This window comes from Passer domesticus, chromosome 3 (genome assembly GCF_036417665.1).
Source record: "Passer domesticus isolate bPasDom1 chromosome 3, bPasDom1.hap1, whole genome shotgun sequence".
In the NCBI taxonomy this organism is placed as follows: Eukaryota; Metazoa; Chordata; class Aves; order Passeriformes; family Passeridae; genus Passer; species Passer domesticus.
Window position 1 is genome coordinate 26551375 of NC_087476.1, and position 144179 is coordinate 26695553.

Genomic DNA, 144179 nt, shown 5'->3' on the forward strand with positions numbered 1-144179 from the left:
AAAAGTCAAAATTTTCTATCAAAATAATCTAGAACATAAATAGTGTTTCTGAATCTGAGTTGCTCTCATTTAGAATGTCAGTCTTCTCCATGCAGGGCTGTGACCATTTAGCAGGTTTTCCCAGACCAGAAAATATTGAAAGTACACATAAAGCACTTATTGCCTGATCATTCACACCCAGAAACTCATGGAACCCTAGAATACTTTAGGTTGGAAAGAGCTTCTGACACTGAACCCAACGCTCAAAACAAACTTCAGAGGTACATCAGGTTGCCAAGGGCTCTTAGTCAACTGCTGAATACATTCCAGAGTAAAAGTTTCACAGACTCTCTGAGCAAACTCATTCAGTGTGAAAAGTGCTCTTTTGAAATTAAATCAGAATTTCTCTTGTCACAGCAATCTATTTTCTGCCCCTTTCCAGAAAGAGTCTGCCACCTCTACAATTGTTATATACTTGCAGACAGCAATTAGATTTCCCCTCAGCCTGTTCTTAGAGTTGCACAAACTTTTAGTCTCTTCTCTCATTCTGCACAACAGTCCTACAGTCACTGTGGTTGTCTCTCTTCAGGTTTTCTAAGATTTTCTTACAACAGGAAGACATATTTGCATGCAGCAAACATTGTAAGACAAAATGCTTCACCTATAAAATTATGAAAAATGAAACATTCCACCCATTGCACTCACTCAAATAATTGCCTGTGGAAGCAAGTACCCTTAAAACAACATTCAACCAGGTCATTTCCAGAGCTCATCATTGAATCATCATATAGCGCAATTTGGAAAGGACCTCAAAGATCATGTGGCCACCCTTTCATGGGAAAGGAAGTCTAGATTATATTACCCAGCATCTTGTCCACTCACCTCTTGAGTTCAGAGTCTCACCTCTGCTAACCCTTGAAAATTAAACTAGGAGAAAACTGGCCTTTCAAACTCAGGAGCAGGTGCCAGTTTTAGTGAGACTTCAGTAACAAGGATGCGAACTGTCACAGGCTGTGACCTGGAGTCACTGATGAATTTAGCAGCTATGCAGCACAGATGTGCTAAAACTTCTTACATTCAGAGTGTTCTTGCATTTCCAGCATTGAAACTCCATAGGCAGTAAAGTAAGAGATCATAATCTTTTAAATAAGTCCTTGAGGATGCACAGAAAAAAGTGGAACGCTTCATCTGTCTTCTTTACCAGACAAAGAGTAATGTGATCTCTTAGCAGCCTCCCAGTATTTTCTCACTTGAGCCTTCTGTTGGGGGTGTTCTGAAGTATATGTGAAATACAAAAAAGTGAAGTGAAAATTAATTTAGGTACATGGTTAGCAGGTAGCTGTAAGTTATCATAATTTTAAAGGAACAATATTAATTGAAAAATCATCAGCTTTCTGCTTTTAACTTCCATAAGAAGTTCCACAATCATCCCGTTTCCATTCCACATCCACTGATGACAAGTAAAATGTTTTAATTTTAACCTGGAAGACAACGTGCAGAAATGTGATTTGATTGAACTCTTCTGTGACTGAAGATTTCTTTTGAACATCCAGCACCTTACTGAGAATATTGAACTCAAGTGAATAAATAAAACACGAATATCAATAAGAATGAGGAAACTCAAAGTTAAATAAGATGTTATAAAACGACCACAGGGTATTTAAATATGTAGCACAGACTTTGCAGTGAAAGAAAAAAGGGAATATAATTAATTTGTAACTGCAGAAGCTGTAGATTATTGCAGGAGGCAAATAGAAAAATTAGTTGCCTGTTTTAAAAAAGTTTTGTGGCCATGACAACAGATAGGATAAAATGGTGCTGTGCTACAACTGTCATCCTGATTTGCATGACAGGAGGATCTGCTGCAATCTTTTGTAATGCTCACAATGTATATCCTAAAGAATTATATTTGACTGTACATCAAGAGGCAAAATGAAAGACAATGTTATTTGTTAGATCACTCAATGTAGTTGGAAAAAAATGGCCTTGCTATCAGGTCCATGAAATCATCTTCAGACTTTTTAAGGAAGTCATGTCCCACCATGTGTCTATATAGAATTACAAGGGATTCAGCCAAGGGATGCTTCTGGGTTAGAATAAGGATATATTTTGGGTACAACTGCTGCCCCTTCTCGTATGAAACACAGGACCTGCTTTCCTTCTTATCTCATATGTTTTGTCAAAGGCAACATGAGTTTCTGTTGCTCTTTACAGGATAAATCTGTGCAAATGACAAATTTTTGCAGCTGGATCTATGCTTCTGTTGCCTTACAAGCACTTCAGAAATCACGTTTCATTTTCCAGTGTACAAACTTTTATTTGCAGTATATTGATAACAACCATAAAATATGAACCTGAAAATATATCTTAATATGAGAAATATTAAGATACTTCCACTTATCAATAAATTATGGCCCAAATCCCTCTGGATCAATGCCATAAGCTGTTTTCTGTGCCTCACAGGGAATACATGGAGAAAGAACTAGATTATTAACCACAGCTGACTAACATTTTTTTCTTTTGGTAATTCTATTTATTCTGAAATATGGAGCAATGGCCATCACTGATATTTTGTCATTGTCATCATGGCTGAGGATTTTTTTTTTGAATGTACATCTAGTCAGTCCAATAAATGCAAAAATATTTACGGCTGTCTTCCCCATTCTTATAATGAACAATCCCTGATTACACTGACATTTTGAGGTAAGATATTTGGTATCTTCCTTTGCAGTTAATTATGATGACACCTCCAGTGAAAGTCCCCTAAACAGCTGGTAGATAGAAAGGCTGCAATCAAGACAATGAAACAATGACTTGCAAAGGATACCTAACACCCTACTTACATTATAAGCATCTTTAGGAGCAGAGAGTAGATTTACGACCATAACACAGATGCTAGACAGGAGTTTTGATCCTAGAACAATCAGATGTTCTAAGAAAAAAAAAAAAAATTGAAGTTAAATGCACCTTTAATGATGCACATAAAATATTTTAACACTTTTTCATAACACAGCCACACACAGAGTCTGAAATGTCAGGTTTCGTCTGCCTACGAGACATACTCATCCATGAGCTACAGAGACCTTTTGCCTGCATTTCACACAGCACTTGTTTCAATGTACATGAAGTTTCTGAAAATGGCCTTGAGATAGTCGACCGAAGTTAGGGAATTGTTTTGACACAAAAGTGTTGCTAAAACACAATGACAAGCCACGGATATGGCAGAAACTGGAAGCATGTCTGAATTGCATAGCACAGCACTTGGCTAAGGATCAGCTTGGGGGCAAACCTTTGTAGTCTGTCTGCGGTGCTGTCAATCCTCAAAGTGTCCTGAACTTAAACCAAGGACCAGGCAAGCCTGAAGTACAACGAGAAGATGAAGGAGGACTTTTATGTTGATAACACTAAAACCAAGGTAAATTTTCCAAGATGGCATTTACCCCTTCTCTAATACTTAAATGTGAACAGTATTAGTCTCCAGAGGGAATTTAGAAATCCTAAGCAACATAGTCACTTGACCCTCCATGGATTTAACAATACACTAAGTATCCAAATTACATGTCAATTCAGATGGGGGGAATGCTCACAAAAGTTCCTTTCCTTTTCATTTCTGCTCAGACTAAGAAAGAACAAGTAATGATCTTATATTGCTTGTTGGGGTTGGGGAGGATGTTTATAAAGCAAACTGAATTTCTTTCCAGCTTTCTCGCCACTTATATTCCCCCTCCCCCATCTTAATTCCCAAGATTTTTAACCATACTCATGTCTTATGGAAAATAAAATGCTCTGATTCTCCTTTTTGCCTTTGTAAGTAAAACTGGGTCTGTATTTTTACACTAGGGTAAAACCCCATGGCAAACAAAAGTGAACCTGGTAAGGTTAGCCTCAGGTACTACTAACAGAGACTTTACATTGCAGAAGTTTTTTGCTTTCACAGTTTTTAGCAAAAAAGCCCTAACAACTCTCTTAAGAGAAAAACCGGGCTAATACTGATCTTTTTAGTCAGTTCATCCTGTAACAACAAGTGAACCGTATCTATGCATTGTTCTAGTTATTCTCAGTTGTTGCTATTACCACCTGTTTTCCAGTATCATGCTGAACACAGATTCAGTTTCTAAAGCACCTGAAGGTACTGTCAGTATTGAAGAAGCATGCTGAACTTGCTATCAAGCAGACTACAGAAGATGATACAGACATCAAATCTGTGAATCAGAAATTAAGTACCTTGAAAAATGCTTGATAGGTTGTAACACAGGTGTAGGGTCTTACCCAGAGTAAAACCTACTGTAGCAATCACAGTGAACATAGAGAACAAGAAAGTACCTCCTGATTGTGTTCAGAGACTTGATTTTTTTATACAAAATGTTGATTCATTCCTGGAAAATGCTTACTTTTTCATTTCATGAAGACTGCCACAGGAAACAGTCAAGTGGTTAGTCTGGGGCCCACTTGAAGGATCATTATGCTTTAAAATGGTTAATTTAAATACACACATCCCCTACCCCGGAATTTCAGTATTTCCCTCCATAATGTTTGTTATTTCTTCATGAGTTAACAAAATCCTAAACAAACATCACTGAAGAATTTCAATTTAATTTAATCCCAGTGTGGACATCCAATAGAAGTTCTTTACCTTCTTTGGCTTGCATGGATTTAGTATTAAAAAAACCCAAAACCATTAAGCTGCATACATATGCTTTTATTATTTTGTAAAGGTTTATATGATGAGGACTTGACAAGAAAGAATTAAAGAGATTTGTTACCTGCACGTTCATCATTGTTTCTATTAAGGAATCTGAGAGGCAGCAGGCAGACAAAGGGGTCTTCATGAATATTTGAATGGTATTTTATATATATAATAATGAACCTGTATGTTATTTAGTTAAAAAGATTATCTGACATTAGAAAAAAGGTTGTTTTATGGTGTTGATTGCTGAGTACATTTGTAATCCTACAAAAAAATAATTGTATCAGCCAAGGCCATTGTAATTCTTTTTTTCTTAATGCAACTCCAATAACCTTATAATTGCTCTCTGACTCATGGGAGACACTTACCTATTAGTTAAGCTACTCTGTTTCTAATAGTAAACAAACATTAATAAAGAAAAAAATAGAAAGGAAAAAAAAAACCCTACTTTATAAAGAAGTAATAAAAATTGCTGTTTCATAGATAGCATTTGCAGGTTTGTAACTGTAGTCCTTTTTGCAGACACCACTATTTTCAGATTAAGTTTTCCTTACTCTGGGCACAGTCTTTTAAATAACTCCAAAATCAATTAACCTTTTTTATTTTTTCCTTGTTTTTTTTTTTTTCTTATGTTGTTCTGGATCTGTGCTATGATGTGAAGAAAGAAAATGTAAGGCATGCTGAAGTAAGGCAGCAGTGAGGTGGAACAATTATAACCAAGCTATACTTGGGAATATTCTTTCCATATGCCCAGATGAAGCATTGCTGTAGAATGTCAACAGCTCACAGGTTCAGTCTGAGCTACTGCATTAAACAGAGTTTAAAAGAAATATGAGACTTCTTTTTTTATTTAATATGCCCAATGGACTGACTCTTTCTTGTTTTGGAGTCCCTCCTAGTTCTCTTAGAAACAGGGGAATCTTGGTGCTGGGAATACCTGATAGACCAAAACCCAGGCTGCCTCTCAACTTGTGTCTGTTTACAGCAAATTGAAATATTCTGGAAAGTTAAAATCAGAGCAGATGGACTTGGAAATTGCCTTTTTGCAGAATAAAATTAACCTGAGAAGGAAAATAGGTCTAACTCTTGATACTCTTTATGCTTTTATAGAAGCAATAATTTTTCTACTTAGTTGTTATTTTATTTTTTTGAAGAGGCTTGTAATAGATCTTATTTCAATGAAAAAAATCCATTTACTGCAACATCTTGTTCAAATCTGTATATATAGAAAACAACCACATTTCTTTGATAAATCATTGTTTATATGTTTCATACAGATTCACTTCACCTCTGTTGGAAAATTTCCAGCTTTCCATCTTTGTTCCATCTTTCCATTGGTGTTGGAAAATACATTGATTTTACAAACTGTGAAAGCATAGCAACAATAATTCAGGATTCTTTTTAGTGTCAACAGGATACCTTGACACTTCAACGAATCTATTCTGCCTTCTGCTGATCCCTGAATTTTGCTCTGACTTGCTAAATGAAAGTCTTTTCCTCAGTGACCAAAATGACCACTTTGTGTAGTACATGAGTGATACTTTTAATTTCTCTCTGTTACTTTGGACATGCATTAGAAAACAAATGGTTATCATTTTACACTTATGGAAGCATAAATAAGTGTGCCACTTACATCAGGAACATCCACAGTGCATAGCATTTACTAAATTCAGCAAAGGTTTTTGGTCTTGGAAGCAAGAACTGTGCTTCATAACATAACACATGGGAAACAATTTCAAAAGAAAACATATTTCCGGCTCGTCAAGAGCAAAAAGTCAGTCTATTTAAAAGCTGCTTTTGTTTTGTTTTTATTTATCTTGTTCTTCTGCACAAGTAACAAATACACACACGCATCAAAAATGTGTGCAATGAAGAAAGGTGTAAGACTTATGGCTTTACTTTCCTACCTTGACTCCAACAAAGACCGACATGCCGTCTTTGTTAAAGACTATTATCAAACCTATCCAATTGCAAACATAAAATCTTGTTATTATTTTTATTAGGGTTATAAAATTTTATAGGTTAAATGGAAAATAAAAGTGTTTCAGTGACTCCAACACATTTTCTTGGGAAGAGTACCAGTTATGCACCAGAAAGTAAGAGCCAACATACTTCTTCAGTTGTACATGCAGCTCCAGGACTGAATATACTGCTTGTGTTTCATACGACTTTCTGTCTTGGCATTCATGGAAAGAACGTGGTATGAAAAATGAAGCTGTATTTTAATATATTTTACTAAATTCTATGTCAAATACTATCATCAGTGAGTTATATATCACTGTTAGGTTTGATGAAGACATATTCTGGATTATTATACTGAGAATTGCTGCTTTTGGTAGTTCACTTGCAGCCCTGACAGGTAAGTAAAAAACATTAAGGCCCAAAATTTCAAATTTATTTGGCATCTTTAGCCTAGTATTACTATACTGTACAACTACAGTATGCTAAAAATGATGAGTAGATAATTCCATTTTTCTAGTATATAATTTTCAGTTCACTTCCCCCCCACACCTTTTTTAAGGAAAAATTTCAATTTACCGCCATGTTCCAGTGCATGCAGGTACACATGTAATTTAGTGAAGTTATCAACATGAATTACCAGGAAATTGCACCAAGTTTTTGTTCATTTTCAAGTCATGTACCAAAGGTGGAAAGACAGATGTTGGCACAATAGAAACAGAAGAAACCAGCAGAACTGTTTTATAAATTTTATCAATTTTATCACCAGAAGGAAGGGCAGCTGTTTCTGTGTAATAGCTCTGCCTTTAAATGCCTTACCACACTTTTCTTTATGTGGTAGGATATTTACTGTACCCAGACTGGATATCACCATGAAATGAATGTTTTGAGCACATCAAATGCCACTGCAATATATAAATGTGCAAAAAAATACCAAGAAGGTTTTCTCAGATGCCGTGAAGATAAACACTTACATTGTAATAATTCTATTTTCTTATTTTGCAATTTTATCTTCTGCTTTCTAATTCTGTATTTCTTTGTTTCTGTAACTAATGTATAAAAGAGATCAGACTCAATGTACAAAATAATGTATAATAATCCTTTTTCTTTGCACTTATGTGTTCTACTTTTTCCTTTTTCTCTTTGTATAACCTCAACATATATTTAATACATGTCCTATTCATATACCTAGATATATCTAATTTGAAAGACTTCTGGAAAAATTCTGGCTTTTAAGTTGGTTAACAGGATTGAATTCTGTTTCCCTAAACCAGTTGTAAGGTAGACTGTGAAAGTGTAACTGTATCACATTAAAAAAAAATCCAACTACAATTGTATAACATATTCAGTGATTTATACTGGACTTAATATATACCTATCCATTAACTGGGAGCTGCAATATATGAAGTTCACCAATATCTTCAGTGAAAAAGCAGATTGACTTTTAATTCCTCATTCCAATTTTGTTGTAAGCCATGCTCTGTTCCACTCCAGTTGTTAAAATTTCAAATTGTTATTGCAAAAAGAAGAAAAAAGCTATGGAAAAGTGCCACAGGATTTTGAACTGAAAATATTCAATTATTTGACATACTTTCAAGCAGTGCTAAAGAAAAATTAGGAAGGTTAATTGTACATTTTAATTGTGACTACCATTTTATGGAAATGAATCTAGTCTAATCCAATTTGATTTAATCTTGTTATTCAGTGTGATTGGGAAAAAAACCCCAACACTATAAATGTTTACAGTCTGATTTGTGTTAAGCAATGTGACTTGCTAATAGATCACATTTAATTTTTTATAAATGAATACAACATATCATTAGAGCATGGTTTCAGTATTTTATGGAAACCAGAGAGACTAACCATATCACAAAAATTATTATTTCATGTAAAATTATCAAAGAATTTCCCAGTAGGAAAAAATTAAAGTCTTCCAAAAGAATCGTCCTTGCTTCAGCATTTTTCAGCATTTTCCATTTGAGACAACAGTATCTCTTCCTCAAAGGCTGACTGCCTTTCAGATCTGAGCCAGCTGACATAAGGGAGAGCCTCGAGACAATTGTTTTTTTCCAGGAGCATGCAACCCTACAGAAGAGTAACTAATACCAGTCCTCAGCTCCTCCTGCTACTCCTTGCACCCACAGTATGAAATGCAAGCTGCACAAATGTCTCATATTTTCTTTCTCTTTTCCCTCCACCATCAATTCTTCCCTAAATTGTGACTTTGTTTGGCTCTCCATACTAAGAAAAAGTGATATAATGCAAAAGTAATTTTTGGACAAAACTGTTTGAGAAGTCGAATGTCATTATTAATTAATATTTTAAAGAATATTCCTCTGAGTTAATTCTGAAGTCTCTGACCACAGAAAGAAAGAGGTTCCTCAGTCTCTCAGCCAATTTTTCTGTAAAAATAATCTTACTCAAGAGAGATATTTTAGCTTGGTAAATAGTGTTTTATTGTCTTAGTTTTTTTCACTGTGGTCAATAATCTTTCCAGGAGTTCTTTGGTGTATGTTAGACTTCTAAAACTTAGGATGACACTGAAGAGAGATTTAGCTACTTAACAGTCCTCTGAGGCTGTGGGACTACAGCCTGGTAGTGCAATACAATCACTTTTCTGCATTTTAATGCATTGTACAGTGACTACTCTCTCTTCTTAGTATTGCTGCCAACAAAGTGCATCTCCCAATTTCCAAGGAAGAATGGCAAAGGTGTAAAATGGACTTCAGCACTTTTGTACCCTGTCCAGGATGCATTGCCAGCTTGTCCATAAAGTGAGGATTTATTTGAGCACAATCCAGCACACATGAGTACCATCTTTCTCTTAACAAATAGATGTAGAAGAGAAGATTTGAAGATTTTTACTAAAGTACTTTCAAACTAAAAAGTGGGTATGATATATGCATTATTGACTGAAATACATTTTTCCTATAGAGAAAAAATATGATGTCATATCCACTCACCAAATTACAAATTTTGATATTTGTAAATATCAAAATTTACATCAACAAAAGACAAAAAAATTATTTTAAATAATACACATGAAAAAATTAAGTAGTTTTATACTGTATCATTTGTCATAGAAATCTAAAAATAGTGTGTTTATGAATACCCGGTGATTTGAAAATGAATTAATACCTTTGTGTTCAAGAGTATTGATTTGTTATAAGAATATGATCCAGAATCAAGGTTCATTTCTTACATTTAGTTCCTGCATACAATACTGAAGAGACATCCACTCCTTCAAATGAACCCTTAGATATTATTTATTACTGATGAAGGAAAGCACAAAACCATACATCCAATAGCTACAATAAAGAGAAAAAAAGACAGCCACAGAACCATAATCTGCACACTACCGATGAGATTTGAGTTTAAACCATACATATCTGCAATTAAGGTTCACAAAATGTATCTATGATCAAATCTGCATAGATTGACTCTTTGCACATAGGCACAGCTTCATTCACATCAGTTAATTGAGGCATGAATACAAGTATCCAATAAAATAGAATACTCTCCTTAGTTCTTGAGTGAAGTCCTGCCTGGACAGAGAAGAAGGTTGAAACAGACTACAGTCAGAATAGCAGTGCACACCCTTCACAGCCGTGTAGGCACAAACCAATGCCTTTCAATGATAAAAGGAAGAGGTTCTGGAAAGCAAAATGGGGAAAACAGCTGACAGCCAGAAGTGTCAGTCACTCCACATGGCACAGTGATGATGGTAAACTCTTCTGATGTTATAAAGGATGTGATACTACAACATTAAAGAGATTTTTAAAAAATAAAAATTTTTATTCTTTCTTAGTAAAAAGTTTAAAAATTAGATTAATCCCTGCAGATGCCTTCTTGATCTATTTCCTCTGCTCTAGCATTTTTTCTCTATATCTTCTGTAAATAATATTTATTTTCAATTCAAGCCATTCTATGATTTATGATTTTAGGATTCTAACACGTTTGTAAGAGATACTTTCTGAAATACAGTTGATTTGTATTTTAATTAGCTAAAATGATAATAACATCTGTTAAAAGCAAATATAAAAACGCTGTGTAGTTCATAATCAACCACAACACTGTCATTTCCTCATATAGACTAAAACTTTGCTGTACTTCTGATCTGTGCTTTTCTTACTGCTGTTACTGCTGCCAGTAAAATATTGCTAATCATTCACCAATAGATTTTGTAACAGATGACAAGAACAAAATACATGTAAAATTTACTTTGTCTTCATTAGCAATACTCTCACACAATTATATCTCACAACAATAAGAAAAAAATCAAAGAAACAGTATTTTGGTGGTCATTTGAGAAATTACTTAGCACCTTAATAGAATTTCACTGATTTTATGACTTCATCTAGTCAATGGAAACATACACAAAATTATTGGATTCTCCGACACGCTGCAATCATCTAGTCTGCTCTCCAATAAAACACAGGCTAGAGAAACCCTTGAATTAATTCCTGTTTTTGCTTAAGCCTATTGTTTAATAAAAGATCCAGTATAGATTTATGAATATTCTCCAGAGATGGAGAATCCATTAGTTGGATGCTTACTACAGACAATTACTTTCCCTCTTTGCTAGTTCTCTGCTAATAGATTTCTATTCACAAGAAATTATTTATCGATTATGCTTGGGTCACCCTACAGACTTGTCTTTTATTAGACAAACTGTTTGAGCAATATATCACAGTGGTAGCCATGTGTTTCCATCCCTTCATCATTCTCAAGGTTCTTCCCTGAACCTGCTCCAATTTGAACATCCTTCCTGCAGTGTAGATACCACACTATTACAGCAGAAATCACTCTAATCTCAATATGAATTACACTCCCTTGACATTTCCTCAAAATGTTTCTTCCTTTGTATCCAAAAGGTGGTTTGCCTCAAGCTTGTTAAGTATCTCAAATCTACTCTTCCAGTCCACTGACACAAAAAACCAAAAAAACCCAAAAAACCAAAAAACAACAACCAAAAAAAACCCCCCAACCCCCCCAAAAAAAACAAAACAAAAAAACCCCCTCACAAACAAAAAAACAAACAAACAAACAAAAGTAAACTATCCAACAACCCATTCTTCTGGGCCTATTCTCTATATGAAGTACATGTCAAGGTAGATATTTCTACCTGCCTTGCAGAAGCGTAAGATACATTCAGCAACCCTATTACTTGTTTTCAGCCAACTTGTAAATAATTGGAAGGACTTTTCAGTATAATACTTATATATCCTTATTCTCCTGTTAATCGGTGTTTATTTCATTATTATCCTACTTCAAATGTTAATTAATCAAAACCCAGCTCAGCTCAGATTCAATGTCACGTCAACACAGTTTACAACTAGCATGTTAATATTTTCCTTTCTTTTTGAATACTGTGAAAATTTTGCTTTTCTTTTATTTTTGTGGAACTTTCCCAAAACTTTTGAAAGTCATTTACAAAGTTCCAAGAAGTTCCTTTTGGGGGGTATAAAGCTTCCAGTGGTGGTATTTTTTATTTCTCCCATTAATTCAAATTTGGAGATTATTCTCCAAATCACATCAACTCAATTTTGAGAAGGTTAAACCAACAGCACCTGCTGGGTGGATGGATATAGACCATTCAAACAGATCAATCAGGTGTGTTAGGTTTCAGATAGAAGATATGGAAGATTTACAGTGTGGGTAGTGGCTTAAACCAGACTGAGTTCCTTCAAGTCTTCCTGCTCTTACTCAGGCTGCTGAAAAAGATACAAGAAATGAGTAGAAAATGAGAGAGCTTACAGCCTTTTTATGTATGTTCTATTTTTTGCTAGTAGCAATGGATTCCCATAATTTGAAGCATCAGTTAAACAAGTCATCTGTGATACTGAGACTTAATTTCCAGTATTTCCTATGCCAGTCATTTAAAAACCTTTTTTATTATTGAGATACCTTACACATGCTTCATTTTAACCATTTTAGAACTATATCCACTCTCAAGTCTCATGAGTCCATTGCAAGAGGTTGGCACTCGACTTGGGTACAAATTCTGCTATCAGAGACTGAGAGAGCTCACCTTAATTCCCAGCAACCATATGTACAGCAAAGCTCTGAAACATCAAGGTTCACATCCAAATTCCTCTGTCAGTGACAGCCTCTGTCACTGTCATAGGCTTGTCCATCCCTCTTAGTATTTCACATCAAAGCCTGAAGAATGTTTTGGCCAAGAGAGAAAGAGACCAAGAGAGGTAAATCAGGAAGTCTGTTTGCTTTCTTGAAAAGCCAATCTTCTGTCTGTCTCAAATATTTGCCTAATAGCATTATATGTAATCACACAGGCTATAACATTAGACAGAAATATTGACTGAGTCAGGCATGGAGCTCGTCCTGCCTTCCATGTGCATTCCTTGGCCAGTGGTGAATCGCTGCATCAGGAATACCTGCAGCTCTTTTGCCCCTAGGGTGTGTTTCCAGTATGTGCCTTGAGTCAAGAGGCTGGAGCTTTATTTCTCCTCAGAAATAAAAGCAGTTCTTTGCCTACCAGTGATTGCTTTATCCATTCAACTACTGCATAGAAGAGAGGGAATGGGACCGCTTGACCTGCTATAAAAATGAATCTCTGGGACTTATACCACTTGCACATAACAAAACCTTGCTAGAACTCTTTTTAGATCACTGTAAATTTGAGGCTTTCGTGCCACTGTTCGTTGAAGTACCCTGCAAAAGCTGGTACTTGCTAAAAAGCTCCTGATTTATTTGTTATCGTTTCTTTTGTGAAAACAGTTTTGTAACTTCCCTTGGAAGAAACTTTAAGAAAAAGAATTTCATATTAGCAGTAAAAGAGAATTTTTAATTAAACATTCTACCTGCTCAGATAGCAGTATAATCTTTCTGTGTTTAGACATTTCTGGACAGAGCAAAAACATAACCTTTTCTGAATCTAATTACATCTACAAAGCTGGTAACTGAACCTAAGTTTTGGGTGCATTTTTCATCATTATGGATATTAAAAATCATCCTATACTTTCAAACATTTTTTAAGACCACTAAAAGCAGTCCAGACCTTTTTATATGTGCTCTTAACAGTCTTAAGGATTTTTATAGCTATTCTATTTCCTGTATAATCTCTCCAGACTCACTTAACTCTATTTGGCAGTTGTGGAAGAATTTGTTTTCTGCTGGGGACAATTTCTAGGTGTACATGTATCCATCAAATTATCTTTTTTATATATATTTATATGTATATGTTTAAATATATAAAAAATTTGAACTGAATAGCTGGCATGGATACCATCCACTCTTTCAGAAGACCCAGATTCAGGATAGCTGCCAGTGCCTTGTATTAAACACCTGAGGTTTTTAATGTCTCACTTTACTTCCAAAATTAGGAGGTATAGGATGCATAATGAAGTGACAGGCAAAAAAAAAAAAACCTAGCAAGGTAAGTCTCAAAAGCCTGACTGGACTGGAAAATATGTTGTTCAGATATGTTGCTATTCTGCTATTCTCTCTCTGCTACCAAAAAGTTTTGGGAATCCAGTGGAGAAAATCAGTTTCCTCGCTCCCCAGTGAGATCTCCATGTAACACAGAGATCCAGCACAGTCTGCACTCATGCAGTGGTCTCATCTGGCAGAATTCTTGCCATTGGACCAAACCTGTAACTTGCAGTGGAAATGTGCAGAGGTTTGTGTTGTTCACATGGAGATATATCCAACCTGTCACCATGATATTTCAAGAAAAATCCTTTGCTAGGATTTTTCTCCTAGCTGAGAAGCCTCAGAAAAGAAATGTAAACAATTAACTATCTGATGGCTTCGGAATGTGGTCTGGACATTGTTTACCAAGAGGTGCATCTTCCATTGGCCCATGTGGATTGCTTTTACTTGATGACCAACCACAGCCCCCAGTGTCGAGGCTGTGAGAGTCACAAGATTTTGTTATTGATTCCATTCCTGTTCTTTCTAGCCTTCTGATGAATCCTTTTCTCTCAATTCTTTTAGTATAGTTTTAATGTAGCATTGTAATACAACATATAAAATAATATAATAAAACAGCCTTCTGAAACATGGAGTCAAGATTCACGTCTCCACACGTGGGGTATCCACCCACTCCAATGGGCTCTGCCACAGAGCACAGCTGAGCTCCCTGGGTACAGTAAGGTCATCTCAAAGCCGTGGAAAAGCATTAATAACAGATGGAAAAACACTTCCTGGCAGAGAGGAGTGAGGTTAAAAAGTGTGAGAGTAGAAGTAGGGGAGGAGGTGCTTCAGGTGTGGGTGCAGAGATTCCCCTGCTGCCTGTGAGGAGAACTCAGGCCACAGCATTCCATGGCCTGCAGCCAGTGTGAAGGACCTAGGGCAGAGCAGGGCAAAGTGTGGGGAGGAAGGAGCAGCACAGAGGAGCTGTTTGTGGTCTGACCACAACCCATGTTCTCCATTCCCTGTGCTGCTTTCCATGGGGACATAGAGGAATCAGAAGTGAGGGACTAAACTTCCTCCTGGGCAAGGGGGTGGGCTGGATTTATTTTAATTTTTGTCTTTCTCTGTCTCTGTCTACATATATTTTACTTGCAAGTAGATTAATCTAGTTTTCCCCAAGTCAAGCTTGTTTTGCCCATAATGCTCACTGGTGAGTGATCTCCCTGTCCTTCTCAGCCTGAGTTTTTCCTCCTATTATCTGCCCCCTGTCCTTCTGAGGAGGGAATTGGCTGAGTAATCATCTGGCCCTATTACTAAATGAAGCTGAAGGATGTGCATCAGTTGGAAAGATGAAGAAAATTATTAATTGTTGCCCACCAACACAGTGAGCTGAGATTCAGTGGTGAGAAATTACTATGCAAACAAATAGATTAAGATTGTGATTTTGGGCAAATACAGTAGGACAGTATTAAAATTGTGCAAACAATCATCATTCTTGCTTGTAACATTTTTTAAATAAGGGTGGTTTTAGCATATTTTTTAGGATGTCTTATAATCATCTTACTATATGTATCATCTTACTATATGTATACTATGTACATATGTATATATATATCTGTTTACTAAGATATCTGTTCATAATTCTGTTATTCTTATTTATGTGTTATTTACATCCTTCATTTATTGCTATGCCAGCACAAATATATTAGAGGATTTTTACAGTAAATTCTCCACTTCTGTAATGGAACAAATGTTTCTTTGACAGCATAATTATTAAAAGAGCTTTATCTGTTTACAACATTTCAGATATCTGGAATGTAAATGCATGTCCTGCAGACAGCTAATGAGACTGTCAAATGTAATTTAACATCTCTTTGATTCTCAGAGATAGCTTCACCCTGTTACTGCTATGTCTGTATATTGGAGCAGAATTTTTCTGTTTGAAAGTGATCAGCTAAGTATGACTCTGAGCCATCAAGACATCCTTGCAGTAAGAATGCTTTAGAGATTCAGGCCTAGTACTTCAGAGGTTACTCTTCTAATCTTATTCTTTGGCAAAAGGAGTCTTTCTGCAGTAATTAATTTTAACACTTTGACCAATCAGTTCTGAAGTGACTGTCACTCCAGGCACTTCTGCTCACAGGTATGCAGCTAATCATCATTACCTCTTTCACCAGACTGTCATTTAGCTACAAGTTCCTTTTTTTTTTTTCTCACACCCTGGATGTGGGAGTTTTGGGATTTTTTTTTTTTTAGCTAGACTGGAATAAATGTTCTTCTTAAGAGCACAGGGGCTGATTTACCTCATTTTCACAGGTACATCTGCAGGATAGGCAATGCTTTCCTTTAGCTGTAAAAGAACAGAAGAATCAAAGTCACTGTCAGTAGAAGTCACAATTTCTCAAAATCAAGATGTAATTAACATTATATTTTCATAGCAGATTCAGAGTCAGCTATTTGCAGCAGCATACTGTATAGTGTCAGATCTTAAATGAATGCACTGCATGAGTATGCAAGCAGACACATGGTTATCAGGTGTAAAACCATTTTGAATTTACAAAAATGCCTTTTCCAGGCATGTCAACAGAGGCCTTTAGGCAGCCTTGGGGTTCACACACAAATCTCTCATTTCTTTACTAATCTCTGCAAAAGCATTTAAGTACTAAATTCAGTGATTCTATTTTAAAACCTATGTCTGTCTGATATTGCACATTTTAATTCCCTGCATCTCAGTCTGTGAAAAGTTAGCCACCTCTGCCATAAGAAACATTTTCTCACAAGTATGACAGAATCAAAACAGTAGAACCTAATTAGAAAAGTGATCATTTATAAGATTTTTTTTTTCTGCTAAATGAAACTTTGAGAATTATCATTTAGTCTCCATTTACCTGAATAATAGTAATATCTTGCATAATTGTTTTATGGTGTATCCTAAATCTGTAGAATGGTGCAAGAGATTTTATGAGGAAATATATCTATAAATTAAAGGGGTGATAAGAAATGACTACTATAATTGTGAAGTGAGAAGGCACTTGAAGCTAAAATGCAGTTCATGAACAGCAACTTCTTCCAACCTATCATTCTGTATTTGTCAGATATGATTCATTCCCCTAATAGAAAGCTTAATTTTCCCAATGAGACCTGACAGTTTTCTTGAACTAGTTTCACAGATGATATATCTGCCATGAGTATAGATTGATGTCTCTCAGGTGGCATTACAGACACCATTTTCTGTTGATCTGAGAAGGGAAGATAGAAACAAGATCACAACTTTATGAAATGTTCATAGATTTTTTTTTTGGCAGAAAATGAAAGAAATTTCAAACCGACCTTTGACGTGAAAGGAGTCAACACTTCAGAGCATCGAGCCCAGTAAACAAACTGACACTTTTGCAATAATACATACACTGTGTAGATTGAGAGACTGCTTGATGTTTAAATTGATCATCTGACAATAATATGTCAAGATGTTGTTCATAAGAATGCAGTTCAGTCTGTCCAAGAATGTTATGAAGAATATTTCATAATTTTAAGAATAAAATTCATAATGGGTATATGCCTGAATATCAGTACACCATTGGGCTGTTGCACATGCAAATAACTGATCTCCATTTAGAGATCAGATGTGAATTGCTAAGGTAAATAAAAATTCTCAAAAAAGAAAAAGCATAATCATGTTATTATTAAACTGAATATTAAAAAATATTATTTCATTTCTCTCATGTTGGATATGTTTGCTACATATGTTATAGGGCTTTTTCCCCACACAAAATACAAAACAAGCACATATTAAAAAGTAAGAAATATCAGATATAGATGAAGAAAGAAAATATCAAGATGTAATCACTAACGTTTTGACAGCTCTAGTTCTTTGCTAAGTTTTGTTTGCACTCAGAATCTACCATTTGCAATGCTGGGCATCTAACTAAGCCTTGTGCAAAAACACTTATTGGAAGATTCCTTTGAATGAGATCTCTCAAAATTTATTTCCTTGCAAACAGGGAAAAATGTTGCAAATCTATAAGATGACAGATAATATGGATATTATGCAGACATAAATCATCAGACTTTCATATGCAAATTTTAAGTTAGAAATTCCAGTTCTAATACAATTATATTCCTTCAGCTGAATAAGTTCCATTGTAGTGCTGAGTTTGAAGGTATGAAAAAATATTTTAATTACAGATGATGCATGGTTTACAAATATAAAAAAATATGCTCATTTAAAAAAAAAAAAGGAAGAAATGTTTGACTTCCCCTGTAAAACAAGCTGTTCTGGACATTAGCACTCTTCATAAACGATCTCTTTAGTCAATGTGGAAAGATAAAAATAAAAATAAAATAAGAATGGACTTAATTTATAGAAGGGGCAACTGGAGTAAATAAAAATTTTGATCAAGTACGGCAACTGGAAATAATTTCCAGAAAAGGTGCAGTTTCCCCATTCCCACAGATTTAAGGTCTAGGTAAGTTGTTATTCTTTTCAGGTTTGAAAAGAATAACTCTCTACCAGGGAGTTAAAGAGTGGTTCTGGAGCCCAAACTAATTTGTGATTGCTGAATTTTAAACTACATTATTGCTGAAACAATTCCTGTATGTTATTATCATCTCTGTTTTATGACATCTGATAACTTTGTGACTGAATGTGTGAAGGTACTCATTAATTTTACTGATATACGTACAAGTTGCAACCTTTTCTTTTCTGGAACAGATGCACCTTATTTGACTTTTATAGCTTAAAAAATAGTTATATGTATCTCTAATATGCCAGGTTTTATAGCTGCCAGCAGGACATTAAAATGTATAAACTTGGCTAGCTTTTCAAACAGATTTGACCTCTTTACCTTAGTATTCATGCATTTCTAAAGTGTGCTTGGAATACATTAATTATCTCATTCATCTGAGATTTATGTACTTTAGATAAAGCCTTTAATTTCCTGTGAGAAAACAGAAACAAAATCAATAACTATTTCTAGTTCCTGTGCTTACCTGGAAAGAACCATTACTTAATAAGCAAAAAAGATAGCCCAGCATTTTGTATTGTGATAAGATGATGAGTCTGTGTTGCCTATCTTTCTGGGACTTTCAAATTTTTGAAGGAAACTAATGTAAATTCACTGCTAGGACAGCAAAGGTAAAGTTTGAGACCAAACAGACTGAGCATTGTGAGCATTATACATGCATACAAGATTTTGCTCTTCTCTTTTCATCTAGCTATACAACATTTCAAGGTAATTGCCAAAAATTTCTATTAATTTAAGTTTGTAACATTAGGTATGATCTCATTGTGTTCTGGATGTCACTAGAAGTATTCTGATTTTCTATACTTCATCTAAGCACAAGATTAATAGCAAATGAGATTTTAAAAAATATTAAATATTACACCATTTTAACCTTTCTGAGTTTATTTCACAAAAGCCTATAGGTTGTATTTATTTTATGTTGGATATTTCTTCTGCTTGTGACTTTTTATTAATGTCAAACTTAAGATGATTAATTTTAAATATGATTGTCTACAATTATCCTTTTAAATATTTTCTAACAGACAGTAAAGACCATTAAGCATTCTGAATATAATCCCCGTTTTCCTATCCAAAAAAGTTACTAGAATTTGGTGGAGACTCAAGATCACTAAAATTCTTTTTTTTTTGTTCTTTTGTTATTGCCAAATATCACACTAGAACATAATGTTGAATTCTTTAAAGCTGTTGAGCTGTTGGAATCAGAGATGCACAAGTCTTCATGGTGCAGACAATAGAAAAGTCCTTTTGAGTTTATAATGGGAAATACAACCATAAGGTTCTCAAAGGTTTAGCCACTATGTCAGGATTTTCCCTGAAAACTAATTTTGATGTTGGAATTCTCTTTAATTTTGTGTGCAGCAATTTGAATTATAAATGTTACACCAACACTGATACTTACCAGTATTGTATATTCTGGATTATCCAGTCCATGTTCCAGATACACATTTGTTACATTTCTTTCTGTCACTTTATGGTAGATTGAACTCCAGGGCTATGGCTTAATCAGTATGAAAAAGCCACTAATGATTTTGTGTGTCAGTGACATGCATATTACAATTTTTGTAGCTTAGTAAAATGTGTGACAAGGATGTGTGAGGGTATGCCTGCCACAAAAGGGAAAGAAAAATAGAAACAGAGATTAAAGGAAATCCTTAGAAGCCTTTGGAAAGATTATTTGTACTAGTGACACTTGAAAGAGATGAGTTAATGTATGAAACTAAAAGAATGATCAATGGCTGGAACACATTTCTTGCAAGAATACATACTACCTGACATGGCACTAGCTTGGTTTCGATTAAACAGAAATACTCTTTGAAGTCAACACCTGCCTTAACAAGAACTCCAGAAACCAAATATTAAAATACAAAATTAATGGCTCGAAAACATTTGTGTCATAAATTAAAAAAAAAAAAAAACAAAAAACAGTAAATGAAAGCAATGTGCTAGCCTGTCTAGAATCTCTGATATGGTAAAAGCTTGACATTTTTTAAATATTCTCCTCAGGTATTACACTTCTAAGAACTCTGTTTTGAAAAATGTATATTAAAAGGATTTTTTAATGCTTATTGAATTCACTGTACACAGCTCTGTAAAGATTCAGCTAATGCAACACTTGTTTATACTTTTAGCTGTCATTATAATAAAGACAGTTTTTATTGGAAGGTAACAGCGTACCCCACACAGTCATTTGTACTCCCAAAGTTTGTCAAGCTTGGTTTTATTTTTTATTAATAGCACTTTTGACAGGCTCAGCTCAGAAGTGCTATTAATTCAGGATGTGTTTAACTCACTCATTTGAGTTTAATCAGACTTTGCAGCTAAGGCTGACTGGACACATGATTCTCAGAGTTCTCTTGGAAAATATTTATCTAGTATTTTACAGTAAGAAAATAGAGTAGTACAGGATTTGTGAGACAAGCTGTACATTAATGAAATAACAAAGATTTTTCTGTTCACTCTAAGCAGCTGTTTAGTGGAAGCTTAAAGATAAACCCATCCAGTGGTGTCCCTGTGCAAGATACAAACATAACTATGGAGACTAATTTACTTGAGCATGCAGGTAGATGAATGCTTGCTACTTCACCTGAGCAAGATGATCAACAAACTACAGAAGCTCAGCAAAATATGCACATGGTGTCATGGGACATACCGTATTGAATAACCAAATAATGCATGTCCTTCATTCAAAATGAAAATTCACCTAGAAATGTAAACTCAATCCCTTCTTCACTGGCTATTTATTTGTGAATTCAGTTGATAAACTCTCCATTTAAGAGTAATCTTTTCCCATTTAATTTAGTCCTACCAACCTGTATGTTTTTGCATTTTTGCTAACAAGATCACATATATTGGTCCAGGGATGGGTATTGAAATGTTGAAAAGCATGTGAGATCACTGTACTATATTTGTAGAATGCTTTGTTAATGTTCATTGTAAAATATGTGGAAAACTGTAATCACAGAACATGAATTTTGTTCTAATATTATTTAGCTAATATTTTGCTGATAAATTAATATTAGCTAAAATTTATTTTGGTCTAATATTTACTTATTAGGACAAGTATACTGGTCCATCATCCCTACAAACAGAAGGAAAAAAAAAACCCAAAGAGAAAAGTGGTAAAGTGACATGGAACTCAAATGTAATCTTTCAACCACCTAGTTTCTGAAATAGAAGGAATTGCTGGACAGCTTGGTAAGAAACAAAAAGTTAATATTTTTAGTTGAAAATGTTTAACACTTTTTCTAAAAAGAAAAAAAAAAAAAACCAACAGAAAAACACCATAGGTAAGACTATAGAAACATACAGACAAATCCTTCCTCAGACTAGAGCTTCCACTGATGCCTGTTGTCTATTTTAAATATGTTCCTTATAAACTCCTCTACCTGTTGGACAGTATGTAAAATTTTTTTGTATTTATTTGCTGATACTTTTGTGTATCACTTCTCTGAACATGAGATAATATTGCATTTTTTGTGGCACTACACAGAATTCACTTGAAGTAAAAATAGGTCCAGGCTTAATGACAAGATTGAAAAATTGTTTAATTGCTCAAGAAAATAAAGGTTTTTAATGGTAGAAGAGAGACATGTTCAAGTCCTCTGTGTATAAACAAACTAACAAAGAAATAGAGATGGGAAATTACTTTGTGCGCTCAGGCTTTTGTTAAAAATGAGCATCATTTGTGTTAGGAAGCAGCATGGGGCTGATGTGTCTAGGCTCAGCCTCTGTGCCATTCATGAGACACACACTAGTGAGGGTAACAGAACTCAGCTGGCACCACAGCTGTGTGGGGCGTGCAAAGAGATGAGCCATTCCTTTGGCTGTTGTATGAAAATTCAGCCTTCATCCTTAGGGATCTGTAGCTTGTTACCCATGATCTCTTTTCTTGTCTTTAGTGGCAAATGGACTTATTCCCTTTGCTTTATGAAAGAAGTTGATTCACATTCACAGAGTGCAAACAATTTGCATGGTATGTCACTAAGTTAGATTGAGGGATAAAAATATCAAGAACTCTATGGATTTTTCTTCAAACCTGCAATTCCCACTGTTTCACACAACAGAAACTTTCCCTGAAAACTCAAATGTTTTTTGGGTTCCAAGGACAAAATTTTACCATCAGATTAACACTGAATGTAATTAACATCTGTTAAATCTGCTGCAGCTGTACAGAGATTGCCTCCTAATGTGCTGAGCAGCTCAGTAATGTCACATAGCTTTACACCTGATCGAAAGGTATATTTTGGATATTGACTACACCAAAGTAGTCAATATCCAGCAAGAGATGGATATTGGGGTGTGGAGGAAGGGCAAGCACTTTTAAAAAATGCATAGGCCAAACCATGAAAAGTGCAAGCTGGTAAAACTTCTCCCTTTCAGATGCAATGCATTCCAAGGAATTTGAAAACAAGATGGATATTTGAGGTGTTTACAGCTCAGCAGTATGTATGCTGCCAGAACAACCACCTGGCAGCATCTCATTTCAGAGGGAATTTGTTACTTGCCTCCTTATTCCTAATCTGTCTTGATTAGTGCCTTGAGTATCCTGCTGGTATTTATAAAAAGGGAAATAGTCACACACATCCTGCTGAAATTAAAGGAACAGTGAAGGGAAATCCATGTACCTCCAAAGGCCATAGCACTGGCTGGAGCCTGTGGCTCTGTGGTCACCTTGCCCTTCAGAGCAGGAGGTTACTGTCTGCAAGTTGGAAATAGCAATGCCTCCTTCTCCTTGGAGTCTGTGAGATCCTGTCAAGGACAGGCTACATGGTCAGGAAGGACTGTTGCTGAAAAGGGAGATGTTTAAAGGTCCCATTCAACCCAAAACATTCTGTTCTGTGATTCTCTGTTTATATTTGATTGTTTCACAAGGCCTATGAGAACACAGCTCTTTGCCTGATGTTGGTGGAGTGCTGAGAAAATTCCTCATGCTTTCTCATCTGTAAAGTTGCCCTGGAATTGTAGGACACATAAAATAACTGCCTACAGATCCTTTTAAGAAATAATTCAGTTTAATAGAATATATTAAGCAAAGGGTAGAAGATTGAGGGGATGCTTTTGTAAGCTTAGGAGAAAGAAACAGCATGAACCTTTCACTCATAGACTTCATTGTGAGAAACCATCAATGTTTGAAACACAAGATCTTCTACCCTAGATACCCTCTGGACATTTAAGATCCATCACTGGAAAGTTTCTTGCCAGAATGACAGATTTATAATGCAGGGAGTGGTAGCCTTCCCTTAAGGCAAAGGTGGCAAAACCTAACGAGACTAGATGTCAATGCCCTCATCCAAGTGTACATGAATCACCCAGTTTCTGTAAAGAAAAAAAAAAGATCTGCTTGTCTGCTTTTCACTGTGAAAAAAGGAGCACTGAGTGTTTAATCCTGTTGAAAAGCCTTACAGTGAAAGCTTAGTTGATTTCTGTCTGGGAAACACAAATTATTGCTAGGAAATGTGTACCATGTTAATGAGTAAAATTAATGTCTCATTAAGGTTATCCAACTGAAAAGGAAAATAGTAATTATACCAATTTTGTGAACTTCCTTTGATAGCTATAATAATAATGGTAGGTGGAGGAAAAGAAAAAAGAAAATTCCAAGAGGCAATACTACATGACAAAATAACATGTATAAAGGAAGGAAAAATAATATAACTACAGTGAAGTAGCTAGTGTGATAGACAAGTGATCAGCCTAATTTTTTTCATTTTAAATTTTACTTTAGATAGTGATAGTTGTTACAAATCCTTAAAGACTGAAGACTTGTCAGTAGGTCATGTATAGCACCATCAGTGATGTAAAAGAAGTCTCTCTATATGTATCAGAGCATGCACGCATTCCAAAAATGCAACTTGTTAAATTTATCAAATTAGAAATCTTTAAAATCAATGAGGAGAAAAGAACTCTGAGTTTAAGAGGGAGATTAAGGGGAAAAAAACCCCACAACATCCTGTGCACTTAAAAGAAAAATGAAAGATTCTGAGAAGACTTGTCTCTTGTCATGACTGCAGGTTTTTCATGTTAATCAACACACAGCCTGGAACAATTTATTTTTGAGACCAAATTTCTTCCTTTGTCAGATCACCAAAGGACCAGTGACTAAACCTAGCTGATCTTTGTTTGCATCATTACAGTCTAGTCTCAACAACTTAAACAAATGCAGCAAAAACATCACTGCAAATTTATGTGCTAGAGTGGCACATTTAAAAAATTTAAAATATTTCTTTTAAGAGAGTAAAACTGAAGACACGGACTTGTTAGCTGATCCATGCTTAGGTCTGTTAGGCCAGCATCCCACCTAACTGCTACAAAATCTAAGGCATATTCTTGATAAACCCAGAGCCAGAGTCCAAAGAATAAATGCATGAGTTGCAGATGCAAAGTAAGGGCAACAACAAAAACCAGAAGATTCTGTAGTCATTGTGCTACACATTTTATTTTCTGCTGTGTGTTAGCATGGGTTCTTCACTTATCTGGAAAACACAGTTTGGTTTATCTCATTGTTTGGAGTTCTAACTTTGAAGAAATAACTATTTCCTTCTGTCTGAATACAGACAAAGTTATGTTCTTCCATGTATGTATTAGAATCTATTTACCTTAATATACTGTATACTCTTTCTTTCTTTCTTTCTTTCTTTCTTTCTTTCTTTCTTTCTTTCTTTCTTTCTTTCTTTCTTTCTTTCTCACATGTGACAGAAAAAGCTGCAAAATTGAGTCACATCGTTGTTTTTTGTGGGTAGAATACTGTAAATAAAAGTATGTGAGAATATAAAATTTAGAGAAATATTTTAATTATCAGGGTCATTGCAGAGGCATTGTTCCTCAGGAAAGTGGTTGAAATACAGAGAAATCTGTTTTATTTTGATATCTTAATTGCAAAGATGCTTAAATATAATTGATATGATGTTAATAATGTTATCCTTTAGAAACAAACAAGAAAAAAAAACCCCAAAAAACAATGTTAAGCACTAAAAGCATGGGGAATAAACTGTCAGGGAGTATCAATCATGTTATAAGAATCTTTCCTATCTTATAACCAGAAACTTGGTCAACAGAGCTGTGAAGAAGTTACTCATACAAAACAAATTACATTTGTGTTTATTTAATAAAACGTTAAATCAAAACATTGCATGCAATTGGAATGCTCTGGCATCTCACTCTCAGTGTAACTAGTGATGCTAATGCTATTGAGCTAGATATACAAACAATAAAAAGAAAGTCCTTGCCTCAAAGAAGTTAAATCTACATTTTAAAAACTAGGAAGCAAGCTGGTGGAACATGAAAATACAGATTTAATGAGGCAAAGAAGAGACTGCATCGTGACTTAATATGTGTGAAATAAACAACTCACCAGGCATGAGGAGCAACTTCTCAGTTCTGATTGCATGTATAACTATTGTCCAACATACTCAGAAGAGCACACAACAAACTGTCCACAACTGCCCATTATTTTCCATAACTGGGCAATAAGGCTCTCCACTGTCTTACCAACAAAGCATCTAAGCAGAACTACAAAGGTAAAACCAAAAGAAAGACATTATGTGGATTAGAGTAAAAGAAGGAATGTTTCTCATGAGCACTCTTTCACTGCTTGCAGTAAATACAAATGTTCTTAATGATGTCATTTGGCAGTTCAGGAAGGGAGGCTAAGAGTAAGCACAAATGAGCACTGGAGTTTGTCTGAACTGCAGTACTAAGCCTGTCATTTTGTGAGAGGTTTGCTGGGGCCAGGTTGTTTCCCACTGTCCCACATGGGCAAATGCTTGCAAACATCAGTTCACTGAGCACAAAGCTATAGGACAACCTGATCCATGGTGTTGCCTCTAAATCTGAGATCCAGATATTCTTCTTTAAAAGAATACAGAAATTGAACTATTTCAATAGAGTGTTTCAGGATTTTCTGTTGAGGAAATGAGCTTTGAAAGCATGGAAATCATGAGGGTCCCAGTTAGATGCCAGCCAAACACTTTCCAGGCCTCTTACCACAAACGTGGCAATCAAAGGGACTACATCCTACTAGGTCAGTTGATAATGCTTAGGGAAGCAAAGAAGGGAAATTTTTAATCCCACTCATAAAGTTTTGAGACGATCTTTTTTAGTCTTGACTTTGTGTAGTCATTTCTTCATTACACACTTCTGTACACGTTATTATGCCGTGACTTAGTTCACAATTACTAAATCATCAAGTAAATTTTCTTTTAAGAAAGTTTTCTTTCAGTGAGCTGCCCTAGAAACAGGCATCCTCTGATGTCCAATCATGTATGCACAGTGTTCATTTCTATCATAAAATACATGAGATCTCTAATTTCAGCTTTGATGCATGACTGTAAAAGTGCTAAGATTTAACAGCCTTGAGGTGATGTTGAGTTCATTATAGGAAGCTGCCAGCATTTCTTCCTCCAGATAAAAGAAATTTAATTACTGTCATCTACAGGAGACAGTTGTGTTGACTTTGAATGCTCTGCTTTCTTTTATAATCTAGCTATTTATAATTTCTATGCTGTGCATTCTCCCTAAATGACTCTGGTACTTCAGACAAGGTTTTCAGCAAGAAATAATCATAACAAGAATATCTTTCCTTTCTTTTCTTATCAGAAGAACCAACATTAATCTGATGATTGAAAGGTTTCTGAAGCCTAATGGCAGAATTTCAAAGGTCTTCTTATTTATTTGAGATTTTTCAGCCAAATTCCTGATGTCCTCACTCTTTTCTGACTTTTGGCTGATGTAGAAGAAAATTGCCAGCTATACAAAATGTTGTTTATTCTATATATAAAACATGTAGCATTTTTCATCACAGTGAGGTTGTATCATAAATGGGTTGTAAAATTTTGGGGTGACATATTCAATAAATTTTTTAACAGACTTTCCCTGGTTATGTCTAAGAAGGATACTGTAGTTTATCTACTTCTCTCAAGGAAAAATGAAAAAATATACACAAGGTCTGACTGGCTTTGTTGAACATATTTTTAACTACTGAGTCTCAGGAATAATCCTGGCTACTGAAAGCTGCTCAGCTGAAGAACATTTTCAAGTGCTGGTATTGAGAAAAAAAGAATTGTACATAATTTTCTCTCAAGCCAGAGGGTAGGGAAAAGAACCACTCATTTGGGGATATATATATATATATATTTGCTTTATGTAGCATTTTTGGGGGTCTTAAAGCATTGTTTGGCCTCAGTTCAGCACAGGCTGCACTATTTTGGATAGAAATGGATATAAGTAGTTCCTTGGTTTTAAATATGCTACTTTTCCGAAATGGGTGTTTGAAGGAGTGTAGGGGGATGCCCCCAATGAGAGAGGGGCAAACTAGCCTTTGTCCCCCAAAAAAGGAAGGAAGCCCAGAAGTTTCTCCCAACGATCAGGTGAAAAGCCACCTTATAGGACCCCAGAGACTTCACTAAAACCTTGGGGTAACCTAATTGGATGGAAGCCAAAAGGTCCCGCCTGGGCCATAAGGTAGAAAAAGAGAGAACAAAGGAACCACAAGGCTTTTGTGAACGTGTTTCTACCAGGATCAGACCTCTGTACCCGGATCGGATTTTCTGTTTATTGTTTTTCCTTTTATTAAACCTTTCTGTTTCTAACACTGCAGCAGAAGCCATCCTGCTCATTATTTGCCTCCAAAGGTAATAGCTAAGCTATCCTTGGTGTATTAGGTTCCCTTTTAAGGGCTCATAAAACCCTGGCCCGACAAAACAGAACCTAATAGGTGTTTCTGAGCATAATGTGAATATTGTTCAGACTAAAGTTATCTCTAATTCCTAGAGTAAATTTCTGTTTCTAACAATATAGGTGGAATTTGAACAAAATAATTGCTCTGCAATGGGAATGGCATGCATACCACCAGTCTTCCAAGCCTGTTGGTAGCTTTGTGCCTGATCTGGGTTGAGAGCTGGAAGGAAGTGAACTTGGAGGATGGTACACAGGAACTTATGAAAGTCTGCTGTTTTGGGATATTCCTTGAACTTTTGAAAAGTCTTTAATGTGATGTCTTTGCCTGAAATGTATTAATATTTGATCCATGCCAGAGCATTTGGAGATAAAATGAAACTAGACAGTAATATGAAATGGAGAAGCAGATGTTGGAAGAGTAAGATGATGGAAGAGTAAGAAAAGCAGATGTCACAAAAGAACAAATATCCTGGGGTAAGTGATGAAAGAAGTGAATGCAGAATGTGAACAAAGAAAGTTGTCAGATGTGATAAACTTATGGAGGGAGAAGCAAATCCACTTTTCCTTGAAGTTCAGTAAAAGAGTAAAAGATAGTATAAGGGCTTGGTTAAGGTCAGGAAGAATAGAATAGAATAGAATAGAATAGAATAGAATAGAATAGAATAGAATAGAATAGAATAGAATAGAATAGAATATTAAAGTTAGAAGGGACCTGCAATCATTGAGTCCAACTGCCTAACCACTCCGTGGATGACCAGAAATGAAAATACATTATTACAAGTATTGTCCACTTGTTGGCTTGAGGCATTAATTATCCCTTGTAACACAATCCTGTTGATATAGAAATAATTCCTAAGATCTAGTCTAAATCCCCCCAGTGCAGCTTTGAACCATTCCCATGAATCCTGACACTGGATACCAGGGAGAAGAGATGAGCACTTCCCTCTCCATATCCCCTCTCTAGGAAGCCATAGAGAACAATGAGGTCAGACCTCAGACCACTTTTCTCCAAATCAGACAAGCACCTAGACAAAATGTTCTAGGGCCATTCAGCTTGGAAACAGACAAACAAGAGGCATTATTCTAAAGGAATATAACTTCATTAAGTTCATGGATAAATTACTAGGGAAATATTTTCATTAACCATAACTCAAGATTTGAAGGAGAGTAGATTTACAATATATATATATATTTTAATACAAGGTGCCTTTATTATGAAATTCAATGCTACAAAATGTTACTGATGAAAGGATAAAATTAGTTTGCCAATTGCTATTAAGTAAAAAATGTGTAGATGTAACCTCTGAATCCAGAATGCCTAGACTCAGGGATCAGCAGACAGAAATCAGAGGCTTGCCCTGTGCTTTAATTTTTCCCCATCAAAATGTCAAGTGTCTGTTGTAGAAGACAAGATATTGGGATAACTCAGTTGTAATCAGATGCAAATTTCCAAGATCCTGAAAAAAATCTTTGAATCCTGAAAAAATGTATGAAAACTGAGGAAGTGTTTGAAATGTGTGTGAATTGGAAGAGTCTTGAAGTAAAACTATAATCATTATTAGGAAAGCCAGACAGTAAATACAGGTAGAACATTCAAAACCTTATCTCAAAAAAGGAAAATTAATTATGTGCACCATTCAAAGGAAAAGCATACAAAGCAGAGGATTTCCATCATTCTGTATGTCCCATTACATTTCTATTCAGTTCCAAGTACATTACATTCTGTCCTTTTGTCATCTTTATCTGTAATTGTTTTTCTGTTTCAGGGGATTTCTAAGAGTTTTTTCTATGTCTGACGGTTCCTTTACTTCACACTCTGTCTCTTCCCCATTGTTTTATTCTTTAGTCTCTGTTTCTTTTCTCTCCTCATTTAAATAATCCATCAAACAATTGTATTACATGTGACTGCATTTTTAAGTTGGATCTGAAATATTTGTATCTGATTTTAGCTCATGTAGATGCAGTCACCTTTGCACTGTTATTTGACTAATTTTCTTTCCTGACAAATATTACAAGAGATCTATTCTTTTTATCTTGCTGTGTTTGGGCTTTTTTCTCAAGTCCACCATTTGCTTTTTGGAATAATTAGGGGAAAAAAACGTTCTAAGTATATGGATTACTATGCATAAAAATATACTTAGAACAGATTTTTCAGAAACATAATTTTGTACCCACAGATTCCTATTATGGTGGTTTAATTTTATAGAATACCTACCCTATAATAGTATTCAAGAGAATTAAGTCTTGACTGCTATTTTTTCTGTAGCAACAGGTTTTGACAGTTCATTTTGGAGATGAGTAGAAAAGAAAACGATTTATTGCAAGGTGTGAGTAGTTTTGATCCAACTGTTCCCCAACGTAAAACAAAACCAACTTAACTTGCATGAAAAAGCTGAGAGTAAGCCTCTGAAACTCAAAATGATTGATAAATTTCAGATGCATTTGTCTTAGGAAAGGAAGGAGAATCCATTTGTGAATTACTGCAATGAAGTTCATTTTCTCGGTGTTTGTTCCAAAGACTCTTGAATATTCATTGTGCACTGCTGAAATCCCACACCTAGTAAATGAGTACGATTAGACCAATGACTTCTTTTATTCCTCAAATAGATGGACACACAAGTTTCATCCCTCAATTTCATAATAGTAATAACAAAGAAAGAGCCTTAGAGCTTCTAAGCTATGAGATAATAATCAAAGAAGCTGTAAGTGCACAAAACTAAAAATCAGAGTGTAATTTAGCATGAGGATTAGCCCAAAATCAGTAGAGTGATTCCAGATTTTCAAAGAAATGTACAAATATTCCATGGAATAGGTGTAGCCCGGTCTAGTGATTGCACATTCCTTAGCTAGGGAACAGAATGGTCACTGCTTGTGATTAAAACTTAGTATCTACTTTGATTCAAAAAGTCTGCTGGATCTCTGTAACACAATGCTTGCATTTGCAGTTGTAACAGCTGGATGCCCTAAGGAGGTCATATTGTGCTTCATTTTTTTATATGCTGCAGCTGAAACAGGGAATTAACCTTTTAAGTATTTTTTTTATTTGAAAGAAAAATGATCGTGTAGTAAAGTGACAAATTCCTTCCAAGAAGTACTTTTTATGTGCTACCCAATATTTAAGCAACAAAACCCATTATCAGCCACTCTCATAAAAGTGATCCTGGATCTTGGTATCTCAGCAGAGAGCAGAATATGTAATGATAAAATGAAAAAGGCAGGCTTAGGTTGTGCAAACCTTTAGAAAGAGGAATATTCAGGAAATCTGGATCTGAAACTTCTGTTAAGCTACTCAGGATTGCTACAGAACTAAGAGTTCCGAAATTCAGGGGAATTCAAAGTGAATTATTTGCATATTGAGTTGTTGAGAAGCATGTGGGAAATCTAAAGCATCACTTCCAAATACTTTCCATATGTTGACTTTAAAACAATATTATCTTCCCCAGTCGCATAAGACTGTCTCAGAATACAGTAAGCAAATACTACTAGTTAATTTGAAATTTACCTATCCTCATGTTTTTGGCTTTTTTTCTGTCCTGAATAAGCAAACCTCAGTCCTCACCAGACAGAAATCAATCTAGGTTTATCACAATATTTTGGAAGACCTTAAGTTCAGAGAGTGCTACAGCACAGAAGTCAATAGGAAATGACAAATAATAAACAAAGAGGACTGACACTGATATTTCAATATCTTAGTGACAGATGAGGAAGAACTCCTAACAAGGGAATACTCCAAGATACAGCTGATAAAGATTATTCTACCAAGGAGGCTCTGAGGCTCAATAGTAAAGTTGGTAAGGATAGAGAGAAGGTTCATCATGAATCTGTGGAAATCCTTGGAAAGAAGCAGAATTGTCAAAGAACTCCATCTTTTCCAGAGACAGAATTAGATTATTTAATCTGTCAAAATTTATCAATTAAGAATTAAGAGAAAATATGCACATATATATATGTATGTTCATATCCTATAAATTTTGAGCTGAAGAAAAGTGTTTTCTTCTGAAGATGACAGTTTTTACCACTTTAATCCGACATTGACAATACCTAGAAGAGAAAAGATGTGGGTGCCAAATTATGTTAATCACGTTAACTTGTCTGAAAATATCATTACACCTATCAGAAAGGAGCAACTTGGCCTTGGGCTGTTGAGTTTGAACTGAATCTGAGTGATGCAAATTCAGGAGACCCTTACAGCTCATGCTTACTCCCTAATTATGCTATTGCTTCCTGCTCCTTCCCAGACCAGAACAGTCCTTTTGATTTTTTTGTTAGATGTGATGTGATTACTGGATTCGTTTTGGGAGTCTTGAGCTATTTGTCTTTGTTCTGCATGTAGAAGAGAGCATCTCTAGTTCTGCTTGTTTTGGGGGGTTTGCAGTAGAAGCTTAGAGAGTAAATGTGGTCTGAAATAGAGATACTGGACAAAATCCTGGAATATATGAACAACCTTTATTCAGAATGGTCAGAAAAGTTCAAAAAGTGATGCCTTAGAGTAACAACTATGAAATCTTTTCTATCACTATAAAACTGGTCCAGCTCTGAAAATCCCTTGAGTTTAAAGATAATTTTTTGTACTGAATCAGTTTGCCTATTACTAGTTATGAAACTAGAAACCATATCATCAACCGTGAAACTATATAATTAGTTTCTTTATGGACCTGCAGTTTTTGCTAGATAAAATAAAAACTGTCACCAAATGCAGATGCCATTACGAATATGACAGGTCATTTATGGAAAGAAGGTTTCGTAGAATAACATTTGATAATTTGTTGGAAACATTAGCATATAGATGGCTATGGAATGTGTGAAATATTGTCAGAAGAATTCTAATCTAAATTGCTGCAATGTTCAAATAGGATTTAGTGTTTTGTTACTCTAATGCTCACAGCAATTCTGACTTAAACAATTTATAGACACAGCATTCAGCTGTGAATAGAACCATGCATTCTTTCTCTGTTTTAAAATATTGAAAGCTGTTGAGTTGAGAGCATAGATTATTGTTATTATACAAAGATATGTGATCAAATGTTCAGAAGTGACTAATAACCCTGAGGAAAAATTATTATTTTTTGGTCCAATACATTTGTATAGCTGAGGAAACTTTTTTTTCTAACCATATTTTCTAATCATGTTTGACTAAACTAGTAGAAGTGCTTTTACAGTTCCTGCATGCAGAAGATTAAGTCAATATTTCCTGAAAAGGAAGAATTTTTCTGTAACTATGCACCATAAGGGATTATATTAGGAAAAAAACCCCAAGCCCTACTTATTCACAGAGCCACTCTCTGTGAGTGGGACTGCAAAAACAACAGATGATACAATTACATGTGTAAATAGAATGATTTTAGGCAGCCTACCCTGACCTATGGATAAAAGTGATTCATTGAAATGGAGACCAGAAATTTCCCACCCCTGAAATCCAACATTACTCACAATCCAATAAAGTAAAAGAGCAGTAAAAAGTTGGAATTCTCTTCCTGACTGCTTACACTACTGACCATCCTTCCTGTCCTCCACTGCTTGCATGGGCTGTGCAGTTCTTCTCAGCTGTGAAATGAGTGCTAGGAATCTTCTGTCAGATCAGAGATAATATCTAATTTTCCACAAAGACACTTGACATTCTTTCTAAGAACTTCCAAAAGAGCATCTGTAACAAATTCTCTTAACAACTGTACATGTATATAGTAATTTATTCGAACACTCAACATTGGAATGCAAATTCCCATGGGTATATAAATTCCTTTACCTAAATGCAAATGTTTTTCACCAAATAGTAAACTTGAAAAATCCCATAGTACATGGGAGATATAAAATTTATCAACCTCACTTCTGCCTGTTGAATAGGTTGCTCTATCTCCTCTAAGTTTATGATTTCTAACTGGAATTTTTCTCAATTAGTTTGTTTGGGTTCTGTATATTACTGTTCAGTCTTAATGTACTTGTACTCCTTGAGTTTCAAGGACTTTTTTTATTCTTTCCAATGTCTGCAGAGATATAGGGAATATAATTTCTGCAGTTAAGCACATCTTAAAAGAGCTGCAGACTAAATATGAAGGTAGCAGATTCTTTCCAGTTTATTTAAAAGAAACTCCTCTTTAATCACTCCTCTCAGTAATGGGAAGCAAGGATTAATTCCTCAGTAAATGAAGTCATTTTACATATTTTTGTACGTAAGTGGGTCAGAAAACACATGTAAGTTCTGTGATGGGCAGGATCTAGTTCTGAGCTGATTTTTGGGGAAAATGTAATTTACTGTAATGTAATGTAATATCAACTTTGATTTTTTTCTAGACGGAAAGTTAATAAAACAGTACAAGTTTTTTCTATTACTTTCCTTGTTTATGATAAGAAAATAATTTTGTGGAAGAAAGAGTGATGAAGGATATATGCTTGTTAGATTTCTTTGTTTATATTTTTGCTTTTAAGAAGGTGGTTAATTATTTAATTAAGTCTTGCAAAAATAAAAAAAAATATAATCAAACTTTGAGGCATGTATCTCAATTACAATTGGTATTCGTGTTCCTGGAAAAATACCTACGTAGATTACAGCTGGAAGAGCTTTCAGTTCATTAAGAATCCAAAATTATTTAAGGACACTTCTATAATTAATAAGACCCCAAAACTGCTCATTCTGAAAATACTGGGCCATCCTTTCTCTTCTAAATGCATGCATCTATCTTTTTGACTGCAGTTTATCAATATCTCAAACAAAGCAACACTATGTGGTTTTGGGAAAGCAAGAACCTTCTCTAGAAGTTCTGTTGTCTTTCCTGTAGCAGCTCTAGTGTCTTAAACTTTATGTCCTTCCCTGTGAGGGAACCTAAAGGAACACAAGATGATAATGCTACCATTAATTTGGATAGTGTTGCATGCTCTCCAAATTCCAGACATCTCATGGTGAATCTGTATTATATTGGGAATAGGGGAAAAGGATAGCTAAATATAAGGCATTGTGAAGATGAACCAAAACACTGTTGCGTGTTCTGTCCTCAAAGCAAGCACAAAAATATAAAATGAAACCAGTTCATTCCTCTCTCAATAGGTCAACTAATTTAACTATTAAAATTAGTGCTAAGCAACTTCTTTTTCAAGTTTTCTACTGCAAGAGTAACACAGCCCTTTGACCTGATTATCTGCTGTATGAATTGATTTTTTGAGCATTTGAATTTGATTTATTGATTCAATTTAAATTGTGACTTTGACTATCACTGATACAGGCATCACCCTCTGCCACTTTTAATTAATGCTCTAAAAATGGAGTGTATAAAATTAAGAATGTGTTTGTTTAGTTTTAGTAGAGGGATGAACAAGGAAATATAATAACCATAAAAACCATGAGTTTGTATTTCCTCCCTCAAATTGACAGATGGGTCATGTACTCAAGGGCAAGGCAACATTAATGTACTTGCCAGCTGCTTAATTAACTTTCTAAATTCATATTAAGTCACTCATATTTTGATTTGGTCAATAGAAATGTGAGTGGAATATGTTTCTTTAAGGATTAGATTATGTATAAGAAACATTAGATGATCAGATATTTTATGATGTGTTCTTTTACTATTTTAAGGGAGTCTGGTTTTGGATAAAAGTATTTTTTTAACTAAAATTAGCACTTGAATAAATTTTGGGGTTTTTTTCTGATCAACAGAAACTAAAATGAAGTTATCTTTGGGTAAAAACTCTTAAATCTCTCTACAAGTTGAAGAAATATTGGCACCAGATTTGTAAATCACCATTATGGTAACATAAGTTTGTCTCAGAAAATAATTTACTGCACTCGGTGATGCAATGAGTTTCAGGAAACAGAAGCTGGACTTTCAGGCCTGCTCAAAACATTATGTTAATCCATTAATATTGCTTTTGTACTTTGGCCTCTTTGTTAACAAGGATGTTACATCCCCATTGCATCTTCACAGAGCATGGCCATGATCCTCAGGGAAGGATCTAAGTTCACTCAAATTATTGCCAGTAATAAAAGAATCTTTCTAAGTAGGATATCACAACTGTGAGTAATCTCCTGGCTTTAGGTGCTAGACTTGAGCTGGGGAGGATCTACTCTGTGTCCTTCCCCTCTTGCTTTTCTGAGACATAAGGGTCGTGTAAGGAACAAGAAACCAAGACCTCAGAGTGCCTGCTGGGTTTGCAGCCTGATCTCATGCAAGAGCACACTAAGCACAACTTAACAGACTTCTTTATCTGTTTTCATTTACTCAAATATCAATTTAAAACTCAGCTGCAACAGATAAAACAGTACATCCTATGTCAAAACATCTCAGTGCTCTTCAACATCACCATTAACGACCTGGATGCAGGATTTGAAGAGATACTACGTGAGGTTACAGACAATACAAAACTGGGAGAAGCTGTTGACTCCCTCAAGGACAGGGAGGCCTTGCAAAGAGATCTAGACAATTTGGAGGACTGGGAAAACATCAGCCATATGAAATTCACCAAGGGAAAATGCCAGATTCTGCACCTGGGATGGGGCAAGCCTGGATGTACGGACGGACTGGGGAATGAGATTGGGAACCCTCATTGCCCTTACAACTTCCTTGTGAGGGGAAGAGGAGGGGCTCTTCTCTGTGGTGGCCAGTAACAGGACCTGTAGCTGTAACAGGAGGCTTAGGTTGGATATCACAAAAAAGTTCTTCACCCAGAGGGTGGTTGGGCGCTGGAACAGCTCCCCAGGGCAGTGGTCACAGCACCAGCCTGAATAAAAGAGCTCAGGAAGTGTTTGGAGAATACTCCCAGGCACATGGTGGGATTCTTGAGGATAATGCTGTGCAGAGATGAGAGTTGGACTCAGTGATTCTCGTGGATCCCTTTCAACTCAGCATATTCTGTGATGCTGTGATTCTGTGATTCTCCTTTCTTTCTATTCATTTATATTATTGTGTTATGCAGTACTAAAGCACCAATTAATTCAGAGAAAACTTCCAGGTTCTCATGATTATTAATCTCTGCTTTTCAAAGAGCTAACTGAGTTACTGTTGTGTAAACCCAAAACATTATTCATGAAGCTCTGGCTGAAATGGCATTTCTTTCAGTTTTCAACAAGATCAACTATATCCTTAATGAACAGGAGCAAATGGGAAATAAATCCAGCAGAGGATTTTGATACTGAATCTGAAAATACTACAGTCTATCAGTCTTGGCAAGAAAATTGCATAAAAAAGAGTGAAATAGCATTTGAATTATGCATGTTAAAAAAAAGAAAGAAAGAAATGTGTCCTGGTTGCATGAGAACATTAGGAATACTGCAGTGCTCAACTTTGCTGTACAAACCTCACAAATATCACTAGGTACACCATTCCTACTTTATAGCATATCACATCAGATAAGTGTAACTGGTTATTATGACTGCAAGAAACTTTAAATTTCCATGATGCCTTGCTTTGTATCCTCAAATGAAATCTCATTAATTTTTTCATTTTCTCTTGGATCCTTCAGTATATTTAGAACATTGCACAACAAATCTGAGAAAAAAATGAAAATGAAACAATTTCTTTCATTTTAAAGGGTATATTTTTTCATTACATTCTTTCTATTAAGCCAGTCTTTTCTGGGAGATGATGAAATTCATGATGTAGCAGGAAAACCTGCTTTTTTCTCAAATTCCTTTTTGTAGTAAAAGTGAATCTGCTTCCATGATGACCATTTTCCCAGCAGATGCGCCATACCTTAACACTGGATTTATTCACTGCTGTTAGTACCCACCATTAAAAAGACAGCAGGATTTTGCATCAAGTAGCAGCCAGGCTGTGAGGGCCATTGGTGTTCAGTGCTACCCTCAGAGCCAAGTCCTTGCCACGGAGGTGAGACGTTCATAGGAAAGTTGGGGAGGGACCAGGTGCCCCTGCAGGGCTGCAGCAGAGGTTTCTGACCCCTTCACTCTGCCAGACAGGGGCTCCTTCTGGAGACCTGAAGCTTCATAGTCTCTGCTGAATTGTATTTTTCTGTGCCTCCATGAGAACTTTACCACTAATCATCTGATCTTCCAGCAGAAATAGAGAAAACTTGACTTGATCCTTTAGTTCCTTTAAGGCTTTTTCTACTGTACTAGTAGTCAGCAGCAGCTGGCTATTCTATACTCCACCCAAAATACATTAACACCTCAATCACTTCTTTCTGTTAATCATTTTTTTGTTTGTACTACAGCAATCACAGCCCCGTTCTGTTAGTCACTGCGTATTTTTTTTCAAGGCTTATTTACTTGAGAGATCTTGCCACCCAAGCATAAAATCAGAAATGGATACAAAGAAGATGGGAGAGTCCTGAGGAAACAATGAAATTATATGAAATTATTATAATATAAGGAAGCAAAGACACTTATGTCAAAACCTCCCATTAACCTGACCAGCTAATTTGAAGACTGCAATCATAAAATCTGCACATGAGGGGGGATCATACCTGCAAGATTCTGCATGCTGGTTTGTCTGAGAGTGTGTTGTTAAAACTACATTCCCATCCCTCTGTAGATGTAAATTTATTTTAAAGTTAATTAAGTTTTCATCATTTTCAAGAGATGAAAGAGGCTAAAGAAGCTAAAACACATAGAAAGCACTTCAGTCAGTTGTTGCTGTTTCTGCACCTTTCATAGAAAAATTAATTTGGGGCCAAAAATTTTATTATATTGGCAGAGTTACCCTGACTATGGACATGAACTTGCAAGTCATTCTTGCATTTCTAGATTTACAAAAATGGATTTGTCATCTAGAGCACAATAATAATATCTGATTTGCCAAACCACCAATGAAGGTTTATTCTCTGAGATGTGCAGTGAATTTATATAAAGCAAATAATTAAATAGATGTGAACTTAAACCAGGAGACAACAAAGTTGCAGAGCTGTCACCTACTAGATTCACTCTGTGTTGTTCACAGCTTCCTGAGAGGTTTGTTATTTAATGGTCTTTGTCTCTATGCCTAGGTAGAGTATGTTATTAAGATCCTCTATTAAGAAGAGAAAGAAAAAGAAAACTTCTGTGTTGGGGGATTTTAGTTCCAGCTAATTTATGTAATATTGCTACATCATTTGTACCCAATTCAGTGACAAGCTCATAAAGGGACTTTATTACACTCTGTGCCTGCAACCAATTAAGAAAAAAAAGAGCCTTTGTTCAGCTAATCATCTGAGTGTTATCAAAATAATCCTTCTGGGCCCCATTTAAAAGTCTAAATACCTCTGTCAGTTGAAGTGTAATGCATGTAAATAATTGAAATTATAAATATCTCTAAACAAAAGAAATTGCTAGTGATCTGGTAGCTTGCCAATAAAGTCTTGCTCAGTGAATTCACTGAATTGAGAACAGCAAAAGAGATGTTGTAATCGGACAGCATATGGCAAAGTTATTTTTAAAGTTTCCAAGTAGCGTTTTGTTTACTGACTTCTTTTTAAATGGTGTGCTATGGAAACAGAGGGTATGTAATTCTGCTTATGGTAGAAGACAGATGTTCCAGGCAGAAAGAAAATAAAGGAATATTCTTCAGGTGCCTGACTTTATGTTTTAGTTTGCATTTTTATGCCCCCAAAATAATACCTCAGGTGTTGAATCTAGGACTTTCAGTAATTTACTGCAAAAAGTAATTTTATATTCTTTAAGAGATCTCAGCTCCTCTTTAAAATAATCCAAGTAACCTAATGAATTAAACATTATGCAGCTGTAGACTCTCAATTTTTGTTTACTTGTACTATAAGTAGTAATAATATCTTTATATGCAGTAATATTTGATGTACAAATATATCTGTTTATTTATTAATCAGAAATAGCCAGAGCTGAATTAAAATCAAACAGTCAAGGAAAGTACTTTGCACAATATTTATGAGGTCGTGGTTTGGTCTGAGTGATAGTTTACAGATCCAAATATTTTTTTTCTGTGCACCATTTGGAAACATCTGTGGATTTTGGTATTCAAAGATGTGAAAATACGCTTCCTCTTAAAATGCTTCACATTTCAGGTGCTTGAGCAAGTCCTTAAATAATTAGTTTCTTTTTAAATTAAAATGGATTTTTTTTCAAAAATTTGCTCAGTGAAATTTAAATAAACACACTATTGGTCTCAAAGAATAAAGAAAACCTGACCACATTCACCTGTCACTTCCATTTTGTGCATCTCTGATTAGAAATAGTGCTTGCATATAAACAATAAGATTTGCAACATTTCATGAAATCCTGGACACCTACAAATGGCTGTACTGGATGAGGAAAATGACCTACCATTGTCCTATCCCCAGCTGTAGCATTGAACACGAGTCTAGGGAAAGGAAAAACAGAGCACACATTTTTCATATCTCCCACTCAGCCTTTGCCTGTTTTATCCTGAGAAGGGTTCATGAGACTGATGCTGGATTGTCATTTAGTTCTCCTTATCTGATCTCTCTTCCAAGAACTTTAAAGTATCTTGTGAATTCACTTCCTCAAAACCCTCTGGAAAGAATTTCCATGGGAGCAATACTCTCTGCAATGGCCTGGCTCTTCTACTGACAGAGATAATGAACAGCTTCTAACCCTGCTCTCTGTGTCTCCCATAATTCTACTGATCTCTCTCATGTCCCCTCTACATCAGCTCAGCAGTGAGTCCTGATTCACACAGAAGCTGTTTCCTACTTGTGATCATTCCCATCAGCTTTCTCTCAATCTCATAATGTGTCTTTTATCAGGATGAGGGGATCAAAATGGGCTGGATGGGATGGGGGGAATAAATGAATTTATTCCCACAGCATGAATGATCTGTTTTTTCCCAGAAACTACAGGACAGAAACTCAAATAATAATCCAAAGTGCTAACAGCACATTTTTACTAATGCATTATATTGCATTAAACTGATTTCCACCTCTTATTTGACTACCTAATAATAATATTTCATAAAGTCCTTTGTAATTCTTCCCAACCTGCCCTGATCTCATTATCCTGAATAATTACAAATTATCTGTATACTTTCTTCCCTTACTTCACACCCTGTTTTATAGATCACTGCAATGCAACATTTCCCTAAACTTCCTCTTCCCAATGTGATATGAACAGGACACAGCAGGTTTAAGACAGAACAGGTTCCCAGACCAGTACTTTTCCAAATCACTTCTTAGCAATACCCTCTGCCATCACCATTTGCTGCCTGTTCTCCTAGTTATTGTTTGTTTCTGGATGAAGCCAGCACGTGACAAGGAAATATATTTAACAGGCTGATGGAAAGGAACCTTCATCCTGGGTTGTATTGATGAATGACTTTCCAATTGCAAATTCTTGCAAATTTTGATACATAATGTATTTGATACATTATAGGGACATTTACAAGTCTGAGAATCTTGGAAAAAATTAATGAAATCAAATAAATGTCTGCCTTTAAAATTTCAGTAAGACTATTGTGATTTCTGTCATTGTGGAAATGGTAATTAGTTACATTACATCTTTTAATCCTCGGACCAGTTTTGGTGCCATCAGTTGAGACAAAGTGGTATTTCCTGCAAACCTCTAAAAGAGTATATGCTGGAAGAGCTGTTGTTCATCGCTATTAACTGCCTGTCCTATTTTAATCTGGCCAACATTCATATTTATTTCTTTGCTTCACAGGATTCTTCAGATAGCTGATTAGATTATTTTTCTTGTCTCTTTTGGTATCAGTATGACCAGATGTTATTTTTTCTGTTTGCTGATTTTGTGCTACTTTTATTAAGTGAATTGTTTTCTGTCTTGTCTGTGGCTTTTGACAAACATTGCCATCAGTATAAGGGCCAAATACAGTGGGTTTTTTTAATGGAGACTATCATAGTTTTTTAGATCTCTTTGTATGATAGAATTAGGCAAAAAGTTTCATCAAACTACAATTAAAACAGAAACATTGAAAAAAAAAAAACAAACTGAGGTAAAGAGGTCTATGAATGTAACCTCTCAAAAGGACTTGGCAGGGCTTCTGACTTTGGTTCTGCTGCTGTTCTTACTGTTGTTGCAATGTTATGATGCATTTTAGCTAATTTTTTTTTTTACTCTGTAAATATATAATATTCAAATTATCAGGAATATGATGAGGAAAGAGCCCCCTATTAAAAAAAATGGGGAAATAATTCCTCCCTGACATTTTGACACAGGAGGAGGATGCTAGTTTTATGTGTCATTAAATAATAACTCCAGAGGTCACATCAGATGTGACAGAATATAAAAGGATTCAGTGTGACTTATTCATGTTGTTCCTTCAGAAGCTGAACAAATCCAGAGGTCAAGATTTTCAAAGCAGGGTTACAGAGGTCTAGTTCTGATACATATATATGTATGCTGAATAAAGGTCCAAGACCTTGTGTCCTAACTCCAAAATACCACAAGGAGTTACTGAACTGAGGCAGAGGTTCCAAGCAGACCACACACAGAAGTGAAGTCTCACTGACCTGCTTTGCAGAAGATTATTGGTTCAGAACTTCCCACTGAATCTAAAAGGGCCTGCTGAAAGCTTGGCACTTCTGACAGAACCACTTTCTGTGAGTCCAGCAAGTCAGGATTTACATGAAAGATCTGATAATACATTCCCTATATGCAAAGAGAGGATGTGGGAATTGCTGATTGAATTAAAACATCTTTACAGATGTTTCAGAATTACTCGTCCATACTGCATTCAATTTTCATTTAGTGTGTTAACTCTTAAAACTAGATTCCTCTCTTCATTTCTGCCAAACAGTATTTTCATTCTTCTAATCTAAATTGAACTGTGATGCTGCAAAGTACATTTCCTCAATGATAACTCCAAACTTACATAATTTTCTCACATCCCAAAATCTAATGTGAAGGATACAGCATGAAGCACATAGATGGAAAAGCAAAATTAAGATTAAAATGTCATTACTTTACTTCTGGGGAAAATGTAATTGCTAGGCTTGAAGTTAATTTGAATATTATTTGAGAAACTGGATGACTGTGTGCAGAGCTCTGCAAGACATGACAAATATACTTGCAACCTTCTTCCCTTTGCAAAGGTGAAAGGAGTTGGCCTTAGAGTGAAAGGCATCTGGGGTTCATTTACATTATATTTATATGGTTCTCCACCTGACCACGTTGACAATAAATGTCTTTTCCCTGGAAAATATACCTACTTTAAATTTCATAGGAAAAAGAAGGTTTAATAATGTTGTTGAAGTCAAAATTAACAGGAATTTAAGTAGGCAAAGGACAGAAAGCTTCAAGAAGCAGGGTTCAGAGTTGGGACTGACCTGCTTGTTTAGACAATAAATTCTTATTTAGCTGCCATAACTACAGTCTCAAAAAAAGAATCAAAACTGATCTTGTATGTACATCTCAGTGAAAAATGGAAGTAGTTTCTCCATATTAAATAAGTAAGGAACTTGTTAAAATGGCCTTCCCATGGTCACACAGGGAATCTGAATAGGGGCTTTCTTATGGCTCTTTTGCTTTTTACTGTTGAGGCTAAAGTCTATTTGGATTAGGATCTGAGGATTTTTTTGTAAATCATACATATGGACTAACTTCATGTGACCTTAGTGCACATCTGCACTATGTACACTTCTGCTCAGTGTGAAAAAGGTGAAATCCTAAATAATGTAATTCATCAGACAATGAGAGCTAAAGTACTGTAGAGGAAAACTAGAAGTCTTGATTTAATTTTAAATGTTTCTCCTTTTAATTACTCAAGAGAAAAATCAATTTAGACCATTCCACACTTCATTTGCTTTGAAGCATGTAATTTTAAATGCTTGGTTTTGTACTTTGTCTCACTTTTTTTATTGCTTCTAAGTAATAGAAGTGTAGAATATAAGTTAGAAAAATATGAAAACTACCTAAATTTACTTTACATTGTTTGAATTTTTTAATGGAAAAATTGAATGAATGTAAAATCTATTTTTCTCTTTAGTTACAGGTTTCCCAGGCTTTATAGTAGGAAAAATGACGAAAAGGGAAATTTAAAAATACTAGGAATAAAAGTATCCATTTATTAAAAATAACATATGTTTTCAGAATTCCTCCATCAGATATGAAACTCTTACATCCTGTTGCAAGGACTTCATTCACAGTCTGCTGCTTCAGAGGGCAGTTCAATGAACTTGTTTGAGGACATGCAACAACAACATTTTGGAGTTAACTCAGAAAAAGCGACAACTATCCTCGATGTCCCCACTTTTGCCGAGTATGTTATCCACTCCTGTAACTGCTAGAACCTTCAAAGGACTCAGGCTAATCACTTTAAGGAATAATACATGTTACTGATAATAGAAAACTGACAGGGAAAGGTTCAATTGTTGCCATTGACAGTGACTGACTGCAAAAGCGAATTTAACACAAAATACAGATAAGCTCTAATCACCAATGAGTTAGCGCAGGTAATCATTTATGGTGCATAGAGTTAGGTTCTTATTCAATAGCTGTCCCTCAGGCTGTGAGAGATGGTTGAAGCAGGGTAGAAATCAGGCTCTAGCTGTCAACCAAACCCAGAAGGTGTGATGGAGTTTTTCTTAACTTCTCCCCATTCCTAGATACTTTTATTCTGTTTCTTTACACATAAGTGGAACCTCAGTGCCTCTGGTCTTACATACCTTTGTTACTAATTGTTGTAAAACTCAGTTTGATCATAAGATATAGTCAAGAAAATAGGGAATGCATGCTCAGGAAGGGGTGGTCATACCTTGCAAGTGGATAACTTTGGGATGGAGCTGTGTGTTAGTATCTAAAACTAGATTAAAATGAACCAAGTTCACTGAAGACGAGCAATTTCACCACAGTTGCTGGCTCAGCAGCAGGATGTCCCCTATCTCCCTTGGCTGCTGGTCACTTTGTGGTTTATTGGCTACCTGGAAACACCGAGTTCCCCCCTGCAAGGATTAAGACAGAGCCTGGCTGTGGTGTTTCCACTCTGCTCCACCCTCCATCCCATCCCTCTTAGCAGCTGCCTATAGTTGCAGGCTGTGTTGGGTGGGGAATCATGGTGGAATAGACTTTGTGCATTCCAGCTGCATTCCATCCAGGAAGCAGCAACTGCATTTCTCTGTATAACATCTGTACTGTTGCAACTTCTGCTAGAAAGTGAGTATAACTGCCCAGTTTTCTATAATTTCATCCGCAGTCATCGTCCCACAACATGAGACCATCATAATATTAGGCATGGTACAGATACACGGAAATAGAGTTCTTCCTCTCAGAGCACAGTCTTAACATTCTCCTTCATCTTAGCTAGCAAACATGCTGAATACTTGCTTCCCAATATATATTTGTATACAGAAAATAATTCATTAATCTGTAGAAACAAGTAAATTTTTCTGCCAAAATGACCTATGAAAAGAAAGCCAGGAGAAAAAAAAAATCAAAACAAGAAGTGGTCCCAGATTTCAAACACCTTTGAATTCCAGAATAGTCCAGTGAACATAATGTAAAAGCACACACCATCTGCAAATTTCATTTTTCCTATAAACTGATTGTTGTAGAGAGTGGATAGTCGGTTCCAGACCAGACCATGTGTGAATGGGTGGCAGATTTTCTCTACAATATATTTAACAAAACCCACACTGACATTTTATAGCATTATCATGTCAGCACATGACATTAAGAATAAAGATTAAAAAACATTTAAGGCATTTAACTGACTTAATTCCAGCAAATGACCTTTGCTGACATTACTTAAATGCTGTTTTGCAGTGAAACAAAAAATCAGGTTCAAATGTTCGCAGCCTGTCAACATTTTAAATTACTTGAGGAACAAATCTGATTTTTCAGAAAACTGGCACCTTTCCCAATTGCCTGGATGGTGAGCTCTTGAACGTCCTTAGGCAGTGAAGCAGATAAGGAGATGGTGATAATTTTTTGGGAACTCCTTTACCAGAAAGATTTTTCTCCACAACCTGACTGATCTCCTGTCCTCTGGCTAAGCTGAAACTTCAACATGATGCTATATTTTTTCTGACAGAGACCTAACTATATCTCCAGTTTTTCTTTCAATTATTTTTGATCTAATACCACAACTAGATATTTCCAGGTGTTTGTCTTGAACTATGTAAAAAAAGCTGAGTGGAACTTCTGAGTTCCTTCTCCTGCAGTATCCTACAAGAAAGAACAGTTATTTCCGTGTTCTTACATGAAATGTCCCACTTAGCATAACTTGTTTCCTTATATTCGCATGTTTTGAACAAGAAACTATAATTAATAAATACCAATCCAATTTCTCCTGTCATACTTCTGCTGCTTTCACTTCTGGCCAACCAAACTTGAAAGAGCCCTTTAAACAGTTCATACATCTTCATTTTCTTCTCACAAATACTTAAAATGTGTTGTTAAGCTTTAAGTACTATATGTTTACCTTTCAGACTTACATTAGAATTTCTGTGCCTTACATCTCATTGACAACTAATATTTTTCTAAACTTGAATATTTTTGTCTGCAAGGATCAACCAGCTTGACTCACATGGTATCAACTTGAATTTCTAATACCTGCACAGGTCATTACACATCCTATTTAATCCCTAATGACAATGATTTATGTACATGATCTTCTTTTTCATTATCCTTGTCCATCTCCATAAACAGTTCTGTCTTGCTAGAGAACTGCCTGCTTCAGTATAATTTTCTCATAAAAAACTAAAGAGAATTTAATTTATCATGCTATTTTTAAAAAAGGATTTGGGCATCCAGAAAGATGTAACTTTTCCAATGAAAATTAAACACAATCAAAGGCATTATGGTGTGTTTATATCCCTGTTAGTCTTTTGCTAGGTACAAAACTGGTTTTCAGCTAAAACAAAACTAGAAGCATGGAAGGTCTAACACATCATCATAACTTTAGCGGGGTTTATTTAGGCTGGTTTTTCCATTTCCTTTAAAATTTAAGTTAGGAATTAGAGTCTGCTAATGGCAAAAAACATAATTTCAATAAGAGCCCTCATTTTTAGTTTAAATGAGAGCCATGCTGTATGGATGCGTACCAGCAAAACAGAAGTCCCTTTGTACTGACAACAACTAGATGAAAATGCAGAGCGGTGGTTACTGATGTTTGTATGTTTTAGTCTGTTAAATGCTGCACAGCAGCTTGGCATTAATAGCTGTGCTGGCTGGTAGCTTTGTCTTTGTTAGCTCAAGTTAATGTTAAACGGAGTGATTTTTCAACTCCCTGGCAATTTCAAGTGAGTTAATACCAGGACATGGATCCTTTTTTGAAATCTGTGTGGGATGTCTCTCTACCTGCTGTGCCTAATTTCAAAGCCCAGTGCTATCATTAGGAAAAAAGTGTTGTTTTCCCTTTTGTCTGTGTGCTCTACTTCACGTCAATATCATCAAAAACCTCTCATGACTCTTGCTATAAATTGATCCTGTATAGCCCTCACTGACCTTCAGACCCCACAAAATTGTATTTTTTCAAAGTTTAAAACCTTTCTTTGTGACACATCAAATAGCCTGGGACACATTGGGACCTATTATCATTCCATTGAAAATATTTCATTTCCATAAGGAATGAATTTTTAACCAGGCAGTGCACTTTTCAGCAGTTAGTACAGCCCTGCTCACTCCAGTACTGTACAGGGTGCAATCTGCTTTTATCCACTGGCTGAAAAGAAAGAAGGAAAAAGAGGAAAGTAATTCCAGGCCTCACCTGGTAGTTGCTGCATAGGCAAAAGTGCTTTATTTGAGATGGCTGACTTGGAAGATTTGCTGGATTTTCATAGGCATCATAGCTGTGTACAGCTTGCACTAAGTTATATCCTGGAATCCATCTTGCTTTGCAGTTTATCTTCTTCTGCAATTTATACTTTCATATTTTAGGGCAAACATCTGTTTATAATACCTGCTCCTACAGGAAACACTTTTTCTATCCTTTTCCTAATGCATCCTTTCTTTTGACCTCTAATTGTAAAGTCTGTTACTTGGTACAGATGTTCATCAGTTTTTGTTAATAGAGACAAAAATAATTGGCTTTTTGGTCACTCCCTGCCCGTGTTTGATAATCAGTATACTTAGGTACATTTCTGTATTTCAACTCATTACCAATTGGGATATTTCCAATCCTAAAAATTGGGTTTGGGCTTTACCTGTTACTAGGAGAAAAGTATTTTTAAGATAAAATAAATATTATCAAGTAGTGGTTTTGCACAACTTTTTTTTTTAGACTATATTGTTATCAGATACTAAATATGCTGGTAGGGAAAAGCAGAGTAAGAAAGGGGCTGAACAGAAAAGAGAGGATTCTTGAATCCCAGCACAGGCACAGTAGTTTCTATAGCTCCACTTCATGGGACACCAGCTGCTTTTGTAATGCTAGAAAGCAGTGATTTTCTGTGTTCTTCTAATACCTCCTGTGAGCACAGCATTCCTGGGAGAAGAGAGAAAATGCAGCCTGTGAGGCACTCTAAAAAAACCATACACTGTCTGCATAAAAAGGAGGAACATTTTTTGTCTGATTCCAGAATTATTCTGAGTAGCTCTAATTTTATGTTATTGTTACTGTTATGGTTATTATTACTAGTTGTTGAGGATTTATTAATTATTATTATTATCCCCCACAAAAATTATGTCTACAAATCTGTCAGATGTAGGAACTGCATCTGTTATAAAGATTCTTTTAAAATAAAACCCTGGAGTTTCTTCAGATGGCTAGGTAGTGAATTTTAGGGGTTACAGTCAGGCAAATACCATTAACTTCATTGGTCTGCTTCTTTCACCTCACTCTGCAGGTCTGATTAGACAGGATTTCAGTGGGAATTTCTCTGGAACTGGAACACTGGGGTCATATTGACTTTCTGTGCAAAGTCAAAATGGCACCACAGATTACCAGACACGTGCATTCACATACCAATGGATCCATGCAATATTTGCTCTCGTATTTGCTTTGAGAATGTCACAGTAACACAGAAAGTGCAGTTAGGTGCTTGGCTTTGGAAAGTTGCACCTGCTTTTATGTTCTTAGAACATAATGGCCTTTTTATTTCTTGTAATTTTCATTTTCAGCTGGTGGAAAAGTACTTGCTGTTTGCATTGGGGTCCTTCTATGGCAGCAGACAATGTCTCCAGAGGAATACAGGGCCACTTTTTATATATTGGTGCTAATGGGACCATATGACTTTTACTGTCAGTTGGAAAATGAGGCTACTGCTGGATGTGTGAAACAAAATTGCATTTTGTACTCAAATGCTTTTTCTCGGTGAACTCAAAGGAAGCCTGCAAAGACAAATGTTCTGGCTAGTAATGACAATCTACCTTTTTAAATTAAAATAGAACATGTGTTTTATAAAGGAGTTAAGGAAAATAAATGATAAAATGTGCTAAGTGCTGCAGCTAAATTAAAGCTCTTTTTTTCCAGGTGAAGCACTTTGATTTATTTCCCTAGACTACAAGGACTTTTTCAGTACCTTCTGCTATCAGCTAAGAAAAAGGCACTTTTTATTTTCATAGTGGCACTCCAAGCTTTCTCAGATCTCTGGAATGAGTGATCCAGATGTTAAAGGACACCGCAGGACTCAATGGGGATTTGGAAAAGACTGGCAAGTAGATAAGGTCATAGCTTAAAGAGAAAGGATGAGTCTGTCTAAATTTGAGAAGACTTACAAGTTCTTACAACTAGAAGAAACTTTTTCAGCCCCTGGATAACTTGTGAAAGCACCCTTTATCCAGGGGAAACGCTCACATATGGGGCAGCTACTGGAAGTAAATATCATGGAAATCCTGCTAACATTTCCTTTCCATAAGGTAGCTAATAAATAATCAGTTTTCCTTAGTGTTGTTTCTTTTTCCCAACTCAGACAATTTTATTGTGTCAATCAAAAGACTTTTCTAATCACATCTCAGCCCTCCAAAAAATTCTGAGAAGTATTAATTATGGTGTATTAAAATGTAAAATGTAAATTAGGGTTAAGATACCAATCAGAAATATCAGATGCATGAATTTTAACACACCTTGCACAAAACACTTTTGATTTAGCAATTTAGCAATTAGTTAAATTTAGCTGATATTTCAGACTGAATTAATAACAAAGATGCCCCCTCCAAAAGTTTTCATATTGATTGAAGATTTTACAAGAAAAAACATACGTACTGCTTTCCATTTTGCAAAAGCATATGCAATACATGTTCCAATTTGTATTCAAGTGTTTCGTCTCTCCAACACATTCAAATGTGGGGGTTGTAACAATGGATAATAGGAAAATGTAATTTAAAATGCAGAGAAAATAAAGTGTCACATGTCCAACTGGTAGCAAAGTTAGACATGCAGAACACAAAAACCACTGTTCTTCCTTTTTCTTTTATACCTGCCTCCAAAACACACAAACAGATCATCAGTTTATTTCCTTGCTGTTTCTCAGACCAGCTGAGTGTTCCTTCAAGACCAGCTCTATGCTTTTTATAGTTTACCTTGCACCCTAATATTTTTTCATAGGAGTATCATGTCTATTAATTTCTTCTTGGAATCAGCATTCATAAAACACACTGCACAAGGAAATCCAAATCCACAGAAATTTAAATATATATCAAGTTACAGGCTCAAGTGTAAAGGCACAAGGGAAGAATATCCAGGCCTCAACCCTTAAATTAAAAATTTTGTAAACCATCTATATAAAAATACATTCTCTATTTGTGTGTGCATGATATTCATGCATGATACCTTTATACTGTGTCATATAACTTGTCAAGTGTTTATGAATGATGAGCCAATTAGCCTGTCCAGGGAAGTGGATATCAGTATTTTTCCCCACAATGTGAACTGCAGAAGTATTTGTTTTTCAAAATAGAAACAAAAAAAATTAAATAGCTAAAAACATAGAAGTTATAAAAGGCCATGCATGTCATAAATAATTGCATCTAATATGTTGTTGGATATACAAGTGGCTAACACTCCCCCTCCTTGACAGGACAGGGTGAGAAAGTGAGATGGAAAAGCTCCTTGGGGAGGTAAGGTCACTGAGGCCATTAACCAACCCCTACTACCAACACATTGACAACTACACCAGGTACAGGCTGGGAGTGTGGAACAGTGAATGTGAAGGGACAGCCAAACCACTCTGAGATCCTTTCCTCCAAACTGATAATGTTATGGATGAACTCCAGGACAACCACTCATCACACTGAACAGCAACTACGTAATCAGAGACAGATTATTGAAACTGCCTGAAAACCAGTGTGACAGCAATGGAAACTTCTCTAAGGTGTTGGTGGAGGCCTTGGAGCAGAAAATCCCTGACAGCACTGCCATCCCCCAAGACATCCCATCCCCATCCAGGACTGGGCTCAGCAGGTCCCTGTGGGGTGCAGGAGCACCTGTACCTGGCAGTGACCCCCAGGGAGGGGGAGTGGGGACACCCCTGCTCGGCTGGCACACAGGGACACCTGGGTCACCTGTGCAGCCACACAGAGGGGAGGGAGGCTGCCTGTGCTGCCAGACAGTGTGAGAGTTCATGGAAGTGCAGGGGGGAATTACCTATGAAGGAAGTTTGGAAATGGGCTGGTTTCATGTTTTTCAAGAATCTGGGACTGTGGTTTATCTGTTGTGTCACCAGTATTGATCCTGAATGTATAGTTCATTGATTGCCAGTTCACTGACTGCCAGTTAACTCTGTCATTAATAAATCAACAAATCCTTATTTGATTTAAGTCACATGAGGTGAGTAGTTTTTCCCCATGACACATGATCTCTCTGTGCATTGATTCAGAGGCCTGAGACCCACAGAGGAGGATACAGGACCATGCTTGTGTCCATAAATAAACAAAAGTTCTTAGCTGAAATGGCCCAGCAGTAGCAAGGTTAAATATAGTGGAATATGGAGGATATTATGCTCTAGAAAACAGAATTTATAACTCCATTACTAGGGAGAGCAATTTGAGAAAATTATACAGTATGTTTCGCAAACAGCAAGACTCCTTATGTTTAGTAGTTATTATTGTTTCAGTTTATTGAAATACCACAATTTCCACCTTATATTCAGTGTTGATTTACAAAGGAGCTAGAAGGTTTGTGACTATTCTGGCTTCTGCAAGGACCGAATGGGTTTCTCTTATTAGTTTTGAATGTCAGGACTTTGTTGCTAATTGTGATTTCAAGCCAGCAAATTTGGTTATCCAGTGCTATATGGAGATAAAATGGTAACCACTATGTAAAGCAGAGAGGTTCAGCTGTAAAGAGGGTATTCAGTGCAAAGTCTTCAGCTTTCCCTAGAAAAAACAGATTCCTGCACCAGGGCACAGAGTCAGCCCAACAGAGACATTAGTGAGAAGAAAAATCTGAACCATGTTGCTCACTCATAAATCAAATGTTCATGAAGAATTTTCTGGATATTTATCAGACAAAAGAATCAAAGACTTGAGAAAGATAACTATATTTTAGAAAAAAAATAAAAAGGATCAAAATTCACATGGAAAACTTCTACCCTGACTCATCCCTAATACAACAAAATTTCATGTGAACAAAATTTTCCAGTGCTTCTAGAACACAGAAACAAAGAGATCACTATTGACATCCCAGATACTAAAGAAAAACTGTGGGGATATTCAATAGTTATTGAATAATTAGACCTTGTCTCTTAAAACGCCTTTCATAAATTTAGTCTTTAATAAATGCAAAATAAACATTAAAACTGGAGGAGCTTTTTAAGCAGTAGCATCCAACACTTCTACTAAGTAATTAATAAGAATATTTGCTTTTATTTTGAACACAGTCTGGTTTTGACAGGCATTCATAGGGAAAAACTTATCTGTAATTAACTTTTTTCCTCTTAGTTCTGCGGCACTTCAGCCCTAGATAAAAGACCTATTCATTGCCTAATGTGCTGAAAAATCTCAGTTATAAACACCACCCTTCCTTACAATTGAAAATAGTACAATTAATTAGTTAATATTAGAGAAAAATGAAAAGGTTTGGTATTCTGCTTACATCCAGATGTGAAAAGAGTTGGGTGTTTCATTATACTTCAATTTGTAAAACCAAACAATTGGAAAATGCACAACTGGACAAAATTCTCTTGTAAAGGGGCTTCTGGAAGCAATTGTGCTTCTGGCTAATGGCTAAGGTCAATGACAAGTTTCATTGGATTTTGACATCTGGACTCTGCACAATACCTCCTACATAGTTAGAATTGTAAAATTGCTGATGTGTTCATACACATGGGAGATATTCATCGTTTCACCCCTCCAGCTGATATTTGTATTTTGATTAAAATAGAGACAAAAAAAAAGACAGAAGGATAAAGTTAAATTTCAAGGTCAAATTTATTGTTATTCTTTATATGCATGACAACTGCTGATGAATCTGGATATAGCTACCACTGACAGAAAGCTGAATAAACTGCCATTGGAACTATGGGCAGTATTATCTGTGGCATGTCTGCAGGCTCTCTGGAAAATTCAATACCAAAATAGGGCAAACTAATTCAGCACCTTTGTAGCAACAAAGAGGTGAAAATAAAGTGTCAGAATAAAAATGAAGTACTATGCCTAAAAAATTGGTCCTTTTAAGATCAGTTGGCTGTTCTGCAGAAAGCTTGAACTAGTTTAAGCCAACTTAATCTCACCTTACTCTTGTCCACAAGTTCCCAGGCTTTTCCTTGTGTCAGTACAAGCCTTTATGCAATCAAGCATGTGGCTACATCCTACTGGCCCTACCGAGAGAAATATTTTTCTGTATTAGTTTTTAGCAGAATTAACTGTTGGCTGACTGGAAAGCTAATGTGAGTCATGCTGGCAGAAGTGCAGAGCAGAAACACACCATGGAGAGCAGGCTGAGAAAAGTCCGCTCTCAAATCCCAGCCAAGCAGATCAACTGGAACTAAGGCTGCTTTTGAAATTGGCTTGTCTCTGAACTATTTCATCATCCATGTCACGCAGCTCCTGTGATGTTGTGATAAATAATATGAACAAGTAGAATAAATGTATTATCCTCTGTCATGATCTGCATGAGAACTCAACAGTATATTCAGTATAAAAATAGGTCTGGGGAGACAGAGGGGTTATTTGTGTTGTAAAAACAGTTGCCTTTGAAAAGACTTGTTGATGAGTATGCTAAAACAGCTGAAATTAGGACAGACCTTGTTAAGAAAATAAGTTTGCAACAGGCTGAAATGCTGCATTTTTGTTTTTTCAGTGTCACTGACACGTTCATCTGCTTCTTAGAGAGCACGGGGTAGAAAGACCTCTCCTTAGCTGTCTCGTTACTTCCTTGCCATTGCAAACATCTATGCTACATAGTTGCTTTAAGTGTTTATCAAGATCAATTTTTCAAGAAATTTGTTACATTTCTTATCCCCAGTACTTGTATGAGGAGAGTTTGAACCCAGCTTTCAGTGATAACTAACAGTAGAAAAAACAACTGAATATCTTCACAGAGTTCTCAAGTATAATTTTTAAACACCAGAAAAAGAAACCTAATTTCCTCTTCCAAAGCACAGTAAAGTCTCTCATGCTGACATTCTAATTCTTCCCTAAAGGTTCTGTAGTTAAAAATGTCTCTTTTGTATTTCTGTTTCTTGAGCAAGCTACATTTCTTTAATATATTCTTTTAGTTCTTCCAGAATCTCAAGTTCAGTGATTTTTTTTCAAAAATCAAACTGGAATTTATTATATATGTAATGTTCATAACACATACTGATGATCCCATCAAATTAGAATGTGGCATCAGGATATCACCAGGATATTCAATAAAGGTTTTTCAAATGAGAGTTTTAGAAGCTGTTTCAGAAGATTTTCAAAGAAATATTTTCTTACTTTTCTCAGATACAAATGTGTACATCAATATCAGAAAAATAAAGAATTGTGCAAATGCCTTTTCTTGAAGCCAGCAGGAGGTATGGCTTAATCAAAATTCATTATAATCTTGATTAACCTTTCACTGATTGTATTTCCGTATCAACAGAAATAGTAGTATATAATACTAAATAATTGAATCTATTTTGCAATTTAATAAATCATGGAATCAATTATTTAAATCAAACATACAAATTTCTTCTCCAAAACATTTAAACTGCTTGAAAGGTCTGTAGAGAAATGGTTACAAAAAATTGAAAAGGAAACTAAGGAAATTCATATATGCTATACATACCCACATGCATGCAAAATGCTTCAAGTTGTTTGTATAGCTCATGTTTGAGCTGTAAAAAGTCAACAAAATCCACTCCTCCCTAGAATTACCAATGCAGCAAATAAAAGAAAAATACAAAGTGGAAAAAAATCCCTACCAAAAATATAACTATTGACCTGATTTTAATACAACAGAAATTATTTTAAAATCAAATTTTACTTGAATTAAAAAAAAAAAAAAGTGGCATTAATACTGCTACCGTGTTATGCAATGCTTCTTGTTATTCAGTAAAGTGTATATCTGGAAACTGGTGTTCCATGTTCCAGAATTACTCAGGAATAAAAAGTATAAAATATACACATGGAAAGAGAAATAGTCTTGGTCAGAAAAAAAAGTGGAAATTAATCTTGCTGAATCCTACGTCTCGCTCTTCTATTTGCACTCCAGCCACTAAAGTGAGTTCTTTTAAGATTTCTGGTTCATAATTTATAGCAACAGCTATTGTTGGCTCACTGGGAATGTGAAAAGAAAAAAAATACTTTCATGGCATTTTAGAAGAATAAGTTGTGTGCACTTTCTTCTTATGCCCAGGGCATGGGAGGATTTTCAGCAAGTTCCACAGTCCTGAATTACTTTGTACTTCCATTTCTGGAAGCAAAGCATTACACCTTTGGAAAATGTCAATTCCAAAACACTTTCTCTTTGTCTTAATAAATGTGGACAGTTCATTTACTGCCCATTTATGGCAATGATATTCCAACACTTGAAAAGCATAATTCATAGCAGAGATTGCCCTCAGCCTGCCCTCTGCGTCATTTACCTTCCTCATCCTTGCATCACCTGGGCACAACAGAATGCCAAGCTGTAAAACTTCCCTTGTTTGAGTTAAAAAATTGAAATTAATCTTGACAGAACAAATAAAACATGTTATCTCTATGATGTGTACCTTTCAGCCACCTTAAAAAAAAAATAAAGAGTTTCAAAAGTTGTAATGAATATTTCATATGTGTGAGAGGAACATTGCACTCACCCTCGTGGGTGAAACACTGCATATTTATAGTGATTCATTAAGACATAGGCACTCTGGAGTGACAGGATTAACTGGACTACTCTTTCCCCAAGCACCTAAGAAAAAACAGAGGTGAAACACACTGAGAACAAACTCTGATAATTTTAGCTGGGAGTTCAAAACCTATACTACAGTGCTGTTATGAGCACCATGACTTTAACTAGGGAAGTGCTAATGGTGGCTCACACATAGAGGGGCTACTTGGATATCTCTGCTGGGTTTTGTTTTAAAGAAAAAAAAAGTTGAACTCCATATTATGTTTTGGCAGTTTGCTTCATGTTCTAGACATCTAAAAGTAAATACAGATCTTTAAATTTGTCTTTATCAATGTGTGAAGTATTAAGAAATATCAAAAGAAGGTGTGGTAGATGACAAAAACTTCTCTTGCATTTTCTCTACACAATAACTTTTTTCACTTCCTGAAAAAGCCGAGATATATTTCTTTTCCATGAACTACCACAGAAAAGAGACACATAAGCAAACCAAAGTGCAGTTTTATGATGCTGCAAATTGTTATAAATATTAAAAATAAGCTTCTGGACAAAGACTAATGAAGAAAAGTGCCCTGGAGTGCCTTTTCTAGCTAAAAATTTGAATATTCAGAAAACAGGGTGATTTTGACAGTTATTGTCTTGTTAATGTCTTGTCTAAAATTTGTCCAGCAACACTCAGTAGAGGATAATTGAATACGACATGTATAATCAAAAAGAAACACACTTTTTATTTGAATTGCCATTATTGATCGAAATATCAGCTCTCCAGTCTGAATACATTTGGCTTCATAAGGAAAGCTATGGTGTCTTACATGTGTACTGGATAGTTCAGTAATGAACAAGTGCTAAACAGAGTTTGCTGGAGCTGAAATAGTACTGACAGAGTTTTTACATATTAGTTTCAGGAATTGAGTGTAACAGCATTATTCTTGTCACATAGATAAGACATAAAATATAGAGGTAGATTAGACTAGCAGCATTAAGCTTTGCAAATGAAGCTGTCTACAGTATGAATGCCTGAATTTGAGCTAGTCCTTGTGAGATCTCTTTATTGTGAATGGAGAGAAAACAAATACACTAGAGTACAATTGACTTAATGCTGAACCTAAAGTCAGCGTGTTCAGAACAGGTCAGATGCATGAAAATCAAGAGGACTAGGAGCCAGGACAACTATGTTAAAGGTAGACACGTGCTTTGTATATTTAATCTAAAATAAGATTATTGGTACAGGAAGGATCTTCGCACAGGAGGGACCAAGACTGACAGAGTCCAGCCATATGCCTCAATTTCAGCGAAGATAATGTCCAGCAGAATTAGTTCAACAGGGAAAAGAAGTTACTCAAAACTGCTCAGTCTGAATTCTGGGAGTTACTAATTCCCATACAGTTGGGTTTTTTAAGAGAATTCAAAATTAATTTAAACCTAAAAGGAAAGAAGTACTAATCAGGAGAAGAAACATAGAGGTGGAAAAGTATTACTCAGCTTGAGAAAACACCTTAGCGAAACATATGTTATATATCAAATTAATAATATGTTATATGTCAGATTAATAATCTTTCCATTGCTGCTTTCTTCCACAGGTACACTAGAATGTCCTCTGAGTCACACAATTTAATAAACTGTGGTTATACTGATCCCCAAATCTGAAAACTGGCAAAATATGAAAAAAATGTCTGAAGGCATATTGGAATGTTTATGAAAGAAAATAGAAGTAAAATTTCCAGTGTGTCTATATAATGGTAAGCCGGATAGGTCAAAGAACCCACTTTTCTTATTTAGAACTATGAGCAAAGTCTGGCTAAATGTGGAGAAATTTGGACTACAAGAAAAAGTTTGTGTGTTCAGCAGTCTCACTGAAGATAGATAGCATCAGGTTTCTGGGCTAAGCCTGTGAAAAAGATGGATGAAAATGATACAAATAAATACCAAGCACATTCACTGAAAAGAGCATCTCAGCCACTGAGGAGGGGAATGACTGTCTCTGATCTTGGCAGCAGCAGTTCAGTCTGCAGTTAGTATGTTCATGAAATACTGAGAACCAAAACACAGATAAGTACACATTGGCTCCTAGAAGGGCTTATGAAGTTAATAGATTAGCATGGGAAACTATTGCTCCTCTCAAATGAGAAATATATAAGTTAGCAGAAGATCTGATGTAAATTTTGTAAAATTTCCAGGCAGAGACCCTGCACCACTGTTCTATCTGCCAACCTAAAGCTTAAACACTTTGCCCTATAGTTAAATACTGTGCTTCTTGGTTCAAGAAATTTCTGTGATGTGTCAGAAGTTAATGTGTGTGTGTGTGTGTTTGTGTTTGTATACAGAATTTTTAAGAGAAAGATTTTGCTAAAAAATCTGTAAAGAGAATTTATGCTGGAAAACTCTCAGGAGGAATATGGGGGAAAGATTTATATAATACTAACATTAGTTCCATTCCTGTGCTGGAGTTTGTGGGTGGACATTAGTGAATAAAGACACTGATAAAGTGGTACATAAATTCCCTGGATTGAAGGAAAAATGTGGTATCATGAGAACAGAAACACATTTGAGATTCAACTTTTCTGACACATTTGTTAGTGTGATTCTTGCAAAAGTTTCAGTATGAGAGACACTGACCTAAGGATAAAAACTTTAGTGGTTATTTGTCATTATCTTGCTCTATCTCCAAGTTAACCACATGCAAGGAATAAGACCACTTGAAAACACCTGGAAAACATCTGTGTTTTTAAGGAACAACACAGCTCTCTCCTTTTATTGGCAAGAGACCACAATTCTACTGCATAGCAGTTGAATATAATTTTTCTTTTATGGTCACCCGAAATAGTGTATAATGTGCAGAACCTACCATGGGAAATGTGAATTGTTCATTCCTCTTTTTCACTGAAGAGATTGGAAAGAGATGGAAATCCATCCTAATTTAGAATCTGCTTTTTTCATCCTCAACGTTTTGTACTCTATGTACTGTAACTCCTGCTTTAAAGCCTGTCAAGTTTGTTTACAGAAGCATCATCCCTGGAGCAAGTAAAATAGCCAAAGTAACCCAGTCAAAAGACAAGGAAGAAAAAACTTCAGATACAGGATGATGGGATTCTGCAGAGGGAACTTGGATTTCTTAATCACTCAATATTTCTTCTCATGAGAAAGTTTTTCATCTATCCATTTTCCCCCCCCATGCTTCTTACCCACACATAAAGGGTATAGCTCCCTTGCCCTTACATGCCTACCCTTTCCATCCTTCCCCACTCAGGCATTTGAATGCAGTTTTTCTGTAAAACACAAGCAGTACACTCAAAGGAGGGGGAAAAAACCCAATAAATATAGCTACACAGGAATGGGAAATATTCCATTTTCCCAAACGTTCCACTGATTATTTTCCCTCAAACATCCACTTTTTGTTCTGTCTCTAGTTGCTCTCATGGCCTTGTTGAAAGATTTTTAATTTGGAGCCAAAGAAGAGGCCAGCTGACTGCAGGCAGGGCCTGTCCTCAATCTGCCTCCTGCAGCCTCAGCCCTCTCTGAAAGAGATGAATTACTTAATTGCAGTTTTATTGGGCCAGCGTTTGCCTTTGCAAGTGTAGCAACTTTTGGGAAAGCACTTTTCAAATATAAGAGACAAGTACAATTTCAAAATAAAGCAGTTTGAACTATTCTGTTTAATTCAGCTAAAGGTAATGGCAAATGGTATTTTAAAAAAACCAAACAACTTCTTAAGATGTTATAAAAAAAATCAATGAAAATCTCTTTCCCTAGCTCCGGTTGCCTCATTAGAGAAGCTACACTTTTTGGATTCCATATCTATGGGGCTTTATATATTTGAACCCCATTGAATCTTATGCTATTCTTCCCTAAGGAAGAGAAGAAAACTGACAAAGAAAAACAAACAAAAAAACAAACCCAAAACACCAAACCCCACAAAATCTCAGAATATAATATTTAATTTCACATTTTTGAAAAATATTTGCTTACTGACAGGGCAATAAGGTCTAAAAATAAGAGACATTAAATTTCAAAATGTGTGGTTTTCAGTGGTTAAATAGCCTCTTTTTCTATTTTTTTTTTTTCAGGTAATGCAGAAAAGTATGTCTGATGTAAGATTTGAAGCTGCAATACGCCTATTAATATGAAGAAAGGTAATATATATAAACTGTATCCTCCGAACAAGAAAATTTAAAAGGATAAAAGAAGGAAAATACCACCTTTTATTTCACTGCCCCCAACACGTCATTCAACACATGATATAAAATGAGCTTTCAAACAGAGAAACCTCCCCAGGTCTGTGAATGTGTTTGTTTACTTTTCCAGAGCAGTGCAGGGGAGCACCAGCCCTCCTGGCAGAAGGCACAGCTGTGCCATGCCAAGCCTTGCACCAGCACTCAAAGTCCCCTAGCTCTATCTAGTGGATGGAAAGAAGATCCTGCTTGCCGTGCAAAAGCTGCTTGGTGCTTTTGCTGTACATTTGAATGCAACACAAACACCTTCTCTTTCCTCTTTTAGTGCAGATGTGGTGCCCATAAATTGATTTATGCAACAGCAAAACTGGCTGTATTATTCTGTAATACTTCTGTTTTACTCCTCTTGCACAAAAACTTGGAGGTGGGGTTATAGAGAGAAATAATATTTTATCAGGCAACCAATAAGTCACACAAGTTCTTCTCTGGAGTTAAACAAGAAATTTTATGTTATGGAGCAAACTAGGTCTTCACCAAAAAGTATTATTTCCCTCTTTTTGCCCCTCTTTTTTCTTCATTATGAGTTTATGGTTATGAATACTTTGTTTACAAACATACTGCTTATCTCCTCCATACATAGTCTTGCATAAAAATCATAAAGACTATAGCACCAATATAAGTAATATTTTTTAACTTCTCTTAAGGCAATTAATTATGACATTTTTGTCTTAGTTTTTATATGTTATACCTATTTAAACAAAATGGGAGACAATACAAGATGAAAATGTTTGCACATCTATTAGCTAATAACAGTGTTCCTTCTTGAAACTTAGCTGTAAATCCAGCCCAGGCTTCCACCAACTCCTTCCTGCAAAACCTTGTGCAAGGACAAGACCTGCATGGAGGTTGCCAAGTTGGGAATACAGTGCAGCCCTTGCCTTGGACTCAGCAGGAGCCCAAAGGCCTGGCATGAGATGGGGGAGAAAAACTTCTAAGGGGATCACTTTTTCAATAAATTTGAGGATGGGGTTGAAACTAATTGTCAGGCCCCCTCACAAAATCAAGAGGAGCTCAATGAGGTTCCATGGGAGGTCCCCTCTATATGTCACTGAGCAAGTATGCTCACCCATTTCTCAGCAAGGTATTTGCCAGACTGAAGGGTGTGAAAGCTCGATCACATTTTTTCATTTTCAACACATATTGTACAATTTTATGTGTATTTAGGATCTCCCAAATGAACTGATGAGATGTCTGCCATATGAGCTGTTTTTTAAGGCCTACAGGAAATTTATGCTTGTGCTGAATGTAGCTGCCAACTTGCTTACTGGAATGAGAAATGTATCTTTCTCTTCCAAGGACTCTAGTTTAATTCTGAACAATGTTTGGTTTTGCTTTTGATCAGTAAATCGCTGTATAGCTGTAACTTTCTTCACTGCCATTCTTCATTGATCCGTTGAAACATTTTAACTTCCTTTAACTTTTGCACAGAAATTCCTTCAATCTACATATATTTTGATCTATTGTCATTTCAGCAAAGGACCAGCATTGTAAAAGTCTCAGAAGTATAACTACAATATAAATTGCACAAATATAAATACATCAGGACAACATTAGGAAAGTAAAAGAGAAGTTAAAGGAAATTGAATATCATTGGCTTAGCTAGATTAGAAAATATATATTGTAAGTATCCATATTCACTCCAACCAACTAAAATGAACTGGCAAAAACCTTTCTTTTCCCCATATAATTGTGTTTACATTAAGATTTACAACAAGAAATATAGAAAACTGTAGTGCTAAGTGTTGTGACTTTTTTAGTTGATGCAGTAATTTTTTTAGATGCACTGACACAGCTTTATAAAAATATACCTATTTATTGAGAATATATGTCATTATTTTTATCACAGAAGTATTTCTAACAACTCCTTCTCCTCCCCTGACAACCTGCAGCTGGTATCACCATACACAAAAAGATTCTAGCATGAACCTACCTGTAAATCAATATTTTAAAAATGTTTTTCCTAACATTTTTCAAAGTATAGGTGCTTAGAAAGGTCTTCTAGTAGAGATAATGATTCCTGTGAAGCAAATTTCACCTTAATGTCCTTAATTAGCTTTAGCAGACCTTTGTTTAGACCAAAGATCTTGAGAGTCCCATGGAAGAGCAGATTTTAATTGAGTTAATCTATTTTTAAACAGTAGATGTACATATCATCATTTTCATAGCATGTAATTTTACCTACAATGAGTCTGAATAATTGCTGAAGATCAGAGAGCAAGCAACTGGCAGAGATGACAAGAGACAGTCTTGTTTAGTGCTTAGCTGTACGACACTCAAGTCTTATCATTAATTGCTGGTTTTGCCTGAAGCTGAGGAAAATGCCAGAGGAAGTGCACAGCACTGTCTTGGGAGGAGGGGATGCTCAGAAAAGAATGTACTACAATTAAGATATTATTCTGGGTCTGGAAACATTTCTGGGTTTTTTTTGGTGTAAGATGGTGATCCACTGAAATAATATAAATTCTAAGATATTGTGATACTTTTAATAAATACTAATATTTGTCTGTTCATTATTATTTTATGAATCTGAATTTATGCATTCAGATCTTGTTGATTTAGCTTGTTTCTTAAATCAAAAAGTATACACCCATTTACACAGCTGATATTACATATGCAATTAGCTAAATTAAAAGCTGGAATGAAAATAGGAATATTACCACCATTTTGCAATTCAATGATTTCACAGTCAGAATTCTACCACATGAGGAAGGATTATACAACTGGACACCTTAATGTATTTGGATGAAAATTTTCAAAATTCCTAAGACTTTTTTGTCCCTTGGTGAGGTTTTGCAGAAAAACAGAAATGTCTAAATATAAGTGTATAAAAGTAATTTATTCTACATAGACTGCCACTTAATTGAATTGTAACTACACCATGAGAACTCTTTGAAAGTGAGGAATTAACCCCCTCAGATTATTTCTTCTTGATTAGGAAAAAAAATAAGTGCAAAAGCCTCTACAAATCCTGAGTCCTTTTGTTGACAGCATGAAGTAGCTGTGCACAATGCATAGATACTGATTAGGCATTTATCTGATATACTGAAACACTGCTATGTAACAGTTTGCAATGCATCAGCCTCCCAAACAGAGGTCCAAGCTATGGTGTGTAAAATATTAACAGAGAGATATAGGCTCATTTTATTTGCACATTTTGAAAATACTCACTAGAAAACTCCCAGGGAGGTGAAATGCTTCTGGTCTTTGGATGAAGCATTTTCAACATTTATTTCTTGGACCTTTATATGACTATTCATTATATTGCTGAAGGGATATAATTTCACCCCTACCTTTTTAAATTGTATAAATAGCTACATAGGTTGTAACCCATATATTCCTGCCTCCAAGTGCTATCTCTATTGCACCTTGCCTATTAGGATTCAGTCATTACTAGAAACCATGGGCTTCACTCCCAAATTATTTGTTACTGCAACTTCTCTTCTTGCTTGCCTCCAGATACACCACTGCAAATACAGTAAAAAATAACTGCATTTCGTACAACACTCCCTTATATCTCTTACTATCACTCTGCTTCCAGTTGTAATTCCTGATTTGTAGACTACTGCTGCAGGCAGTCCAGCAACACAAGTAATGAGTCATGCAGAGCAGTACAAAGTGCCCAGGCAAACAGGGGAAATCAGTTTCACGCTCAGGAGTGCTGCAGCCAGCAAGGCAATATGTAGAATTTCGACAGTGGCAATATATCTAGGGCATAGCTGAAGATATAAGCCCTTCCTCTTTCACCTAGTCAGAGCACAGCTGGGGAAGATAGAATTCATGTTCGGAGCCTGGGCCATCCCAAGAGGGCAGTAGCAACAAATAAGCAAGAACAACCTGCCAAAGGGAGATGAGGCAAGTGGTCCCTGTCTAAAATATGCTAAATGAAGGAAATGAGCACATGGTAGGGACTGAATTCCTTGCATTGAACAGGGAACAGCTCAGCACTGAGAAAGGGGAAAAAGGAAAGAAACTCTCTTTTTAAAGCTCGGTGTACTTGTGGAAGTTGATATATTGTATTGGCACACTTCTGAGTTGCGATATATGTGGAGAAACTAGCAAACCTGATTCCACCCTCTCTCTAAGACAGATGGTTATGCTAGTGAAGGAACAGCTGTCAGTGTGCCTCAGGCACAGATGTGATCTTCAGGATATGTCTAAACTGCTAATTGCAAGAGATCTTCAGGCTGCTGGGACCTAGGCCACACCCTGTGTTGTCCTTTACTGGGATGAATGCTGATCACAGACTGGTTTGGGTGGGAATGGAACTTTAGAGGTCATCTAGCCCAACCCCCCTCAATGAACAGTGACTTCAACTAGATTGGGCTGCTCAGAGCCCTGACCAGCATGAGTGAATTTTTCTAGGGACAGGACACCTCCAACTTCTCTTGGCAACCTGTTCCAATGCTGCACCACCTCCATTGTAAAAAACTTCTTCCTTATGTCTAATCCAAATTGACCGATCTTCAGTTCTAAACCATTACCATTAAAATTATGCACACTAGTTTCTTGTTATCCTGCTTCACCTCAGTTTGTGTGAAGGAATGGAAACCTGGGCATCCACTGCCAGTAAGGCTACAAAACATGTTATACTCTTTTCCCATTCTGGATGATTGGGGACCACAGACTCTTATCCTGTTCATTCTTGTAAATATAAACATATAAATGAGTAATGGCTTATATTCATATTACCTCTTAATGGGAAAAATGTAATCTACTCTGCTTAGCAAGCACAAAAATCGCTCTTCATCACACCTCTGACAACATCACTGTGTCAGTAACACTTTCTTAGACTTCAGATGGTGTTTGTTCAGTGCTGGTTTTGAAGACCCCAGGCTTCCCCTCAAGGATGCAAGAGCATAAAAGATGGATGCTTATGCCAGAGTCTGTTCTTCCTTTAGAGCCATCACTTGCAGTAGACTACTCTGGTTGTTTATTTTCAGGTTGTTGCGTAGAAGAAAAAACTAAGTAGACCACACATGAGGATCAAATTAAGGGCTGAACTGTTGAGTTAAACTCTGTCATCACCATGGTGTAAGTACAGAGAAGCTGTACTCATGTTGGTGGATTTAAACTGATATAAAAAGAGGGTAAGTAAAACAAGGGGCAAGGCTCCACATACTAAAGAGTCTTCCCAGTCCTTGGGGTAGTATTATCCAAAATTAACGCATTCAAGAGAGGATTTTGAAAGAAAAGGCTCTGAAGAAATATTGCCCTTGCATTAACACAGTATAAGGTCTGATATGCAAAAAGCTGAGACTGTTGCCTACTATGTCAGGAATCATGTTTAAAATGAGACAGAATAAATCTTCTTAAAGCTAATACTTCCATTCATTGTTATTATTTACTCATCAAAATGAGGTATTGACTTTGAAAAAGCAGAGTGGGTGGGATTTTTCCAATTCTGTCTTTTAAAATGTAAAATTTTACAAGGCAACAGACAAGAGTTCAAACAGGTTAAAAGATATCAAGGACCAGAATGCTGGGATTATTTAGGGTCTTTGGACTAATATAAGTAAGAATCCATGTATCTCACTGGAGGTGAGATTTTCTGTAAGAATATTACTTTTTTTTCCTTAGTCATAGTGTCAGTTCAAACTGGTTTTAGAATTAAATACACATAGGTGGTGTATACACTATGAAAGGTGAAAGAAATGTGGTTTTCTTAAAACAAAACATTTATGTCAGTCAGAACTAAAATATATCTCTGGGTGCTGAAGAGAGGAATGGTTATGCAATAACTCAGGAAAAATCCCGAACAAAGATAAAAAAATGTCAGTTATGGTGCACTTAGTTGGCAGAACAGCTCTTAACAGCAGAAATTACACACAAGAGTGATGAAAAGAAGATATTTAAAAACCTTTTATTTTACATAAGCTGTAACAGAATAATTAATTATAATTGTGATAATTAATAGCACTGATTTTGATTGGTATTAGAGAACACATAAATATTAAAAAGTTCTATTTGTGCATAGGAGAAAAAAAGCATGTTTTAGATGCAGAAATCCATAGACAGAAGACTAAGGAAATACTTTTTATTTTTCTTCTTTTTAGGACCAGGTTCCAGCAAAACAGAAGGAAATTAATGAGAATAAAAATATTCTTGAAGTTCTTTCCTGTCTTAGTAGGTGGAAATTACATTTTATTATTTTTTTTTGGTGTAGTACTATGCTGCTTAATAATCCATTTCTTCATGTTCCCATCTCTACTTGTAACACAGTTGTAGGAAAAAATATTTTTATGGTTCTGTTCCACACTGTCTGACTTGAATAATTTGGTTTACTAAATAAAAGCAATCATCAGTTCTTTAAGATTTGCAAGTCAACAAGAAACACTGCAGAGTTAAACCCAAGACTAACTTTTTTTTGCTATTACTGAAGAATCTTTAAAATAAAAGCCTCTTCCATGTTCATGACTCTTGGCAGTATACTTGTAGCCACCAGAAAACTAAGCTGGATACAAGCGTGTATTCCATCAAATATGTGAATCTGCTCCCTCAGAATCTGCTCAGTAAAACCAGCAAATTACCCAGCTGTATTTCCATTAGATCTCTCACCTAAGAAACAAATTTCATTGGATCTTTTGGGAAATGTTTTGCTGCTTCAGGAAGCTTGTGCTATATTCTGAAATCTGCTGGATTGACATGGTGGCAGTTTGGACAGGACTGTTGGGATAGTCTTCTACTGGATGAGACAAATTAAGGTGGTGCCAATATTTGACTGTCTCTTTGGATATGTGCTGCTTGGAGTTTCCTGGTCAAATTTAAATTTTATTATCTGCTAAATTTTATTATATTTCTTGCCCTTTAAAAAAGTTGTGATGTGACAGAAGCAAGATGTATGGACTTTTTTTCTATTTATTTTGCTCTGAGTTTTTGGGCATTTAACCTGTCTATGGCTCTGTAAGAAGAATCTGTCTAACCCCACTTTAAAAATAAATTATATTTATGACGTGTAGGAGAACTGTACTGTGCTGATCCAGTGGCCCAAAAGAGGCTGAGCAGATACACCCAGCAGGCACACAGACACAGAACACACAAGTACACCTCATACAGACTCCTGGAACAGTCCTGAGAGGGGCCCAGATGGAGTGTCCCTTCCTCTGAGCCCTTAATTTGTGTTCCTACATGCCACAGGTTCCCAGCTCCTCTGGGTGATGAAAAGCAGCTTGTGATGAGCTGATGAATCCTGGATGGTCCTCAGACGACCCACAGCAAGGTATTATTTGGATTCCCCACCATGTTTTGGCATGTTTTGGTCCTTTGCACTGCACCTCATATCATCCTGGTCCATTTTCTTGTTGTCACTAAATCTCACAATTTTATTTTTTTTCTGTTCAGTATCCTAGCCATGGCTCTGATATTTTCCCCTCAGTGATGTGTCTTCCTCCTTGATATTTTCCCCTGCTTTTGCGGTATCTGTCACGTTAGTTTTGGCATCTTTTTGTCTTTTCTGCTGCATCTCATTTCCTCCCAGACCATTTCCTTGTAGTCACTAAATCTCCGAATGTGGATAGATAGAATGTAGGAGAATAGAGATAGTGGGGAAGGTAATCTCACCCCTAAGGAGTTACAGCTGTGCTAATTATGAAACATTAAGAACAAGCCTACACCTTAATAGGCCACAGCTGGATCCAATTAGGAGGGATATTGTAAAAGAGTAGGTTGGCTAGTTGAGATGTAAGATGAAGTTTGTTGGCTGTGCAGAGGAGGAGAAGGAGTCAGTGCTGTGAGGAGCTGCCCCTGAGAAATCACCAAGAAGGTATGAAACCTTTGCAACAAGATGGCAACAGTTGGTGACGCCGACGTGATCAAGGACCCAGGATGGTGCTCGTTTCCCCCTGAATGGCAGTGTGTGCAGCAGGACACGAGCTGCGTGATAGAAGTGGCAAATGGCATGGCCACAGCAGCAGCTGGTGCCTCAGCAATAGCATGGCCCCTGAGGAGTATGGGGGGTGGTTTGCTAAGTCACTGCAACACGAGCACTGGAACAAAAGCAACATGGAGCTCTGAGAGGCAGAGTCAGGGCTGCACAGACAACATGTAAGAGAAGCCCTCTAAAACTGTGTAGTAGCCATCTCCAAAGTAACCCAACGTAATTGGGAGTGGGCTGTAGGGCAAGGTGCAGCTGGAGATGGAGCCCAGGGTAGCATTGAGAGCAGCAGGGGAAGCTGCCTGATCTGGACCTGACAGATTTTGACACCTGAGGTACAGGTGAGCCACTGGGGACACAATGAGAAATAACATATGGAGTGCAGAACAGATTGTTTTGCATACATGGAAAGAAGTTAAAAAGACTGAAATTTAGTGTCAAAAAGGGGCCAAGGCAGCTGCAGATTTGGCTGCCACCTGGAAATCACTTTATAAGACTTTAGAAGAATGGAAAACAGAGTAAGACAAGAGAGGCTTGCAGTGATCAACTAATACAACAAAAACTGTAGAAGGAAGAAGAGAATTGTTAAAACAGCAGTGGGGGCTGGGGAAAGACTAACTATTATTTAGTATGGTGTATTTCTTTGCTAATGAAACATGTGCATTTTGTTTGTGAATTGCAACTATGAATCTTTGATTAAGCATGAGTTTAAAAGTTTATATTCCATAAGCATAAGTATACTTGACAGATGCTGAATCAATGTTGTTCAAAGTTGTATAGCTGTTCATTTGTTGCTGTCTTAATATATAGCCTTAACTTATTCTTGTGAGTTACCTTAAAAAGTTGTACAGCTGTGGATATAGTCAATATTCTAGAGATTTAAATATTAAGGTTTCTGATTATATGTAATGTAAATTTGGGTAACGAATCAAAGTTGGCACAAACACATTCCAAAGTTAAATAGAAATGACACAAAACATGATTATACTGGGTTTACCATCTTCTGCAAAGGGCCCTGCAAAAGATAGTAAACACAGCATTAGTTTAACTCATTCTTGTAAGTTAATCTTTGATTAGGCAATTAGGCATAGATCTAAAGGTTTTGATGATACGTACTCTGTGAATTTAGAGAATGAATCAAATCTATACTGTGAAAAAGCAAAACTGAATTAGAATTTAGAAACATATACTTTCACTGTGACAGAGAAATCTAAGTACAAGGGTTTTTGGTGATAAGCCTTAAGTTGATGTTCTAGGTTCTGAAAAGCAAAACAAAATCAGACCTTAGAAACATATGTTCTTACTGTGATATGTTGCCTGAACATTCATAGAACTATTAGTCCTAAGTAATATATGTGAATATGTTATAATAGCAATTTACTTGAACATAACTTTTTAGAGATACTGTAACTTTCGAATTAAAAGAAAAGGGAGAATTGTGAATAGATAGAATGTAGGAGAACAAAGATAGTGGGGAAGGTAATCTCACCCCTAAGGAGTTACAGCTGTGCTAATTATGAAACATTAAGAACAAGCCTACACCTTAATAGACGAGAGCTGGATCCAATTAGGAGGGATATTGCAAAAGAGTAGGCTGGCTAGTTGAGAAGTAAGATGAAGTTTCTTGGCTGTGCAGAGGAGGAGAAGGAGTCAGTGCTGTGAGGAGCTGCCCCTGAGAAATCTCCAAGAAGGTATGAAATCTTTGCAACAAGATGGCAACATGGAAAATTTCTGAATTTTTGGGGTTTTTTTTCAGTCGCACCTCATTTGATCGTATCTCCTTTCCAGAGCATTTGTAAGCCTTTCTTTCCTGGGTCGCAAGATTTCGTTTCCCGTCCCGAAAGGAAATTCCATTTCCTTTCGGGACGGGAAACGAAATCTTGCGATTTCAATGGGGACGAAGTGGGCTATCCTTGGTCCATGTCCCTGCACTTGACAGCATCCCATGACTTTTGATGCTTTAGATTTGGGCAAAATATTTTTTTTTATTTTCCATATCCATGTCATGGGACTGATATCTTGCCTCCAATGTTCTGTCTTGCTCCCTGATTTTTTGTCCGGCTTTTACAACATCTGTCACGTCAGTTTCAGCAGGTTTTGGCCCTTTGCACTGCACTTCATATCATCCTGGTCCATTTTCTTGTTGTCACTGAATTTTTTTTTTTCTTTTTTCAGTATCCAGGCCATGGTTCTGCTATTTTCCCCTCAGTGGTGTGTCTTCCTTCTTGATGTTTTCCCCTGCTTTTGCAGTATCTGTCAGGTGAGTTTTGGCATCCTTATGTCTTTTCTGCTGCATCTCGTTTCCTCTCTGACGATTTCCGTGTAGTCAGAAAATCTCCGAATTTCCTGAATTTTTGGGGTTTTTGTCAGTCTCATTTTGTTTGATCGTATCTCCTTTCCAGAGCGTTTGTAAGCCTTTCTTTCCTGGGTCGCAAGATTTCGTTTCCCGTCCCGAAAGGAAATTCCATTTCCTTTCGGGACGGGAAACGAAATCTTGCGATTTCAATGGGGACGAAGTGGGCTATCCTTGGTCCATGTCCCTGCACTTGACAGCATCCCATGACTTTTGATGCTTTAGATTTGGGCAAAATATTTTTTTTTTATTTTCCATATCCATGCCATGGGACTGATATCTTGCCTCCAATGTTCTGTCTTGCTCCCTGATTTTTTGTCCGGCTTTTACAACATCTGTCAGGTCAGTTTCAGCAGGTTTTGGCCCTTTGCACTGCACTTCATATCATCCTGGTCCATTTTCTTGTTGTCACTGAATTTTTTTTTTTCTTTTTTCAGTATCCAGGCCATGGTTCTGCTATTTTCCCCTCAGTGGTGTGTCTTCCTTCTTGATGTTTTCCCCTGCTTTTGCAGTATCTGTCAGGTGAGTTTTGGCATCCTTATGTCTTTTCTGCTGCATCTCGTTTCCTCTCTGACGATTTCCGTGTAGTCAGAAAATCTCCGAATTTCCTGAATTTTTGGGGTTTTTGTCAGTCTCATTTCGTTTGATCGTATCTCCTTTCCAGAGCGTTTGTAAGCCTTTCTTTCCTGGGTCGCAAGATTTCGTTTCCCGTCCCGAAAGGAAATTCCATTTCCTTTCGGGACGGGAAACGAAATCTTGCGATTTCAATGGGGACGAAGTGGGCTATCCTTGGTCCATGTCCCTGCACTTGACAGCATCCCATGACTTTTGATGCTTTTGACTTGGGCAAAATATTATTTTTTTTTTTTCCATATCCATGCCATGGGACTGATATCTTGCCTCCAATGTTCTGTCTTGCTCCCTGATTTTTTGTCCGGCTTTTACAACATCTGTCACGTCAGTTTCAGCAGGTTTTGGCCCTTTGCACTGCACTTCATATCATCCTGGTCCATTTTCTTGTTGTCACTGAATTTTTTTTTTTTCTTTTTTCAGTATCCAGGCCATGGTTCTGCTATTTTCCCCTCAGTGGTGTGTCTTCCTTCTTGATGTTTTCCCCTGCTTTTGCAGTATCTGTCAGGTGAGTTTTGGCATCCTTATGTCTTTTCTGCTGCATCTCATTTCCTCTCTGACGATTTCCGTGTAGTCAGAAAATCTCCGAAATTCCTGAATTTTTGGGGTTTTTGTCAGTCGCATTTCGTTTGATCGTATCTCCTTTCCAGAGCGTTTGTAAGCCTTTCTTTCCTGGGTCGCAAGATTTCGTTTCCCGTCCCGAAAGGAAATTCCATTTCCTTTCGGGACGGGAAACGAAATCTTGCGATTTCAATGGGGACGAAGTGGGCTATCCTTGGTCCATGTCCCTGCACTTGACAGCATCCCATGACTTTTGATGCTTTTGACTTGGGCAAAATATTATTTTTTATTTTCCATATCCATGCCATGGGACTGATATCTTGCCTCCAATGTTCTGTCTTGCTCCCTGATTTTTTGTCCGGCTTTTACAACATCTGTCACGTCAGTTTCAGCAGGTTTTGGCCCTTTGCACTGCACTTCATATCATCCTGGTCCATTTTCTTGTTGTCACTGAATTTTTTTTTTTTCTTTTTTCAGTATCCAGGCCATGGTTCTGCTATTTTCCCCTCAGTGGTGTGTCTTCCTTCTTGATGTTTTCCCCTGCTTTTGCAGTATCTGTCAGGTGAGTTTTGGCATCCTTATGTCTTTTCTGCTGCATCTCATTTCCTCTCTGATGATTTCCTTGTAGTCAGAAAATCTCCGAAATTCCTGAATTTTTGGGGTTTTTGTCAGTCGCATTTCGTTTGATCGTATCTCCTTTCCAGAGCGTTTGTAAGCCTTTCTTTCCTGGGTCGCAAGATTTCGTTTCCCGTCCCGAAAGGAAATTCCATTTCCTTTCGGGACGGGAAACGAAATCTTGCGATTTCAATGGGGACGAAGTGGGCTATCCTTGGTCCATGTCCCTGCACTTGACAGCATCCCATGACTTTTGATGCTTTTGACTTGGGCAAAATACTATTTTTTATTTTCCATATCCATGCCATGGGACTGATATCTTGCCTCCAATGTTCTGTCTTGCTCCCTGATTTTTTGTCCGGCTTTTACAACATCTGTCAGGTCAGTTTCAGCAGGTTTTGGCCCTTTGCACTGCACTTCATATCATCCTGGTCCATTTTCTTGTTGTCACTGAATTTTTTTTTTTCTTTTTTCAGTATCCAGGCCATGGTTCTGCTATTTTCCCCTCAGTGGTGTGTCTTCCTTCTTGATGTTTTCCCCTGCTTTTGCAGTATCTGTCAGGTGAGTTTTGGCATCCTTATGTCTTTTCTGCTGCATCTCGTTTCCTCTCTGACGATTTCCGTGTAGTCAGAAAATCTCCGAATTTCCTGAATTTTTGGGGTTTTTGTCAGTCGCATTTCGTTTGATCGTATCTCCTTTCCAGAGCGTTTGTAAGCCTTTCTTTCCTGGGTCGCAAGATTTCGTTTCCCGTCCCGAAAGGAAATTCCATTTCCTTTCGGGACGGGAAACGAAATCTTGCGATTTCAATGGGGACGAAGTGGGCTATCCTTGGTCCATGTCCCTGCACTTGACAGCATCCCATGACTTTTGATGCTTTTGACTTGGGCAAAATATTATTTTTTATTTTCCATATCCATGCCATGGGACTGATATCTTGCCTCCAATGTTCTGTCTTGCTCCCTGATTTTTTGTCCGGCTTTTACAACATCTGTCAGGTCAGTTTCAGCAGGTTTTGGCCCTTTGCACTGCACTTCATATCATCCTGGTCCATTTTCTTGTTGTCACTGAATTTTTTTTTTTTCTTTTTTCAGTATCCAGGCCATGGTTCTGCTATTTTCCCCTCAGTGGTGTGTCTTCCTTCTTGATGTTTTCCCCTGCTTTTGCAGTATCTGTCAGGTGAGTTTTGGCATCCTTATGTCTTTTCTGCTGCATCTCATTTCCTCTCTGACGATTTCCGTGTAGTCAGAAAATCTCCGAAATTCCTGAATTTTTGGGGTTTTTGTCAGTCTCATTTCGTTTGATCGTATCTCCTTTCCAGAGCGTTTGTAAGCCTTTCTTTCCTGGGTCGCAAGATTTCGTTTCCCGTCCCGAAAGGAAATTCCATTTCCTTTCGGGACGGGAAACGAAATCTTGCGATTTCAATGGGGACGAAGTGGGCTATCCTTGGTCCATGTCCCTGCACTTGACAGCATCCCATGACTTTTGATGCTTTAGATTTGGGCAAAATATTTTTTTTTATTTTCCATATCCATGCCATGGGACTGATATCTTGCCTCCAATGTTCTGTCTTGCTCCCTGATTTTTTGTCCGGCTTTTACAACATCTGTCACGTCAGTTTCAGCAGGTTTTGGCCCTTTGCACTGCACTTCATATCATCCTGGTCCATTTTCTTGTTGTCACTGAATTTTTTTTTTTTCTTTTTTCAGTATCCAGGCCATGGTTCTGCTATTTTCCCCTCAGTGGTGTGTCTTCCTTCTTGATGTTTTCCCCTGCTTTTGCAGTATCTGTCAGGTGAGTTTTGGCATCCTTATGTCTTTTCTGCTGCATCTCATTTCCTCTCTGACGATTTCCGTGTAGTCAGAAAATCTCCGAAATTCCTGAATTTTTGGGGTTTTTGTCAGTCGCATTTCGTTTGATCGTATCTCCTTTCCAGAGCGTTTGTAAGCCTTTCTTTCCTGGGTCGCAAGATTTCGTTTCCCGTCCCGAAAGGAAATTCCATTTCCTTTCGGGACGGGAAACGAAATCTTGCGATTTCAATGGGGACGAAGTGGGCTATCCTTGGTCCATGTCCCTGCACTTGACAGCATCCCATGACTTTTGATGCTTTTGACTTGGGCAAAATATTATTTTTTATTTTCCATATCCATGCCATGGGACTGATATCTTGCCTCCAATGTTCTGTCTTGCTCCCTGATTTTTTGTCCGGCTTTTACAACATCTGTCAGGTCAGTTTCAGCAGGTTTTGGCCCTTTGCACTGCACTTCATATCATCCTGGTCCATTTTCTTGTTGTCACTGAATTTTTTTTTTTTCTTTTTTCAGTATCCAGGCCATGGTTCTGCTATTTTCCCCTCAGTGGTGTGTCTTCCTTCTTGATGTTTTCCCCTGCTTTTGCAGTATCTGTCAGGTGAGTTTTGGCATCCTTATGTCTTTTCTGCTGCATCTCATTTCCTCTCTGATGATTTCCTTGTAGTCAGAAAATCTCCGAAATTCCTGAATTTTTGGGGTTTTTGTCAGTCGCATTTCGTTTGATCGTATCTCCTTTCCAGAGCGTTTGTAAGCCTTTCTTTCCTGGGTCGCAAGATTTCGTTTCCCGTCCCGAAAGGAAATTCCATTTCCTTTCGGGACGGGAAACGAAATCTTGCGATTTCAATGGGGACGAAGTGGGCTATCCTTGGTCCATGTCCCTGCACTTGACAGCATCCCATGACTTTTGATGCTTTAGATTTGGGCAAAATATTTTTTTTTATTTTCCATATCCATGCCATGGGACTGATATCTTGCCTCCAATGTTCTGTCTTGCTCCCTGATTTTTTGTCCGGCTTTTACAACATCTGTCAGGTCAGTTTCAGCAGGTTTTGGCCCTTTGCACTGCACTTCATATCATCCTGGTCCATTTTCTTGTTGTCACTGAATTTTTTTTTTCTTTTTTCAGTATCCAGGCCATGGTTCTGCTATTTTCCCCTCAGTGGTGTGTCTTCCTTCTTGATGTTTTCCCCTGCTTTTGCAGTATCTGTCAGGTGAGTTTTGGCATCCTTATGTCTTTTCTGCTGCATCTCGTTTCCTCTCTGACGATTTCCATGTAGTCAGAAAATCTCCGAATTTCCTGAATTTTTGGGGTTTTTGTCAGTCTCATTTCGTTTGATCGTATCTCCTTTCCAGAGCGTTTGTAAGCCTTTCTTTCCTGGGTCGCAAGATTTCGTTTCCCGTCCCGAAAGGAAATTCCATTTCCTTTCGGGACGGGAAACGAAATCTTGCGATTTCAATGGGGACGAAGTGGGCTATCCTTGGTCCATGTCCCTGCACTTGACAGCATCCCATGACTTTTGATGCTTTAGATTTGGGCAAAATATTTTTTTTTATTTTCCATATCCATGCCATGGGACTGATATCTTGCCTCCAATGTTCTGTCTTGCTCCCTGATTTTTTGTCCGGCTTTTACAACATCTGTCACGTCAGTTTCAGCAGGTTTTGGCCCTTTGCACTGCACTTCATATCATCCTGGTCCATTTTCTTGTTGTCACTGAATTTTTTTTTTTTCTTTTTTCAGTATCCAGGCCATGGTTCTGCTATTTTCCCCTCAGTGGTGTGTCTTCCTTCTTGATGTTTTCCCCTGCTTTTGCAGTATCTGTCAGGTGAGTTTTGGCATCCTTATGTCTTTTCTGCTGCATCTCATTTCCTCTCTGACGATTTCCGTGTAGTCAGAAAATCTCCGAAATTCCTGAATTTTTGGGGTTTTTGTCAGTCGCATTTCGTTTGATCGTATCTCCTTTCCAGAGCGTTTGTAAGCCTTTCTTTCCTGGGTCGCAAGATTTCGTTTCCCGTCCCGAAAGGAAATTCCATTTCCTTTCGGGACGGGAAACGAAATCTTGCGATTTCAATGGGGACGAAGTGGGCTATCCTTGGTCCATGTCCCTGCACTTGACAGCATCCCATGACTTTTGATGCTTTTGACTTGGGCAAAATATTATTTTTTATTTTCCATATCCATGCCATGGGACTGATATCTTGCCTCCAATGTTCTGTCTTGCTCCCTGATTTTTTGTCCGGCTTTTACAACATCTGTCAGGTCAGTTTCAGCAGGTTTTGGCCCTTTGCACTGCACTTCATATCATCCTGGTCCATTTTCTTGTTGTCACTGAATTTTTTTTTTTTCTTTTTTCAGTATCCAGGCCATGGTTCTGCTATTTTCCCCTCAGTGGTGTGTCTTCCTTCTTGATGTTTTCCCCTGCTTTTGCAGTATCTGTCAGGTGAGTTTTGGCATCCTTATGTCTTTTCTGCTGCATCTCATTTCCTCTCTGATGATTTCCTTGTAGTCAGAAAATCTCCGAAATTCCTGAATTTTTGGGGTTTTTGTCAGTCGCATTTCGTTTGATCGTATCTCCTTTCCAGAGCGTTTGTAAGCCTTTCTTTCCTGGGTCGCAAGATTTCGTTTCCCGTCCCGAAAGGAAATTCCATTTCCTTTCGGGACGGGAAACGAAATCTTGCGATTTCAATGGGGACGAAGTGGGCTATCCTTGGTCCATGTCCCTGCACTTGACAGCATCCCATGACTTTTGATGCTTTAGATTTGGGCAAAATATTTTTTTTTATTTTCCATATCCATGCCATGGGACTGATATCTTGCCTCCAATGTTCTGTCTTGCTCCCTGATTTTTTGTCCGGCTTTTACAACATCTGTCAGGTCAGTTTCAGCAGGTTTTGGCCCTTTGCACTGCACTTCATATCATCCTGGTCCATTTTCTTGTTGTCACTGAATTTTTTTTTTCTTTTTTCAGTATCCAGGCCATGGTTCTGCTATTTTCCCCTCAGTGGTGTGTCTTCCTTCTTGATGTTTTCCCCTGCTTTTGCAGTATCTGTCAGGTGAGTTTTGGCATCCTTATGTCTTTTCTGCTGCATCTCGTTTCCTCTCTGACGATTTCCATGTAGTCAGAAAATCTCCGAATTTCCTGAATTTTTGGGGTTTTTGTCAGTCTCATTTCGTTTGATCGTATCTCCTTTCCAGAGCGTTTGTAAGCCTTTCTTTCCTGGGTCGCAAGATTTCGTTTCCCGTCCCGAAAGGAAATTCCATTTCCTTTCGGGACGGGAAACGAAATCTTGCGATTTCAATGGGGACGAAGTGGGCTATCCTTGGTCCATGTCCCTGCACTTGACAGCATCCCATGACTTTTGATGCTTTTGACTTGGGCAAAATATTTTTTTTTATTTTCCATATCCATGCCATGGGACTGATATCTTGCCTCCAATGTTCTGTCTTGCTCCCTGATTTTTTGTCCGGCTTTTACAACATCTGTCAGGTCAGTTTCAGCAGGTTTTGGCCCTTTGCACTGCACTTCATATCATCCTGGTCCATTTTCTTGTTGTCACTGAATTTTTTTTTTCTTTTTTCAGTATCCAGGCCATGGTTCTGCTATTTTCCCCTCAGTGGTGTGTCTTCCTTCTTGATGTTTTCCCCTGCTTTTGCAGTATCTGTCAGGTGAGTTTTGGCATCCTTATGTCTTTTCTGCTGCATCTCATTTCCTCTCTGACGATTTCCGTGTAGTCAGAAAATCTCCGAAATTCCTGAATTTTTGGGGTTTTTGTCAGTCGCATTTCGTTTGATCGTATCTCCTTTCCAGAGCGTTTGTAAGCCTTTCTTTCCTGGGTCGCAAGATTTCGTTTCCCGTCCCGAAAGGAAATTCCATTTCCTTTCGGGACGGGAAACGAAATCTTGCGATTTCAATGGGGACGAAGTGGGCTATCCTTGGTCCATGTCCCTGCACTTGACAGCATCCCATGACTTTTGATGCTTTTGACTTGGGCAAAATATTTTTTTTTATTTTCCATATCCATGCCATGGGACTGATATCTTGCCTCCAATGTTCTGTCTTGCTCCCTGATTTTTTGTCCGGCTTTTACAACATCTGTCAGGTCAGTTTCAGCAGGTTTTGGCCCTTTGCACTGCACTTCATATCATCCTGGTCCATTTTCTTGTTGTCACTGAATTTTTTTTTTCTTTTTTCAGTATCCAGGCCATGGTTCTGCTATTTTCCCCTCAGTGGTGTGTCTTCCTTCTTGATGTTTTCCCCTGCTTTTGCAGTATCTGTCAGGTGAGTTTTGGCATCCTTATGTCTTTTCTGCTGCATCTCGTTTCCTCTCTGACGATTTCCATGTAGTCAGAAAATCTCCGAATTTCCTGAATTTTTGGGGTTTTTGTCAGTCTCATTTCGTTTGATCGTATCTCCTTTCCAGAGCGTTTGTAAGCCTTTCTTTCCTGGGTCGCAAGATTTCGTTTCCCGTCCCGAAAGGAAATTCCATTTCCTTTCGGGACGGGAAACGAAATCTTGCGATTTCAATGGGGACGAAGTGGGCTATCCTTGGTCCATGTCCCTGCACTTGACAGCATCCCATGACTTTTGATGCTTTAGATTTGGGCAAAATATTTTTTTTTATTTTCCATATCCATGCCATGGGACTGATATCTTGCCTCCAATGTTCTGTCTTGCTCCCTGATTTTTTGTCCGGCTTTTACAACATCTGTCAGGTCAGTTTCAGCAGGTTTTGGCCCTTTGCACTGCACTTCATATCATCCTGGTCCATTTTCTTGTTGTCACTGAATTTTTTTTTTCTTTTTTCAGTATCCAGGCCATGGTTCTGCTATTTTCCCCTCAGTGGTGTGTCTTCCTTCTTGATGTTTTCCCCTGCTTTTGCAGTATCTGTCAGGTGAGTTTTGGCATCCTTATGTCTTTTCTGCTGCATCTCGTTTCCTCTCTGACGATTTCCTTGTAGTCAGAAAATCTCCGAAATTCCTGAATTTTTGGGGTTTTTGTCAGTCGCATTTCGTTTGATCGTATCTCCTTTCCAGAGCGTTTGTAAGCCTTTCTTTCCTGGGTCGCAAGATTTCGTTTCCCGTCCCGAAAGGAAATTCCATTTCCTTTCGGGACGGGAAACGAAATCTTGCGATTTCAATGGGGACGAAGTGGGCTATCCTTGGTCCATGTCCCTGCACTTGACAGCATCCCATGACTTTTGATGCTTTTGACTTGGGCAAAATATTATTTTTTATTTTCCATATCCATGCCATGGGACTGATATCTTGCCTCCAATGTTCTGTCTTGCTCCCTGATTTTTTGTCCGGCTTTTACAACATCTGTCAGGTCAGTTTCAGCAGGTTTTGGCCCTTTGCACTGCACTTCATATCATCCTGGTCCATTTTCTTGTTGTCACTGAATTTTTTTTTTTTCTTTTTTCAGTATCCAGGCCATGGTTCTGCTATTTTCCCCTCAGTGGTGTGTCTTCCTTCTTGATGTTTTCCCCTGCTTTTGCAGTATCTGTCAGGTGAGTTTTGGCATCCTTATGTCTTTTCTGCTGCATCTCGTTTCCTCTCTGACGATTTCCGTGTAGTCAGAAAATCTCCGAATTTCCTGAATTTTTGGGGTTTTTGTCAGTCTCATTTCGTTTGATCGTATCTCCTTTCCAGAGCGTTTGTAAGCCTTTCTTTCCTGGGTCGCAAGATTTCGTTTCCCGTCCCGAAAGGAAATTCCATTTCCTTTCGGGACGGGAAACGAAATCTTGCGATTTCAATGGGGACGAAGTGGGCTATCCTTGGTCCATGTCCCTGCACTTGACAGCATCCCATGACTTTTGATGCTTTTGACTTGGGCAAAATATTTTTTTTTATTTTCCATATCCATGCCATGGGACTGATATCTTGCCTCCAATGTTCTGTCTTGCTCCCTGATTTTTTGTCCGGCTTTTACAACATCTGTCAGGTCAGTTTCAGCAGGTTTTGGCCCTTTGCACTGCACTTCATATCATCCTGGTCCATTTTCTTGTTGTCACTGAATTTTTTTTTTTTCTTTTTTCAGTATCCAGGCCATGGTTCTGCTATTTTCCCCTCAGTGGTGTGTCTTCCTTCTTGATGTTTTCCCCTGCTTTTGCAGTATCTGTCAGGTGAGTTTTGGCATCCTTATGTCTTTTCTGCTGCATCTCATTTCCTCTCTGACGATTTCCTTGTAGTCAGAAAATCTCCGAAATTCCTGAATTTTTGGGGTTTTTGTCAGTCGCATTTCGTTTGATCGTATCTCCTTTCCAGAGCGTTTGTAAGCCTTTCTTTCCTGGGTCGCAAGATTTCGTTTCCCGTCCCGAAAGGAAATTCCATTTCCTTTCGGGACGGGAAACGAAATCTTGCGATTTCAATGGGGACGAAGTGGGCTATCCTTGGTCCATGTCCCTGCACTTGACAGCATCCCATGACTTTTGATGCTTTTGACTTGGGCAAAATATTATTTTTTATTTTCCATATCCATGCCATGGGACTGATATCTTGCCTCCAATGTTCTGTCTTGCTCCCTGATTTTTTGTCCGGCTTTTACAACATCTGTCAGGTCAGTTTCAGCAGGTTTTGGCCCTTTGCACTGCACTTCATATCATCCTGGTCCATTTTCTTGTTGTCACTGAATTTTTTTTTTTTCTTTTTTCAGTATCCAGGCCATGGTTCTGCTATTTTCCCCTCAGTGGTGTGTCTTCCTTCTTGATGTTTTCCCCTGCTTTTGCAGTATCTGTCAGGTGAGTTTTGGCATCCTTATGTCTTTTCTGCTGCATCTCGTTTCCTCTCTGACGATTTCCGTGTAGTCAGAAAATCTCCGAATTTCCTGAATTTTTGGGGTTTTTGTCAGTCTCATTTCGTTTGATCGTATCTCCTTTCCAGAGCGTTTGTAAGCCTTTCTTTCCTGGGTCGCAAGATTTCGTTTCCCGTCCCGAAAGGAAATTCCATTTCCTTTCGGGACGGGAAACGAAATCTTGCGATTTCAATGGGGACGAAGTGGGCTATCCTTGGTCCATGTCCCTGCACTTGACAGCATCCCATGACTTTTGATGCTTTTGACTTGGGCAAAATATTATTTTTTATTTTCCATATCCATGCCATGGGACTGATATCTTGCCTCCAATGTTCTGTCTTGCTCCCTGATTTTTTGTCCGGCTTTTACAACATCTGTCAGGTCAGTTTCAGCAGGTTTTGGCCCTTTGCACTGCACTTCATATCATCCTGGTCCATTTTCTTGTTGTCACTGAATTTTTTTTTTTTCTTTTTTCAGTATCCAGGCCATGGTTCTGCTATTTTCCCCTCAGTGGTGTGTCTTCCTTCTTGATGTTTTCCCCTGCTTTTGCAGTATCTGTCAGGTGAGTTTTGGCATCCTTATGTCTTTTCTGCTGCATCTCATTTCCTCTCTGACGATTTCCGTGTAGTCAGAAAATCTCCGAAATTCCTGAATTTTTGGGGTTTTTGTCAGTCGCATTTCGTTTGATCGTATCTCCTTTCCAGAGCGTTTGTAAGCCTTTCTTTCCTGGGTCGCAAGATTTCGTTTCCCGTCCCGAAAGGAAATTCCATTTCCTTTCGGGACGGGAAACGAAATCTTGCGATTTCAATGGGGACGAAGTGGGCTATCCTTGGTCCATGTCCCTGCACTTGACAGCATCCCATGACTTTTGATGCTTTAGATTTGGGCAAAATATTTTTTTTTATTTTCCATATCCATGCCATGGGACTGATATCTTGCCTCCAATGTTCTGTCTTGCTCCCTGATTTTTTGTCCGGCTTTTACAACATCTGTCACGTCAGTTTCAGCAGGTTTTGGCCCTTTGCACTGCACTTCATATCATCCTGGTCCATTTTCTTGTTGTCACTGAATTTTTTTTTTTCTTTTTTCAGTATCCAGGCCATGGTTCTGCTATTTTCCCCTCAGTGGTGTGTCTTCCTTCTTGATGTTTTCCCCTGCTTTTGCAGTATCTGTCAGGTGAGTTTTGGCATCCTTATGTCTTTTCTGCTGCATCTCATTTCCTCTCTGACGATTTCCGTGTAGTCAGAAAATCTCCGAAATTCCTGAATTTTTGGGGTTTTTGTCAGTCGCATTTCGTTTGATCGTATCTCCTTTCCAGAGCGTTTGTAAGCCTTTCTTTCCTGGGTCGCAAGATTTCGTTTCCCGTCCCGAAAGGAAATTCCATTTCCTTTCGGGACGGGAAACGAAATCTTGCGATTTCAATGGGGACGAAGTGGGCTATCCTTGGTCCATGTCCCTGCACTTGACAGCATCCCATGACTTTTGATGCTTTTGACTTGGGCAAAATATTATTTTTTATTTTCCATATCCATGCCATGGGACTGATATCTTGCCTCCAATGTTCTGTCTTGCTCCCTGATTTTTTGTCCGGCTTTTACAACATCTGTCAGGTCAGTTTCAGCAGGTTTTGGCCCTTTGCACTGCACTTCATATCATCCTGGTCCATTTTCTTGTTGTCACTGAATTTTTTTTTTTTCTTTTTTCAGTATCCAGGCCATGGTTCTGCTATTTTCCCCTCAGTGGTGTGTCTTCCTTCTTGATGTTTTCCCCTGCTTTTGCAGTATCTGTCAGGTGAGTTTTGGCATCCTTATGTCTTTTCTGCTGCATCTCATTTCCTCTCTGACGATTTCCTTGTAGTCAGAAAATCTCCGAAATTCCTGAATTTTTGGGGTTTTTGTCAGTCGCATTTCGTTTGATCGTATCTCCTTTCCAGAGCGTTTGTAAGCCTTTCTTTCCTGGGTCGCAAGATTTCGTTTCCCGTCCCGAAAGGAAATTCCATTTCCTTTCGGGACGGGAAACGAAATCTTGCGATTTCAATGGGGACGAAGTGGGCTATCCTTGGTCCATGTCCCTGCACTTGACAGCATCCCATGACTTTTGATGCTTTAGATTTGGGCAAAATATTTTTTTTTATTTTCCATATCCATGCCATGGGACTGATATCTTGCCTCCAATGTTCTGTCTTGCTCCCTGATTTTTTGTCCGGCTTTTACAACATCTGTCACGTCAGTTTCAGCAGGTTTTGGCCCTTTGCACTGCACTTCATATCATCCTGGTCCATTTTCTTGTTGTCACTGAATTTTTTTTTTTCTTTTTTCAGTATCCAGGCCATGGTTCTGCTATTTTCCCCTCAGTGGTGTGTCTTCCTTCTTGATGTTTTCCCCTGCTTTTGCAGTATCTGTCAGGTGAGTTTTGGCATCCTTATGTCTTTTCTGCTGCATCTCATTTCCTCTCTGACGATTTCCGTGTAGTCAGAAAATCTCCGAAATTCCTGAATTTTTGGGGTTTTTGTCAGTCGCATTTCGTTTGATCGTATCTCCTTTCCAGAGCGTTTGTAAGCCTTTCTTTCCTGGGTCGCAAGATTTCGTTTCCCGTCCCGAAAGGAAATTCCATTTCCTTTCGGGACGGGAAACGAAATCTTGCGATTTCAATGGGGACGAAGTGGGCTATCCTTGGTCCATGTCCCTGCACTTGACAGCATCCCATGACTTTTGATGCTTTTGACTTGGGCAAAATATTATTTTTTATTTTCCATATCCATGCCATGGGACTGATATCTTGCCTCCAATGTTCTGTCTTGCTCCCTGATTTTTTGTCCGGCTTTTACAACATCTGTCAGGTCAGTTTCAGCAGGTTTTGGCCCTTTGCACTGCACTTCATATCATCCTGGTCCATTTTCTTGTTGTCACTGAATTTTTTTTTTTTCTTTTTTCAGTATCCAGGCCATGGTTCTGCTATTTTCCCCTCAGTGGTGTGTCTTCCTTCTTGATGTTTTCCCCTGCTTTTGCAGTATCTGTCAGGTGAGTTTTGGCATCCTTATGTCTTTTCTGCTGCATCTCATTTCCTCTCTGATGATTTCCTTGTAGTCAGAAAATCTCCGAAATTCCTGAATTTTTGGGGTTTTTGTCAGTCGCATTTCGTTTGATCGTATCTCCTTTCCAGAGCGTTTGTAAGCCTTTCTTTCCTGGGTCGCAAGATTTCGTTTCCCGTCCCGAAAGGAAATTCCATTTCCTTTCGGGACGGGAAACGAAATCTTGCGATTTCAATGGGGACGAAGTGGGCTATCCTTGGTCCGTGTCCCTGCACTTGACAGCATCCCATGACTTTTGATGCTTTAGATTTGGGCAAAATATTTTTTTTTATTTTCCATATCCATGCCATGGGACTGATATCTTGCCTCCAATGTTCTGTCTTGCTCCCTGATTTTTTGTCCGGCTTTTACAACATCTGTCAGGTCAGTTTCAGCAGGTTTTGGCCCTTTGCACTGCACTTCATATCATCCTGGTCCATTTTCTTGTTGTCACTGAATTTTTTTTTTCTTTTTTCAGTATCCAGGCCATGGTTCTGCTATTTTCCCCTCAGTGGTGTGTCTTCCTTCTTGATGTTTTCCCCTGCTTTTGCAGTATCTGTCAGGTGAGTTTTGGCATCCTTATGTCTTTTCTGCTGCATCTCGTTTCCTCTCTGACGATTTCCATGTAGTCAGAAAATCTCCGAATTTCCTGAATTTTTGGGGTTTTTGTCAGTCTCATTTCGTTTGATCGTATCTCCTTTCCAGAGCGTTTGTAAGCCTTTCTTTCCTGGGTCGCAAGATTTCGTTTCCCGTCCCGAAAGGAAATTCCATTTCCTTTCGGGACGGGAAACGAAATCTTGCGATTTCAATGGGGACGAAGTGGGCTATCCTTGGTCCATGTCCCTGCACTTGACAGCATCCCATGACTTTTGATGCTTTTGACTTGGGCAAAATATTTTTTTTTATTTTCCATATCCATGCCATGGGACTGATATCTTGCCTCCAATGTTCTGTCTTGCTCCCTGATTTTTTGTCCGGCTTTTACAACATCTGTCAGGTCAGTTTCAGCAGGTTTTGGCCCTTTGCACTGCACTTCATATCATCCTGGTCCATTTTCTTGTTGTCACTGAATTTTTTTTTTTCTTTTTTCAGTATCCAGGCCATGGTTCTGCTATTTTCCCCTCAGTGGTGTGTCTTCCTTCTTGATGTTTTCCCCTGCTTTTGCAGTATCTGTCAGGTGAGTTTTGGCATCCTTATGTCTTTTCTGCTGCATCTCATTTCCTCTCTGACGATTTCCGTGTAGTCAGAAAATCTCCGAAATTCCTGAATTTTTGGGGTTTTTGTCAGTCGCATTTCGTTTGATCGTATCTCCTTTCCAGAGCGTTTGTAAGCCTTTCTTTCCTGGGTCGCAAGATTTCGTTTCCCGTCCCGAAAGGAAATTCCATTTCCTTTCGGGACGGGAAACGAAATCTTGCAATTTCAATGGGGACGAAGTGGGCTATCCTTGGTCCATGTCCCTGCACTTGACAGCATCCCATGACTTTTGATGCTTTTGACTTGGGCAAAATATTATTTTTTATTTTCCATATCCATGCCATGGGACTGATATCTTGCCTCCAATGTTCTGTCTTGCTCCCTGATTTTTTGTCCGGCTTTTACAACATCTGTCAGGTCAGTTTCAGCAGGTTTTGGCCCTTTGCACTGCACTTCATATCATCCTGGTCCATTTTCTTGTTGTCACTGAATTTTTTTTTTTTCTTTTTTCAGTATCCAGGCCATGGTTCTGCTATTTTCCCCTCAGTGGTGTGTCTTCCTTCTTGATGTTTTCCCCTGCTTTTGCAGTATCTGTCAGGTGAGTTTTGGCATCCTTATGTCTTTTCTGCTGCATCTCATTTCCTCTCTGATGATTTCCTTGTAGTCAGAAAATCTCCGAAATTCCTGAATTTTTGGGGTTTTTGTCAGTCGCATTTCGTTTGATCGTATCTCCTTTCCAGAGCGTTTGTAAGCCTTTCTTTCCTGGGTCGCAAGATTTCGTTTCCCGTCCCGAAAGGAAATTCCATTTCCTTTCGGGACGGGAAACGAAATCTTGCGATTTCAATGGGGACGAAGTGGGCTATCCTTGGTCCGTGTCCCTGCACTTGACAGCATCCCATGACTTTTGATGCTTTAGATTTGGGCAAAATATTTTTTTTTATTTTCCATATCCATGCCATGGGACTGATATCTTGCCTCCAATGTTCTGTCTTGCTCCCTGATTTTTTGTCCGGCTTTTACAACATCTGTCAGGTCAGTTTCAGCAGGTTTTGGCCCTTTGCACTGCACTTCATATCATCCTGGTCCATTTTCTTGTTGTCACTGAATTTTTTTTTTCTTTTTTCAGTATCCAGGCCATGGTTCTGCTATTTTCCCCTCAGTGGTGTGTCTTCCTTCTTGATGTTTTCCCCTGCTTTTGCAGTATCTGTCAGGTGAGTTTTGGCATCCTTATGTCTTTTCTGCTGCATCTCGTTTCCTCTCTGACGATTTCCATGTAGTCAGAAAATCTCCGAATTTCCTGAATTTTTGGGGTTTTTGTCAGTCTCATTTCGTTTGATCGTATCTCCTTTCCAGAGCGTTTGTAAGCCTTTCTTTCCTGGGTCGCAAGATTTCGTTTCCCGTCCCGAAAGGAAATTCCATTTCCTTTCGGGACGGGAAACGAAATCTTGCGATTTCAATGGGGACGAAGTGGGCTATCCTTGGTCCATGTCCCTGCACTTGACAGCATCCCATGACTTTTGATGCTTTTGACTTGGGCAAAATATTTTTTTTTATTTTCCATATCCATGCCATGGGACTGATATCTTGCCTCCAATGTTCTGTCTTGCTCCCTGATTTTTTGTCCGGCTTTTACAACATCTGTCAGGTCAGTTTCAGCAGGTTTTGGCCCTTTGCACTGCACTTCATATCATCCTGGTCCATTTTCTTGTTGTCACTGAATTTTTTTTTTCTTTTTTCAGTATCCAGGCCATGGTTCTGCTATTTTCCCCTCAGTGGTGTGTCTTCCTTCTTGATGTTTTCCCCTGCTTTTGCAGTATCTGTCAGGTGAGTTTTGGCATCCTTATGTCTTTTCTGCTGCATCTCGTTTCCTCTCTGACGATTTCCGTGTAGTCAGAAAATCTCCGAATTTCCTGAATTTTTGGGGTTTTTGTCAGTCTCATTTCGTTTGATCGTATCTCCTTTCCAGAGCGTTTGTAAGCCTTTCTTTCCTGGGTCGCAAGATTTCGTTTCCCGTCCCGAAAGGAAATTCCATTTCCTTTCGGGACGGGAAACGAAATCTTGCAATTTCAATGGGGACGAAGTGGGCTATCCTTGGTCCATGTCCCTGCACTTGACAGCATCCCATGACTTTTGATGCTTTTGACTTGGGCAAAATATTTTTTTTTTTTTTCCTTATCCATGCCATGGGACTGATATCTTGCCTCCAATGTTCTGTCTTGCTCCCTGATTTTTTGTCCGGCTTTTACAACATCTGTCAGGTCAGTTTCAGCAGGTTTTGGCCCTTTGCACTGCACTTCATATCATCCTGGTCCATTTTCTTGTTGTCACTGAATTTTTTTTTTTTCTTTTTTCAGTATCCAGGCCATGGTTCTGCTATTTTCCCCTCAGTGGTGTGTCTTCCTTCTTGATGTTTTCCCCTGCTTTTGCAGTATCTGTCAGGTGAGTTTTGGCATCCTTATGTCTTTTCTGCTGCATCTCATTTCCTCTCTGACGATTTCCGTGTAGTCAGAAAATCTCCGAAATTCCTGAATTTTTGGGGTTTTTGTCAGTCGCATTTCGTTTGATCGTATCTCCTTTCCAGAGCGTTTGTAAGCCTTTCTTTCCTGGGTCGCAAGATTTCGTTTCCCGTCCCGAAAGGAAATTCCATTTCCTTTCGGGACGGGAAACGAAATCTTGCGATTTCAATGGGGACGAAGTGGGCTATCCTTGGTCCATGTCCCTGCACTTGACAGCATCCCATGACTTTTGATGCTTTAGATTTGGGCAAAATATTTTTTTTTATTTTCCATATCCATGCCATGGGACTGATATCTTGCCTCCAATGTTCTGTCTTGCTCCCTGATTTTTTGTCCGGCTTTTACAACATCTGTCAGGTCAGTTTCAGCAGGTTTTGGCCCTTTGCACTGCACTTCATATCATCCTGGTCCATTTTCTTGTTGTCACTGAATTTTTTTTTTCTTTTTTCAGTATCCAAGCCATGGTTCTGCTATTTTCCCCTCAGTGGTGTGTCTTCCTTCTTGATGTTTTCCCCTGCTTTTGCAGTATCTGTCAGGTGAGTTTTGGCATCCTTATGTCTTTTCTGCTGCATCTCGTTTCCTCTCTGACGATTTCCGTGTAGTCAGAAAATCTCCGAATTTCCTGAATTTTTGGGGTTTTTGTCAGTCTCATTTCGTTTGATCGTATCTCCTTTCCAGAGCGTTTGTAAGCCTTTCTTTCCTGGGTCGCAAGATTTCGTTTCCCGTCCCGAAAGGAAATTCCATTTCCTTTCGGGACGGGAAACGAAATCTTGCGATTTCAATGGGGACGAAGTGGGCTATCCTTGGTCCATGTCCCTGCACTTGACAGCATCCCATGACTTTTGATGCTTTTGACTTGGGCAAAATACTATTTTTTATTTTCCATATCCATGCCATGGGACTGATATCTTGCCTCCAATGTTCTGTCTTGCTCCCTGATTTTTTGTCCGGCTTTTACAACATCTGTCACGTCAGTTTCAGCAGGTTTTGGCCCTTTGCACTGCACTTCATATCATCCTGGTCCATTTTCTTGTTGTCACTGAATTTTTTTTTTTTCTTTTTTCAGTATCCAGGCCATGGTTCTGCTATTTTCCCCTCAGTGGTGTGTCTTCCTTCTTGATGTTTTCCCCTGCTTTTGCAGTATCTGTCAGGTGAGTTTTGGCATCCTTATGTCTTTTCTGCTGCATCTCGTTTCCTCTCTGACGATTTCCGTGTAGTCAGAAAATCTCCGAAATTCCTGAATTTTTGGGGTTTTTGTCAGTCTCATTTCGTTTGATCGTATCTCCTTTCCAGAGCGTTTGTAAGCCTTTCTTTCCTGGGTCGCAAGATTTCGTTTCCCGTCCCGAAAGGAAATTCCATTTCCTTTCGGGACGGGAAACGAAATCTTGCAATTTCAATGGGGACGAAGTGGGCTATCCTTGGTCCATGTCCCTGCACTTGACAGCATCCCATGACTTTTGATGCTTTAGATTTGGGCAAAATATTTTTTTTTATTTTCCATATCCATGCCATGGGACTGATATCTTGCCTCCAATGTTCTGTCTTGCTCCCTGATTTTTTGTCCGGCTTTTACAACATCTGTCACGTCAGTTTCAGCAGGTTTTGGCCCTTTGCACTGCACTTCATATCATCCTGGTCCATTTTCTTGTTGTCACTGAATTTTTTTTTTTCTTTTTTCAGTATCCAGGCCATGGTTCTGCTATTTTCCCCTCAGTGGTGTGTCTTCCTTCTTGATGTTTTCCCCTGCTTTTGCAGTATCTGTCAGGTGAGTTTTGGCATCCTTATGTCTTTTCTGCTGCATCTCGTTTCCTCTCTGACGATTTCCGTGTAGTCAGAAAATCTCCGAATTTCCTGAATTTTTGGGGTTTTTGTCAGTCTCATTTCGTTTGATCGTATCTCCTTTCCAGAGCGTTTGTAAGCCTTTCTTTCCTGGGTCGCAAGATTTCGTTTCCCGTCCCGAAAGGAAATTCCATTTCCTTTCGGGACGGGAAACGAAATCTTGCGATTTCAATGGGGACGAAGTGGGCTATCCTTGGTCCATGTCCCTGCACTTGACAGCATCCCATGACTTTTGATGCTTTTGACTTGGGCAAAATATTTTTTTTTATTTTCCATATCCATGCCATGGGACTGATATCTTGCCTCCAATGTTCTGTCTTGCTCCCTGATTTTTTGTCCGGCTTTTACAACATCTGTCAGGTCAGTTTCAGCAGGTTTTGGCCCTTTGCACTGCACTTCATATCATCCTGGTCCATTTTCTTGTTGTCACTGAATTTTTTTTTTTTCTTTTTTCAGTATCCAGGCCATGGTTCTGCTATTTTCCCCTCAGTGGTGTGTCTTCCTTCTTGATGTTTTCCCCTGCTTTTGCAGTATCTGTCAGGTGAGTTTTGGCATCCTTATGTCTTTTCTGCTGCATCTCATTTCCTCTCTGACGATTTCCTTGTAGTCAGAAAATCTCCGAAATTCCTGAATTTTTGGGGTTTTTGTCAGTCGCATTTCGTTTGATCGTATCTCCTTTCCAGAGCGTTTGTAAGCCTTTCTTTCCTGGGTCGCAAGATTTCGTTTCCCGTCCCGAAAGGAAATTCCATTTCCTTTCGGGACGGGAAACGAAATCTTGCGATTTCAATGGGGACGAAGTGGGCTATCCTTGGTCCATGTCCCTGCACTTGACAGCATCCCATGACTTTTGATGCTTTTGACTTGGGCAAAATATTATTTTTTATTTTCCATATCCATGCCATGGGACTGATATCTTGCCTCCAATGTTCTGTCTTGCTCCCTGATTTTTTGTCCGGCTTTTACAACATCTGTCAGGTCAGTTTCAGCAGGTTTTGGCCCTTTGCACTGCACTTCATATCATCCTGGTCCATTTTCTTGTTGTCACTGAATTTTTTTTTTTTTCTTTTTTCAGTATCCAGGCCATGGTTCTGCTATTTTCCCCTCAGTGGTGTGTCTTCCTTCTTGATGTTTTCCCCTGCTTTTGCAGTATCTGTCAGGTGAGTTTTGGCATCCTTATGTCTTTTCTGCTGCATCTCGTTTCCTCTCTGACGATTTCCGTGTAGTCAGAAAATCTCCGAATTTCCTGAATTTTTGGGGTTTTTGTCAGTCTCATTTCGTTTGATCGTATCTCCTTTCCAGAGCGTTTGTAAGCCTTTCTTTCCTGGGTCGCAAGATTTCGTTTCCCGTCCCGAAAGGAAATTCCATTTCCTTTCGGGACGGGAAACGAAATCTTGCGATTTCAATGGGGACGAAGTGGGCTATCCTTGGTCCATGTCCCTGCACTTGACAGCATCACATGACTTTTGATGCTTTTGACTTGGGCAAAATATTATTTTTTATTTTCCATATCCATGCCATGGGACTGATATCTTGCCTCCAATGTTCTGTCTTGCTCCCTGATTTTTTGTCCGGCTTTTACAACATCTGTCAGGTCAGTTTCAGCAGGTTTTGGCCCTTTGCACTGCACTTCATATCATCCTGGTCCATTTTCTTGTTGTCACTGAATTTTTTTTTTTTCTTTTTTCAGTATCCAGGCCATGGTTCTGCTATTTTCCCCTCAGTGGTGTGTCTTCCTTCTTGATGTTTTCCCCTGCTTTTGCAGTATCTGTCAGGTGAGTTTTGGCATCCTTATGTCTTTTCTGCTGCATCTCGTTTCCTCTCTGACGATTTCCGTGTAGTCAGAAAATCTCCGAATTTCCTGAATTTTTGGGGTTTTTGTCAGTCTCATTTCGTTTGATCGTATCTCCTTTCCAGAGCGTTTGTAAGCCTTTCTTTCCTGGGTCGCAAGATTTCGTTTCCCGTCCCGAAAGGAAATTCCATTTCCTTTCGGGACGGGAAACGAAATCTTGCGATTTCAATGGGGACGAAGTGGGCTATCCTTGGTCCATGTCCCTGCACTTGACAGCATCACATGACTTTTGATGCTTTTGACTTGGGCAAAATATTATTTTTTATTTTCCATATCCATGCCATGGGACTGATATCTTGCCTCCAATGTTCTGTCTTGCTCCCTGATTTTTTGTCCGGCTTTTACAACATCTGTCAGGTCAGTTTCAGCAGGTTTTGGCCCTTTGCACTGCACTTCATATCATCCTGGTCCATTTTCTTGTTGTCACTGAATTTTTTTTTTTTCTTTTTTCAGTATCCAGGCCATGGTTCTGCTATTTTCCCCTCAGTGGTGTGTCTTCCTTCTTGATGTTTTCCCCTGCTTTTGCAGTATCTGTCAGGTGAGTTTTGGCATCCTTATGTCTTTTCTGCTGCATCTCATTTCCTCTCTGACGATTTCCGTGTAGTCAGAAAATCTCCGAAATTCCTGAATTTTTGGGGTTTTTGTCAGTCTCATTTCGTTTGATCGTATCTCCTTTCCAGAGCGTTTGTAAGCCTTTCTTTCCTGGGTCGCAAGATTTCGTTTCCCGTCCCGAAAGGAAATGGAATTTCCTTTCGGGACGGGAAACGAAATCTTGCGATTTCAATGGGGACGAAGTGGGCTATCCTTGGTCCATGTCCCTGCACTTGACAGCATCCCATGACTTTTGATGCTTTAGATTTGGGCAAAATATTTTTTTTTATTTTCCATATCCATGCCATGGGACTGATATCTTGCCTCCAATGTTCTGTCTTGCTCCCTGATTTTTTGTCCGGCTTTTACAACATCTGTCACGTCAGTTTCAGCAGGTTTTGGCCCTTTGCACTGCACTTCATATCATCCTGGTCCATTTTCTTGTTGTCACTGAATTTTTTTTTTTTCTTTTTTCAGTATCCAGGCCATGGTTCTGCTATTTTCCCCTCAGTGGTGTGTCTTCCTTCTTGATGTTTTCCCCTGCTTTTGCAGTATCTGTCAGGTGAGTTTTGGCATCCTTATGTCTTTTCTGCTGCATCTCATTTCCTCTCTGACGATTTCCGTGTAGTCAGAAAATCTCCGAAATTCCTGAATTTTTGGGGTTTTTGTCAGTCGCATTTCGTTTGATCGTATCTCCTTTCCAGAGCGTTTGTAAGCCTTTCTTTCCTGGGTCGCAAGATTTCGTTTCCCGTCCCGAAAGGAAATTCCATTTCCTTTCGGGACGGGAAACGAAATCTTGCGATTTCAATGGGGACGAAGTGGGCTATCCTTGGTCCATGTCCCTGCACTTGACAGCATCCCATGACTTTTGATGCTTTTGACTTGGGCAAAATATTATTTTTTATTTTCCATATCCATGCCATGGGACTGATATCTTGCCTCCAATGTTCTGTCTTGCTCCCTGATTTTTTGTCCGGCTTTTACAACATCTGTCAGGTCAGTTTCAGCAGGTTTTGGCCCTTTGCACTGCACTTCATATCATCCTGGTCCATTTTCTTGTTGTCACTGAATTTTTTTTTTTTCTTTTTTCAGTATCCAGGCCATGGTTCTGCTATTTTCCCCTCAGTGGTGTGTCTTCCTTCTTGATGTTTTCCCCTGCTTTTGCAGTATCTGTCAGGTGAGTTTTGGCATCCTTATGTCTTTTCTGCTGCATCTCATTTCCTCTCTGATGATTTCCTTGTAGTCAGAAAATCTCCGAAATTCCTGAATTTTTGGGGTTTTTGTCAGTCGCATTTCGTTTGATCGTATCTCCTTTCCAGAGCGTTTGTAAGCCTTTCTTTCCTGGGTCGCAAGATTTCGTTTCCCGTCCCGAAAGGAAATTCCATTTCCTTTCGGGACGGGAAACGAAATCTTGCGATTTCAATGGGGACGAAGTGGGCTATCCTTGGTCCGTGTCCCTGCACTTGACAGCATCCCATGACTTTTGATGCTTTAGATTTGGGCAAAATATTTTTTTTTATTTTCCATATCCATGCCATGGGACTGATATCTTGCCTCCAATGTTCTGTCTTGCTCCCTGATTTTTTGTCCGGCTTTTACAACATCTGTCAGGTCAGTTTCAGCAGGTTTTGGCCCTTTGCACTGCACTTCATATCATCCTGGTCCATTTTCTTGTTGTCACTGAATTTTTTTTTTCTTTTTTCAGTATCCAGGCCATGGTTCTGCTATTTTCCCCTCAGTGGTGTGTCTTCCTTCTTGATGTTTTCCCCTGCTTTTGCAGTATCTGTCAGGTGAGTTTTGGCATCCTTATGTCTTTTCTGCTGCATCTCGTTTCCTCTCTGACGATTTCCATGTAGTCAGAAAATCTCCGAATTTCCTGAATTTTTGGGGTTTTTGTCAGTCTCATTTCGTTTGATCGTATCTCCTTTCCAGAGCGTTTGTAAGCCTTTCTTTCCTGGGTCGCAAGATTTCGTTTCCCGTCCCGAAAGGAAATTCCATTTCCTTTCGGGACGGGAAACGAAATCTTGCGATTTCAATGGGGACGAAGTGGGCTATCCTTGGTCCATGTCCCTGCACTTGACAGCATCCCATGACTTTTGATGCTTTTGACTTGGGCAAAATATTTTTTTTTATTTTCCATATCTATGCCATGGGACTGATATCTTGCCTCCAATGTTCTGTCTTGCTCCCTGATTTTTTTGTCCGGCTTTTACAACATCTGTCAGGTCAGTTTCAGCAGGTTTTGGCCCTTTGCACTGCACTTCATATCATCCTGGTCCATTTTCTTGTTGTCACTGAATTTTTTTTTTCTTTTTTCAGTATCCAGGCCATGGTTCTGCTATTTTCCCCTCAGTGGTGTGTCTTCCTTCTTGATGTTTTCCCCTGCTTTTGCAGTATCTGTCAGGTGAGTTTTGGCATCCTTATGTCTTTTCTGCTGCATCTCGTTTCCTCTCTGACGATTTCCGTGTAGTCAGAAAATCTCCGAATTTCCTGAATTTTTGGGGTTTTTGTCAGTCTCATTTCGTTTGATCGTATCTCCTTTCCAGAGCGTTTGTAAGCCTTTCTTTCCTGGGTCGCAAGATTTCGTTTCCCGTCCCGAAAGGAAATTCCATTTCCTTTCGGGACGGGAAACGAAATCTTGCAATTTCAATGGGGACGAAGTGGGCTATCCTTGGTCCATGTCCCTGCACTTGACAGCATCCCATGACTTTTGATGCTTTTGACTTGGGCAAAATATTTTTTTTTTTTTTCCTTATCCATGCCATGGGACTGATATCTTGCCTCCAATGTTCTGTCTTGCTCCCTGATTTTTTGTCCGGCTTTTACAACATCTGTCAGGTCAGTTTCAGCAGGTTTTGGCCCTTTGCACTGCACTTCATATCATCCTGGTCCATTTTCTTGTTGTCACTGAATTTTTTTTTTTTCTTTTTTCAGTATCCAGGCCATGGTTCTGCTATTTTCCCCTCAGTGGTGTGTCTTCCTTCTTGATGTTTTCCCCTGCTTTTGCAGTATCTGTCAGGTGAGTTTTGGCATCCTTATGTCTTTTCTGCTGCATCTCATTTCCTCTCTGACGATTTCCGTGTAGTCAGAAAATCTCCGAAATTCCTGAATTTTTGGGGTTTTTGTCAGTCGCATTTCGTTTGATCGTATCTCCTTTCCAGAGCGTTTGTAAGCCTTTCTTTCCTGGGTCGCAAGATTTCGTTTCCCGTCCCGAAAGGAAATTCCATTTCCTTTCGGGACGGGAAACGAAATCTTGCGATTTCAATGGGGACGAAGTGGGCTATCCTTGGTCCATGTCCCTGCACTTGACAGCATCCCATGACTTTTGATGCTTTAGATTTGGGCAAAATATTTTTTTTTATTTTCCATATCCATGCCATGGGACTGATATCTTGCCTCCAATGTTCTGTCTTGCTCCCTGATTTTTTGTCCGGCTTTTACAACATCTGTCAGGTCAGTTTCAGCAGGTTTTGGCCCTTTGCACTGCACTTCATATCATCCTGGTCCATTTTCTTGTTGTCACTGAATTTTTTTTTTTTCTTTTTTCAGTATCCAGGCCATGGTTCTGCTATTTTCCCCTCAGTGGTGTGTCTTCCTTCTTGATGTTTTCCCCTGCTTTTGCAGTATCTGTCAGGTGAGTTTTGGCATCCTTATGTCTTTTCTGCTGCATCTCATTTCCTCTCTGATGATTTCCTTGTAGTCAGAAAATCTCCGAAATTCCTGAATTTTTGGGGTTTTTGTCAGTCGCATTTCGTTTGATCGTATCTCCTTTCCAGAGCGTTTGTAAGCCTTTCTTTCCTGGGTCGCAAGATTTCGTTTCCCGTCCCGAAAGGAAATTCCATTTCCTTTCGGGACGGGAAACGAAATCTTGCGATTTCAATGGGGACGAAGTGGGCTATCCTTGGTCCATGTCCCTGCACTTGACAGCATCCCATGACTTTTGATGCTTTAGATTTGGGCAAAATATTTTTTTTTATTTTCCATATCCATGCCATGGGACTGATATCTTGCCTCCAATGTTCTGTCTTGCTCCCTGATTTTTTGTCCGGCTTTTACAACATCTGTCAGGTCAGTTTCAGCAGGTTTTGGCCCTTTGCACTGCACTTCATATCATCCTGGTCCATTTTCTTGTTGTCACTGAATTTTTTTTTTCTTTTTTCAGTATCCAGGCCATGGTTCTGCTATTTTCCCCTCAGTGGTGTGTCTTCCTTCTTGATGTTTTCCCCTGCTTTTGCAGTATCTGTCAGGTGAGTTTTGGCATCCTTATGTCTTTTCTGCTGCATCTCGTTTCCTCTCTGACGATTTCCATGTAGTCAGAAAATCTCCGAATTTCCTGAATTTTTGGGGTTTTTGTCAGTCTCATTTCGTTTGATCGTATCTCCTTTCCAGAGCGTTTGTAAGCCTTTCTTTCCTGGGTCGCAAGATTTCGTTTCCCGTCCCGAAAGGAAATTCCATTTCCTTTCGGGACGGGAAACGAAATCTTGCGATTTCAATGGGGACGAAGTGGGCTATCCTTGGTCCATGTCCCTGCACTTGACAGCATCCCATGACTTTTGATGCTTTAGATTTGGGCAAAATATTTTTTTTTATTTTCCATATCCATGCCATGGGACTGATATCTTGCCTCCAATGTTCTGTCTTGCTCCCTGATTTTTTGTCCGGCTTTTACAACATCTGTCAGGTCAGTTTCAGCAGGTTTTGGCCCTTTGCACTGCACTTCATATCATCCTGGTCCATTTTCTTGTTGTCACTGAATTTTTTTTTTTTTCTTTTTTCAGTATCCAGGCCATGGTTCTGCTATTTTCCCCTCAGTGGTGTGTCTTCCTTCTTGATGTTTTCCCCTGCTTTTGCAGTATCTGTCAGGTGAGTTTTGGCATCCTTATGTCTTTTCTGCTGCATCTCGTTTCCTCTCTGACGATTTCCGTGTAGTCAGAAAATCTCCGAATTTCCTGAATTTTTGGGGTTTTTGTCAGTCTCATTTCGTTTGATCGTATCTCCTTTCCAGAGCGTTTGTAAGCCTTTCTTTCCTGGGTCGCAAGATTTCGTTTCCCGTCCCGAAAGGAAATTCCATTTCCTTTCGGGACGGGAAACGAAATCTTGCGATTTCAATGGGGACGAAGTGGGCTATCCTTGGTCCATGTCCCTGCACTTGACAGCATCCCATGACTTTTGATGCTTTAGATTTGGGCAAAATATTTTTTTTTATTTTCCATATCCATGCCATGGGACTGATATCTTGCCTCCAATGTTCTGTCTTGCTCCCTGATTTTTTGTCCGGCTTTTACAACATCTGTCACGTCAGTTTCAGCAGGTTTTGGCCCTTTGCACTGCACTTCATATCATCCTGGTCCATTTTCTTGTTGTCACTGAATTTTTTTTTTTCTTTTTTCAGTATCCAGGCCATGGTTCTGCTATTTTCCCCTCAGTGGTGTGTCTTCCTTCTTGATGTTTTCCCCTGCTTTTGCAGTATCTGTCAGGTGAGTTTTGGCATCCTTATGTCTTTTCTGCTGCATCTCGTTTCCTCTCTGACGATTTCCGTGTAGTCAGAAAATCTCCGAATTTCCTGAATTTTTGGGGTTTTTGTCAGTCTCATTTCGTTTGATCGTATCTCCTTTCCAGAGCGTTTGTAAGCCTTTCTTTCCTGGGTCGCAAGATTTCGTTTCCCGTCCCGAAAGGAAATTCCATTTCCTTTCGGGACGGGAAACGAAATCTTGCGATTTCAATGGGGACGAAGTGGGCTATCCTTGGTCCATGTCCCTGCACTTGACAGCATCCCATGACTTTTGATGCTTTTGACTTGGGCAAAATATTATTTTTTATTTTCCATATCCATGCCATGGGACTGATATCTTGCCTCCAATGTTCTGTCTTGCTCCCTGATTTTTTGTCCGGCTTTTACAACATCTGTCAGGTCAGTTTCAGCAGGTTTTGGCCCTTTGCACTGCACTTCATATCATCCTGGTCCATTTTCTTGTTGTCACTGAATTTTTTTTTTTTCTTTTTTCAGTATCCAGGCCATGGTTCTGCTATTTTCCCCTCAGTGGTGTGTCTTCCTTCTTGATGTTTTCCCCTGCTTTTGCAGTATCTGTCAGGTGAGTTTTGGCATCCTTATGTCTTTTCTGCTGCATCTCATTTCCTCTCTGACGATTTCCGTGTAGTCAGAAAATCTCCGAAATTCCTGAATTTTTGGGGTTTTTGTCAGTCTCATTTCGTTTGATCGTATCTCCTTTCCAGAGCGTTTGTAAGCCTTTCTTTCCTGGGTCGCAAGATTTCGTTTCCCGTCCCGAAAGGAAATTCCATTTCCTTTCGGGACGGGAAACGAAATCTTGCGATTTCAATGGGGACGAAGTGGGCTATCCTTGGTCCATGTCCCTGCACTTGACAGCATCCCATGACTTTTGATGCTTTAGATTTGGGCAAAATATTTTTTTTTATTTTCCATATCCATGCCATGGGACTGATATCTTGCCTCCAATGTTCTGTCTTGCTCCCTGATTTTTTGTCCGGCTTTTACAACATCTGTCAGGTCAGTTTCAGCAGGTTTTGGCCCTTTGCACTGCACTTCATATCATCCTGGTCCATTTTCTTGTTGTCACTGAATTTTTTTTTTTCTTTTTTCAGTATCCAGGCCATGGTTCTGCTATTTTCCCCTCAGTGGTGTGTCTTCCTTCTTGATGTTTTCCCCTGCTTTTGCAGTATCTGTCAGGTGAGTTTTGGCATCCTTATGTCTTTTCTGCTGCATCTCGTTTCCTCTCTGACGATTTCCGTGTAGTCAGAAAATCTCCGAATTTCCTGAATTTTTGGGGTTTTTGTCAGTCTCATTTCGTTTGATCGTATCTCCTTTCCAGAGCGTTTGTAAGCCTTTCTTTCCTGGGTCGCAAGATTTCGTTTCCCGTCCCGAAAGGAAATTCCATTTCCTTTCGGGACGGGAAACGAAATCTTGCGATTTCAATGGGGACGAAGTGGGCTATCCTTGGTCCATGTCCCTGCACTTGACAGCATCCCATGACTTTTGATGCTTTAGATTTGGGCAAAATATTTTTTTTTATTTTCCATATCCATGCCATGGGACTGATATCTTGCCTCCAATGTTCTGTCTTGCTCCCTGATTTTTTGTCCGGCTTTTACAACATCTGTCAGGTCAGTTTCAGCAGGTTTTGGCCCTTTGCACTGCACTTCATATCATCCTGGTCCATTTTCTTGTTGTCACTGAATTTTTTTTTTCTTTTTTCAGTATCCAGGCCATGGTTCTGCTATTTTCCCCTCAGTGGTGTGTCTTCCTTCTTGATGTTTTCCCCTGCTTTTGCAGTATCTGTCAGGTGAGTTTTGGCATCCTTATGTCTTTTCTGCTGCATCTCGTTTCCTCTCTGACGATTTCCGTGTAGTCAGAAAATCTCCGAATTTCCTGAATTTTTGGGGTTTTTGTCAGTCTCATTTCGTTTGATCGTATCTCCTTTCCAGAGCGTTTGTAAGCCTTTCTTTCCTGGGTCGCAAGATTTCGTTTCCCGTCCCGAAAGGAAATTCCATTTCCTTTCGGGACGGGAAACGAAATCTTGCGATTTCAATGGGGACGAAGTGGGCTATCCTTGGTCCATGTCCCTGCACTTGACAGCATCCCATGACTTTTGATGCTTTAGATTTGGGCAAAATATTTTTTTTTATTTTCCATATCCATGCCATGGGACTGATATCTTGCCTCCAATGTTCTGTCTTGCTCCCTGATTTTTTGTCCGGCTTTTACAACATCTGTCAGGTCAGTTTCAGCAGGTTTTGGCCCTTTGCACTGCACTTCATATCATCCTGGTCCATTTTCTTGTTGTCACTGAATTTTTTTTTTTCTTTTTTCAGTATCCAGGCCATGGTTCTGCTATTTTCCCCTCAGTGGTGTGTCTTCCTTCTTGATGTTTTCCCCTGCTTTTGCAGTATCTGTCAGGTGAGTTTTGGCATCCTTATGTCTTTTCTGCTGCATCTCGTTTCCTCTCTGACGATTTCCGTGTAGTCAGAAAATCTCCGAATTTCCTGAATTTTTGGGGTTTTTGTCAGTCTCATTTTGTTTGATCGTATCTCCTTTCCAGAGCGTTTGTAAGCCTTTCTTTCCTGGGTCGCAAGATTTCGTTTCCCGTCCCGAAAGGAAATTCCATTTCCTTTCGGGACGGGAAACGAAATCTTGCGATTTCAATGGGGACGAAGTGGGCTATCCTTGGTCCATGTCCCTGCACTTGACAGCATCCCATGACTTTTGATGCTTTTGACTTGGGCAAAATATTTTTTTTTTTTTTCCTTATCCATGCCATGGGACTGATATCTTGCCTCCAATGTTCTGTCTTGCTCCCTGATTTTTTGTCCGGCTTTTACAACATCTGTCACGTCAGTTTCAGCAGGTTTTGGCCCTTTGCACTGCACTTCATATCATCCTGGTCCATTTTCTTGTTGTCACTGAATTTTTTTTTTCTTTTTTCAGTATCCAGGCCATGGTTCTGCTATTTTCCCCTCAGTGGTGTGTCTTCCTTCTTGATGTTTTCCCCTGCTTTTGCAGTATCTGTCAGGTGAGTTTTGGCATCCTTATGTCTTTTCTGCTGCATCTCATTTCCTCTCTGACGATTTCCGTGTAGTCAGAAAATCTCCGAAATTCCTGAATTTTTGGGGTTTTTGTCAGTCGCATTTCGTTTGATCGTATCTCCTTTCCAGAGCGTTTGTAAGCCTTTCTTTCCTGGGTCGCAAGATTTCGTTTCCCGTCCCGAAAGGAAATTCCATTTCCTTTCGGGACGGGAAACGAAATCTTGCGATTTCAATGGGGACGAAGTGGGCTATCCTTGGTCCATGTCCCTGCACTTGACAGCATCCCATGACTTTTGATGCTTTTGACTTGGGCAAAATATTTTTTTTTATTTTCCATATCCATGCCATGGGACTGATATCTTGCCTCCAATGTTCTGTCTTGCTCCCTGATTTTTTGTCCGGCTTTTACAACATCTGTCAGGTCAGTTTCAGCAGGTTTTGGCCCTTTGCACTGCACTTCATATCATCCTGGTCCATTTTCTTGTTGTCACTGAATTTTTTTTTTTTCTTTTTTCAGTATCCAGGCCATGGTTCTGCTATTTTCCCCTCAGTGGTGTGTCTTCCTTCTTGATGTTTTCCCCTGCTTTTGCAGTATCTGTCAGGTGAGTTTTGGCATCCTTATGTCTTTTCTGCTGCATCTCGTTTCCTCTCTGACGATTTCCGTGTAGTCAGAAAATCTCCGAATTTCCTGAATTTTTGGGGTTTTTGTCAGTCTCATTTCGTTTGATCGTATCTCCTTTCCAGAGCGTTTGTAAGCCTTTCTTTCCTGGGTCGCAAGATTTCGTTTCCCGTCCCGAAAGGAAATTCCATTTCCTTTCGGGACGGGAAACGAAATCTTGCGATTTCAATGGGGACGAAGTGGGCTATCCTTGGTCCATGTCCCTGCACTTGACAGCATCCCATGACTTTTGATGCTTTAGATTTGGGCAAAATATTTTTTTTTATTTTCCATATCCATGCCATGGGACTGATATCTTGCCTCCAATGTTCTGTCTTGCTCCCTGATTTTTTGTCCGGCTTTTACAACATCTGTCAGGTCAGTTTCAGCAGGTTTTGGCCCTTTGCACTGCACTTCATATCATCCTGGTCCATTTTCTTGTTGTCACTGAATTTTTTTTTTTCTTTTTTCAGTATCCAGGCCATGGTTCTGCTATTTTCCCCTCAGTGGTGTGTCTTCCTTCTTGATGTTTTCCCCTGCTTTTGCAGTATCTGTCAGGTGAGTTTTGGCATCCTTATGTCTTTTCTGCTGCATCTCGTTTCCTCTCTGACGATTTCCGTGTAGTCAGAAAATCTCCGAATTTCCTGAATTTTTGGGGTTTTTGTCAGTCTCATTTCGTTTGATCGTATCTCCTTTCCAGAGCGTTTGTAAGCCTTTCTTTCCTGGGTCGCAAGATTTCGTTTCCCGTCCCGAAAGGAAATTCCATTTCCTTTCGGGACGGGAAACGAAATCTTGCGATTTCAATGGGGACGAAGTGGGCTATCCTTGGTCCATGTCCCTGCACTTGACAGCATCCCATGACTTTTGATGCTTTTGACTTGGGCAAAATATTATTTTTTATTTTCCATATCCATGCCATGGGACTGATATCTTGCCTCCAATGTTCTGTCTTGCTCCCTGATTTTTTGTCCGGCTTTTACAACATCTGTCAGGTCAGTTTCAGCAGGTTTTGGCCCTTTGCACTGCACTTCATATCATCCTGGTCCATTTTCTTGTTGTCACTGAATTTTTTTTTTTTCTTTTTTCAGTATCCAGGCCATGGTTCTGCTATTTTCCCCTCAGTGGTGTGTCTTCCTTCTTGATGTTTTCCCCTGCTTTTGCAGTATCTGTCAGGTGAGTTTTGGCATCCTTATGTCTTTTCTGCTGCATCTCGTTTCCTCTCTGACGATTTCCGTGTAGTCAGAAAATCTCCGAATTTCCTGAATTTTTGGGGTTTTTGTCAGTCTCATTTCGTTTGATCGTATCTCCTTTCCAGAGCGTTTGTAAGCCTTTCTTTCCTGGGTCGCAAGATTTCGTTTCCCGTCCCGAAAGGAAATTCCATTTCCTTTCGGGACGGGAAACGAAATCTTGCGATTTCAATGGGGACGAAGTGGGCTATCCTTGGTCCATGTCCCTGCACTTGACAGCATCCCATGACTTTTGATGCTTTAGATTTGGGCAAAATATTTTTTTTTATTTTCCATATCCATGCCATGGGACTGATATCTTGCCTCCAATGTTCTGTCTTGCTCCCTGATTTTTTGTCCGGCTTTTACAACATCTGTCAGGTCAGTTTCAGCAGGTTTTGGCCCTTTGCACTGCACTTCATATCATCCTGGTCCATTTTCTTGTTGTCACTGAATTTTTTTTTTTCTTTTTTCAGTATCCAGGCCATGGTTCTGCTATTTTCCCCTCAGTGGTGTGTCTTCCTTCTTGATGTTTTCCCCTGCTTTTGCAGTATCTGTCAGGTGAGTTTTGGCATCCTTATGTCTTTTCTGCTGCATCTCGTTTCCTCTCTGACGATTTCCGTGTAGTCAGAAAATCTCCGAATTTCCTGAATTTTTGGGGTTTTTGTCAGTCTCATTTCGTTTGATCGTATCTCCTTTCCAGAGCGTTTGTAAGCCTTTCTTTCCTGGGTCGCAAGATTTCGTTTCCCGTCCCGAAAGGAAATTCCATTTCCTTTCGGGACGGGAAACGAAATCTTGCGATTTCAATGGGGACGAAGTGGGCTATCCTTGGTCCATGTCCCTGCACTTGACAGCATCCCATGACTTTTGATGCTTTTGACTTGGGCAAAATATTATTTTTTATTTTCCATATCCATGCCATGGGACTGATATCTTGCCTCCAATGTTCTGTCTTGCTCCCTGATTTTTTGTCCGGCTTTTACAACATCTGTCAGGTCAGTTTCAGCAGGTTTTGGCCCTTTGCACTGCACTTCATATCATCCTGGTCCATTTTCTTGTTGTCACTGAATTTTTTTTTTTTCTTTTTTCAGTATCCAGGCCATGGTTCTGCTATTTTCCCCTCAGTGGTGTGTCTTCCTTCTTGATGTTTTCCCCTGCTTTTGCAGTATCTGTCAGGTGAGTTTTGGCATCCTTATGTCTTTTCTGCTGCATCTCGTTTCCTCTCTGACGATTTCCGTGTAGTCAGAAAATCTCCGAATTTCCTGAATTTTTGGGGTTTTTGTCAGTCTCATTTCGTTTGATCGTATCTCCTTTCCAGAGCGTTTGTAAGCCTTTCTTTCCTGGGTCGCAAGATTTCGTTTCCCGTCCCGAAAGGAAATTCCATTTCCTTTCGGGACGGGAAACGAAATCTTGCGATTTCAATGGGGACGAAGTGGGCTATCCTTGGTCCATGTCCCTGCACTTGACAGCATCCCATGACTTTTGATGCTTTAGATTTGGGCAAAATATTTTTTTTTATTTTCCATATCCATGCCATGGGACTGATATCTTGCCTCCAATGTTCTGTCTTGCTCCCTGATTTTTTGTCCGGCTTTTACAACATCTGTCACGTCAGTTTCAGCAGGTTTTGGCCCTTTGCACTGCACTTCATATCATCCTGGTCCATTTTCTTGTTGTCACTGAATTTTTTTTTTTCTTTTTTCAGTATCCAGGCCATGGTTCTGCTATTTTCCCCTCAGTGGTGTGTCTTCCTTCTTGATGTTTTCCCCTGCTTTTGCAGTATCTGTCAGGTGAGTTTTGGCATCCTTATGTCTTTTCTGCTGCATCTCATTTCCTCTCTGACGATTTCCGTGTAGTCAGAAAATCTCCGAAATTCCTGAATTTTTGGGGTTTTTGTCAGTCTCATTTCGTTTGATCGTATCTCCTTTCCAGAGCGTTTGTAAGCCTTTCTTTCCTGGGTCGCAAGATTTCGTTTCCCGTCCCGAAAGGAAATTCCATTTCCTTTCGGGACGGGAAACGAAATCTTGCGATTTCAATGGGGACGAAGTGGGCTATCCTTGGTCCATGTCCCTGCACTTGACAGCATCCCATGACTTTTGATGCTTTAGATTTGGGCAAAATATTTTTTTTTATTTTCCATATCCATGCCATGGGACTGATATCTTGCCTCCAATGTTCTGTCTTGCTCCCTGATTTTTTGTCCGGCTTTTACAACATCTGTCAGGTCAGTTTCAGCAGGTTTTGGCCCTTTGCACTGCACTTCATATCATCCTGGTCCATTTTCTTGTTGTCACTGAATTTTTTTTTTTCTTTTTTCAGTATCCAGGCCATGGTTCTGCTATTTTCCCCTCAGTGGTGTGTCTTCCTTCTTGATGTTTTCCCCTGCTTTTGCAGTATCTGTCAGGTGAGTTTTGGCATCCTTATGTCTTTTCTGCTGCATCTCGTTTCCTCTCTGACGATTTCCGTGTAGTCAGAAAATCTCCGAATTTCCTGAATTTTTGGGGTTTTTGTCAGTCTCATTTCGTTTGATCGTATCTCCTTTCCAGAGCGTTTGTAAGCCTTTCTTTCCTGGGTCGCAAGATTTCGTTTCCCGTCCCGAAAGGAAATTCCATTTCCTTTCGGGACGGGAAACGAAATCTTGCGATTTCAATGGGGACGAAGTGGGCTATCCTTGGTCCATGTCCCTGCACTTGACAGCATCCCATGACTTTTGATGCTTTAGATTTGGGCAAAATATTTTTTTTTATTTTCCATATCCATGCCATGGGACTGATATCTTGCCTCCAATGTTCTGTCTTGCTCCCTGATTTTTTGTCCGGCTTTTACAACATCTGTCAGGTCAGTTTCAGCAGGTTTTGGCCCTTTGCACTGCACTTCATATCATCCTGGTCCATTTTCTTGTTGTCACTGAATTTTTTTTTTTCTTTTTTCAGTATCCAGGCCATGGTTCTGCTATTTTCCCCTCAGTGGTGTGTCTTCCTTCTTGATGTTTTCCCCTGCTTTTGCAGTATCTGTCAGGTGAGTTTTGGCATCCTTATGTCTTTTCTGCTGCATCTCGTTTCCTCTCTGACGATTTCCGTGTAGTCAGAAAATCTCCGAAATTCCTGAATTTTTGGGGTTTTTGTCAGTCTCATTTCGTTTGATCGTATCTCCTTTCCAGAGCGTTTGTAAGCCTTTCTTTCCTGGGTCGCAAGATTTCGTTTCCCGTCCCGAAAGGAAATTCCATTTCCTTTCGGGACGGGAAACGAAATCTTGCGATTTCAATGGGGACGAAGTGGGCTATCCTTGGTCCATGTCCCTGCACTTGACAGCATCCCATGACTTTTGATGCTTTAGATTTGGGCAAAATATTTTTTTTTATTTTCCATATCCATGCCATGGGACTGATATCTTGCCTCCAATGTTCTGTCTTGCTCCCTGATTTTTTGTCCGGCTTTTACAACATCTGTCAGGTCAGTTTCAGCAGGTTTTGGCCCTTTGCACTGCACTTCATATCATCCTGGTCCATTTTCTTGTTGTCACTGAATTTTTTTTTTTCTTTTTTCAGTATCCAGGCCATGGTTCTGCTATTTTCCCCTCAGTGGTGTGTCTTCCTTCTTGATGTTTTCCCCTGCTTTTGCAGTATCTGTCAGGTGAGTTTTGGCATCCTTATGTCTTTTCTGCTGCATCTCGTTTCCTCTCTGACGATTTCCGTGTAGTCAGAAAATCTCCGAATTTCCTGAATTTTTGGGGTTTTTGTCAGTCTCATTTCGTTTGATCGTATCTCCTTTCCAGAGCGTTTGTAAGCCTTTCTTTCCTGGGTCGCAAGATTTCGTTTCCCGTCCCGAAAGGAAATGGAATTTCCTTTCGGGACGGGAAACGAAATCTTGCGATTTCAATGGGGACGAAGTGGGCTATCCTTGGTCCATGTCCCTGCACTTGACAGCATCCCATGACTTTTGATGCTTTTGACTTGGGCAAAATATTATTTTTTATTTTCCATATCCATGCCATGGGACTGATATCTTGCCTCCAATGTTCTGTCTTGCTCCCTGATTTTTTGTCCGGCTTTTACAACATCTGTCAGGTCAGTTTCAGCAGGTTTTGGCCCTTTGCACTGCACTTCATATCATCCTGGTCCATTTTCTTGTTGTCACTGAATTTTTTTTTTTTCTTTTTTCAGTATCCAGGCCATGGTTCTGCTATTTTCCCCTCAGTGGTGTGTCTTCCTTCTTGATGTTTTCCCCTGCTTTTGCAGTATCTGTCAGGTGAGTTTTGGCATCCTTATGTCTTTTCTGCTGCATCTCGTTTCCTCTCTGACGATTTCCGTGTAGTCAGAAAATCTCCGAAATTCCTGAATTTTTGGGGTTTTTGTCAGTCGCATTTCGTTTGATCGTATCTCCTTTCCAGAGCGTTTGTAAGCCTTTCTTTCCTGGGTCGCAAGATTTCGTTTCCCGTCCCGAAAGGAAATTCCATTTCCTTTCGGGACGGGAAACGAAATCTTGCGATTTCAATGGGGACGAAGTGGGCTATCCTTGGTCCATGTCCCTGCACTTGACAGCATCCCATGACTTTTGATGCTTTTGACTTGGGCAAAATATTATTTTTTATTTTCCATATCCATGCCATGGGACTGATATCTTGCCTCCAATGTTCTGTCTTGCTCCCTGATTTTTTGTCCGGCTTTTACAACATCTGTCAGGTCAGTTTCAGCAGGTTTTGGCCCTTTGCACTGCACTTCATATCATCCTGGTCCATTTTCTTGTTGTCACTGAATTTTTTTTTTTTCTTTTTTCAGTATCCAGGCCATGGTTCTGCTATTTTCCCCTCAGTGGTGTGTCTTCCTTCTTGATGTTTTCCCCTGCTTTTGCAGTATCTGTCAGGTGAGTTTTGGCATCCTTATGTCTTTTCTGCTGCATCTCGTTTCCTCTCTGACGATTTCCGTGTAGTCAGAAAATCTCCGAATTTCCTGAATTTTTGGGGTTTTTGTCAGTCTCATTTCGTTTGATCGTATCTCCTTTCCAGAGCGTTTGTAAGCCTTTCTTTCCTGGGTCGCAAGATTTCGTTTCCCGTCCCGAAAGGAAATTCCATTTCCTTTCGGGACGGGAAACGAAATCTTGCGATTTCAATGGGGACGAAGTGGGCTATCCTTGGTCCATGTCCCTGCACTTGACAGCATCCCATGACTTTTGATGCTTTTGACTTGGGCAAAATATTTTTTTTTTTTTTCCTTATCCATGCCATGGGACTGATATCTTGCCTCCAATGTTCTGTCTTGCTCCCTGATTTTTTGTCCGGCTTTTACAACATCTGTCAAGTCAGTTTCAGCAGGTTTTGGCCCTTTGCACTGCACTTCATATCATCCTGGTCCATTTTCTTGTTGTCACTGAATTTTTTTTTTCTTTTTTCAGTATCCAGGCCATGGTTCTGCTATTTTCCCCTCAGTGGTGTGTCTTCCTTCTTGATGTTTTCCCCTGCTTTTGCAGTATCTGTCAGGTGAGTTTTGGCATCCTTATGTCTTTTCTGCTGCATCTCATTTCCTCTCTGACGATTTCCGTGTAGTCAGAAAATCTCCGAAATTCCTGAATTTTTGGGGTTTTTGTCAGTCGCATTTCGTTTGATCGTATCTCCTTTCCAGAGCGTTTGTAAGCCTTTCTTTCCTGGGTCGCAAGATTTCGTTTCCCGTCCCGAAAGGAAATTCCATTTCCTTTCGGGACGGGAAACGAAATCTTGCGATTTCAATGGGGACGAAGTGGGCTATCCTTGGTCCATGTCCCTGCACTTGACAGCATCCCATGACTTTTGATGCTTTTGACTTGGGCAAAATATTATTTTTTATTTTCCATATCCATGCCATGGGACTGATATCTTGCCTCCAATGTTCTGTCTTGCTCCCTGATTTTTTGTCCGGCTTTTACAACATCTGTCAGGTCAGTTTCAGCAGGTTTTGGCCCTTTGCACTGCACTTCATATCATCCTGGTCCATTTTCTTGTTGTCACTGAATTTTTTTTTTTTCTTTTTTCAGTATCCAGGCCATGGTTCTGCTATTTTCCCCTCAGTGGTGTGTCTTCCTTCTTGATGTTTTCCCCTGCTTTTGCAGTATCTGTCAGGTGAGTTTTGGCATCCTTATGTCTTTTCTGCTGCATCTCATTTCCTCTCTGACGATTTCCGTGTAGTCAGAAAATCTCCGAAATTCCTGAATTTTTGGGGTTTTTGTCAGTCTCATTTCGTTTGATCGTATCTCCTTTCCAGAGCGTTTGTAAGCCTTTCTTTCCTGGGTCGCAAGATTTCGTTTCCCGTCCCGAAAGGAAATTCCATTTCCTTTCGGGACGGGAAACGAAATCTTGCGATTTCAATGGGGACGAAGTGGGCTATCCTTGGTCCATGTCCCTGCACTTGACAGCATCCCATGACTTTTGATGCTTTAGATTTGGGCAAAATATTTTTTTTTATTTTCCATATCCATGCCATGGGACTGATATCTTGCCTCCAATGTTCTGTCTTGCTCCCTGATTTTTTGTCCGGCTTTTACAACATCTGTCACGTCAGTTTCAGCAGGTTTTGGCCCTTTGCACTGCACTTCATATCATCCTGGTCCATTTTCTTGTTGTCACTGAATTTTTTTTTTCTTTTTTCAGTATCCAGGCCATGGTTCTGCTATTTTCCCCTCAGTGGTGTGTCTTCCTTCTTGATGTTTTCCCCTGCTTTTGCAGTATCTGTCAGGTGAGTTTTGGCATCCTTATGTCTTTTCTGCTGCATCTCATTTCCTCTCTGACGATTTCCGTGTAGTCAGAAAATCTCCGAAATTCCTGAATTTTTGGGGTTTTTGTCAGTCGCATTTCGTTTGATCGTATCTCCTTTCCAGAGCGTTTGTAAGCCTTTCTTTCCTGGGTCGCAAGATTTCGTTTCCCGTCCCGAAAGGAAATTCCATTTCCTTTCGGGACGGGAAACGAAATCTTGCGATTTCAATGGGGACGAAGTGGGCTATCCTTGGTCCATGTCCCTGCACTTGACAGCATCCCATGACTTTTGATGCTTTTGACTTGGGCAAAATATTATTTTTTATTTTCCATATCCATGCCATGGGACTGATATCTTGCCTCCAATGTTCTGTCTTGCTCCCTGATTTTTTGTCCGGCTTTTACAACATCTGTCAGGTCAGTTTCAGCAGGTTTTGGCCCTTTGCACTGCACTTCATATCATCCTGGTCCATTTTCTTGTTGTCACTGAATTTTTTTTTTTTCTTTTTTCAGTATCCAGGCCATGGTTCTGCTATTTTCCCCTCAGTGGTGTGTCTTCCTTCTTGATGTTTTCCCCTGCTTTTGCAGTATCTGTCAGGTGAGTTTTGGCATCCTTATGTCTTTTCTGCTGCATCTCGTTTCCTCTCTGACGATTTCCGTGTAGTCAGAAAATCTCCGAATTTCCTGAATTTTTGGGGTTTTTGTCAGTCTCATTTCGTTTGATCGTATCTCCTTTCCAGAGCGTTTGTAAGCCTTTCTTTCCTGGGTCGCAAGATTTCGTTTCCCGTCCCGAAAGGAAATTCCATTTCCTTTCGGGACGGGAAACGAAATCTTGCGATTTCAATGGGGACGAAGTGGGCTATCCTTGGTCCATGTCCCTGCACTTGACAGCATCCCATGACTTTTGATGCTTTTGACTTGGGCAAAATATTTTTTTTTTTTTTCCTTATCCATGCCATGGGACTGATATCTTGCCTCCAATGTTCTGTCTTGCTCCCTGATTTTTTGTCCGGCTTTTACAACATCTGTCAAGTCAGTTTCAGCAGGTTTTGGCCCTTTGCACTGCACTTCATATCATCCTGGTCCATTTTCTTGTTGTCACTGAATTTTTTTTTTCTTTTTTCAGTATCCAGGCCATGGTTCTGCTATTTTCCCCTCAGTGGTGTGTCTTCCTTCTTGATGTTTTCCCCTGCTTTTGCAGTATCTGTCAGGTGAGTTTTGGCATCCTTATGTCTTTTCTGCTGCATCTCATTTCCTCTCTGACGATTTCCGTGTAGTCAGAAAATCTCCGAAATTCCTGAATTTTTGGGGTTTTTGTCAGTCGCATTTCGTTTGATCGTATCTCCTTTCCAGAGCGTTTGTAAGCCTTTCTTTCCTGGGTCGCAAGATTTCGTTTCCCGTCCCGAAAGGAAATTCCATTTCCTTTCGGGACGGGAAACGAAATCTTGCGATTTCAATGGGGACGAAGTGGGCTATCCTTGGTCCATGTCCCTGCACTTGACAGCATCCCATGACTTTTGATGCTTTTGACTTGGGCAAAATATTATTTTTTATTTTCCATATCCATGCCATGGGACTGATATCTTGCCTCCAATGTTCTGTCTTGCTCCCTGATTTTTTGTCCGGCTTTTACAACATCTGTCAGGTCAGTTTCAGCAGGTTTTGGCCCTTTGCACTGCACTTCATATCATCCTGGTCCATTTTCTTGTTGTCACTGAATTTTTTTTTTTTCTTTTTTCAGTATCCAGGCCATGGTTCTGCTATTTTCCCCTCAGTGGTGTGTCTTCCTTCTTGATGTTTTCCCCTGCTTTTGCAGTATCTGTCAGGTGAGTTTTGGCATCCTTATGTCTTTTCTGCTGCATCTCATTTCCTCTCTGACGATTTCCGTGTAGTCAGAAAATCTCCGAAATTCCTGAATTTTTGGGGTTTTTGTCAGTCTCATTTCGTTTGATCGTATCTCCTTTCCAGAGCGTTTGTAAGCCTTTCTTTCCTGGGTCGCAAGATTTCGTTTCCCGTCCCGAAAGGAAATTCCATTTCCTTTCGGGACGGGAAACGAAATCTTGCGATTTCAATGGGGACGAAGTGGGCTATCCTTGGTCCATGTCCCTGCACTTGACAGCATCCCATGACTTTTGATGCTTTAGATTTGGGCAAAATATTTTTTTTTATTTTCCATATCCATGCCATGGGACTGATATCTTGCCTCCAATGTTCTGTCTTGCTCCCTGATTTTTTGTCCGGCTTTTACAACATCTGTCACGTCAGTTTCAGCAGGTTTTGGCCCTTTGCACTGCACTTCATATCATCCTGGTCCATTTTCTTGTTGTCACTGAATTTTTTTTTTCTTTTTTCAGTATCCAGGCCATGGTTCTGCTATTTTCCCCTCAGTGGTGTGTCTTCCTTCTTGATGTTTTCCCCTGCTTTTGCAGTATCTGTCAGGTGAGTTTTGGCATCCTTATGTCTTTTCTGCTGCATCTCATTTCCTCTCTGACGATTTCCGTGTAGTCAGAAAATCTCCGAAATTCCTGAATTTTTGGGGTTTTTGTCAGTCGCATTTCGTTTGATCGTATCTCCTTTCCAGAGCGTTTGTAAGCCTTTCTTTCCTGGGTCGCAAGATTTCGTTTCCCGTCCCGAAAGGAAATTCCATTTCCTTTCGGGACGGGAAACGAAATCTTGCGATTTCAATGGGGACGAAGTGGGCTATCCTTGGTCCATGTCCCTGCACTTGACAGCATCCCATGACTTTTGATGCTTTTGACTTGGGCAAAATATTATTTTTTATTTTCCATATCCATGCCATGGGACTGATATCTTGCCTCCAATGTTCTGTCTTGCTCCCTGATTTTTTGTCCGGCTTTTACAACATCTGTCAGGTCAGTTTCAGCAGGTTTTGGCCCTTTGCACTGCACTTCATATCATCCTGGTCCATTTTCTTGTTGTCACTGAATTTTTTTTTTTTCTTTTTTCAGTATCCAGGCCATGGTTCTGCTATTTTCCCCTCAGTGGTGTGTCTTCCTTCTTGATGTTTTCCCCTGCTTTTGCAGTATCTGTCAGGTGAGTTTTGGCATCCTTATGTCTTTTCTGCTGCATCTCGTTTCCTCTCTGACGATTTCCGTGTAGTCAGAAAATCTCCGAATTTCCTGAATTTTTGGGGTTTTTGTCAGTCTCATTTCGTTTGATCGTATCTCCTTTCCAGAGCGTTTGTAAGCCTTTCTTTCCTGGGTCGCAAGATTTCGTTTCCCGTCCCGAAAGGAAATTCCATTTCCTTTCGGGACGGGAAACGAAATCTTGCGATTTCAATGGGGACGAAGTGGGCTATCCTTGGTCCATGTCCCTGCACTTGACAGCATCCCATGACTTTTGATGCTTTAGATTTGGGCAAAATATTTTTTTTTATTTTCCATATCCATGCCATGGGACTGATATCTTGCCTCCAATGTTCTGTCTTGCTCCCTGATTTTTTGTCCGGCTTTTACAACATCTGTCAGGTCAGTTTCAGCAGGTTTTGGCCCTTTGCACTGCACTTCATATCATCCTGGTCCATTTTCTTGTTGTCACTGAATTTTTTTTTTTCTTTTTTCAGTATCCAGGCCATGGTTCTGCTATTTTCCCCTCAGTGGTGTGTCTTCCTTCTTGATGTTTTCCCCTGCTTTTGCAGTATCTGTCAGGTGAGTTTTGGCATCCTTATGTCTTTTCTGCTGCATCTCGTTTCCTCTCTGACGATTTCCGTGTAGTCAGAAAATCTCCGAATTTCCTGAATTTTTGGGGTTTTTGTCAGTCTCATTTCGTTTGATCGTATCTCCTTTCCAGAGCGTTTGTAAGCCTTTCTTTCCTGGGTCGCAAGATTTCGTTTCCCGTCCCGAAAGGAAATTCCATTTCCTTTCGGGACGGGAAACGAAATCTTGCGATTTCAATGGGGACGAAGTGGGCTATCCTTGGTCCATGTCCCTGCACTTGACAGCATCCCATGACTTTTGATGCTTTTGACTTGGGCAAAATATTATTTTTTATTTTCCATATCCATGCCATGGGACTGATATCTTGCCTCCAATGTTCTGTCTTGCTCCCTGATTTTTTGTCCGGCTTTTACAACATCTGTCAGGTCAGTTTCAGCAGGTTTTGGCCCTTTGCACTGCACTTCATATCATCCTGGTCCATTTTCTTGTTGTCACTGAATTTTTTTTTTTTCTTTTTTCAGTATCCAGGCCATGGTTCTGCTATTTTCCCCTCAGTGGTGTGTCTTCCTTCTTGATGTTTTCCCCTGCTTTTGCAGTATCTGTCAGGTGAGTTTTGGCATCCTTATGTCTTTTCTGCTGCATCTCGTTTCCTCTCTGACGATTTCCGTGTAGTCAGAAAATCTCCGAATTTCCTGAATTTTTGGGGTTTTTGTCAGTCTCATTTCGTTTGATCGTATCTCCTTTCCAGAGCGTTTGTAAGCCTTTCTTTCCTGGGTCGCAAGATTTCGTTTCCCGTCCCGAAAGGAAATTCCATTTCCTTTCGGGACGGGAAACGAAATCTTGCGATTTCAATGGGGACGAAGTGGGCTATCCTTGGTCCATGTCCCTGCACTTGACAGCATCCCATGACTTTTGATGCTTTAGATTTGGGCAAAATATTTTTTTTTATTTTCCATATCCATGCCATGGGACTGATATCTTGCCTCCAATGTTCTGTCTTGCTCCCTGATTTTTTGTCCGGCTTTTACAACATCTGTCACGTCAGTTTCAGCAGGTTTTGGCCCTTTGCACTGCACTTCATATCATCCTGGTCCATTTTCTTGTTGTCACTGAATTTTTTTTTTTCTTTTTTCAGTATCCAGGCCATGGTTCTGCTATTTTCCCCTCAGTGGTGTGTCTTCCTTCTTGATGTTTTCCCCTGCTTTTGCAGTATCTGTCAGGTGAGTTTTGGCATCCTTATGTCTTTTCTGCTGCATCTCGTTTCCTCTCTGACGATTTCCGTGTAGTCAGAAAATCTCCGAAATTCCTGAATTTTTGGGGTTTTTGTCAGTCTCATTTCGTTTGATCGTATCTCCTTTCCAGAGCGTTTGTAAGCCTTTCTTTCCTGGGTCGCAAGATTTCGTTTCCCGTCCCGAAAGGAAATTCCATTTCCTTTCGGGACGGGAAACGAAATCTTGCGATTTCAATGGGGACGAAGTGGGCTATCCTTGGTCCATGTCCCTGCACTTGACAGCATCCCATGACTTTTGATGCTTTAGATTTGGGCAAAATATTTTTTTTTATTTTCCATATCCATGCCATGGGACTGATATCTTGCCTCCAATGTTCTGTCTTGCTCCCTGATTTTTTGTCCGGCTTTTACAACATCTGTCAGGTCAGTTTCAGCAGGTTTTGGCCCTTTGCACTGCACTTCATATCATCCTGGTCCATTTTCTTGTTGTCACTGAATTTTTTTTTTTCTTTTTTCAGTATCCAGGCCATGGTTCTGCTATTTTCCCCTCAGTGGTGTGTCTTCCTTCTTGATGTTTTCCCCTGCTTTTGCAGTATCTGTCAGGTGAGTTTTGGCATCCTTATGTCTTTTCTGCTGCATCTCGTTTCCTCTCTGACGATTTCCGTGTAGTCAGAAAATCTCCGAAATTCCTGAATTTTTGGGGTTTTTGTCAGTCGCATTTCGTTTGATCGTATCTCCTTTCCAGAGCGTTTGTAAGCCTTTCTTTCCTGGGTCGCAAGATTTCGTTTCCCGTCCCGAAAGGAAATTCCATTTCCTTTCGGGACGGGAAACGAAATCTTGCGATTTCAATGGGGACGAAGTGGGCTATCCTTGGTCCATGTCCCTGCACTTGACAGCATCCCATGACTTTTGATGCTTTTGACTTGGGCAAAATATTATTTTTTATTTTCCATATCCATGCCATGGGACTGATATCTTGCCTCCAATGTTCTGTCTTGCTCCCTGATTTTTTGTCCGGCTTTTACAACATCTGTCAGGTCAGTTTCAGCAGGTTTTGGCCCTTTGCACTGCACTTCATATCATCCTGGTCCATTTTCTTGTTGTCACTGAATTTTTTTTTTTTCTTTTTTCAGTATCCAGGCCATGGTTCTGCTATTTTCCCCTCAGTGGTGTGTCTTCCTTCTTGATGTTTTCCCCTGCTTTTGCAGTATCTGTCAGGTGAGTTTTGGCATCCTTATGTCTTTTCTGCTGCATCTCGTTTCCTCTCTGACGATTTCCGTGTAGTCAGAAAATCTCCGAATTTCCTGAATTTTTGGGGTTTTTGTCAGTCTCATTTCGTTTGATCGTATCTCCTTTCCAGAGCGTTTGTAAGCCTTTCTTTCCTGGGTCGCAAGATTTCGTTTCCCGTCCCGAAAGGAAATTCCATTTCCTTTCGGGACGGGAAACGAAATCTTGCGATTTCAATGGGGACGAAGTGGGCTATCCTTGGTCCATGTCCCTGCACTTGACAGCATCCCATGACTTTTGATGCTTTAGATTTGGGCAAAATATTTTTTTTTATTTTCCATATCCATGCCATGGGACTGATATCTTGCCTCCAATGTTCTGTCTTGCTCCCTGATTTTTTGTCCGGCTTTTACAACATCTGTCAGGTCAGTTTCAGCAGGTTTTGGCCCTTTGCACTGCACTTCATATCATCCTGGTCCATTTTCTTGTTGTCACTGAATTTTTTTTTTTTCTTTTTTCAGTATCCAGGCCATGGTTCTGCTATTTTCCCCTCAGTGGTGTGTCTTCCTTCTTGATGTTTTCCCCTGCTTTTGCAGTATCTGTCAGGTGAGTTTTGGCATCCTTATGTCTTTTCTGCTGCATCTCGTTTCCTCTCTGACGATTTCCGTGTAGTCAGAAAATCTCCGAATTTCCTGAATTTTTGGGGTTTTTGTCAGTCGCATTTCGTTTGATCGTATCTCCTTTCCAGAGCGTTTGTAAGCCTTTCTTTCCTGGGTCGCAAGATTTCGTTTCCCGTCCCGAAAGGAAATTCCATTTCCTTTCGGGACGGGAAACGAAATCTTGCGATTTCAATGGGGACGAAGTGGGCTATCCTTGGTCCATGTCCCTGCACTTGACAGCATCCCATGACTTTTGATGCTTTTGACTTGGGCAAAATATTTTTTTTTTTTTTCCTTATCCATGCCATGGGACTGATATCTTGCCTCCAATGTTCTGTCTTGCTCCCTGATTTTTTGTCCGGCTTTTACAACATCTGTCACGTCAGTTTCAGCAGGTTTTGGCCCTTTGCACTGCACTTCATATCATCCTGGTCCATTTTCTTGTTGTCACTGAATTTTTTTTTTCTTTTTTCAGTATCCAGGCCATGGTTCTGCTATTTTCCCCTCAGTGGTGTGTCTTCCTTCTTGATGTTTTCCCCTGCTTTTGCAGTATCTGTCAGGTGAGTTTTGGCATCCTTATGTCTTTTCTGCTGCATCTCATTTCCTCTCTGACGATTTCCGTGTAGTCAGAAAATCTCCGAAATTCCTGAATTTTTGGGGTTTTTGTCAGTCGCATTTCGTTTGATCGTATCTCCTTTCCAGAGCGTTTGTAAGCCTTTCTTTCCTGGGTCGCAAGATTTCGTTTCCCGTCCCGAAAGGAAATTCCATTTCCTTTCGGGACGGGAAACGAAATCTTGCGATTTCAATGGGGACGAAGTGGGCTATCCTTGGTCCATGTCCCTGCACTTGACAGCATCCCATGACTTTTGATGCTTTTGACTTGGGCAAAATATTTTTTTTTATTTTCCATATCCATGCCATGGGACTGATATCTTGCCTCCAATGTTCTGTCTTGCTCCCTGATTTTTTGTCCGGCTTTTACAACATCTGTCAGGTCAGTTTCAGCAGGTTTTGGCCCTTTGCACTGCACTTCATATCATCCTGGTCCATTTTCTTGTTGTCACTGAATTTTTTTTTTTTCTTTTTTCAGTATCCAGGCCATGGTTCTGCTATTTTCCCCTCAGTGGTGTGTCTTCCTTCTTGATGTTTTCCCCTGCTTTTGCAGTATCTGTCAGGTGAGTTTTGGCATCCTTATGTCTTTTCTGCTGCATCTCGTTTCCTCTCTGACGATTTCCGTGTAGTCAGAAAATCTCCGAATTTCCTGAATTTTTGGGGTTTTTGTCAGTCTCATTTCGTTTGATCGTATCTCCTTTCCAGAGCGTTTGTAAGCCTTTCTTTCCTGGGTCGCAAGATTTCGTTTCCCGTCCCGAAAGGAAATTCCATTTCCTTTCGGGACGGGAAACGAAATCTTGCGATTTCAATGGGGACGAAGTGGGCTATCCTTGGTCCATGTCCCTGCACTTGACAGCATCCCATGACTTTTGATGCTTTAGATTTGGGCAAAATATTTTTTTTTATTTTCCATATCCATGCCATGGGACTGATATCTTGCCTCCAATGTTCTGTCTTGCTCCCTGATTTTTTGTCCGGCTTTTACAACATCTGTCAGGTCAGTTTCAGCAGGTTTTGGCCCTTTGCACTGCACTTCATATCATCCTGGTCCATTTTCTTGTTGTCACTGAATTTTTTTTTTTCTTTTTTCAGTATCCAGGCCATGGTTCTGCTATTTTCCCCTCAGTGGTGTGTCTTCCTTCTTGATGTTTTCCCCTGCTTTTGCAGTATCTGTCAGGTGAGTTTTGGCATCCTTATGTCTTTTCTGCTGCATCTCGTTTCCTCTCTGACGATTTCCGTGTAGTCAGAAAATCTCCGAATTTCCTGAATTTTTGGGGTTTTTGTCAGTCTCATTTCGTTTGATCGTATCTCCTTTCCAGAGCGTTTGTAAGCCTTTCTTTCCTGGGTCGCAAGATTTCGTTTCCCGTCCCGAAAGGAAATTCCATTTCCTTTCGGGACGGGAAACGAAATCTTGCGATTTCAATGGGGACGAAGTGGGCTATCCTTGGTCCATGTCCCTGCACTTGACAGCATCCCATGACTTTTGATGCTTTTGACTTGGGCAAAATATTATTTTTTATTTTCCATATCCATGCCATGGGACTGATATCTTGCCTCCAATGTTCTGTCTTGCTCCCTGATTTTTTGTCCGGCTTTTACAACATCTGTCAGGTCAGTTTCAGCAGGTTTTGGCCCTTTGCACTGCACTTCATATCATCCTGGTCCATTTTCTTGTTGTCACTGAATTTTTTTTTTTTCTTTTTTCAGTATCCAGGCCATGGTTCTGCTATTTTCCCCTCAGTGGTGTGTCTTCCTTCTTGATGTTTTCCCCTGCTTTTGCAGTATCTGTCAGGTGAGTTTTGGCATCCTTATGTCTTTTCTGCTGCATCTCGTTTCCTCTCTGACGATTTCCGTGTAGTCAGAAAATCTCCGAATTTCCTGAATTTTTGGGGTTTTTGTCAGTCTCATTTCGTTTGATCGTATCTCCTTTCCAGAGCGTTTGTAAGCCTTTCTTTCCTGGGTCGCAAGATTTCGTTTCCCGTCCCGAAAGGAAATTCCATTTCCTTTCGGGACGGGAAACGAAATCTTGCGATTTCAATGGGGACGAAGTGGGCTATCCTTGGTCCATGTCCCTGCACTTGACAGCATCCCATGACTTTTGATGCTTTAGATTTGGGCAAAATATTTTTTTTTATTTTCCATATCCATGCCATGGGACTGATATCTTGCCTCCAATGTTCTGTCTTGCTCCCTGATTTTTTGTCCGGCTTTTACAACATCTGTCACGTCAGTTTCAGCAGGTTTTGGCCCTTTGCACTGCACTTCATATCATCCTGGTCCATTTTCTTGTTGTCACTGAATTTTTTTTTTTCTTTTTTCAGTATCCAGGCCATGGTTCTGCTATTTTCCCCTCAGTGGTGTGTCTTCCTTCTTGATGTTTTCCCCTGCTTTTGCAGTATCTGTCAGGTGAGTTTTGGCATCCTTATGTCTTTTCTGCTGCATCTCATTTCCTCTCTGACGATTTCCGTGTAGTCAGAAAATCTCCGAAATTCCTGAATTTTTGGGGTTTTTGTCAGTCTCATTTCGTTTGATCGTATCTCCTTTCCAGAGCGTTTGTAAGCCTTTCTTTCCTGGGTCGCAAGATTTCGTTTCCCGTCCCGAAAGGAAATTCCATTTCCTTTCGGGACGGGAAACGAAATCTTGCGATTTCAATGGGGACGAAGTGGGCTATCCTTGGTCCATGTCCCTGCACTTGACAGCATCCCATGACTTTTGATGCTTTAGATTTGGGCAAAATATTTTTTTTTATTTTCCATATCCATGCCATGGGACTGATATCTTGCCTCCAATGTTCTGTCTTGCTCCCTGATTTTTTGTCCGGCTTTTACAACATCTGTCAGGTCAGTTTCAGCAGGTTTTGGCCCTTTGCACTGCACTTCATATCATCCTGGTCCATTTTCTTGTTGTCACTGAATTTTTTTTTTTCTTTTTTCAGTATCCAGGCCATGGTTCTGCTATTTTCCCCTCAGTGGTGTGTCTTCCTTCTTGATGTTTTCCCCTGCTTTTGCAGTATCTGTCAGGTGAGTTTTGGCATCCTTATGTCTTTTCTGCTGCATCTCGTTTCCTCTCTGACGATTTCCGTGTAGTCAGAAAATCTCCGAATTTCCTGAATTTTTGGGGTTTTTGTCAGTCTCATTTCGTTTGATCGTATCTCCTTTCCAGAGCGTTTGTAAGCCTTTCTTTCCTGGGTCGCAAGATTTCGTTTCCCGTCCCGAAAGGAAATTCCATTTCCTTTCGGGACGGGAAACGAAATCTTGCGATTTCAATGGGGACGAAGTGGGCTATCCTTGGTCCATGTCCCTGCACTTGACAGCATCCCATGACTTTTGATGCTTTAGATTTGGGCAAAATATTTTTTTTTATTTTCCATATCCATGCCATGGGACTGATATCTTGCCTCCAATGTTCTGTCTTGCTCCCTGATTTTTTGTCCGGCTTTTACAACATCTGTCAGGTCAGTTTCAGCAGGTTTTGGCCCTTTGCACTGCACTTCATATCATCCTGGTCCATTTTCTTGTTGTCACTGAATTTTTTTTTTTCTTTTTTCAGTATCCAGGCCATGGTTCTGCTATTTTCCCCTCAGTGGTGTGTCTTCCTTCTTGATGTTTTCCCCTGCTTTTGCAGTATCTGTCAGGTGAGTTTTGGCATCCTTATGTCTTTTCTGCTGCATCTCGTTTCCTCTCTGACGATTTCCGTGTAGTCAGAAAATCTCCGAAATTCCTGAATTTTTGGGGTTTTTGTCAGTCGCATTTCGTTTGATCGTATCTCCTTTCCAGAGCGTTTGTAAGCCTTTCTTTCCTGGGTCGCAAGATTTCGTTTCCCGTCCCGAAAGGAAATTCCATTTCCTTTCGGGACGGGAAACGAAATCTTGCGATTTCAATGGGGACGAAGTGGGCTATCCTTGGTCCATGTCCCTGCACTTGACAGCATCCCATGACTTTTGATGCTTTAGATTTGGGCAAAATATTTTTTTTTATTTTCCATATCCATGCCATGGGACTGATATCTTGCCTCCAATGTTCTGTCTTGCTCCCTGATTTTTTGTCCGGCTTTTACAACATCTGTCAGGTCAGTTTCAGCAGGTTTTGGCCCTTTGCACTGCACTTCATATCATCCTGGTCCATTTTCTTGTTGTCACTGAATTTTTTTTTTTCTTTTTTCAGTATCCAGGCCATGGTTCTGCTATTTTCCCCTCAGTGGTGTGTCTTCCTTCTTGATGTTTTCCCCTGCTTTTGCAGTATCTGTCAGGTGAGTTTTGGCATCCTTATGTCTTTTCTGCTGCATCTCGTTTCCTCTCTGACGATTTCCGTGTAGTCAGAAAATCTCCGAATTTCCTGAATTTTTGGGGTTTTTGTCAGTCTCATTTCGTTTGATCGTATCTCCTTTCCAGAGCGTTTGTAAGCCTTTCTTTCCTGGGTCGCAAGATTTCGTTTCCCGTCCCGAAAGGAAATGGAATTTCCTTTCGGGACGGGAAACGAAATCTTGCGATTTCAATGGGGACGAAGTGGGCTATCCTTGGTCCATGTCCCTGCACTTGACAGCATCCCATGACTTTTGATGCTTTTGACTTGGGCAAAATATTATTTTTTATTTTCCATATCCATGCCATGGGACTGATATCTTGCCTCCAATGTTCTGTCTTGCTCCCTGATTTTTTGTCCGGCTTTTACAACATCTGTCAGGTCAGTTTCAGCAGGTTTTGGCCCTTTGCACTGCACTTCATATCATCCTGGTCCATTTTCTTGTTGTCACTGAATTTTTTTTTTTTCTTTTTTCAGTATCCAGGCCATGGTTCTGCTATTTTCCCCTCAGTGGTGTGTCTTCCTTCTTGATGTTTTCCCCTGCTTTTGCAGTATCTGTCAGGTGAGTTTTGGCATCCTTATGTCTTTTCTGCTGCATCTCGTTTCCTCTCTGACGATTTCCGTGTAGTCAGAAAATCTCCGAAATTCCTGAATTTTTGGGGTTTTTGTCAGTCGCATTTCGTTTGATCGTATCTCCTTTCCAGAGCGTTTGTAAGCCTTTCTTTCCTGGGTCGCAAGATTTCGTTTCCCGTCCCGAAAGGAAATTCCATTTCCTTTCGGGACGGGAAACGAAATCTTGCGATTTCAATGGGGACGAAGTGGGCTATCCTTGGTCCATGTCCCTGCACTTGACAGCATCCCATGACTTTTGATGCTTTTGACTTGGGCAAAATATTATTTTTTATTTTCCATATCCATGCCATGGGACTGATATCTTGCCTCCAATGTTCTGTCTTGCTCCCTGATTTTTTGTCCGGCTTTTACAACATCTGTCAGGTCAGTTTCAGCAGGTTTTGGCCCTTTGCACTGCACTTCATATCATCCTGGTCCATTTTCTTGTTGTCACTGAATTTTTTTTTTTTCTTTTTTCAGTATCCAGGCCATGGTTCTGCTATTTTCCCCTCAGTGGTGTGTCTTCCTTCTTGATGTTTTCCCCTGCTTTTGCAGTATCTGTCAGGTGAGTTTTGGCATCCTTATGTCTTTTCTGCTGCATCTCGTTTCCTCTCTGACGATTTCCGTGTAGTCAGAAAATCTCCGAATTTCCTGAATTTTTGGGGTTTTTGTCAGTCTCATTTCGTTTGATCGTATCTCCTTTCCAGAGCGTTTGTAAGCCTTTCTTTCCTGGGTCGCAAGATTTCGTTTCCCGTCCCGAAAGGAAATTCCATTTCCTTTCGGGACGGGAAACGAAATCTTGCGATTTCAATGGGGACGAAGTGGGCTATCCTTGGTCCATGTCCCTGCACTTGACAGCATCCCATGACTTTTGATGCTTTTGACTTGGGCAAAATATTTTTTTTTTTTTTCCTTATCCATGCCATGGGACTGATATCTTGCCTCCAATGTTCTGTCTTGCTCCCTGATTTTTTGTCCGGCTTTTACAACATCTGTCAGGTCAGTTTCAGCAGGTTTTGGCCCTTTGCACTGCACTTCATATCATCCTGGTCCATTTTCTTGTTGTCACTGAATTTTTTTTTTTTCTTTTTTCAGTATCCAGGCCATGGTTCTGCTATTTTCCCCTCAGTGGTGTGTCTTCCTTCTTGATGTTTTCCCCTGCTTTTGCAGTATCTGTCAGGTGAGTTTTGGCATCCTTATGTCTTTTCTGCTGCATCTCGTTTCCTCTCTGACGATTTCCGTGTAGTCAGAAAATCTCCGAATTTCCTGAATTTTTGGGGTTTTTGTCAGTCTCATTTCGTTTGATCGTATCTCCTTTCCAGAGCGTTTGTAAGCCTTTCTTTCCTGGGTCGCAAGATTTCGTTTCCCGTCCCGAAAGGAAATTCCATTTCCTTTCGGGACGGGAAACGAAATCTTGCGATTTCAATGGGGACGAAGTGGGCTATCCTTGGTCCATGTCCCTGCACTTGACAGCATCCCATGACTTTTGATGCTTTTGACTTGGGCAAAATATTTTTTTTTATTTTCCATATCCATGCCATGGGACTGATATCTTGCCTCCAATGTTCTGTCTTGCTCCCTGATTTTTTGTCCGGCTTTTACAACATCTGTCAGGTCAGTTTCAGCAGGTTTTGGCCCTTTGCACTGCACTTCATATCATCCTGGTCCATTTTCTTGTTGTCACTGAATTTTTTTTTTTTCTTTTTTCAGTATCCAGGCCATGGTTCTGCTATTTTCCCCTCAGTGGTGTGTCTTCCTTCTTGATGTTTTCCCCTGCTTTTGCAGTATCTGTCAGGTGAGTTTTGGCATCCTTATGTCTTTTCTGCTGCATCTCGTTTCCTCTCTGACGATTTCCGTGTAGTCAGAAAATCTCCGAATTTCCTGAATTTTTGGGGTTTTTGTCAGTCTCATTTCGTTTGATCGTATCTCCTTTCCAGAGCGTTTGTAAGCCTTTCTTTCCTGGGTCGCAAGATTTCGTTTCCCGTCCCGAAAGGAAATTCCATTTCCTTTCGGGACGGGAAACGAAATCTTGCGATTTCAATGGGGACGAAGTGGGCTATCCTTGGTCCATGTCCCTGCACTTGACAGCATCCCATGACTTTTGATGCTTTTGACTTGGGCAAAATATTATTTTTTATTTTCCATATCCATGCCATGGGACTGATATCTTGCCTCCAATGTTCTGTCTTGCTCCCTGATTTTTTGTCCGGCTTTTACAACATCTGTCAGGTCAGTTTCAGCAGGTTTTGGCCCTTTGCACTGCACTTCATATCATCCTGGTCCATTTTCTTGTTGTCACTGAATTTTTTTTTTTTCTTTTTTCAGTATCCAGGCCATGGTTCTGCTATTTTCCCCTCAGTGGTGTGTCTTCCTTCTTGATGTTTTCCCCTGCTTTTGCAGTATCTGTCAGGTGAGTTTTGGCATCCTTATGTCTTTTCTGCTGCATCTCGTTTCCTCTCTGACGATTTCCGTGTAGTCAGAAAATCTCCGAATTTCCTGAATTTTTGGGGTTTTTGTCAGTCTCATTTCGTTTGATCGTATCTCCTTTCCAGAGCGTTTGTAAGCCTTTCTTTCCTGGGTCGCAAGATTTCGTTTCCCGTCCCGAAAGGAAATTCCATTTCCTTTCGGGACGGGAAACGAAATCTTGCGATTTCAATGGGGACGAAGTGGGCTATCCTTGGTCCATGTCCCTGCACTTGACAGCATCCCATGACTTTTGATGCTTTAGATTTGGGCAAAATATTTTTTTTTATTTTCCATATCCATGCCATGGGACTGATATCTTGCCTCCAATGTTCTGTCTTGCTCCCTGATTTTTTGTCCGGCTTTTACAACATCTGTCACGTCAGTTTCAGCAGGTTTTGGCCCTTTGCACTGCACTTCATATCATCCTGGTCCATTTTCTTGTTGTCACTGAATTTTTTTTTTTCTTTTTTCAGTATCCAGGCCATGGTTCTGCTATTTTCCCCTCAGTGGTGTGTCTTCCTTCTTGATGTTTTCCCCTGCTTTTGCAGTATCTGTCAGGTGAGTTTTGGCATCCTTATGTCTTTTCTGCTGCATCTCATTTCCTCTCTGACGATTTCCGTGTAGTCAGAAAATCTCCGAAATTCCTGAATTTTTGGGGTTTTTGTCAGTCTCATTTCGTTTGATCGTATCTCCTTTCCAGAGCGTTTGTAAGCCTTTCTTTCCTGGGTCGCAAGATTTCGTTTCCCGTCCCGAAAGGAAATTCCATTTCCTTTCGGGACGGGAAACGAAATCTTGCGATTTCAATGGGGACGAAGTGGGCTATCCTTGGTCCATGTCCCTGCACTTGACAGCATCCCATGACTTTTGATGCTTTAGATTTGGGCAAAATATTTTTTTTTATTTTCCATATCCATGCCATGGGACTGATATCTTGCCTCCAATGTTCTGTCTTGCTCCCTGATTTTTTGTCCGGCTTTTACAACATCTGTCAGGTCAGTTTCAGCAGGTTTTGGCCCTTTGCACTGCACTTCATATCATCCTGGTCCATTTTCTTGTTGTCACTGAATTTTTTTTTTTCTTTTTTCAGTATCCAGGCCATGGTTCTGCTATTTTCCCCTCAGTGGTGTGTCTTCCTTCTTGATGTTTTCCCCTGCTTTTGCAGTATCTGTCAGGTGAGTTTTGGCATCCTTATGTCTTTTCTGCTGCATCTCGTTTCCTCTCTGACGATTTCCGTGTAGTCAGAAAATCTCCGAATTTCCTGAATTTTTGGGGTTTTTGTCAGTCTCATTTCGTTTGATCGTATCTCCTTTCCAGAGCGTTTGTAAGCCTTTCTTTCCTGGGTCGCAAGATTTCGTTTCCCGTCCCGAAAGGAAATTCCATTTCCTTTCGGGACGGGAAACGAAATCTTGCGATTTCAATGGGGACGAAGTGGGCTATCCTTGGTCCATGTCCCTGCACTTGACAGCATCCCATGACTTTTGATGCTTTAGATTTGGGCAAAATATTTTTTTTTATTTTCCATATCCATGCCATGGGACTGATATCTTGCCTCCAATGTTCTGTCTTGCTCCCTGATTTTTTGTCCGGCTTTTACAACATCTGTCAGGTCAGTTTCAGCAGGTTTTGGCCCTTTGCACTGCACTTCATATCATCCTGGTCCATTTTCTTGTTGTCACTGAATTTTTTTTTTTCTTTTTTCAGTATCCAGGCCATGGTTCTGCTATTTTCCCCTCAGTGGTGTGTCTTCCTTCTTGATGTTTTCCCCTGCTTTTGCAGTATCTGTCAGGTGAGTTTTGGCATCCTTATGTCTTTTCTGCTGCATCTCGTTTCCTCTCTGACGATTTCCGTGTAGTCAGAAAATCTCCGAAATTCCTGAATTTTTGGGGTTTTTGTCAGTCTCATTTCGTTTGATCGTATCTCCTTTCCAGAGCGTTTGTAAGCCTTTCTTTCCTGGGTCGCAAGATTTCGTTTCCCGTCCCGAAAGGAAATTCCATTTCCTTTCGGGACGGGAAACGAAATCTTGCGATTTCAATGGGGACGAAGTGGGCTATCCTTGGTCCATGTCCCTGCACTTGACAGCATCCCATGACTTTTGATGCTTTAGATTTGGGCAAAATATTTTTTTTTATTTTCCATATCCATGCCATGGGACTGATATCTTGCCTCCAATGTTCTGTCTTGCTCCCTGATTTTTTGTCCGGCTTTTACAACATCTGTCAGGTCAGTTTCAGCAGGTTTTGGCCCTTTGCACTGCACTTCATATCATCCTGGTCCATTTTCTTGTTGTCACTGAATTTTTTTTTTTCTTTTTTCAGTATCCAGGCCATGGTTCTGCTATTTTCCCCTCAGTGGTGTGTCTTCCTTCTTGATGTTTTCCCCTGCTTTTGCAGTATCTGTCAGGTGAGTTTTGGCATCCTTATGTCTTTTCTGCTGCATCTCGTTTCCTCTCTGACGATTTCCGTGTAGTCAGAAAATCTCCGAATTTCCTGAATTTTTGGGGTTTTTGTCAGTCTCATTTCGTTTGATCGTATCTCCTTTCCAGAGCGTTTGTAAGCCTTTCTTTCCTGGGTCGCAAGATTTCGTTTCCCGTCCCGAAAGGAAATGGAATTTCCTTTCGGGACGGGAAACGAAATCTTGCGATTTCAATGGGGACGAAGTGGGCTATCCTTGGTCCATGTCCCTGCACTTGACAGCATCCCATGACTTTTGATGCTTTTGACTTGGGCAAAATATTATTTTTTATTTTCCATATCCATGCCATGGGACTGATATCTTGCCTCCAATGTTCTGTCTTGCTCCCTGATTTTTTGTCCGGCTTTTACAACATCTGTCAGGTCAGTTTCAGCAGGTTTTGGCCCTTTGCACTGCACTTCATATCATCCTGGTCCATTTTCTTGTTGTCACTGAATTTTTTTTTTTTCTTTTTTCAGTATCCAGGCCATGGTTCTGCTATTTTCCCCTCAGTGGTGTGTCTTCCTTCTTGATGTTTTCCCCTGCTTTTGCAGTATCTGTCAGGTGAGTTTTGGCATCCTTATGTCTTTTCTGCTGCATCTCGTTTCCTCTCTGACGATTTCCGTGTAGTCAGAAAATCTCCGAAATTCCTGAATTTTTGGGGTTTTTGTCAGTCGCATTTCGTTTGATCGTATCTCCTTTCCAGAGCGTTTGTAAGCCTTTCTTTCCTGGGTCGCAAGATTTCGTTTCCCGTCCCGAAAGGAAATTCCATTTCCTTTCGGGACGGGAAACGAAATCTTGCGATTTCAATGGGGACGAAGTGGGCTATCCTTGGTCCATGTCCCTGCACTTGACAGCATCCCATGACTTTTGATGCTTTTGACTTGGGCAAAATATTATTTTTTATTTTCCATATCCATGCCATGGGACTGATATCTTGCCTCCAATGTTCTGTCTTGCTCCCTGATTTTTTGTCCGGCTTTTACAACATCTGTCAGGTCAGTTTCAGCAGGTTTTGGCCCTTTGCACTGCACTTCATATCATCCTGGTCCATTTTCTTGTTGTCACTGAATTTTTTTTTTTTCTTTTTTCAGTATCCAGGCCATGGTTCTGCTATTTTCCCCTCAGTGGTGTGTCTTCCTTCTTGATGTTTTCCCCTGCTTTTGCAGTATCTGTCAGGTGAGTTTTGGCATCCTTATGTCTTTTCTGCTGCATCTCGTTTCCTCTCTGACGATTTCCGTGTAGTCAGAAAATCTCCGAATTTCCTGAATTTTTGGGGTTTTTGTCAGTCTCATTTCGTTTGATCGTATCTCCTTTCCAGAGCGTTTGTAAGCCTTTCTTTCCTGGGTCGCAAGATTTCGTTTCCCGTCCCGAAAGGAAATTCCATTTCCTTTCGGGACGGGAAACGAAATCTTGCGATTTCAATGGGGACGAAGTGGGCTATCCTTGGTCCATGTCCCTGCACTTGACAGCATCCCATGACTTTTGATGCTTTTGACTTGGGCAAAATATTTTTTTTTTTTTTCCTTATCCATGCCATGGGACTGATATCTTGCCTCCAATGTTCTGTCTTGCTCCCTGATTTTTTGTCCGGCTTTTACAACATCTGTCAGGTCAGTTTCAGCAGGTTTTGGCCCTTTGCACTGCACTTCATATCATCCTGGTCCATTTTCTTGTTGTCACTGAATTTTTTTTTTCTTTTTTCAGTATCCAGGCCATGGTTCTGCTATTTTCCCCTCAGTGGTGTGTCTTCCTTCTTGATGTTTTCCCCTGCTTTTGCAGTATCTGTCAGGTGAGTTTTGGCATCCTTATGTCTTTTCTGCTGCATCTCATTTCCTCTCTGACGATTTCCGTGTAGTCAGAAAATCTCCGAAATTCCTGAATTTTTGGGGTTTTTGTCAGTCGCATTTCGTTTGATCGTATCTCCTTTCCAGAGCGTTTGTAAGCCTTTCTTTCCTGGGTCGCAAGATTTCGTTTCCCGTCCCGAAAGGAAATTCCATTTCCTTTCGGGACGGGAAACGAAATCTTGCGATTTCAATGGGGACGAAGTGGGCTATCCTTGGTCCATGTCCCTGCACTTGACAGCATCCCATGACTTTTGATGCTTTTGACTTGGGCAAAATATTATTTTTTATTTTCCATATCCATGCCATGGGACTGATATCTTGCCTCCAATGTTCTGTCTTGCTCCCTGATTTTTTGTCCGGCTTTTACAACATCTGTCAGGTCAGTTTCAGCAGGTTTTGGCCCTTTGCACTGCACTTCATATCATCCTGGTCCATTTTCTTGTTGTCACTGAATTTTTTTTTTTTCTTTTTTCAGTATCCAGGCCATGGTTCTGCTATTTTCCCCTCAGTGGTGTGTCTTCCTTCTTGATGTTTTCCCCTGCTTTTGCAGTATCTGTCAGGTGAGTTTTGGCATCCTTATGTCTTTTCTGCTGCATCTCATTTCCTCTCTGACGATTTCCGTGTAGTCAGAAAATCTCCGAAATTCCTGAATTTTTGGGGTTTTTGTCAGTCTCATTTCGTTTGATCGTATCTCCTTTCCAGAGCGTTTGTAAGCCTTTCTTTCCTGGGTCGCAAGATTTCGTTTCCCGTCCCGAAAGGAAATTCCATTTCCTTTCGGGACGGGAAACGAAATCTTGCGATTTCAATGGGGACGAAGTGGGCTATCCTTGGTCCATGTCCCTGCACTTGACAGCATCCCATGACTTTTGATGCTTTAGATTTGGGCAAAATATTTTTTTTTATTTTCCATATCCATGCCATGGGACTGATATCTTGCCTCCAATGTTCTGTCTTGCTCCCTGATTTTTTGTCCGGCTTTTACAACATCTGTCAGGTCAGTTTCAGCAGGTTTTGGCCCTTTGCACTGCACTTCATATCATCCTGGTCCATTTTCTTGTTGTCACTGAATTTTTTTTTTTTCTTTTTTCAGTATCCAGGCCATGGTTCTGCTATTTTCCCCTCAGTGGTGTGTCTTCCTTCTTGATGTTTTCCCCTGCTTTTGCAGTATCTGTCAGGTGAGTTTTGGCATCCTTATGTCTTTTCTGCTGCATCTCGTTTCCTCTCTGACGATTTCCGTGTAGTCAGAAAATCTCCGAATTTCCTGAATTTTTGGGGTTTTTGTCAGTCTCATTTCGTTTGATCGTATCTCCTTTCCAGAGCGTTTGTAAGCCTTTCTTTCCTGGGTCGCAAGATTTCGTTTCCCGTCCCGAAAGGAAATTCCATTTCCTTTCGGGACGGGAAACGAAATCTTGCGATTTCAATGGGGACGAAGTGGGCTATCCTTGGTCCATGTCCCTGCACTTGACAGCATCCCATGACTTTTGATGCTTTTGACTTGGGCAAAATATTTTTTTTTTTTTTCCATATCCATGCCATGGGACTGATATCTTGCCTCCAATGTTCTGTCTTGCTCCCTGATTTTTTGTCCGGCTTTTACAACATCTGTCACGTCAGTTTCAGCAGGTTTTGGCCCTTTGCACTGCACTTCATATCATCCTGGTCCATTTTCTTGTTGTCACTGAATTTTTTTTTTTTCTTTTTTCAGTATCCAGGCCATGGTTCTGCTATTTTCCCCTCAGTGGTGTGTCTTCCTTCTTGATGTTTTCCCCTGCTTTTGCAGTATCTGTCAGGTGAGTTTTGGCATCCTTATGTCTTTTCTGCTGCATCTCATTTCCTCTCTGACGATTTCCGTGTAGTCAGAAAATCTCCGAAATTCCTGAATTTTTGGGGTTTTTGTCAGTCGCATTTCGTTTGATCGTATCTCCTTTCCAGAGCGTTTGTAAGCCTTTCTTTCCTGGGTCGCAAGATTTCGTTTCCCGTCCCGAAAGGAAATTCCATTTCCTTTCGGGACGGGAAACGAAATCTTGCGATTTCAATGGGGACGAAGTGGGCTATCCTTGGTCCATGTCCCTGCACTTGACAGCATCCCATGACTTTTGATGCTTTTGACTTGGGCAAAATATTATTTTTTATTTTCCATATCCATGCCATGGGACTGATATCTTGCCTCCAATGTTCTGTCTTGCTCCCTGATTTTTTGTCCGGCTTTTACAACATCTGTCAGGTCAGTTTCAGCAGGTTTTGGCCCTTTGCACTGCACTTCATATCATCCTGGTCCATTTTCTTGTTGTCACTGAATTTTTTTTTTTTCTTTTTTCAGTATCCAGGCCATGGTTCTGCTATTTTCCCCTCAGTGGTGTGTCTTCCTTCTTGATGTTTTCCCCTGCTTTTGCAGTATCTGTCAGGTGAGTTTTGGCATCCTTATGTCTTTTCTGCTGCATCTCATTTCCTCTCTGATGATTTCCTTGTAGTCAGAAAATCTCCGAAATTCCTGAATTTTTGGGGTTTTTGTCAGTCTCATTTCGTTTGATCGTATCTCCTTTCCAGAGCGTTTGTAAGCCTTTCTTTCCTGGGTCGCAAGATTTCGTTTCCCGTCCCGAAAGGAAATTTCATTTCCTTTCGGGACGGGAAACGAAATCTTGCGATTTCAATGGGGACGAAGTGGGCTATCCTTGGTCCATGTCCCTGCACTTGACAGCATCCCATGACTTTTGATGCTTTTGACTTGGGCAAAATATATTTTTTTTTTTTCCATATCCATGCCATGGGACTGATATCTTGCCTCCAATGTTCTGTCTTGCTCCCTGATTTTTTGTCCGGCTTTTACAACATCTGTCACGTCAGTTTCAGCAGGTTTTGGCCCTTTGCACTGCACTTCATATCATCCTGGTCCATTTTCTTGTTGTCACTGAATTTTTTTTTTTTCTTTTTTCAGTATCCAGGCCATGGTTCTGCTATTTTCCCCTCAGTGGTGTGTCTTCCTTCTTGATGTTTTCCCCTGCTTTTGCAGTATCTGTCAGGTGAGTTTTGGCATCCTTATGTCTTTTCTGCTGCATCTCATTTCCTCTCTGACGATTTCCGTGTAGTCAGAAAATCTCCGAAATTCCTGAATTTTTGGGGTTTTTGTCAGTCTCATTTCGTTTGATCGTATCTCCTTTCCAGAGCGTTTGTAAGCCTTTCTTTCCTGGGTCGCAAGATTTCGTTTCCCGTCCCGAAAGGAAATTCCATTTCCTTTCGGGACGGGAAACGAAATCTTGCGATTTCAATGGGGACGAAGTGGGCTATCCTTGGTCCATGTCCCTGCACTTGACAGCATCCCATGACTTTTGATGCTTTAGATTTGGGCAAAATATTTTTTTTTATTTTCCATATCCATGCCATGGGACTGATATCTTGCCTCCAATGTTCTGTCTTGCTCCCTGATTTTTTGTCCGGCTTTTACAACATCTGTCAGGTCAGTTTCAGCAGGTTTTGGCCCTTTGCACTGCACTTCATATCATCCTGGTCCATTTTCTTGTTGTCACTGAATTTTTTTTTTTCTTTTTTCAGTATCCAGGCCATGGTTCTGCTATTTTCCCCTCAGTGGTGTGTCTTCCTTCTTGATGTTTTCCCCTGCTTTTGCAGTATCTGTCAGGTGAGTTTTGGCATCCTTATGTCTTTTCTGCTGCATCTCGTTTCCTCTCTGACGATTTCCGTGTAGTCAGAAAATCTCCGAATTTCCTGAATTTTTGGGGTTTTTGTCAGTCTCATTTCGTTTGATCGTATCTCCTTTCCAGAGCGTTTGTAAGCCTTTCTTTCCTGGGTCGCAAGATTTCGTTTCCCGTCCCGAAAGGAAATTCCATTTCCTTTCGGGACGGGAAACGAAATCTTGCAATTTCAATGGGGACGAAGTGGGCTATCCTTGGTCCATGTCCCTGCACTTGACAGCATCCCATGACTTTTGATGCTTTTGACTTGGGCAAAATATTTTTTTTTTTTTTCCTTATCCATGCCATGGGACTGATATCTTGCCTCCAATGTTCTGTCTTGCTCCCTGATTTTTTGTCCGGCTTTTACAACATCTGTCAGGTCAGTTTCAGCAGGTTTTGGCCCTTTGCACTGCACTTCATATCATCCTGGTCCATTTTCTTGTTGTCACTGAATTTTTTTTTTTTCTTTTTTCAGTATCCAGGCCATGGTTCTGCTATTTTCCCCTCAGTGGTGTGTCTTCCTTCTTGATGTTTTCCCCTGCTTTTGCAGTATCTGTCAGGTGAGTTTTGGCATCCTTATGTCTTTTCTGCTGCATCTCATTTCCTCTCTGACGATTTCCGTGTAGTCAGAAAATCTCCGAAATTCCTGAATTTTTGGGGTTTTTGTCAGTCGCATTTCGTTTGATCGTATCTCCTTTCCAGAGCGTTTGTAAGCCTTTCTTTCCTGGGTCGCAAGATTTCGTTTCCCGTCCCGAAAGGAAATTCCATTTCCTTTCGGGACGGGAAACGAAATCTTGCGATTTCAATGGGGACGAAGTGGGCTATCCTTGGTCCATGTCCCTGCACTTGACAGCATCCCATGACTTTTGATGCTTTTGACTTGGGCAAAATATTATTTTTTATTTTCCATATCCATGCCATGGGACTGATATCTTGCCTCCAATGTTCTGTCTTGCTCCCTGATTTTTTGTCCGGCTTTTACAACATCTGTCAGGTCAGTTTCAGCAGGTTTTGGCCCTTTGCACTGCACTTCATATCATCCTGGTCCATTTTCTTGTTGTCACTGAATTTTTTTTTTTCTTTTTTCAGTATCCAGGCCATGGTTCTGCTATTTTCCCCTCAGTGGTGTGTCTTCCTTCTTGATGTTTTCCCCTGCTTTTGCAGTATCTGTCAGGTGAGTTTTGGCATCCTTATGTCTTTTCTGCTGCATCTCGTTTCCTCTCTGACGATTTCCGTGTAGTCAGAAAATCTCCGAATTTCCTGAATTTTTGGGGTTTTTGTCAGTCTCATTTCGTTTGATCGTATCTCCTTTCCAGAGCGTTTGTAAGCCTTTCTTTCCTGGGTCGCAAGATTTCGTTTCCCGTCCCGAAAGGAAATTCCATTTCCTTTCGGGACGGGAAACGAAATCTTGCAATTTCAATGGGGACGAAGTGGGCTATCCTTGGTCCATGTCCCTGCACTTGACAGCATCCCATGACTTTTGATGCTTTTGACTTGGGCAAAATATTTTTTTTTTTTTTCCTTATCCATGCCATGGGACTGATATCTTGCCTCCAATGTTCTGTCTTGCTCCCTGATTTTTTGTCCGGCTTTTACAACATCTGTCAGGTCAGTTTCAGCAGGTTTTGGCCCTTTGCACTGCACTTCATATCATCCTGGTCCATTTTCTTGTTGTCACTGAATTTTTTTTTTTTCTTTTTTCAGTATCCAGGCCATGGTTCTGCTATTTTCCCCTCAGTGGTGTGTCTTCCTTCTTGATGTTTTCCCCTGCTTTTGCAGTATCTGTCAGGTGAGTTTTGGCATCCTTATGTCTTTTCTGCTGCATCTCATTTCCTCTCTGACGATTTCCGTGTAGTCAGAAAATCTCCGAAATTCCTGAATTTTTGGGGTTTTTGTCAGTCGCATTTCGTTTGATCGTATCTCCTTTCCAGAGCGTTTGTAAGCCTTTCTTTCCTGGGTCGCAAGATTTCGTTTCCCGTCCCGAAAGGAAATTCCATTTCCTTTCGGGACGGGAAACGAAATCTTGCGATTTCAATGGGGACGAAGTGGGCTATCCTTGGTCCATGTCCCTGCACTTGACAGCATCCCATGACTTTTGATGCTTTTGACTTGGGCAAAATATTATTTTTTATTTTCCATATCCATGCCATGGGACTGATATCTTGCCTCCAATGTTCTGTCTTGCTCCCTGATTTTTTGTCCGGCTTTTACAACATCTGTCAGGTCAGTTTCAGCAGGTTTTGGCCCTTTGCACTGCACTTCATATCATCCTGGTCCATTTTCTTGTTGTCACTGAATTTTTTTTTTTTTCTTTTTTCAGTATCCAGGCCATGGTTCTGCTATTTTCCCCTCAGTGGTGTGTCTTCCTTCTTGATGTTTTCCCCTGCTTTTGCAGTATCTGTCAGGTGAGTTTTGGCATCCTTATGTCTTTTCTGCTGCATCTCATTTCCTCTCTGATGATTTCCTTGTAGTCAGAAAATCTCCGAAATTCCTGAATTTTTGGGGTTTTTGTCAGTCGCATTTCGTTTGATCGTATCTCCTTTCCAGAGCGTTTGTAAGCCTTTCTTTCCTGGGTCGCAAGATTTCGTTTCCCGTCCCGAAAGGAAATTCCATTTCCTTTCGGGACGGGAAACGAAATCTTGCGATTTCAATGGGGACGAAGTGGGCTATCCTTGGTCCATGTCCCTGCACTTGACAGCATCCCATGACTTTTGATGCTTTAGATTTGGGCAAAATATTTTTTTTTATTTTCCATATCCATGCCATGGGACTGATATCTTGCCTCCAATGTTCTGTCTTGCTCCCTGATTTTTTGTCCGGCTTTTACAACATCTGTCACGTCAGTTTCAGCAGGTTTTGGCCCTTTGCACTGCACTTCATATCATCCTGGTCCATTTTCTTGTTGTCACTGAATTTTTTTTTTCTTTTTTCAGTATCCAGGCCATGGTTCTGCTATTTTCCCCTCAGTGGTGTGTCTTCCTTCTTGATGTTTTCCCCTGCTTTTGCAGTATCTGTCAGGTGAGTTTTGGCATCCTTATGTCTTTTCTGCTGCATCTCGTTTCCTCTCTGACGATTTCCATGTAGTCAGAAAATCTCCGAATTTCCTGAATTTTTGGGGTTTTTGTCAGTCGCATTTCGTTTGATCGTATCTCCTTTCCAGAGCGTTTGTAAGCCTTTCTTTCCTGGGTCGCAAGATTTCGTTTCCCGTCCCGAAAGGAAATTCCATTTCCTTTCGGGACGGGAAACGAAATCTTGCGATTTCAATGGGGACGAAGTGGGCTATCCTTGGTCCATGTCCCTGCACTTGACAGCATCCCATGACTTTTGATGCTTTTGACTTGGGCAAAATATTTTTTTTTATTTTCCATATCCATGCCATGGGACTGATATCTTGCCTCCAATGTTCTGTCTTGCTCCCTGATTTTTTGTCCGGCTTTTACAACATCTGTCAGGTCAGTTTCAGCAGGTTTTGGCCCTTTGCACTGCACTTCATATCATCCTGGTCCATTTTCTTGTTGTCACTGAATTTTTTTTTTTTCTTTTTTCAGTATCCAGGCCATGGTTCTGCTATTTTCCCCTCAGTGGTGTGTCTTCCTTCTTGATGTTTTCCCCTGCTTTTGCAGTATCTGTCAGGTGAGTTTTGGCATCCTTATGTCTTTTCTGCTGCATCTCATTTCCTCTCTGACGATTTCCGTGTAGTCAGAAAATCTCCGAAATTCCTGAATTTTTGGGGTTTTTGTCAGTCTCATTTCGTTTGATCGTATCTCCTTTCCAGAGCGTTTGTAAGCCTTTCTTTCCTGGGTCGCAAGATTTCGTTTCCCGTCCCGAAAGGAAATTCCATTTCCTTTCGGGACGGGAAACGAAATCTTGCGATTTCAATGGGGACGAAGTGGGCTATCCTTGGTCCATGTCCCTGCACTTGACAGCATCCCATGACTTTTGATGCTTTAGATTTGGGCAAAATATTTTTTTTTATTTTCCATATCCATGCCATGGGACTGATATCTTGCCTCCAATGTTCTGTCTTGCTCCCTGATTTTTTGTCCGGCTTTTACAACATCTGTCAGGTCAGTTTCAGCAGGTTTTGGCCCTTTGCACTGCACTTCATATCATCCTGGTCCATTTTCTTGTTGTCACTGAATTTTTTTTTTTCTTTTTTCAGTATCCAGGCCATGGTTCTGCTATTTTCCCCTCAGTGGTGTGTCTTCCTTCTTGATGTTTTCCCCTGCTTTTGCAGTATCTGTCAGGTGAGTTTTGGCATCCTTATGTCTTTTCTGCTGCATCTCGTTTCCTCTCTGACGATTTCCGTGTAGTCAGAAAATCTCCGAATTTCCTGAATTTTTGGGGTTTTTGTCAGTCTCATTTCGTTTGATCGTATCTCCTTTCCAGAGCGTTTGTAAGCCTTTCTTTCCTGGGTCGCAAGATTTCGTTTCCCGTCCCGAAAGGAAATTCCATTTCCTTTCGGGACGGGAAACGAAATCTTGCAATTTCAATGGGGACGAAGTGGGCTATCCTTGGTCCATGTCCCTGCACTTGACAGCATCCCATGACTTTTGATGCTTTTGACTTGGGCAAAATATTATTTTTTATTTTCCATATCCATGCCATGGGACTGATATCTTGCCTCCAATGTTCTGTCTTGCTCCCTGATTTTTTGTCCGGCTTTTACAACATCTGTCACGTCAGTTTCAGCAGGTTTTGGCCCTTTGCACTGCACTTCATATCATCCTGGTCCATTTTCTTGTTGTCACTGAATTTTTTTTTTTTCTTTTTTCAGTATCCAGGCCATGGTTCTGCTATTTTCCCCTCAGTGGTGTGTCTTCCTTCTTGATGTTTTCCCCTGCTTTTGCAGTATCTGTCAGGTGAGTTTTGGCATCCTTATGTCTTTTCTGCTGCATCTCATTTCCTCTCTGACGATTTCCTTGTAGTCAGAAAATCTCCGAAATTCCTGAATTTTTGGGGTTTTTGTCAGTCGCATTTCGTTTGATCGTATCTCCTTTCCAGAGCGTTTGTAAGCCTTTCTTTCCTGGGTCGCAAGATTTCGTTTCCCGTCCCGAAAGGAAATTCCATTTCCTTTCGGGACGGGAAACGAAATCTTGCGATTTCAATGGGGACGAAGTGGGCTATCCTTGGTCCATGTCCCTGCACTTGACAGCATCCCATGACTTTTGATGCTTTAGATTTGGGCAAAATATTTTTTTTTATTTTCCATATCCATGCCATGGGACTGATATCTTGCCTCCAATGTTCTGTCTTGCTCCCTGATTTTTTGTCCGGCTTTTACAACATCTGTCACGTCAGTTTCAGCAGGTTTTGGCCCTTTGCACTGCACTTCATATCATCCTGGTCCATTTTCTTGTTGTCACTGAATTTTTTTTTTCTTTTTTCAGTATCCAGGCCATGGTTCTGCTATTTTCCCCTCAGTGGTGTGTCTTCCTTCTTGATGTTTTCCCCTGCTTTTGCAGTATCTGTCAGGTGAGTTTTGGCATCCTTATGTCTTTTCTGCTGCATCTCGTTTCCTCTCTGACGATTTCCATGTAGTCAGAAAATCTCCGAATTTCCTGAATTTTTGGGGTTTTTGTCAGTCTCATTTCGTTTGATCGTATCTCCTTTCCAGAGCGTTTGTAAGCCTTTCTTTCCTGGGTCGCAAGATTTCGTCTCCCGTCCCGAAAGGAAATTCCATTTCCTTTCGGGACGGGAAACGAAATCTTGCGATTTCAATGGGGACGAAGTGGGCTATCCTTGGTCCATGTCCCTGCACTTGACAGCATCACATGACTTTTGATGCTTTTGACTTGGGCAAAATATTATTTTTTTTTTTCCATATCCATGCCATGGGACTGATATCTTGCCTCCAATGTTCTGTCTTGCTCCCTGATTTTTTTGTCCGGCTTTTACAACATCTGTCACGTCAGTTTCAGCAGGTTTTGGCCCTTTGCACTGCACTTCATATCATCCTGGTCCATTTTCTTGTTGTCACTGAATTTTTTTTTTTTCTTTTTTCAGTATCCAGGCCATGGTTCTGCTATTTTCCCCTCAGTGGTGTGTCTTCCTTCTTGATGTTTTCCCCTGCTTTTGCAGTATCTGTCAGGTGAGTTTTGGCATCCTTATGTCTTTTCTGCTGCATCTCGTTTCCTCTCTGACGATTTCCGTGTAGTCAGAAAATCTCCGAATTTCCTGAATTTTTGGGGTTTTTGTCAGTCTCATTTCGTTTGATCGTATCTCCTTTCCAGAGCGTTTGTAAGCCTTTCTTTCCTGGGTCGCAAGATTTCTTTTCCCGTCCCGAAAGGAAATTCCATTTCCTTTCGGGACGGGAAACGAAATCTTGCGATTTCAATGGGGACGAAGTGGGCTATCCTTGGTCCATGTCCCTGCACTTGACAGCATCCCATGACTTTTGATGCTTTAGATTTGGGCAAAATATTTTTTTTTATTTTCCATATCCATGCCATGGGACTGATATCTTGCCTCCAATGTTCTGTCTTGCTCCCTGATTTTTTGTCCGGCTTTTACAACATCTGTCACGTCAGTTTCAGCAGGTTTTGGCCCTTTGCACTGCACTTCATATCATCCTGGTCCATTTTCTTGTTGTCACTGAATTTTTTTTTTTCTTTTTTCAGTATCCAGGCCATGGTTCTGCTATTTTCCCCTCAGTGGTGTGTCTTCCTTCTTGATGTTTTCCCCTGCTTTTGCAGTATCTGTCAGGTGAGTTTTGGCATCCTTATGTCTTTTCTGCTGCATCTCGTTTCCTCTCTGACGATTTCCGTGTAGTCAGAAAATCTCCGAATTTCCTGAATTTTTGGGGTTTTTGTCAGTCTCATTTCGTTTGATCGTATCTCCTTTCCAGAGCGTTTGTAAGCCTTTCTTTCCTGGGTCGCAAGATTTCGTTTCCCGTCCCGAAAGGAAATTCCATTTCCTTTCGGGACGGGAAACGAAATCTTGCGATTTCAATGGGGACGAAGTGGGCTATCCTTGGTCCATGTCCCTGCACTTGACAGCATCCCATGACTTTTGATGCTTTAGATTTGGGCAAAATATTTTTTTTTATTTTCCATATCCATGCCATGGGACTGATATCTTGCCTCCAATGTTCTGTCTTGCTCCCTGATTTTTTGTCCGGCTTTTACAACATCTGTCACGTCAGTTTCAGCAGGTTTTGGCCCTTTGCACTGCACTTCATATCATCCTGGTCCATTTTCTTGTTGTCACTGAATTTTTTTTTTTCTTTTTTCAGTATCCAGGCCATGGTTCTGCTATTTTCCCCTCAGTGGTGTGTCTTCCTTCTTGATGTTTTCCCCTGCTTTTGCAGTATCTGTCAGGTGAGTTTTGGCATCCTTATGTCTTTTCTGCTGCATCTCGTTTCCTCTCTGACGATTTCCGTGTAGTCAGAAAATCTCCGAAATTCCTGAATTTTTGGGGTTTTTGTCAGTCGCATTTCGTTTGATCGTATCTCCTTTCCAGAGCGTTTGTAAGCCTTTCTTTCCTGGGTCGCAAGATTTCGTTTCCCGTCCCGAAAGGAAATTCCATTTCCTTTCGGGACGGGAAACGAAATCTTGCGATTTCAATGGGGACGAAGTGGGCTATCCTTGGTCCATGTCCCTGCACTTGACAGCATCCCATGACTTTTGATGCTTTAGATTTGGGCAAAATATTTTTTTTTATTTTCCATATCCATGCCATGGGACTGATATCTTGCCTCCAATGTTCTGTCTTGCTCCCTGATTTTTTGTCCGGCTTTTACACCATCTGTCACGTCAGTTTCAGCAGGTTTTGGCCCTTTGCACTGCACTTCATATCATCCTGGTCCATTTTCTTGTTGTCACTGAATTTTTTTTTTTCTTTTTTCAGTATCCAGGCCATGGTTCTGCTATTTTCCCCTCAGTGGTGTGTCTTCCTTCTTGATGTTTTCCCCTGCTTTTGCAGTATCTGTCAGGTGAGTTTTGGCATCCTTATGTCTTTTCTGCTGCATCTCGTTTCCTCTCTGACGATTTCCGTGTAGTCAGAAAATCTCCGAATTTCCTGAATTTTTGGGGTTTTTGTCAGTCTCATTTCGTTTGATCGTATCTCCTTTCCAGAGCGTTTGTAAGCCTTTCTTTCCTGGGTCGCAAGATTTCGTTTCCCGTCCCGAAAGGAAATTCCATTTCCTTTCGGGACGGGAAACGAAATCTTGCGATTTCAATGGGGACGAAGTGGGCTATCCTTGGTCCATGTCCCTGCACTTGACAGCATCCCATGACTTTTGATGCTTTTGACTTGGGCAAAATATTTTTTTTTATTTTCCATATCCATGCCATGGGACTGATATCTTGCCTCCAATGTTCTGTCTTGCTCCCTGATTTTTTTGTCCGGCTTTTACAACATCTGTCAGGTCAGTTTCAGCAGGTTTTGGCCCTTTGCACTGCACTTCATATCATCCTGGTCCATTTTCTTGTTGTCACTGAATTTTTTTTTTTCTTTTTTCAGTATCCAGGCCATGGTTCTGCTATTTTCCCCTCAGTGGTGTGTCTTCCTTCTTGATGTTTTCCCCTGCTTTTGCAGTATCTGTCAGGTGAGTTTTGGCATCCTTATGTCTTTTCTGCTGCATCTCATTTCCTCTCTGACGATTTCCGTGTAGTCAGAAAATCTCCGAAATTCCTGAATTTTTGGGGTTTTTGTCAGTCTCATTTCGTTTGATCGTATCTCCTTTCCAGAGCGTTTGTAAGCCTTTCTTTCCTGGGTCGCAAGATTTCGTTTCCCGTCCCGAAAGGAAATTCCATTTCCTTTCGGGACGGGAAACGAAATCTTGCGATTTCAATGGGGACGAAGTGGGCTATCCTTGGTCCATGTCCCTGCACTTGACAGCATCCCATGACTTTTGATGCTTTTGACTTGGGCAAAATATTTTTTTTTATTTTCCATATCCATGCCATGGGACTGATATCTTGCCTCCAATGTTCTGTCTTGCTCCCTGATTTTTTGTCCGGCTTTTACAACATCTGTCACGTCAGTTTCAGCAGGTTTTGGCCCTTTGCACTGCACTTCATATCATCCTGGTCCATTTTCTTGTTGTCACTGAATTTTTTTTTTTTCTTTTTTCAGTATCCAGGCCATGGTTCTGCTATTTTCCCCTCAGTGGTGTGTCTTCCTTCTTGATGTTTTCCCCTGCTTTTGCAGTATCTGTCAGGTGAGTTTTGGCATCCTTATGTCTTTTCTGCTGCATCTCATTTCCTCTCTGACGATTTCCGTGTAGTCAGAAAATCTCCGAATTTCCTGAATTTTTGGGGTTTTTGTCAGTCGCATTTCGTTTGATCGTATCTCCTTTCCAGAGCGTTTGTAAGCCTTTCTTTCCTGGGTCGCAAGATTTCGTTTCCCGTCCCGAAAGGAAATTCCATTTCCTTTCGGGACGGGAAACGAAATCTTGCGATTTCAATGGGGACGAAGTGGGCTATCCTTGGTCCATGTCCCTGCACTTGACAGCATCCCATGACTTTTGATGCTTTTGACTTGGGCAAAATATTATATTTTTTTTTCCATATCCATGCCATGGGACTGATATCTTGCCTCCAATGTTCTGTCTTGCTCCCTGATTTTTTGTCCGGCTTTTACAACATCTGTCAGGTCAGTTTCAGCAGGTTTTGGCCCTTTGCACTGCACTTCATATCATCCTGGTCCATTTTCTTGTTGTCACTGAATTTTTTTTTTTTTTTTTTTCAGTATCCAGGCCATGGTTCTGCTATTTTCCCCTCAGTGGTGTGTCTTCCTTCTTGATGTTTTCCCCTGCTTTTGCAGTATCTGTCAGGTGAGTTTTGGCATCCTTATGTCTTTTCTGCTGCATCTCATTTCCTCTCTGACGATTTCCGTGTAGTCAGAAAATCTCCGAAATTCCTGAATTTTTGGCTTTTTTGTCAGTCTCATTTCGTTTGATCGTATCTCCTTTCCAGAGCGTTTGTAAGCCTTTCTTTCCTGGGTCGCAAGATTTCGTTTCCCGTCCCGAAAGGAAATTCCATTTCCTTTCGGGACGGGAAACGAAATCTTGCGATTTCAATGGGGACGAAGTGGGCTATCCTTGGTCCATGTCCCTGCACTTGACAGCATCCCATGACTTTTGATGCTTTAGATTTGGGCAAAATATTTTTTTTTATTTTCCATATCCATGCCATGGGACTGATATCTTGCCTCCAATGTTCTGTCTTGCTCCCTGATTTTTTGTCCGGCTTTTACACCATCTGTCACGTCAGTTTCAGCAGGTTTTGGCCCTTTGCACTGCACTTCATATCATCCTGGTCCATTTTCTTGTTGTCACTGAATTTTTTTTTTTTTTTTTTTCAGTATCCAGGCCATGGTTCTGCTATTTTCCCCTCAGTGGTGTGTCTTCCTTCTTGATGTTTTCCCCTGCTTTTGCAGTATCTGTCAGGTGAGTTTTGGCATCCTTATGTCTTTTCTGCTGCATCTCATTTCCTCTCTGACGATTTCCGTGTAGTCAGAAAATCTCCGAAATTCCTGAATTTTTGGGGTTTTTGTCAGTCGCATTTCGTTTGATCGTATCTCCTTTCCAGAGCGTTTGTAAGCCTTTCTTTCCTGGGTCGCAAGATTTCGTTTCCCGTCCCGAAAGGAAATTCCATTTCCTTTCGGGACGGGAAACGAAATCTTGCGATTTCAATGGGGACGAAGTGGGCTATCCTTGGTCCATGTCCCTGCACTTGACAGCATCCCATGACTTTTGATGCTTTAGATTTGGGCAAAATATTTTTTTTTATTTTCCATATCCATGCCATGGGACTGATATCTTGCCTCCAATGTTCTGTCTTGCTCCCTGATTTTTTGTCCGGCTTTTACAACATCTGTCAGGTCAGTTTCAGCAGGTTTTGGCCCTTTGCACTGCACTTCATATCATCCTGGTCCATTTTCTTGTTGTCACTGAATTTTTTTTTTTCTTTTTTCAGTATCCAGGCCATGGTTCTGCTATTTTCCCCTCAGTGGTGTGTCTTCCTTCTTGATGTTTTCCCCTGCTTTTGCAGTATCTGTCAGGTGAGTTTTGGCATCCTTATGTCTTTTCTGCTGCATCTCGTTTCCTCTCTGACGATTTCCGTGTAGTCAGAAAATCTCCGAATTTCCTGAATTTTTGGGGTTTTTGTCAGTCTCATTTCGTTTGATCGTATCTCCTTTCCAGAGCGTTTGTAAGCCTTTCTTTCCTGGGTCGCAAGATTTCAATGGGGACGAAGTGGGCTATCCTTGGTCCATGTCCCTGCACTTGACAGCATCCCATGACTTTTGATGCTTTTGACTTGGGCAAAATATTATATTTTTTTTTCCATATCCATGCCATGGGACTGATATCTTGCCTCCAATGTTCTGTCTTGCTCCCTGATTTTTTTTCCGGCTTTTACAACATCTGTCAGGTCAGTTTCAGCAGGTTTTGGCCCTTTGCACTGCACTTCATATCATCCTGGTCCATTTTCTTGTTGTCACTGAATTTTTTTTTTTTTTTTTTTCAGTATCCAGGCCATGGTTCTGCTATTTTCCCCTCAGTGGTGTGTCTTCCTTCTTGATGTTTTCCCCTGCTTTTGCAGTATCTGTCAGGTGAGTTTTGGCATCCTTATGTCTTTTCTGCTGCATCTCATTTCCTCTCTGACGATTTCCATGTAGTCAGAAAATCTCCGAAATTCCTGAATTTTTGGGGTTTTTGTCAGTCGCATTTCGTTTGATCGTATCTCCTTTCCAGAGCGTTTGTAAGCCTTTCTTTCCTGGGTCGCAAGATTTCGTTTCCCGTCCCGAAAGGAAATTCCATTTCCTTTCGGGACGGGAAACGAAATCTTGCGATTTCAATGGGGACGAAGTGGGCTATCCTTGGTCCATGTCCCTGCACTTGACAGCATCCCATGACTTTTGATGCTTTAGATTTGGGCAAAATATTTTTTTTTATTTTCCATATCCATGCCATGGGACTGATATCTTGCCTCCAATGTTCTGTCTTGCTCCCTGATTTTTTGTCCGGCTTTTACAACATCTGTCAGGTCAGTTTCAGCAGGTTTTGGCCCTTTGCACTGCACTTCATATCATCCTGGTCCATTTTCTTGTTGTCACTGAATTTTTTTTTTTCTTTTTTCAGTATCCA